The sequence below is a fragment of the Coturnix japonica genome, chromosome 24 (genome assembly GCF_054131305.1).
Source record: "Coturnix japonica strain WE chromosome 24, WE-NBRP24, whole genome shotgun sequence".
NCBI lineage: Eukaryota > Metazoa > Chordata > Aves > Galliformes > Phasianidae > Coturnix > Coturnix japonica.
Window position 1 is genome coordinate 2,392,501 of NC_140686.1, and position 120,000 is coordinate 2,512,500.

Sequence of the window (120,000 nt, forward strand, 5' to 3'; positions counted from 1 at the left end):
GGATAGCTCCACCAAACTTGCACATGGACTTGTAAAATCGTGACACAGATATAGGTACATCTCATACATAGTCAATGATTTCTCGGAATTCTGATACATATTCAATAGTTGTTTAGCATGCAGACCCCCTCTTGTTCTTATCAGGGGGATGCAACTCCTCTTCTGGTATTTACAACATCTATTCTCCTCCTTGCCTGATGACTTCCGTGAGGTCTCACTCCTTATCTGCATCCTTCCTGCTCTCCCAGGCCCCTTGTTTCCCTGTGCGGAAGGGAGAGAATAGTGTTGTGAAGGAATCCCTGGCTTTAATTGCATCCTGCGACCTTGTGGCTGAAGGGATGCTCAGTAGCAGTTGCTTTGTCCTGTGTTCATTTGCAGATTTGACTAGAGGAGTTGATCCAGCTTCCTCTCTGAGATCTGGAACTGAAACTCTGTCGGATCGCGCAGGTACGTCATAGCTTTGAAATTCTTTAGAGAGCTTTTGCTGCCCGTTTCAGTGCCATTTCATGGCACAGTCCCCTGTACGCTCTGCTACTCAGTTGATGCTGTAGTGTGTGACTGAAACTTTTCATGGGTCTTTGGTTGCAGAAGTGCCCCCAGTGTGGGCCCTGCCCGGTCATCGGTTTCCTCCTGTGCTGGAGCCCAGCTGGAATCCCAGCAGTGAGTACTCTGTCTTCACTGACTTGGCTGACTCGCCGCTGATCTTCAAAACTTCATGCACGTGATATTTAACTTCATACATTCTGTTAAGGTCCGGAAAGAGAAGAGGATGAATACAAACGAGGAAAATACTCTCAGGGCTCATCCCGTCTCCTGAAGCGACTGCTGAAGGAAATGGAGAAGGCAGAGCGTGGTGGGTATACTTCAGTCTGTTCACTGTGGGACCTGGGAAGCTGAGGTGTGATATGCAGGTGTGGGCAGGCTGTAGCCTGCACAGCAGGAAGGAATGGGTCAGAGCCGTGCTGCAGCCGTGTTCCATGTATCACCTTGCAGGTGCTGTCAAGCACCAGAGCTGGTCTGCTGCCAGATGGTCTGCATCCAGCCAAGACCCAGAGGCAGCTGCTCCCCCAGCACAACCATTACTTGTCAGAGCTGCTTTGTGCAGTCGTTGGCACCCAGATGGCAGCAAGTGGCAAGCGCTGTGCTTCTGTTCATCCAAAGCCCTCCGTGCAGCTGAGCAAGTTCAAGGCAGGAGGAGCATCCCGAGCAGGGTTGGCTGCCTTTGCTAATGCTGGAAATGAGGTGGAGATGCTAATTCTGAAGGCTTGGACTGTGTGTTAGAGCTTGGATTTCAGCCTGCAGCTACCTGGCTGTGATGGGCTGGTGACAGCACAGAATGTGAGGGCCTTGCACAGGAGCTGATTCCTCAAGAGGTGTGAGGGAGTCAGCATTGTCCAATAGCTGGGAGGGCCCAAATGCCTTTGGGTAACAGAGGGGCTCACAGTGTACTTGGGGGTGGGGGGCCTGGACTTTTCCTGAGCTCGGGATTGGAGAAGCTCAGTTTTTGATGAGGGCACGTGACATCCCACTCCTACTGCCCTGCTTTCTTTCTAAAGGAACGGACCAACAAAGTGAGCGGGATGCACTCCAGGAAGGTGGATATCCCACACTGCCGGTCCCGGATGCACTCCAGGAAGGTGGATATCCCACACTGCCCATCCCGGACAGAGGAATGCAGGCAGCACCAACCAGCATGCCAGGTAATTTCTGTCCCATGATCATACGGTGTCACAAACCAGAGTCACTGCGTGCCTGCAGGCTCTTGCTGCCAGCTCTTGCACACCAGGTCAGCAGCCAGACCTGAGCGTGTGAGCATAGAGCACATGTAAAAGAAGCAGGAGTGTTTCTCCCCTGGGCTGGCTCTGGCTGTGCCCTGTGCTGGCTGAAGCCTGACCTTCAGCCTGGGGGGCGTCCCACAGGAGAGCTCAGGACACGCATGCCGGGAAAAGCATGAGGGATTCTGCTCTGTAGCTCTCCCCACAGACCAAGCCCAGACCCCAGAGTACAGCCCCAGCTCTCGGCCCAGAGGAGGACACGGGTAGTGCCTGTGCAGCCTCTTCGTACCCAACAAGAGGTGGAAGCAATCCTTCTTGTCCTCCGGTGCTTCGGCACCAGAGACGGAGGCACCCACTGACAAAATGACCTCTTGGGTCCATGAAGCACACTGAGAGATTATCTGTAGCGCAGCTGAAGGTAACGTGGGACATTGTCTCATTTCTTCCAGGGATGAACATAGGCAAAAGCACAGAGGCTGCTGCTCACAGATCTGTGCGGAAGCGCCGCATTCCGGTGACGGTCTCAGCGATGCTGCTGCCTGCGCTGGTGCTGGCCATTGGTACTGTGATATGGGTGCTCAAAAACTACCTGTGAGTTGGCCTTTCCCCAGAACACCTTATTGCTGCATTTGGCAATGAAGCATTTGTGGTGCCAGGATCCTGGATGGCCAAATCAGCCGCTGGCAGTACACTGCCAGGACTCAGGTTGCAAAGTCTTTCAAGTTTCCCCTTATTTCCTGTCAGTGAGTAGTGCTTTCTGAAACTCATTCTCACAGAGCGCGCAAGAGGGAAAAGAGAGCAGCAGAAGCAGCAGATGGAGCTGGGGAAGGCAACGAGACAGACTCTGACCCAGTCAAACAAGAGTCTCCGTAATAGCTCCAGTCCGTTCCATTCTGCCATTGAAGAGGCCAGAAGTCTTCAAGGTCATCTGGAAGACCTGGAGCTTGAACTCAAAGCCATGAAAGAGATCCTTGGGAACAGTCCTGTGTGCTGCCTTCTGTCAGAGGACGGCCCTGAATGTGAGAGCAGAGCTTTTGTCCTTCATCCTGCATTCTCCAGGACAGGTATCACCAGCAGTTTGAAGATTCTTAGCTCGACACAGCTACATTCCTGTTGAGGGTCCTAATGAGGACCCAGAAAACGAGCTTCCTCTGACTGCCGGACAATGCGTAATGTCTTTGGAGATGTGGGTGAGAATGGCTGGTTTCAGGGAGAGCTGACAGATGGCACAAGAGGACTGGTCCCTTCCAATTTGGTTGCGGAGCTTTCAGATGATGAACTGGATACACCTGGAGATCCTGTCAGAATTCCTGCATTGCTCCATCTGCAAGACTACCATTGTTCCACTCAATGGAACAACTCGATGTTGAGCAGAATGTGGTTGAGCTCCTTCGGGAACTCTCTGAGGCGACTGACAGCGGAACTGCATAGCTTTATTGTATATGAAAAACAACCAAACAACTGTCCCCTCCCTCTCCCTTCCCCTCGCACCCCCCTACCCCCCCCCAAAAAAAAAGACAAAAAAACCCTAAAAAAACAACAAAAAACAACCCACCCTCAATAATACAAAAAACCAAAACCAATTAAAATCTCAGCGCTGTTCTTTTTCTGGGATACACTGAGGTGACGCTTCTTCTAGCTTAGACTTTGCAATGAGTTTGTGTCACGGAGTTCTCTCTAGAGCTCACTCGGTGACAGCGGGAACAAACCCAGGGAGAGAAGGAACAAAGAACCTCCCCTCTCTAACAGTGCGGTGCGGGGGCAATAATGAACTGGGGGGGGGGTTGGCACTCACCTCTCATCGGGGTACCATCCCGTTCTCTGCAAGCCACGATGTTGTGGGAAGCTGTGGAGGAACTGCTCAAATGTATTCTCTCTAAGAGAGGGGAGCAGGTATCTCCTAAATGCATATCCGAGCTGGTAAAATGGGCTCATATGAATGGACATCTTCAGGAGGTGGCACTGATTTTCACTGTAGCCGAATGTCGAGAAATAGTCGACCATATGTGGGACTTTGATATCTCCAAAAATAAGGAATACAAAATAAATACATTGAAGAATATGCAAGCCGAGTGGGAGATTGCTGCTGCTGTGGTACAAGCTCTATCCGGACCTAGTGCTCAGTCAAGGTCAGAGCTTGACTCCCTGTTACCAGGAGTTTCGTACTCCGTTTGCTCATCAGCCTCACAAGTCAGGGCTGCCGCAGAAGCCCCGAATAATCCCCCGTCCTCGACCTCTTCAACGTCTCTGGCAGATCCGGTTTTGGCTGGTGAGGAAGGTGCGGTGGGGGGGGGCTGAGGGGTGTGCAGAGCAGCAAGAAGCTCCTGAGAGTGAAAGCGACTCGGATAATGGTGGGAATGAGAAAGCGTTGGAGGAACATAATAAAACATTAACTGAGGAGCTGCAGGACTTAGAACTGCGTACGAAGGAGGCATCAGTCTCTTTGAGCGTTTCACCGATGTCTTTACAGCCCCTGTCTATGCGATTCCCCCCCACATGTAGCGATCCTCCACCTTTGCGTTGGTCTGGAGTCATTAGAGACATGATATTGGAGGGACCGTGTCAAGCTGTGTTTCAGCTCGCTTGCCCGCTGATAGACGATCAGCAGGGAGCTGCTCGGTGGGAAGTGCATCATTGGAAATTGTTACAGCAGGCTGGTAAGACTGTGACTGACTATGGGATACGATCTGAAGCTTCTAAGCAAATCATTCAATGGATTTTCACTGAGGATACTCATATGACACTAGACACTTCTAATCTTGTGCGGTTGTTACTAACACCACCAGAATACGTTGTTGGTCTCATCTCAAGGCAGAAAATAGCATCCAGCCTTTATAGTAACTGTGTTTGTGTGTTTCTTTCCTAGTGGAATTGCTTTGTAACTTGCGGTGTTATAAATAATATTAGTAATGGTTTGACATAGTGTGTGATTTTCTGTGTTACCAATGCAGTCTCAAGAATTAGAATTTTAGGCATTATCCATAGATCAAATGTGTGTTAAAGAAAGGATTTGATGTAATCAGTGCTGTAATCTATGGGAATAGCTCTTTTAGTATGTTAGTACTGCTCACTCATGATGTTATTAGCCTATTAATTAGCTTTTCTTAATTTGCAAAGACAAAACCTGGAAAGGAATCCCAGGCAAAGGGATGACCCTGTATCGTAGAATGGATACGTCTCTTACACCCAACTAATTGGGATTTTAAAAATATGACCATGCATCACTTGAGACAAAAGTGCATACTAATAGAACTAAATTTGATAGTTTATTCTGTTTTCCAGGCAGCTGTTCCACCCGGGCTCTGTATCACGCACTGGCCATGCGGATATGGTGTACAACTGGAAGAAATCCTTCACACCCTGAATGCAGGAGAGAATCTGTGATGGGTGAGAGAGGAAAGGTGCACTTTGAAGCAGGGAAGGCCCTGCTGGCACCGCCTGTCGCAGCCACCACCAACACGGTTTGCTGTTTCTCAAGGGTCAATAAGTAATAATGCCCCTAGTGATACTCCAGCACATTTGTCCTCTAAAACTGGTTCTATCTGACATGCAACTTCATAAAGTTCAATTATCAATTATTAGCTCAAAGGCATGGTTATGAGCATCCTAAAAGCATTTGTTGCACAATAGTTAGTGGCCATTAAAAATCAATATATCAGAGTATATGAAAGTTGAAGACTTTTCCTAACTAGTGACATGTGAACACAATGGGACCCTCATGGATTTATTTCCAGGTTGCAGAAACTTAGGTTGCAGAGCAAACGAGTTTGTTCTTTTTAGTAGGTTTAACAGTAATGTTGTTATGCTGTGTTTGACTTGTCTCTTTTTTCACTTCTAGAGGATTGTCAATCGAGGTCTTGATTGAGTTATAATGGTTATGTTATTAATATAAGTAGTGTTGTTATTCTATAGGCAGTAGCTTGCTAATTAATAAAAAAGGGGGGGTCGCCGCGCTCCGACCCCGCAGAGCTCCACTCCATGCGGTACTTTGAAATAGGGATGACGGAATCCGGCCCCGAGCAGCCCTGGTTCTTTGAAGTGGGGTACGTGGATGGCGAAATCTTCGTGCACTACAACAGCTCCGGTCGGAGGTACGTGCCCCGCACGGGGACAAGTACCAGTGCTGTGTGGAGCACGCCAGCCTGCCCCAGCCCAGCCTCTACTCATGAGGTGAGTGAGGGGATGTGGGGCTGGGGGACTCTGGGCTGCCCCTTCCCCTGCTGACAGCCCTGCCTTCCCCCAAAGCAGTCACAGTCCAGCCTGGTGCCCAACGTGGTGGGGGTGGTTGTCGCCGTTGTGGCCATTGCCATCATGGCTGGCGTTGGATTCATCATCTACAGACGCCATGCAGGTAAAAGTGGAGGGGTGTAGGAGGACAGTGGGGGCTGTGGGGGGATTTGAGGCTCCCTCAGGAGCCCTCAGCCTGGCTGTGATGTGAACCTGTGCTGATGCATCTCTCTGTCTGCAGGGAAGAAGGAGAAAGGCTACAACACGGCGCCCAGTGAGTGATGGGGGCAGCGCTGTCCCCCACCTCTGCCCAGTGCCAGGGCAGCATTGAGGTCCCCGATTTCTCCCAGGGTTCCCCTTCCTGGTGCTCAAAGCTGCTCCATGCCCCACAGCAAGAACAGGACTGGGGGTCATGGCTGTGAGAGTCCTTCCTTGTTTTCTGGCTCCAAGCTTGCTTCCTGAGGTGTTTCTTGTGAGAAGACTCTCAATGATTTATTGAAGTGGCAAGTAATGGGTGCTACCGTGTGACAATCAATATCACTTTTTGGGTATTTGAATATTTGAAAGCACCTTCCTTCAGAGCTGTTTGCCTCCAGAAGAGTGCTCAGGACTGTTTATGAGCGGAAGATCTGGCCCGGGACTAAATAGCTCCAGCTTGGTGTGGGAAATCTGGGTAATGAAGCCATCGTGCCCTGTGAAAAACAGGATGCGGATGGGTATCCCTGCTCCCTCTTATCTGCTGGCAAGGCTCAGAAGATGGGAACAAAGGAATTTCTGCTAAGATCCCAGAGCCAGAAGCTTCCATTCCAAGGAGTGCTGACTCAACTACTTTGGATTCGAGCTGTCACTCCAAAGAGAGCTGACTTGACCACTTTGGACATATAAATAAGTTGGTGCTACCATTGGAAATTGTCATCGTGGTCACCATTAACAGAACAACGCCTGACGACCCACCACGACTGAAGACCAATGACTGAACTACAAACCTCGATGGATCCATGGTGGTGAATATCTCCCTCTTGCTTCCTACAGAGACTCCTTGCTTCTATTTCATATTTTTACTGCATTCCCTTCCCCATCACCCTACACCATAATAGCGTCCATCCTCCCCTTCCCCATCTCCCTGATAAAGTCTTGTAATAAACTGGTCGGACCAATGTTTGAACCGTTGTTTCTTACTCCCGCACCAGGTATACGTATATCAAAGAACCTTGCCTCCCTCCTACAAACTGGGCTGAGACAATGGCTCTTCTTACCTTACAGGCCAGGAAGGTGGAACCAGCAACTCGAGCACAGCTGCGGTGTGGAGCTGGGGGTTGGAAGGGGTCCCTGTGCTCCTTGTGCTCCTTGTGGTGCTGCACCAGGGCTGGGCTGGGACTCTGCAGGGAGCTGAGGGTTGGGATGTGAACGTGGCCCTATGGGACACCATCTCTTCTTCTTCACACAGGAAGTAACCAAACCGTCTGAGTGCTGTGCTTCAGCCTGCAAGGGGCCAACTGGCCACACGAGCATTTGGGGTCGGTGATGAACACAGCCCCATCCCCTCTACCTCTCACATCTCCCTCTGCTTCCTATGCTGTTATGCTTTTCCTGTGCTGCTTCTTGTGAAATAAAGTGTTGGGCTGTTCTGTGCTCAGCCTGCCTGCATTCTGCTCTGTGCCGTGCTCAGGGTTGGGGTGGATGAGGGGACCTCTCCTCATCCCTCCTCCCCCCACCCCACACTCTTTGCCCATTGCTCCATTTCACACTGCTGCTCTCCTCCTCCCCTTTGCACTCCCTGTGCTATCTGCAACGCTTTGGCATGAAGACGTGACTGGAAAGTTCATCCAGTATTGGGCTGAGCTGTGCTTCCCCCCCATAACCCACAGTGCTGCCACAGCCACATTCTGAGGGCAGACACCCAGCTTCCATAACCAACCATGCACTGAGGCTGAGCTGCCCACACCCCACGTCCCAACCTGCTCCTCTACAAAACATCTCCGCTTTATTCCATACAAATCCCAGAGCATCCCACTCTTCCCATCCTGCAGCGGGGAGCGGAGACAGCCACAGCTCCCCATGTCCCATCGCATCCCACTCCAGCTGCACTGTGGTCCTCAGTGCTGCAGCAGCCGGCTGTAGGATCCACAGCGGGTCCTCAGTTCGGTGGGTGTCCCCATCTCAGCCATTGTGTAATGCTCTGGCACCACAACATGGTCTGCCTTCTCCAGCATCCGGGATTGATGGCTGATGAGCAGCATTGACTGGTCCCCCCTGTTGGGCATTGGGTAGGTTTGTGGCGTGGCATTAAGCTGGTACATTCGGTGTTACACACTGTGTGTGAGTCCCGTCTGTTCCCATGTGCGGAGGCACGGTACTTTCACACAGCAGCCTTGATTTGTCGCCGGATCGGGAGGCGACAGCCTTCATGTCAGAAATGTGGACAAATGCTTCTGTTGTCTGAACTGTCTCTTGGCCCTCAGCACAATGATGCGCTGCCTTTCCAACCCTTCACAGCACTGCTAGGTGCCAAGTGCTGTGCTTTAAGTCTGTTGTACGATGAGTGGCAGCAGAGACTTTCCAAGTGAAATGCTTCATGCTGTAGATAAACAACAACAACAAATACAGCTGGGTTAATGTGGTCGTCTTCCTCTGGCATATTAGTTGAAGCAAAAAAGAAAATCCCCATCCCTTCTTGCTGGTGCTCTTGGCCACCCCCAGGAAAGGCTGAGAACCACTTCCAGGTCCTTTCCTTAGAGCCTTTGATGCAGAGGGTCCCCACAGATTCCATTCCAAGATCTCCCTAAGCCTCCCTGTTTCCTACAGCTGTAGGCACTGATCCTAAAACAGCTGGGCTCTGTTTCCAGCCTGTGGGACCCCAGGAGTTCCTCACACCATCTTCTGCAAAGCCAGAGCTGCCCACATTCCCCCACAGCCACTCTTCCCACTACATACGTCAGGGTGCGGATGCAGTGCGCTGAGTCCCGGATGTCCCACACTTTGATGTACAACGTGGACACGGTGAACACCAACCCCGTGTGGCTGCAGTACTTGATGGAAACAACATTATTTGGGTGACCCTTGAGGGAAGCAATTTCCTGACCCGTCACCAAGTTCCACATTTTACAGCTCCGGTCTGTAGGAAGAAGAACGTGCCTGAGAGAGTTGGGCTGGGGAGTTCATCCGTGGCGTGGAGGCACCGACTCCTTCCCAAGTGCTGCCTCCCACCACCCACAGCTCCACTCCAGGGCAATGGAGCCAGCCTGCTCCAGCACCTGGACATCAAAACGCAGGGACAGGGGAGCAGCCCAGAAGGAGCCATCCCTGCCATGCACCCCAATTCCCCACGCCAGCCTGGGGAGATCTATGAGAATAGCACATAAAAAGCCAGCAGCCCCCACACCTGTTCTGTCCAACATATGCCTTTTTAGGCAGTGAAAAGCAGTTCATCAGTGGCATCCAGGCAGAGCACAGGCTTGGTGTGTCCTTCTGCCACAGAGACGCACTGCAGTGGGGCTGTCCTGGAATTCTGCTGCCACCCACTGGATTAATGATGCCCCCTGCATGGGAAAGAAAGAAGGTGGGGTAGGTATGTGGAAAGGCACAGCACTGTAAGGTCCTACAGGCATGGGAAAGCACGAGCTGCCTCACCCCCAAGCATCTTCCACTTCCTGGTAGGGCAATGGGCCCCTCCATCTGAACTCAGGCATATCTGAGCAATCATCTTCATGGAAAACCTTGGCATCTCCCCACTAGCAGCCCCTGCCTAATGGCTCTGCCCAGGTGACACAGACTGTGAGACGTGATGCTCACGGCCTCTGCTCTGAGCCAGGAAACTCAGCTCATTGGACCTCAGCTCAGTTGAGGACAAACTGCACTTTCTCCATCCTGAAGCTCTGCCAGGAACGCTTCATTAGACCAATTTCATGGCAGTTCCTTCAAGCTGCCAGCCAGCCCATGGTTGGCAAAGTTTGGAAACGGAGCTGTACTCCTTTTAAAACCAAAAGGATGACAGGGGGCAGCACTGGCATTTGCACCCAGCACCCTGTCCCTGATGCTGGCTCAGAGGATCCATCCTCACCAAACCTTCTTCCAAGGGACGCCCTGCAGGCACCTCATCCCTCCGGCCACAGCATCTGCCAATCACTTCCACATCAGAGTGTTCAGAACACTGAGGTCCAGCAGCCCCACTGCTGCAGTCCTGAGCTTTGTGGACACCAGCAGCTCTTTCCTGCTGGCATTCCAAGCGCCGCCTGGGGCTCTGAGCTATGCTAAATCTTTTCCTATGAGTAGGCAAAACAAGGCAGGAGGCTGGAGAAGGGCAGGCCCAGGGCTGCATGAGGTCTGCATTAGTCAGGAGGGTGAAGGTAAGCTCATTAATTCGGGTTTCGAAGTCACATGAGTGCGATCTCCTTCTCAATTAGCAGCTTTGCTCACACATTCAGCAGCCCTCCTCTGACCCCTAGTGTTGCTACTGGTCTCGAAGTGACACCGAGACCAAAGGGAAATCCCGGCTCCCCAGGGTGAGATGCGATCAGAACAAACAGCTCAAGGCGACAAAGCACACACGCGCCTGGAGCCGTGTATCCAGTGGTTGTTGAGAGCAGAGAACCCATCAGCACCAGAGGTGCTCCTAAAGGGCAATGAGAAGGTTGTCCTTGCACTGGGACAAACTCAGGAGCACATTCAGCCCGAGGCTGAGCTCTGCACAGCAGTGACTTGGCTTCTGGGGCAGAGAGCTCTGCTCACACAGGACCCAGCACTGCAGAGATACAGCCAAGAGTGGGGAACGCCTGCACGTGTTTCCCTGGAAGATGCTTGCAAGAAAAACACACTGACAGTGCACAGTGTTGCTCACCCCAGCATTACTGTCCTGCTGAAGAGCCAGGGATGGGACAGGACATGCTGACAAGAAATGACACAGAGTGTGTGATGAGGACCTCAATCTGCTTATTATGTGGATAATGCGGAGAGGTCTGGCTGACGGAGCTTCTCACTGTGTGAGTCGGTCAGCATTAGAGAAAGCCAGCATGGAGTTCTGTGAGCTTTTGCAGGGGACGAAGAGGCGCAGAAGCTGCTACCCACCTTTGCTGCTCTTAGAAAGTTAACTGAGAGAATTGGAAGGGAGACCATCAGCTGACCAAATGGACACCAATAGGTCAGGTCCTGATCAGACCCGACGGAGGGCCATGGCTCCCAGACCCTATGCCACTCCTTGTCAAGGGCAGGAAACACGTCTGTGTCGGGACCCCAAGTGGGCCCTGCTGGCTGCCGGCACGTTGGGTTAAGCCGGCACCAAATGACGAGCCATCCTGTGCACCGTGAGGATCCGAACATCTCAGCACCAGTTTTGGTCAACAACTCCTTGGTTAATGTCTCCAGTGCAGCCAGTGATTTGACGTCAGCACTGGGCAGCGGCTGCTGGTAACGGCACATGAGACAGCGTTGCTCCCAATGTGCCTGAAGGTCCGAACTGGGAATCCAGCCTTCATGCCGGACTGATAGTTCATGAGAGGGGGAGACCTTGTTCCTGGATAGTCCCCCAGTGGTGGACATTCAGAACGATTCTGCACAGCCAATATGTTTTTGTCTTCTTATTTGGTTATGGAGTGTGACATTATAATGCACACTGGACAGAACTGGATTGCCACGAAGATTCTGTACAATAGTGTTACATTGAACTTGGAGAAGTTGTAACTCCATTGTGTACTGTGCTGTTATCTTGAACTTGAATGCACCGTTCTCTACAAGTTGACTAAGTGTTGCCATACAGCATTTCACAATTTTTAGGCAGATTGCTGTTGTGTGCTTTCAGGTTTGTAGTCACTGCAGCTGCATCTCTTTGGTATGTTATTATGACAGTTTCATTGTTTTTCGCATATGTTTAATGATTGATTCATTTGCGGAATAGCCTTAAATGTGCAAATCACCTTTGGGGTAACAGGGAGTATGCAGGGGAACCTTTACAGGGGCTGCAGATAATAAAGAGGGGGGAGATGTTGGGTATTGGGCAGGTGGTGCCTGCATGCACCAGCAGTGGAGTCATGGAGGTCATGGGTATCTGATAGGGGTGGTCACCTGTACCACTATATAGGGTTTGTGGCGCGGCATTAAACTGGTACTTTCAGCGTTACACACTGTGTGTTCTGGTTAGCATTTGGGCTGCTGTGCTAACAGATGTGTCTGGGCTTATCTTGTTTTAAAATGGAAGGGCTCGTAAGGAGCAGAGGGATGTGAGGTATTTCTAGTCCGCTTCATGCTCCCGATTCCAGAACCCTTCCAATTGTGAGGAAACAGAAGTGCTGAGCTGTGTGCGTGTTCCAGGGTGCGGAGTCCAGTGACAGTTGGTGCCTGGCGTCTGTGCGGGGCAGCACCGAGGTTGTTAGAAGCATAGGAATCTGCCAGAGAGGAATCTGATGTGAAGGTACTAAAGGTAAAAGGCAGCATTTCTATCAGTATTGGAGGAGGGAAGGGAACTTTGTCCTTAAGTGCTGTTTTTGTTCCCTTTGTCATGCAGTCAATCCAGCAACTAACTTGAGAACCCGACTTCTCCTCTCTTTAGTTTAGATTTGGGGAAATTCCCTGGGAAAAAAAGAAAAAAAAAAAAAAAAAAATTCCTCGAAAATTCACTAGTGTCTGTGTGAGTAAAAGGTTCCAACTTTTATTGACTATCGGAAATTCTTAGCTCAGAAATGTGCAGCACATTAATGAAAGAGTTCTGAATCACTTGAATTTGATCTTCTGTCTGGCCTGGTTGCAGGTTTTACTGCATTTGGTACCTTAAAAAATACAACAACAAAACAAATCTAAAATATCAAAATATTTGATTTTTACATCAGAAGAGAAAAAAAAAAATGAACCAACCCAAACCCTTGTTGTGGCTGAGCAGATCGTGCTGCAGCTCCATGCAGTGCTGAGTTACAGTATACAGGCACATGTGTGTGGATTTGTGTATTGATACGCACTGGCATGCTTTTGCTGTACAGGTAATAAAGACGGAGGATGGTTTTTGTGGATTCTTCAAAGGTGAAGAATCCTTGAAGACCAGAAATTCCAACTTACAGAATTTGACATAGGCAAAGTGAGGAGGAAAATTCTTCCTAACCTGTTATAATTAATTAATTCACGGATTCAGTGTTGGTTCGGCCTACAGGAGAAGTGAACTGCAAAGCTTTGAAGATCACTGTATTTGCTGAGGTTGTCCAGGTGGTTGAGCTTGAAGACCTGCAGCGGTCAGACAAATGTGTTGGGGTTACTCACTGCTGTCACTCGTGGTGTTGAAGGAGGGGCTCCATTGGAGGGCTTGCAGCCGTGCAGCCCAGGGACTCCGTGCTGAGTCAGGGTGATGTTACTAGAGTTTGACCAGTGTTGAGGAGGGCAATGTTTTGAAACAACTGCTCCTGAGAGACTGATTGAATGAAGAGAACAAAGCTGGGAAGACGGGTGGGCATTCCTCATTCTTTTCTGCTTGTTGGTGTTTTGCTTAGGGTTCCTTTTCAAAAGAAGATTTCACTGATCAAGACTGTAGAAGACTTTCAGTCCAAGGAAGCACGAGCCAGCTCTTTGAGAAGCACAGGAAGAGCTGCACAGAGATCCCCGAGACCAGAACTGCTTCTGTGCACTCGTCGAGCATGTCGATTAAAGGAAATGATTGCTATTTCTACTTCTATTCCACTTGTAAAAAGGTCTGCTTGGGTTTTTTCCTTCATTTTTTCTTTCTTCCAGTTCTGAAGTTAAGAGGAATGGGTAGAATAAGTAGAAGTATTACTGGTCTTCAGCAAACTTCATAACTAATTGCATTGTACAATAGAGCAACTCGCTAAAAATGAGCTCAAAGCATGGCCAGTTCTCAGGCTGTACTATTTCATTTTCCTCTCTTGGTTTCCATTGGGTTACAGGGAGACAACTGTCCCTTCAGGCACTGTGAAGCCGCTTTGGGCAATGAAACCATCTGCACGCTGTGGAAGGAGGGCCGCTGCTTCAGGAATGTCTGCAGGTTCAGGCACATGGAGATCACTGTGAGTGTTGGCTCCTCAGAGTTTATCACCAAACCCACTTCTCATTTCTTTAGGTGGGCTGAATGTGCTTTTGCAGATTAGGTTCATTTGCTTTGAAATGATGATGGTTCCTACGGTTAAGAATAGGGGAGGAAGCAGAGGGAAGAGAGCTCAATGGCATTGGTATATCATAGCAGAATATTCTTGTAGTTGATACCAACAGTGTTCTATCAACAGATACTAAAGAACCACATCAATCAGACAAGCATTCTGCAAGGTGTGTTAGTTTAACCCCTTCTAAACTGGTGTCCTCACCCACAGAATGCTAGGAAAGCTCAGTGAGCCTGGTGCTCCCAGCCTGCGCACGCTTCAGAGTGGTGTTTGAGTGCTGCTTTGTGGCAGTCTGCTCACTGGCACCATCTGGAGCTCAGTCTCCCTTTGCAGATCTTAGGTCCACGTTACCATCAGCTCTTCTTCCTTTCTGTCTTCAGAAAAAACGCAGCATGATTTCCTGCTACTGGGAGAACCAGCCAGGAGGCTGCCAGAAATCCAACTGTGCCTTCCATCACACCAAGGGACGTTACCTCAATGGGGTTTTCTTTCCACCAAGCCAAAGTGAGTTTGTCTTTTTTAGGGACGAAAGATTAACTCTATTACTCACAGGTGGGTATAGTGTCATAAAGAACGCCAGGTAACGTTCACTTGTGAGCTGATAGATAGGTTCAGAGCTGAACTTTGTGTGCTTCTGATACCTCAGTTTTATCTTGCATGCTCAGCTTCTCTCTGCTCCTGTGGCCTTTGCCTTGCAGGTTGTTCTCCTGCATTTAAGCTTTTACTGGGTGTCAGGGAGATGAATGTTGTGTAGGGGGGGATTTCCTTGTTCACAGAGAAGCCATTTGGATGGGCAAGTGGAGACTCAGCATTTATCTGTGTGGGTTTTCAGCCTTGCCTGCCATCTTTGTGCAGTGGATAATCTGATTGAATTCCTACCGCATAACTGAAGAGACTGATTTTCTCTTTGCTTGTACAGACCAGCTTTCTAAGGAGGGAGAAGAAACAAAAACACCTGTCCAGCAACCAGCTGAAGAAAACCATCTTGGATTGCAGATAATTTCCACTACAAAATCTGATGCTGATAGAAAACAAGGTATTCCAGGATTAATCAGAAGCACTTGCCAATTAACTCCAAAGCAATTCATTGTACAAACACAACAGAACATAGGGTTGCTGAATGGAATCAGCTATTTCCATGATCTTGTTCCTACCTTGTAACTTCATGTGCCTTTCAGATTAGGAAGGTAAACTCCTTTGTTTACATCATTAGAGCAAGACGAGGCCACAGCATGGAGTTTAAGTGCCTGTATGTGCATCTTTTCAACCAGTGGTGAAAGCCACATTTGCTGATAGAGGAATCTAATGTCATATGGATGGGATAAAGTAAGGGATAAAGCCTACTTTTAATATCCAGAAGGATGAAAGGAGGGCAGCAGACAGACATCAGGTCCATGGTGCTCTTAGCTGTGGGGAGAGCTGACAGGGTTTGTTCTGCATGCTTCTGAGCAGGAGGCAGTTTGCAGAGCTGTGGTCCTCAGCGTGTGCCTCTGTCCCTCGGTCTCATTTACTGCTCTGTGTTCCCAGATGACAGTTTGAATGCTGGAATAAAAACACTTGGATCAGAAGGACCTTCAGGAGCTCCTGCTCATCGGCTCAAATCTCAGATTGTTCGTGTGCCTAAGAAGGAGAATGTGCGGACACTGGTCAGCACTGTGATGCTGCCTGCAAAGCAGGGTAATGATGAGTACCTTTGCTTCCATTTGGTGGCTCCTAAGTGGAATGGAGAAATTACAATTGGGACTTACCCTGAGTGCATTACAGTTGCAATATTATTTTGTGTCAGGGCTGTCAAAGTGGTGTCTTTTGGTTGTATTTGTTTTGGGTGGGAAATGGGCTCACAAGACAGTAATTCTGTTGGTTTCTGTCAAATAAGCACTTTGTTTTTCTTTGTTTTAGGGGAGGTGCCTGTGAGTCAACCGAATACTGCTGATAAACCTGGAAAACGGAAATCCTCTGTAGGTAAGGGCTGCTTGTGAGCTGCTGTTTGGCTGCCTCCACGTAAATGGGAGGGCACTGCTGAAGCAGGAGGGAGGAAAGTGTGTCGTGGGTCTGTGATGACTCCAAGTGGCACACAAGTGTAGCAGCTGAAAGGTGAATTTGAGAACATACACTTGGAGAAACCAAAGTTTGTGGTTGACTTGTAAAAATCTTTCTCCAAAGGAATTATCTTAGGAATGTTGTTGTTTTCTCTCTGTAGCTGATGTCAGTGGACTTCCATTGAAGCGCAGCCTCATAGAAAGGCTGGGGAAGAAGATCGAGGTTGACAGAGCACCAAGGAGAGGTAAATGGTCATCGGTGTTTGCTGCACAGATTCTCTAGGCTTTCTGCTTATTCTTTCTCAGGAGCGTTGTTGTTGGGAACACGTATATTCTGTAATATTATGACAAATCTGGAAACTTGAGCTCTCGTTGTAATTTCTTGTAATCCTTATGCTTCTCCTTTCTTGATGATGACAGAGAAGGGTGCCAAGCCAGCAAGGGAGATCTGGAAGAAGAGACGACTGGAAGAAGAAAAGCAAAAAGGAGAAGAGGTTCTTACTGAGAAGAGATCTAAGGATAAGCGCAAGAAGAAGAGAATTTTCCCTCCACCTGAGCCTGGTAACGTGAAACTGGAAGAGCCACCGCGTAAAATCAAGCGATTGGAAGAAATGCATATTAAAAGCTTGGAAGAAATCAAGCAGGAGAAAGCCCTGCGGATGCAGCAGATCGCAAAGCCAGAAGGTAATGAGGTGTTTCACTGTCTGCTCTGCTGAAGTGCTTCCCCTGTCAAGCAAATGGAGTTTGCTTAGAATTGCCTGGGCTGTTTCTTACCAAATGCAAAGGCAGGAAGTGCAGGGATGTCCATCCATGTGTTTTTCCATTGAATCCGTGGTGTCTGCCTGCTTCATTCTGGAGAATTCATTCGCTGTGAGGTTTTGTAATTCAGTTTCTCCTGTACTTTCTTTCTGCCATGTTTTTGGTGTGGCATGTTCTGTGTGTTGACACCAAGGTTATCTTCATCTTTGGCGTGTTGCTTGTTTTAATATGTAAATGTGTTTGTAAAGCATGGATTGAGTTTTTAACATGGGGGCCAACCTCTGTCAGAAAGGTCAGGGGGGTGAGTTATTCATTGGGCAGGTGAGAGAGGCTTTGTGAAGAGACAGCATGTGAAGGAGGGAAGAGCTTGGATACTGTATGGACTGCGACATGTCGCCTCTCTCGTGTTCTTTGTTATTGAATGTGAGGAAATAAGCACATGGAGGAAACGCTGGCACTCAGGTTTCTTTCTATGCTTGCTGTTGACCAAGTGATTTTCTTTTTCCTTGTTTTAAAGCACCTAGAAGAGAAGAGGAAAAGACTGTGGAATGGAGCAGGGCTGCTCCCAAAGCTGTCTCTGCACCCGCAGAGGTGAGTCCCTTCTGAAGATGGACACAGTGACACAATTTCTTCACATGTTCTCATGTCTCACTGCTCACCATGTGCCACCATCATGAGTGCATTCCTACCTTCCTGCCTTTGGTGAAGAGCTGCAGCCATGTTTCACAATCCTGATACTTTCAATGGCTTTCCCAGACAGCTTTGCACTCCTCAAACTCAGAATTGATCTGATTGTATCTGGCAGTGAGGCAGTAACCCTGCTGGCACCAGGTACAACTTGTGAGGTTAACGTGGGAGCACTGGATACAAAAAGGTCACGATGGCTTCGTGTTCAATGAAATCAGACTGTGGGTGGATGTTGTGTAGGGGAACAGGAATGACTTTCTGTTGCTCAAATAGAATGTGGTATGTAACATCTCTAGCACTGTGCTGATTTAAACGAGCACTGAAGAAGAGGAGCCTCCAGCCAAAAAAGCAGCTTTGGTAAGGAGGGGAAGAAGTGTCAGTGCTGTCCTCGTCAGGCTGATACTGAGATACAACTGCTGCAGAAAGTGTGGAGAACTGAAATGTTCTGCAGGTTTCCTTTCAAAGCAGTCGCTTTGTGCAGGATGCTGGATGAATGGCAGTGTGCGCACAATGCTCTGCAGCCCTGTGATTCCTTTGTGGTGTGAAGGAATTTGTCCATTAATGCTGCATTGTTAAAAAGACCTGAGGTGCTCTGCAGCCTTCACGTGGTTGTTAACATCCTTCAGGAGCCCCTTAGCCCCTGTGTTGGGTTCAGGATCAGCAGTGCTGAAGGAGAAGCACTGCAGAGGAAGGATCTCCTGAGCAATCTTTATCTTTCTTTGACTTTGTCTTCCTTTCTTTGACTTTGTCTTCCTTCTTCCCAGACTGCTGCTCCAGCCCTGCCGGAGGTCAGCCTGCTCACCAAGGCTGTAGAAGATGACACTGAAAAGTTCATCTCGGAAATCTCAGGAGGGGAAATGGAAGCAGAAATTGACTTGGACCTGGAGAAGGATGAGGATGATTTCCTTCGTGAACTTTCTGAGATGACTGACTGTTGAACTGCGTAGTAGTTATTATAGTATGTTAAAAAAAAAAAACAAAAAACACAAACAAACAAACAAAAACCCAAAAAAACAACAAAACAACAACAACAAAAAAAAAACCTTTAATTTAATAAAAACCTTTTCTTTTTGGTTGGATACCCCAGGGTGATACTTTACTAAAGGAGGCTTCACAATAATGAGTCTTAAAGCGCAGCTGAACTGGTATAAGATTGGCAGACTGCATTCCATTGTCCTGAGTTTTCCTGCTGGTCAGAGTTGAGGCCCTGTGCATCCATTCCCTGATCCTGGTTGGCTCCTTTCAGCAGCAAGAGGACAAAGCAGTTCTGTGACAGCCCAGAAGGACGTCCATCTGTGTGCTGCAGTGCCTGGCAATTGATCTCCTGATTCAGTGACGCTCTGAAGGCTTCAACCTCAAGCTCCTTCCTTCCTCCTCCCTTGGCCATGCTCAGCGTTGGGTGCAGCTGGAAGCTTCTTCGGTGCTCCCATTTCTCGGGCAGTCCCCATGTCTAGCCTGGAGTTCTGCCAGCTCTTGAGTATTTTTGGTGTATGCTTTTGTTTATGACTTGAATCCTTTAAGGCAACTTAATGACAATGTGGGGGTGGGAGGGAGCAGAATTATTCTTTTGTTTTGGACCAAATGTGCCACCAAGGCGGGGGGTGCTCCCTGCCTTCCAGTTATCAGCAGTGATGCAGCAGCAGTGTGAGAAGCGGGAGCTGGTAAAATGGGCTCATATGAATGGACACCTTCAGGAGGTGGCACTGATGTTCACTGTAGCCGAATGTCGAGAAATAGTCGACCATATGTAGGACTTTGTTATCTCCAAAAATAAGGAATACAAAATATATACACTGAAGAATATGCAAGCCGAGCGGCAGATTGCTGCTGCTGTGGTACAAGCTCTATCCGGACCTAGTGCTCAGTCAAGGTCAGAGCTTGACTCCCTGTTACCAGGAGGTTCGTACTCTGTTTGCTCATCAGCCTCACAAGTCAGGGCTGCCGCAGAAGCCCCGAATAATCCCCCGTCCTCGACCTCTTCAACGTCTCTGGCAGATCCGGTTTTGGCTGGTGAGGAAGGTGCGGTGGGGGGGGGCTGAGGGGTGTGCAGAGCAGCAAGAAGCTCCTGAGAGTGAAAGCGACTCGGATAATGGTGGGAATGAGAAAGCGTTGGAGGAACATAATAAAACATTAACTGAGGAGCTGCAGGACTTAGAACTGCGTACGAAGGAGGCATCAGTCTCTTCGAGCGTTTCACCGATGTCTTTACAGCCCCTGTCTATGCGATTCCCCCCCACACGTAGCGATCCTCCACCTTTGCGTTGGTCTGGAGTCATTAGAGACATGATATTGGAGGGACCGTGTCAAGCTGTGTTTCAGCTCGCTTGCCCGCTGATAGACGATCAGCAGGGAGCTGCTCGGTGGGAAGTGCATCATTGGAAATTGTTACAGCAGGCTGGTAAGACTGTGACTGACTATGGGATACGATCTGAAGCTTCTAAGCAAATCATTCAATGGATTTTCACTGAGGATACTCATATGACACTAGACACTTCTAATCTTGTGCGGTTGTTACTAACACCACCAGAATACGTTGTTGGTCTCATCTCAAGGCAGAAAATAGCATCCAGCCTTTATAGTAACTGTGTTGTGTGTTTCTTTCCTAGTGGAATTGCTTTGTAACTTGCGGTGTTATAAATAATATTAGTAATGGTTTGACATAGTGTGTGATTTTCAGTGTTACCAATGCAGTCTCAAGAATTAGAATTTTAGGCATTATCCATAGATCAAATGTGTGTTAAAGAAAGGATTTGATGTAATCAGTGCTGTAATCTATGGGAATAGCTCTTTTAGTATGTTAGTACTGCTCACTCATGATGTTATTAGCCTATTAATTAGCTTTTCTTAATTTGCAAAGACAAAACCTGGAAAGGAATCCCAGGCAAAGGGATGACCCTGTATCGTAGAATGGATACGTCTCTTACACCCAACTAATTGGGATTTTAAAAATATGACCATGCATCACTTGAGACAAAAGTGCATACTAATAGAACTAAATTTGATAGTTTATTCTGTTTTCCAGGCAGCTGTTCCACTTGGGCTCTGTATCACGCACTGGCCATGCGGATATGGTGTACAACTGGAAGAAATCCTTCAGACCCTGAATGCAGGAGAGAATCTGTGATGGGTGAGAGAGGAAAGGTGCACTTTGAAGCAGGGAAGGCCCTGCTGGCACCGCCTGTCGCAACCACCACCAACACGGTTTGCTGTTTCTCAAGGGTCAATAAGTAATAATGCCCCTAGTGATACTCCAGCACATTTGTCCTCTAAAACTGGTTCTATCTGACATGCAACTTCATAAAGTTCAATTATCAATTATTAGCTCAAAGGCATGGTTATGAGCATCCTAAAAGCATTTGTTGCACAATAGTTAGTGGCCATTAAAAATCAATATATCAGAGTATATGAAAGTTGAAGACTTTTCCTAACTAGTGACATGTGAACACAATGGGACCCTCATGGATTTATTTCCAGGTTGCAGAAACTTAGGTTGCAGAGCAAACGAGTTTGTTCTTTTTAGTAGGTTTAACAGTAATGTTGTTATGCTGTGTTTGACTTGTCTCTTTTTTCACTTCTAGAGGATTGTCAATCGAGGCCTTGATTGAGTTATAATGGTTATGTTATTAATATAAGTAGTGTTGTTATTCTATAGGCAGTAGCTTGCTAATTAATAAAAAAGGGGGGGTCGCCGCGCTCTGACCCCGCAGAGCTCCACTCCATGCGGTACTTGGAAATAGGGATGACGGATTCCGGCCCCGAGCAGCCCTGGTTCTTTGAAGTGGGGTACGTGGATGGCGAAATCTTCGTGCACTACAACAGCTCTGGTCGGAGCTACGTGCCCTGCACCGAGTGGATGAAGGCACCTGGAGCTGTGGATCCCGAGTACTGGGACAGGAACACCCAGAGAGCACTGAGCAATGAGCAGAATAGCCGCGTGAGCCTGGTCAATGCGGCACGGCGCCACAAGCAGAGCGGCGGTGAGCACAGCTGGCACCGCGGCTCCATGCTGTGGGATGGGGCTCCATGGTGCATTGCCGCCCGCACCCCCCAGGGCTGGTCCTGCCCGGCGGCACCGTCCCGGGGCTGCCTGTCACAGCCCCACCGAGCTCGACCCTGGGGGACCCCAACCCCATCCCCAGTACAGTGGGTCCCCTGGAGCTGGAGGGGCCCATCAACCCCTGCCTGGCTGTGTTTCAGGGTCTCACACATGGCAGCGGATGTTGGGCTGTGACATCCTCGAGGACGGCACCACCCGGGGCTATCATCAGTATGGCTATGATGGGAGAGACTTCATTGCCTTCGACAAAGACACGATGATGTTTACTGCAGCGGTTCCAGAGGCAGTTCCTACCAAGAGAGCGTGGGAGGAACCTGGTTATGCTGAGAGACGGAAACATTACCTGGAGCAAACCTGTGTGCAGTGGCTGCAGAGACATGTAGAGAACGGGAAGGCAGAGCTGGGGAGGACAGGTGAGGGGGGGCCTGCGGTGTGAGACTGCAGGTGGGGCGGGGGCTCAGCGTGGGGAGCTCAGCCCGGCCCTCACTGCCGCCCACCTTCAGAGCAACCCGAAGTGTGAGTGTGGGGGAAGAAGGCCGACGGGATCCTGACCTTGTCCTGCCACGCTCACGGCTTCTACCCACAGCCTATCGCCGTCAGTTGGATGAAGGACAGCATGGTGCTGGGCCAGGACACCCACTCGGGGGGCATCGTGCCCAACAGCTACAGCACCTACCACACCTTGGTCACCATCGACACGGTGCCTGGGGACGGGGACAAGTACCAGTGCTGCGTGGAGCACGCCAGCCTGCCCCAACCCAGCCTCTACTCATAGGGTGAGTGAGGGGATGTGGGGCTGGGGGGCTCTGGGCTGCCCCTTCCCCTGCTGACAGCTCTGCCTTCCCCCAGAGCGGTCACAGTCCAGCCTGGTGCCCAACGTGGTGGGGGTGGTTGTCGCCGTTGTGGCCATTGCCATCATGGCTGGCGTTGGATTCATCATCTACAGACGCCATGCAGGTAAAAGTGGAGGGGTAGGAGGACAGTGGGGGCTGTGGGGGGATTTGAGGCTCCCTCAGGAGCCCTCAGCCTGGCTGTGATGTGAACCTGTGCTGATGCATCTCTCTGTCTGCAGGGAAGAAGGAGAAAGGCTACAACACGGCGCCCAGTGAGTGATGAGGGCAGCGCTGTCCCCCACCTCTGCCCAGTGCCAGGGCAGCATTGAGGTCCCCGATTTCTCCCAGGGTTCCCCTTCCTGGTGCTCAAAGCTGCTCCATGCCCCACAGCATGAACAGGGCTGGGGCTCATGGCTGTGAGAGTCCTTCCTTGTTTTCTGGCTCCAAGCTTGCTTCCTGAGGTGTTTCTTGTGAGAAGACTCTCAATGATTTATTGAAGTGGCAAGTAATGGGTGCTACCGTGTGACAATCAATATCACTTTTTGGGTATTTGAATATTTGAAAGCACCTTCCTTCAGAGCTGTTTGCCTCCAGAAGAGTGCTCAGGACTGTTTATGAGTGGAAGATCTGGCCCGGGACTAAATAGCTCCAGCTTGGTGTGGGAAAACTGGGTAATGAAGCCATTGTGCCCTGTGAAAAACAGGATGCGGATGGGTATCCCTGCTCCCTCTTATCTGCTGGCAAGGCTCAGAAGATGGGAACAAAGGAATTTCTGCTAAGATCCCAGAGCCAGAAGCTTCCATTCCAAGGAGTGCTGACTCAACTACTTTGGATTCGAGCTGTCACTCCAAAGAGAGCTGACTTGCCCACTTTGGACATATAAATAAGTTGGTGCTACCATTGGAAATTGTCATCGTGGTCACCATTAACAGAACAACGCCTGACGACCCACCACGACTGAAGACCAATGACTGAACTACAAACCTCGATGGATCCATGGTGGTGAATATCTCCCTCTTGCTTCCTACAGAGACTCCTTGCTTCTATTTCATATTTTTACTGCATTCCCTTCCCCATCACCCTACACCATAATAGCGTCCGTCCTCCCCTTCCCCATCTCCCTGATAAAGTCTTGTAATAAACTGGTCGGACCAATGTTTGAACCGTTGTTTCTTAATCCCACACCAGGTATACGTATATCAAAGAACCTTGCCTCCCTCCTACAAACTGGGCTGAGACAATGGCTCTTCTTATCTTACAGGCCAGGAAGGTGGAACCAGCAACTCGAGCACAGCTGCGGTGTGGGGCTGGGGGTTGGAAGGGGTCCCTGTGCTCCTTGTGCTCCTTGTGGTGCTGCACCAGGGCTGGGCTGGGACTCTGCAGGGAGCTGAGGGTTGGGATGTGAATGTGGCCCTATGGGACACCATCTCTTCTTCTTCACACAGGAAGTAACCAAACCGTCTGAGTGCTGTGCTTCAGCCTGCAAGGGGCCAACTGGCCACACGAGCATTTGGGGTCGGTGATGAACACAGCCCCATCCCCTCTACCTCTCACATCTCCCTCTGCTTCCTATGCTGTTATGCTTTTCCTGTGCTGCTTCTTGTGAAATAAAGTGTTGGGCTGTTCTGTGCTCAGCCTGCCTGCATTCTGCTCTGTGCCGTGCTTGGTTTTGGGGTGGATGAGGGGACCTCCCCTCATCCCTCCTCCCCCCACCCCACACTCTTTGCCCATTGCTCCATTTCACACTGCTGCTCTCCTCCTCCCCTTTGCACTCCCTGTGCTGTCTGCAACGCTTTATTCCATACAAATCCCTGAGCATCCCACTCTTCCCATCCTGCAGCGGGGAGCGGAGACAGCCACAGCTCCCCATGTCCCATCGCATCCCACTCCAGCTGCACTGTGGTCCTCAGTGCTGCAGCAGCCGGCTGTAGGGCTGTAGGATCCACAGCGGGTCCTCAGTTCGGTGGGTGTCCCCATCTCAGCCATTGTGTAATGCTCTGGCACCAGAACATGGTCTGCCTTCTCCAGCATCCGGGGTTGATGGCTGATGAGCAGCATTGACTGGTCCCCCCTGTTGGGCATTGGGTAGGTTTGTGGCGTGGCATTAAGCTGGTACATTCGGTGTTACACACTGTGTGTGAGTCCCGTCCGTTCCCGTGTGCGGAGGCACGGTACTTTCACACAGCAGCCTTGATTTGTCGCCGGATTGGGAGGCGACAGCCTTCATGTCAGAAATGTGGACAAATGCTTCTGTTGTCTGAATTGTCTCTTGGCCCTCAGCACAATGATGCGCTGCCTTTCCAACCCTTCACAGCACTGCTAGGTGCCAAGTGCTGTGCTTTAAGTCTGTTGTACAATGAGTGGCAGCAGAGACTTTCCAAGGGAAATGCTTTACGCTGTAGATAAACAACAACAACAAATACAGCTGGGTTAATGTGGTCGTCTTCCTGTGGCATATTAGTTGAAGCAAAAAAGAAAATCCCCATCCCTTCTGGCTGGTGCTCTTGGCCACCCCCAGGATGTGCTGAAAAGCTCTTCCAGATCCTTTCCTTTGAGCCTTTGCTGCAGAGGGTCCCCACAGATTCCATTCCAAGATCTCCCTAAGCCTCCCTGTTTCCTACAGCTGTAGGAACTGATCCTAAAACAGCTGGGCTCTGTTTCCAGCCTGTGGGACCCCAGGAGTTCCTCACACCATCTTCTGCAAAGACAGAGCTGCCCACAGTCCCCCACAGCCACTCTTTCCACTACATACATCAGGGTGCGGATGCAGCGCGCTGAGTCCCGGATGTCCCAAACTTTGATGTACGACGTGGTGAACACCAACCCCGTGTGGCTGCAGTATTTGATGGAAACAACATTATTTGGGTGGTTGCTGAGAGCAGAGCACCCATCAGCACCAGAGGTGCTCCTAAAGGGCAAAGAGAAGGTTGTCCTTGCACTGGGACAAACTCAGGAGCACATTCACCCCGAGGCTGAGCTCTGCACAGCAGTGACTTGGCTTCTGGGGCAGAGAGCTCTGCTCACACAGGACCCAGCACTGCAGAGATACAGCCAAGAGTGGGGAACGCCTGCACATATTTCCCTGGAAGATGCTTGCAAGAAAAACACACTGACAGTGCCCAGTGTTGCTCACCCCAGCATTACAGTCCTGCTGGAGAGCCAGGGATGGGACAGGACATGCTGACAAGAAATGACACAGAGTGTGTGATGAGGACCTCAATCTGCTTATTATGTGGATAATGCAGAGAGGTCTGGCTGACGGAGCTTCTCACTGTGTGAGTTGGTCAGCATTAGAGAAAGCCAGCATGGAGTTCTGTGAGCTTTTGCAGGGGACGAAGAGGCACAGAAGCTGCTACCCACCCTTGGTGCTCTTAGAAAGTTAACTGAATCGGCCAAGGAGGAGCGGGAGTTACAGCTAACCTGTTTCCTGCAGGGGTGAACCCCAGAGGTTTGAGACCAAATGAGGTTTGGCAGATGAATGTCACAGACTTCCCAGAGTTTGGGTGTTTCCGTCACTTGCATGTCACAACTGACACATGCAGTGGTTTTCTCTGGGCTGTGGCACAATCTGGACAGACCGCCATGCATTACATAAAATGCCATCGCTGTCATGGGTGCACCTCATGAGTTAAAGACTGACAATGATCCAGCATATAGAAATGCATGTTTTGGACGCTGGTGCACAGCTTGGGGCATTAAGCATTCCCGGCAGCAGCACCTGCCAGGCTATTATGGAGTGTGCACATCAGACCTTGAAGGGGCGTCTTTGTGCGCTTAAAGAGGGGGGAGGGCTGGAGGGGCCTGAGCTGTGCCCACACGCTCTCCTCCTGCGTAAGAGAATCGGATGGGAGACCATCAGCTGACCGAATGGACACCAATAGGTCAGGTCCTGATCAGACCCGACGGAGGGCCATGGCTCCCAGACCCTATGCCACTCCTTGTCAAGGGCAGGAAACACGTCTGTGTCGGGACCCCAAGTGGGCCCTGCTGGCTGCCGGCACGTTGGGTTAAGCCGGCACCAAATGACGAGCCATCCTGTGCACCGTGAGGATCCGAACATCTCAGCACCAGTTTTGGTCAACAACTCCTTGGTTAATGTCTCCAGTGCAGCCAGTGATTTGACGTCAGCACTGGGCAGCGGCTGCTGGTAACGGCACATGAGACAGCGTTGCTCCCAATGTGCCTGAAGGTCCGAACTGGGAATCCAGCCTTCATGCCGGACTGATAGTTCGTGAGAGGGGGAGACCTTGTTCCTGGATAGTCCCCCAGTGGTGGACATTCAGAACGATTCTGCACAGCCAATATGTTTTTGTCTTCTTATTTGGTTATGGAGTGTGACATTATAATGCACACTGGACAGAACTGGATTGCCACGAAGATTCTGTACAATAGTGTTACATTGAACTTGGAGAAGTTGTAACTCCATTGTGTACTGTGCTGTTATCTTGAACTTGAATGCACTGTTCTCTACAAGTTGACAAAATGTTGCCATACAGCATTTCACAATTTTTAGGCAGATTGCTGTTGTGTGCTTTCAGGTTTGTAGTCACTGCAGCTGCATCTCTTTGGTATGTTATTATGACAGTTTCATTGTTTTTCGCATATGTTTAATGATTGATTCATTTGCGGAATAGCCTTAAATGTGCAAATCACCTTTGGGGTAACAGGGAGTATGCAGGGGAACCTTTACAGGGGCTGCAGATAATAAAGAGGGGGGAGATGTTGGGTATTGGGCAGGTGGTGCCTGCATGCACCAGCAGTGGAGTCATGGAGGTCATGGGTATCTGATAGGGGTGGTCACCTGTACCACTATATAGGGTTTGTGGCGCGGCATTAAACTGGTACTTTCAGCGTTACACACTGTGTGTTCTGGTTAGCATTTGGGCTGCTGTGCTAACAGATGTGTCTGGGCTTATCTTGTTTTAAAATGGAAGGGCTCGTAAGGAGCAGAGGGATGTGAGGTATTTCTAGTCCGCTTCATGCTCCCGATTCCAGAACCCTTCCAATTGTGAGGAAACAGAAGTGCTGAGCTGTGTGCGTGTTCCAGGGTGCGGAGTCCAGTGACAGTTGGTGCCCGGCGTCTGTGCGGGGCAGCACCGAGGTTGTTAGAAGCATAGGAATCTGCCAGAGAGGAATCTGATGTGAAGGTACTAAAGGTAAAAGGCAGCATTTCTATCAGTATTGGAGGAGGGAAGGGAACTTTGTCCTTAAGTGCTGTTTTTGTTCCCTTTGTCATGCAGTCAATCCAGCAACTAACTTGAGAACCCGACTTCTCCTCTCTTTAGTTTAGATTTGGGGAAATTCCCTGGGAAAAAAAGAAAAAAAAAAAAAAAAAAATTCCTCGAAAATTCACTAGTGTCTGTGTGAGTAAAAGGTTCCAACTTTTATTGACTATCGGAAATTCTTAGCTCAGAAATGTGCAGCACATTAATGAAAGAGTTCTGAATCACTTGAATTTGATCTTCTGTCTGGCCTGGTTGCAGGTTTTACTGCATTTGGTACCTTAAAAAATACAACAACAAAACAAATCTAAAATATCAAAATATTTGATTTTTACATCAGAAGAGAAAAAAAAAAATGAACCAACCCAAACCCTTGTTGTGGCTGAGCAGATCGTGCTGCAGCTCCATGCAGTGCTGAGTTACAGTATACAGGCACATGTGTGTGGATTTGTGTATTGATACGCACTGGCATGCTTTTGCTGTACAGGTAATAAAGACGGAGGATGGTTTTTGTGGATTCTTCAAAGGTGAAGAATCCTTGAAGACCAGAAATTCCAACTTACAGAATTTGACATAGGCAAAGTGAGGAGGAAAATTCTTCCTAACCTGTTATAATTAATTAATTCACGGATTCAGTGTTGGTTCGGCCTACAGGAGAAGTGAACTGCAAAGCTTTGAAGATCACTGTATTTGCTGAGGTTGTCCAGGTGGTTGAGCTTGAAGACCTGCAGCGGTCAGACAAATGTGTTGGGGTTACTCACTGCTGTCACTCGTGGTGTTGAAGGAGGGGCTCCATTGGAGGGCTTGCAGCCGTGCAGCCCAGGGACTCCGTGCTGAGTCAGGGTGATGTTACTAGAGTTTGACCAGTGTTGAGGAGGGCAATGTTTTGAAACAACTGCTCCTGAGAGACTGATTGAATGAAGAGAACAAAGCTGGGAAGACGGGTGGGCATTCCTCATTCTTTTCTGCTTTTTGGTGTTTTGCTTAGGGTTCCTTTTCAAAAGAAGATTTCACTGATCAAGACAGTAGAAGACTTTCAGTCCAAGGAAGCACGAGCCAGCTCTTTGAGCAGCACAGGAAGAGCTGCACAGAGATCCCCGAGACCAGAACTGCTTCTGTGCGCTCGTCCAGCATGTCGATTAAAGGAAATGATTGCTATTTCTACTTCTATTCCACTTGTAAAAAGGTCTGCTTGGGTTTTTTCCTTCATTTTTTCTTTCTTTCAGTTCTGAAGTTAAGAGGAATGGGTAGAATAAGTAGAAGTATTACTGGTCTTCAGCAAACTTCATAACTAATTGCATTGTACAATAGAGCAACTCGCTAAAAATGAGCTCAAAGCATGGCCAGTTCTCAGGCTGTACTATTTCATTTTCCTCTCTTGGTTTCCATTGGGTTACAGGGAGACAACTGTCCCTTCAGGCACTGTGAAGCCGCTTTGGGCAATGAAACCATCTGCACGCTGTGGAAGGAGGGCCGCTGCTTCAGGAATGTCTGCAGGTTCAGGCACATGGAGATCACTGTGAGTGTTGGCTCCTCAGAGTTTATCACCAAACCCACTTCTCATTTCTTTAGGTGGGCTGAATGTGCTTTTGCAGATTAGGTTCATTTGCTCTGAAATGATGATGGTTCCTACGGTTAAGAATAGGGGAGGAAGCAGAGGGAAGAGAGCTCAATGGCATTGGTATATCATAGCAGAATATTCTTGTAGTTGATACCAACAGTGTTCTATCAACAGATACTAAAGAACCACATCAATCAGACAAGCATTCTGCAAGGTGTGTTAGTTTAACCCCTTCTAAACTGGTGTCCTCACCCACAGAATGCTAGGAAAGCTCAGTGAGCCTGGTGCTCCCAGCCTGCGCACGCTTCAGAGTGGTGTTTGAGTGCTGCTTTGTGGCAGTCTGCTCACTGGCACCATCTGGAGCTCAGTCTCCCTTTGCAGATCTTAGGTCCACGTTACCATCAGCTCTTCTTCCTTTCTGTCTTCAGAAAAAACGCAGCATGATTTCCTGCTACTGGGAGAACCAGCCAGCAGGCTGCCAGAAATCCAACTGTGCCTTCCATCACACCAAGGGACGTTATCTCAATGGGGTTTTCTTTCCACCAAGCCAAAGTGAGTTTGTCTTTTTTAGGTACGAAAGATTAACTCTATTACTCACAGGTGGGTATAGTGTCATAAAGAACGCCAGGTAACGTTCACTTGTGAGCTGATAGATAGGTTCAGAGCTGAACTTTGTGTGCTTCTGATACCTCAGTTTTATCTTGCATGCTCAGCTTCTCTCTGCTCCTGTGGCCTTTGCCTTGCAGGTTGTTCTCCTGCATTTAAGCTTTTACTGGGTGTCAGGGAGATGAATGTTGTGTAGGGGGGGATTTCTTTGTTCACAGAGAAGCCATTTGGATGGGCAAGTGGAGACTCAGCATTTATCTGTGTGGGTTTTCAGCCTTGCCTGCCATCTTTGTGCAGTGGATAATCTGATTGAATTCCTACCGCATAACTGAAAAGACTGATTTTTTCTTTGCTTGTACAGACCAGCTTTCTAAGGAGGGAGAAGAAACAAAAACACCTGTCCAGCAACCAGCTGAAGAAAACCATCTTGGATTGCAGATAATTTCCACTACAAAATCTGATGCTGATAGAAAACAAGGTATTCCAGGATTAATCAGAAGCACTTGCCAATTAACTCCAAAGCAATTCATTGTACAAACACAACAGAACATAGGGTTGCTGAATGGAATCAGCTATTTCCATGATCTTGTTCCTACCTTGTAACTTCATGTGCCTTTCAGATTAGGAAGGTAAACTCCTTTGTTTACATCATTAGAGCAAGACGAGGCCACAGCATGGAGTTTAAGTGCCTGTATGTGCATCTTTTCAACCAGTGGTGAAAGCCACATTTGCTGATAGAGGAATCTAATGTCATATGGATGGGATAAAGTAAGGGATAAAGCCTACTTTTAATATCCAGAAGGATGAAAGGAGGGCAGCAGACAGACATCAGGTCCATGGTGCTCTTAGCTGTGGGGAGAGCTGACAGGGTTTGTTCTGCATGCTTCTGAGCAGGAGGCAGTTTGCAGAGCTGTGGTCCTCAGCGTGTGCCTCTGTCCCTCGGTCTCATTTACTGCTCTGTGTTCCCAGATGACAGTTTGAATGCTGGAATAAAAACACTTGGATCAGAAGGACCTTCAGGAGCTCCTGCTCATCGGCTCAAATCTCAGATTGTTCGTGTGCCTAAGAAGGAGAATGTGCGGACACTGGTCAGCACTGTGATGCTGCCTGCAAAGCAGGGTAATGATGAGTACCTTTGCTTCCATTTGGTGGCTCCTAAGTGGAATGGAGAAATTACAATTGGGACTTACCCTGAGTGCATTACAGTTGCAATATTATTTTGTGTCAGGGCTGTCAAAGTGGTGTCTTTTGGTTGTATTTGTTTTGGGTGGGAAATGGGCTCACAAGACAGTAATTCTGTTGGTTTCTGTCAAATAAGCACTTTGTTTTTCTTTGTTTTAGGGGAGGTGCCTGTGAGTCAACCGAATACTGCTGATAAACCTGGAAAACGGAAATCCTCTGTAGGTAAGGGCTGCTTGTGAGCTGCTGTTTGGCTGCCTCCACGTAAATGGGAGGGCACTGCTGAAGCAGGAGGGAGGAAAGTGTGTCGTGGGTCTGTGATGACTCCAAGTGGCACACAAGTGTAGCAGCTGAAAGGTGAATTTGAGAACATACACTTGGAGAAACCAAAGTTTGTGGTTGACTTGTAAAAATCTTTCTCCAAAGGAATTATCTTAGGAATGTTGTTGTTTTCTCTCTGTAGCTGATGTCAGTGGACTTCCATTGAAGCGCAGCCTCATAGAAAGGCTGGGGAAGAAGATCGAGGTTGACAGAGCACCAAGGAGAGGTAAATGGTCATCGGTGTTTGCTGCACAGATTCTCTAGGCTTTCTGCTTATTCTTTCTCAGGAGCGTTGTTGTTGGGAACACGTATATTCTGTAATATTATGACAAATCTGGAAACTTGAGCTCTCGTTGTAATTTCTTGTAATCCTTATGCTTCTCCTTTCTTGATGATGACAGAGAAGGGTGCCAAGCCAGCAGGGGAGATCTGGAAGAAGAGACGACTGGAAGAAGAGAAGCAAAAAGGAGAAGAGGTTCTTACTGAGAAGAGATCTAAGGATAAGCGCAAGAAGAAGAGAATTTTCCCTCCACCTGAGCCTGGTAACGTGAAACTGGAAGAGCCACCGCGTAAAATCAAGCGATTGGAAGAAATGCATATTAAAAGCTTAGAAGAAATCAAGCAGGAGAAAGCCCTGCGGATGCAGCAGATCGCAAAGCCAGCAGGTAACGAGGTGTTTCACTGTCTGCTCTGCTGAAGTGCTTCCCCTGTCAAGCAAATGGAGTTTGCTTAGAATTGCCTGGGCTGTTTCTTACCAAATGCAAAGGCAGGAAGTGCCAGGATGTCCATCCATGTGTTTTTCCATTGAATCCGTGGTGTCTGCCTGCTTCATTCTGGAGAATTCATTCGCTGTGAGGTTTTGTAATTCAGTTTCTCCTGTACTTTCTTTCTGCCATGTTTTTGGTGTGGCATGTTCTGTGTGTTGACACCAAGGTTATCTTCATCTTTGGCGTGTTGCTTGTTTTAATATGTAAATGTGTTTGTAAAGCATGGATTGAGTTTTTAACATGGGGGCCAACCTCTGTCAGAAAGGTCAGGGGGGTGAGTTATTCATTGGGCAGGTGAGAGAGGCTTTGTGAAGAGACAGCATGTGAAGGAGGGAAGAGCTTGGATACTGTATGGACTGCGAGATGTCGCCTCTCTCGTGTTCTTTGTTATTGAATGTGAGGAAATAAGCACATGGAGGAAACGCTGGCACTCAGGTTTCTTTCTATGCTTGCTGTTGACCAAGTGATTTTCTTTTTCCTTGTTTTAAAGCACCTAGAAGAGAAGAGGAAAAGACTGTGGAATGGAGCAGGGCTGCTCCCAAAGCTGTCTCTGCACCCGCAGAGGTGAGTCCCTTCTGAAGATGGACACAGTGACACAATTTCTTCACATGTTCTCATGTCTCACTGCTCACCATGTGCCACCATCATGAGTGCATTCCTACCTTCCTGCCTTTGGTGAAGAGCTGCAGCCATGTTTCACAATCCTGATACTTTCAATGGCTTTCCCAGACAGCTTTGCACTCCTCAAACTCAGAATTGATCTGATTGTATCTGGCAGTGAGGCAGTAACCCTGCTGGCACCAGGTACAACTTGTGAGGTTAACGTGGGAGCACTGGATACAAAAAGGTCACGATGGCTTCGTGTTCAATGAAATCAGACTGTGGGTGGATGTTGTGTAGGGGAACAGGAATGACTTTCTGTTGCTCAAATAGAATGTGGTATGTAACAGCTCTAGCACTGTGCTGATTTAAACGAGCACTGAAGAAGCCTCCAGCTAAAAAAGCAGCTTTGGTAAGGAGGGGAAGAAGTGTCAGTGCTGTCCTCGTCAGGCTGATACTGAAATACAACTGCTGCAGAAAGTGTGGAGAACTGAAATGTTCTGCAGGTTTCCTTTCAAAGTAGTCACTGTGTGCAGGATGCTGGATGAATGGCAGTGTGTGCACAATGCTCTGCAGCCCTGTGATTCCTCTGTAGTGTGAAGGAATTTGTCCATTACTGCTGCATTGTTAAAAAGACCTGAGGTGCTCTGCAGCCTTCACGTGGTTGTTAACATCCTTCAGGAGCCCCTTAGCCCCCGTGTTGGGTTCAGGATCAGCAGTGCTGAAGGAGAAGCGCTGCAGAGGAAGGATCTCCTGAGCAATCATTGACTTTGTCTTCCTTCTTCCCAGACTGCTGCTCCAGCCCTGCCGGAGGTCAGCCTGCTCACCAAGGCTGTAGAAGATGACACTGAAAAGTTCATCTCGGAAATCTCAGGAGGGGAAATGGAAGCAGAAATTGACTTGGACCTGGAGAAGGATGAGGATGATTTCCTTCGTGAACTTTCTGAGATGACTGACTGTTGAACTGCGTAGTAGTTATTATAGTATGTTAAAAAAAAAAACAAAAAACACAAACAAACAAAAAACCAAAAAAACAACAAAACAACAACAACAAAAAAAAATCCTTTAATTTAATAAAAACCTTTTCTTTTTGGTTGGATACCCCAGGGTGATACTTTACTAAAGGAGGCTTCACAATAATGAGTCTTAAAGCACAGCTTAACTGGTAAAAGATTGGCAGACTGCATTCCATTGTCCTGAGTTTTCCTGCTGGTCAGAGTTGAGGCCCTGTGCATCCATTCCCTGATCCTGGTTGGCTCCTTTCAGCAGCAAGAGGACAAAGCAGTTCTGTGACAGCCCAGAAGGACGTCCATCTGTGTGCTGCAGTGCCTGGCAATTGATCTCCTGATTCAGTGACGCTCTGAAGGCTTCAACCTCAAGCTCCTTCCTTCCTCCTCCCTTGGCCATGCTCAGCGTTGGGTGCAGCTGGAAGCTTCTTCGGTGCTCCCATTTCTCGGGCAGTCCCCATGTCTAGCCTGGAGTTCTGCCAGCTCTTGAGTATTTTTGGTGTATGCTTTTGTTTATGACTTGAATCCTTTAAGGCAACTTAATGACAATGTGGGGGTGGGAGGGAGCAGAATTATTCTTTTGTTTTGGACCAAATGTGCCACCAAGGCGGGGGGTGCTCCCTGCCTTCCAGTTATCAGCAGTGATGCAGCAGCAGTGTGAGAAGCGGGAGCTGCACGCCACTGCTGTGTTATTCCCTCCTTTCCCTTTTGCTGGATTTCCAGTGCTGTTTGCTGGCAGAGCTTGATGCTGTGCTGATGATTTCTGGAAGCCAACACGTGTGCGCTTCGCTTGTATCAGTTCAGAGTGCAGCCATCCCAGCCCTGCTGTGGGCACAGTGCAGCCCTGGCCCTGCTGGAGGACGCCGTGGTGACTCTGTGCTTCAGCAGGGTATTGAGTGGTTTTCTGCTGACTCTGGGTGGGACTGTGCCCATGTCGTGTCTGCCACTGTTACTGTAAATATTTTATCTTTTCCTTTTGTATTTGCCTTCTATTTAAGATATTGTATGAACGTAGTCAGGCTCCTCTGTTTGTGCCGGCGGCTCTCAGCTGTGTTTTTAAATAAACCTGGCACAGGACAGCAGTGCTGTACGTCTGCCTGCAGCTCTTGGAGGGAGCAGGAGGGGAGCCAGGAGTGCTGCTCCAACAACATCCTGGTGCTGCTGCCACCAGGGTTACTGCTGTGCTGCTGTTATGAGCTCCATGGAAGAGATGAGCTCCAGCACGGCCTCCTCACACTTATTTGGCTCTGAAGCCTTCAGTTGCTATTGGCCGTGGCACATTCCATGCAGTGTGAATCTCTCTAACAGACATAACTGTATCAGTGGAATTGTGGGGGCTGGGAGGGAGGACACAGTGCTGCTGAGAGCAGGGCCAGGCAGCCCAGCATGCTCAGCACCACAGCCAGGTGAAGCTGGCAGTTCAGTTACAGGTGTGTGTGCAGCTGGTCACCACTCAGCCTCCCCCATTGCAGCTCCCCGTGTCCCACAGTTCCCCCATCCCCGTTCTCCCGCTGTCCCATTGTCACCCTGCCACACCATTGCTGTGTGCACTAAACCTTTATTGCCCCCCGAAGAGGTCCTCATTGTACACCACCTGCGCCCGCTTGTCGCGGTGTGAGCCCTTGGCACTGTTCTTTACGGCTGTTGGGGCACAGGATGGGGGCAGGGACTCAGCACTGCTGGCACCCCCACACCGTCCCTGTGCCCCCCCAGTGCCCCCCAGCTCACCCAGGGATCCCCAGAGCCTGGTCATCTGATTCCATCTTCTTGTAGGTGACAAAGGCACAGCTGTGTGGGGGTGAGGTCAGCACAGCTTCCACCCCATTCAGCACCACCCCACAACAGATGCACCCATACATCACTGACTCACCCACAGCTTTGCCCACGCCCCCTGCCCCTCTGCCCATCCTGCTCTCGCCTCCCCCGCTCCTCAGGCTCCGGCTCCTGCTCCCAGTCCAAGCGGCTGTCGCGCTCTCCCCTCTCAGGGGGGGTCCCCACGTCCCCCACCAGCTTCAGGGTCCCGCAGGTGCTTGCTGGTGCAGACGAAGCTGGTTTGAAAAAATTGCGGGGGCGGAGGGGGGGTGAGCAAAATAAACACAGAGTGAGGGCACAAATATGGGGGAGAGAACAAAATAAAGGGATAGGAACCACAAATAATGAGGTGGGGGCAATAAAGAACTGGGGGGGGGGGGGGGGATGGCACTCACCTCTCATCGGGGTACCATCCCGTTCTCTGCCATCCACGATGTTGTGGGAAGCTGTGGAGGAACTGCTCGAATGTATTCTCTCTAAGACAGGGGAGCAGGTATCTCCTAAATGCATATCCGAGCTGGTAAAATGGGCTCATATGAATAGACACCTTCAGGAGGTGGCACTGATGTTCACTGTAGCCGAATGTCGAGAAATAGTCGACCATATGTAGGACTTTGTTATCTCCAAAAATAAGGAATACAAAATATATACACTGAAGAATATGCAAGCCGAGCGGCAGATTGCTGCTGCTGTGGTACAAGCTCTATCCGGACCTAGTGCTCAGTCAAGGTCAGAGCTTGACTCCCTGTTACCAGGAGGTTCGTACTCTGTTTGCTCATCAGCCTCACAAGTCAGGGCTGCCGCAGAAGCCCCGAATAATCCCCCGTCCTCGACCTCTTCAACGTCTCTGGCAGATCCGGTTTTGGCTGGTGAGGAAGGTGCGGTGGGGGGGGGCTGAGGGGTGTGCAGAGCAGCAAGAAGCTCCTGAGAGTGAAAGCGACTCGGATAATGGTGGGAATGAGAAAGCGTTGGAGGAACATAATAAAACATTAACTGAGGAGCTGCAGGACTTAGAACTGCGTACGAAGGAGGCATCAGTCTCTTCGAGCATTTCACCGATGTCTTTACAGCCCCTGTCTATGCGATTCCCCCCCACACGTAGCAATCCTCCACCTTTGCGTTGGTCTGGAGTCATTAGAGACATGATATTGGAGGGACCGTGTCAAGCTGTGTTTCAGCTCGCTTGCCCGCTGATAGACGATCAGCAGGGAGCTGCTCGGTGGGAAGTGCATCATTGGAAATTGTTACAGCAGGCTGGTAAGACTGTGACTGACTATGGGAAACGATCTGAAGCTTCTAAGCAAATCATTCAATGGATTTTCACTGAGGATACTCATATGACACTAGACACTTCTAATCTTGTGCGGTTGTTACTAACACCACCAGAATACGTTGTTGGTCTCATCTCAAGGCAGAAAATAGCATCCAGCCTTTATAGTAACTGTGTTTGTGTGTTTCTTTCCTAGTGGAATTGCTTTGTAACTTGCGGTGTTATAAATAATATTAGTAATGGTTTGACATAGTGTGTGATTTTCAGTGTTACCAATGCAGTCTCAAGAATTAGAATTTTAGGCATTATCCATAGATCAAATGTGTGTTAAAGAAAGGATTTGATGTAATCAGTGCTGTAATCTATGGGAATAGCTCTTTTAGTATGTTAGTACTGCTCACTCATGATGTTATTAGCCTATTAATTAGCTTTTCTTAATTTGCAAAGACAAAACCTGGAAAGGAATCCCAGGCAAAGGGATGACCCTGTATCGTAGAATGGATACGTCTCTTACACCCAACTAATTGGGATTTTAAAAATATGACCATGCATCACTTGAGACAAAAGTGCATACTAATAGAACTAAATTTGATAGTTTATTCTGTTTTCCAGGCAGCTGTTCCACTTGGGCTCTGTATCACGCACTGGCCATGCGGATATGGTGTACAACTGGAAGAAATCCTTCGGACCCTGAATGCAGGAGAGAATCTGTGATGGGTGAGAGAGGAAAGGTGCACTTTGAAGCAGGGAAGGCCCTGCTGGCACCGCCTGTCGCAACCACCACCAACACGGTTTGCTGTTTCTCAAGGGTCAATAAGTAATAATGCCCCTAGTGATACTCCAGCACATTTGTCCTCTAAAACTGGTTCTATCTGACATGCAACTTCATAAAGTTCAATTATCAATTATTAGCTCAAAGGCATGGTTATGAGCATCCTAAAAGCATTTGTTGCACAATAGTTAGTGGCCATTAAAAATCAATATATCAGAGTATATGAAAGTTGAAGACTTTTCCTAACTAGTTACATGTGAACACAATGGGACCCTCATGGATTTATTTCCAGGTTGCAGAAACTTAGGTTGCAGAGCAAACGCGTTTGTTCTTTTTAGTAGGTTTAACAGTAATGTTGTTATGCTGTGTTTGACTTGTCTCTTTTTTCACATCTAGAGTATTGTCAATCGAGGCCTTGATTGAGTTATAATGGTTATGTTATTAATATAAGTAGTGTTGTTATTCTATAGGCAGTAGCTTGCTAATTAATAAAAAAGGGGGGGTCGCCGCGCTCCGACCCCGCAGAGCTCCACTCCATGCGGTACTTGGAAATAGGGATGACGGATTCCGGCCCCGAGCAGCCCTGGTTCTTTGAAGTGGGGTACGTGGATGGCGAAATCTTCGTGCACTACAACAGCTCTGGTCAGAGCTACGTGCCCTGCACCGAGTGGATGAAGGCACCTGGAGCTGTGGATCCCGAGTACTGGGACAGGAACACCCAGAGAGCACTGAGCAATGAGCAGAATAGCCGCGTGAGCCTGGTCAATGCGGCACGGCGCCACAAGCAGAGCGGCGGTGAGCACAGCTGGCACCGCGGCTCCATGCTGTGGGATGGGGCTCCATGGTGCATTGCCGCCCGCACCCCCCAGGGCTGGTCCTGCCCGGCGGCACCGTCCCGGGGCTGCCCGTCACAGCCCCACCGAGCTCGACCCTGGGGGACCCCAACCCCATCCCCAGTACAGTGGGTCCCCTGGAGCTGGAGGGGCCCATCAACCCCTGCCTGGCTGTGTTTCAGGGTCTCACACATGGCAGCGGATGTTGGGCTGTGACATCCTCGAGGACGGCACCACCCGGGGCTATCATCAGTATGGCTATGATGGGAGAGACTTCATTGCCTTCGACAAAGACACGATGATGTTTACTGCAGCGGTTCCAGAGGCAGTTCCTACCAAGAGAGCGTGGGAGGAACCTGGTTATGCTGAGAGACGGAAACATTACCTGGAGCAAACCTGTGTGCAGTGGCTGCAAAGACATGTAGAGAACGGGAAGGCAGAGCTGGGGAGGACAGGTGAGGAGGGGCCTGCGGTGTGAGACTGCAGGTGGGGCGGGGGCTCAGCGTGGGGAGCTCAGCCCGGCCCTCACTGCCGCCCACCTTCAGAGCAACCCGAAGTGTGAGTGTGGGGGAAGAAGGCCGACGGGATCCTGACCTTGTCCTGCCACGCTCACGGCTTCTACCCACAGCCTATCGCCGTCAGTTGGATGAAGGACAGCATGGTGCTGGGCCAGGACACCCACTCGGGGGGCATCGTGCCCAACAGCTACAGCACCTACCACACCTTGGTCACCATCGACACGGTGCCTGGGGACGGGGACAAGTACCAGTGCTGCGTGGAGCACGCCAGCCTGCCCCAACCCAGCCTCTACTCATAGGGTGAGTGAGGGGATGTGGGGCTGGGGGGCTCTGGGCTGCCCCTTCCCCTGCTGACAGCTCTGCCTTCCCCCAGAGCGGTCACAGTCCAGCCTGGTGCCCAACGTGGTGGGGGTGGTTGTCGCCATTGTGGCCATTGCCATCATGGCTGGCCATGGATTCATCATCTACAGACGCCATGCAGGTAAAAGTGGAGGGGTGTAGGAGGACAGTGGGGGCTGTGGGGGGATTTGAGGCTCCCTCAGGAGCCCTCAGCCTGGCTGTGATGTGAACCTGTGCTGATGCATCTCTCTGTCTGCAGGGAAGAAGGAGAAAGGCTACAACACGGCACCCAGTGAGTGATGAGGGCAGCGCTGTCCCCCACCTCTGCCCAGTGCCAGGGCAGCATTGAGGTCCCCGATTTCTCCCAGGGTTCCCCTTCCTGGTGCTCAAAGCTGCTCCATGCCCCACAGCATGAACAGGGCTGGGGCTCATGGCTGTGAGAGTCCTTCCTTGTTTTCTGGCTCCAAGCTTGCTTCCTGAGGTGTTTCTTGTGAGAAGACTCTCAATGATTTATTGAAGTGGCAAGTAATGGGTGCTACCGTGTGACAATCAATATCACTTTTTGGGTATTTGAATATTTGAAAGCACCTTCCTTCAGAGCTGTTTGCCTCCAGAAGAGTGCTCAGGAATGTTTATGAGTGGAAGATCTGGCCCGGGACTAAATAGCTCCAGCTTGGTGTGGGAAAACTGGGTAATGAAGCCATCGTGCCCTGTGAAAAACAGGATGTGGATGGGTATCCCTGCTCCCTCTTATCTGCTGGCAAGGCTCAGAAGATGGGAACAAAGGAATTTCTGCTAAGATCCCAGAGCCAGAAGCTTCCATTCCAAGGAGTGCTGACTCAACTACTTTGGATTCGAGCTGTCACTCCAAAGAGAGCTGACTTGACCACTTTGGACATATAAATAAGTTGGTGCTACCATTGGAAATTGTCATCGTGGTCACCATTAACAGAACAACGCCTGACGACCCACCACGACTGAAGACCAATGACTGAACTACAAACCTCGATGGATCCATGGTGGTGAATATCTCCCTCTTGCTTCCTACAGAGACTCCTTGCTTCTATTTCATATTTTTACTGCATTCCCTTCCCCATCACCCTACACCATAATAGCGTCTGTCCTCCCCTTCCCCATCTCCCTGATAAAGTCTTGTAATAAACTGGTCGGACAAATGTTTGAACCGTTGTTTCTTAATCCCGCACCAGGTATACGTATATCAAAGAACCTTGCCTCCCTCCTACAAACTGGGCTGAGACAATGGCTCTTCTTACCTTACAGGCCAGGAAGGTGGAACCAGCAACTCGAGCACAGCTGCGGTGTGGGGCTGGGGGTTGGAAGGGTTCCCTGTGCTCCTTGTGCTCCTTGTGGTGCTGCACCAGGGCTGGGCTGGGACTCTGCAGGGAGCTGAGGGTTGGGATGTGAACGTGGCCCTATGGGACACCATCTCTTCTTCTTCACACAGGAAGTAACCAAACCGTCTGAGTGCTGTGCTTCAGCCTGCAAGGGGCCAACTGGCCACACAAGCATTTGGGGTCGGTGATGAACACAGCCCCATCCCCTCTACCTCTCACATCTCCCTCTGCTTCCTATGCTGTTATGCTTTTCCTGTGCTGCTTCTTGTGAAATAAAGTGTTGGGCTGTTCTGTGCTCAGCCTGCCTGCATTCTGCTCTGTGCCGTGCTCAGGGTTGGGGTGGATGAGGGGACCTCTCCTCATCCCTCCTCCCCCCACCCCACACTCTTTGCCCATTGCTCCATTTCACACTGCTGCTCTCCTCCTCCCCTTTGCACTCCCTGTGCTGTCTGCAACGCTTTGGCATGAAGACGTGACTGGAAAGTTCATCCAGTATTGGGCTGAGCTGTGCTTCCCCCCCATAACCCACAGTGCTGCCACAGCCACATTCTGAGGGCAGACACCCAGCTTCCATAACCAACCATGCACTGAGGCTGAGCTGCCCACACCCCACATCCCAACCTGCTCCTCTACAAAACATCTCCACTTTATTCCATACAAATCCCAGAGCATCCCACTCTTCCCATCCTGCAGCGGGGAGCGGAGACAGCCACAGCTCCCCATGTCCCATCGCATCCCACTCCAGCTGCCCTGTGGTCCTCAGTGCTGCAGCAGCCGGCTGTAGGGTCCACCGCGGGTCCTCAGTTCGGTGGGTGTCCCCATCTCAGCCATGGTGTCATGCTCCAGCACCACAACATGGTCTGCCTTCTCCAGCATCCGGGGTTGATGGCTGATGAGCAGCATTGACTGGTCCCCCCTGTTGGGCATTGGGTAGGTTTGTGGCGTGGCATTAAGCTGGTACATTCGGTGTTACACACTGTGTGTGAGTCCCGTCCGTTCCCGTGTGCGGAGGCACGGTACTTTCACACAGCAGCCTTGATTTGTCGCCAGATTGGGAGGCGACAGCCTTCATGTCAGAAATGTGGACAAATGCTTCTGTTGTCTGAACCGTCTCTTGGCCCTCAGCACAATGATGCGCTGCCTTTCCAACCCTTCACAGCACTGCTAGGTGCCAAGTGCTGTGCTTTAAGTCTGTTGTACGATGAGTGGCAGCAGAGACTTTCCAAGGGAAATGCTTTACGCTGTAGATAAACAACAACAACAAATACAGCTGGGTTAATGTGGTCGTCTTCCTGTGGCATATTAGTTGAAGCAAAAAAGAGAATCCCCATCCCTTCTGGCTGGTGCTCTTGGCCACCCCCAGGATGTGCTGAAAAGCTCTTCCAGATCCTTTCCTTTGAGCCTTTGCTGCAGAGGGTCCCCACAGATTCCATTCCAAGATCTCCCTAAGCCTCCCTGTTTCCTACAGCTGTAGGAACTGATCCTAAAACAGCTGGGCTCTGTTTCCAGCCTGTGGGACCCCAGGAGTTCCTCACACCATCTTCTGCAAAGACAGAGCTGCCCACAGTCCCCCACAGCCACTCTTTCCACTACATACATCAGGGTGCGGATGCAGCGCGCTGAGTCCCGGATGTCCCAAACTTTGCTGTACGACGTGGTGAACACCAACCCCGTGTGGCTGCAGTATTTGATGGAAACAACATTATTTGGGTGGTTGCTGAGAGCAGAGCACCCATCAGCACCAGAGGTGCTCCTAAAGGGCAAAGAGAAGGTTGTCCTTGCACTGGGACAAACTCAGGAGCACATTCACCCCGAGGCTGAGCTCTGCACAGCAGTGACTTGGCTTCTGGGGCAGAGAACTCTGCTCACACAGGACCCAGCACTGCAGAGATACAGCCAAGAGTGGGGAACGCCTGCACGTATTTCCCTGGAAGATGCTTGCAAGAAAAACACACTGACAGTGCCCAGTGTTGCTCACCCCAGCATTACAGTCCTGCTGGAGAGCCAGGGATGCGACAGGACATGCTGACAAGAAATGACACAGAGTGTGTGATGAGGACCTCAATCTGCTTATTATGTGGATAATGCGGAGAGGTCTGGCTGACGGAGCTTCTCACTGTGTGAGTTGGTCAGCATTAGAGAAAGCCAACATGGAGTTCTGTGAGCTTTTGCAGGGGACGAAGAGGCACAGAAGCTGCTACCCACCCTTGGCACCCTTGGTGCTCTTAGAAAGTTAACTGAATCGGCCAAGGAGGAGCGGGAGTTACGGCTACCCTGTTTCCTGCAGGGGTGAACCCCAGAGGTTTGAGACCAAATGAGGTTTGGCAGATGAATGTCACAGATTAGGCAGATTGCTGTTGTGTGCTTTCAGGTTTGTAGTCACTGCAGCTGCATCTCTTCGGTATGTTATTATGACAGTTTCATTGTTTTTCGCATATGTTTAATGATTGATTCATTTGCGGAATAGCCTTAAATGTGCAAATCACCTTTGGGGTAACAGGGAGTATGCAGGGGAACCTTTACAGGGGCTGCAGATAATAAAGAGGGGGGAGATGTTGGGTATTGGGCAGGTGGTGCCTGCATGCACCAGCAGTGGAGTCATGGAGGTCATGGGTATCTGATAGGGGTGGTCACCTGTACCACTATATAGGGTTTGTGGCGCGGCATTAAACTGGTACTTTCAGCGTTACACACTGTGTGTTCTGGTTAGCATTTGGGCTGCTGTGCTAACAGATGTGTCTGGGCTTATCTTGTTTTAAAATGGAAGGGCTTGTAAGGAGCAGAGGGATGTGAGGTATTTCTAGTCCGCTTCATGCTCCCAATTCCAGAACCCTTCCAATTGTGAGGAAACAGAAGTGCTGAGCTGTGTGCGTGTTCCACGGTGCAGAGTCCAGTGACAGTTGGTGCCCGGTGTCTGTGCTGAGCAGCATTGAGGTCTTTAGGAACGTAGGAGTCTGCCAATCCGTTGTGAAGGTACTAAAGGTAAAAAGGCAGCATTTCTATCAGTATTGGAGGAGGGAAGGGAACTTTGTCCTTAAGTGCTGTTTTTGTTCCCTTTGTCATGCAGTCAATCCAGCAACTAACTTGAGAACCCGAAAAAAAAAAATTTCCTCGAAAATTCACTAGTGTCTGTGTGAGTAAAAGGTTCCAACTTTTATTGACTATCGGAAATGCTTAGCTCAGAAATGTGCAGCACTTTAATGAAAGAGTTCTGAATCACTTGAATTTGATCTTCTGTCTGGCCTGGTTGCAGGTTTTACTGCATTTGGTACCTTAAAAAAAAAAAGCAACAAAACAAATCTAAAATATCAAAATATTTGATTTTTACATCAGAAAAGAAAAAAAAAAATGAACCAACCCAAACCCTTGTTGTGGCTGAGCAGATCGTGCTGCAGCTCCATGCAGTGCTGAGTTACAGTATACAGGCACATGTGTGTGGATTTGTGTATTGATACGCACTGGCATGCTTTTGCTGTACAGGTAATAAAGACGGAGGATGGTTTTTGTGGATTCTTCAAAGGTGAAGAATCCTTGAAGACCAGAAATTCCAACTTACAGAATTTGACATAGGCAAAGTGAGGAGGAAAATTCTTCCTAACCTGTTATAATTAATTAATTCACGGATTCAGTGTTGGTTCGGCCTACAGGAGAAGTGAACTGCAAAGCTTTGAAGATCACTGTATTTGCTGAGGTTGTCCAGGTGGTTGAGCTTGAAGACCTGCAGCGGTCAGACAAATGTGTTGGGGTTACTCACTGCTGTCACTCGTGATGTTGAAGGAGGGGCTCCATTGGAGGGCTTGCAGCCGTGCAGCCCAGGGACTCCGTGCTGAGTCAGGGTGATGTTACTAGAGTTTGACCAGTGTTGAGGAGGGCAATGTTTTGAAACAACTGCTCCTGAGAGACTGATTGAATGAAGAGAACAAAGCTGGGAAGACGGGTGGGCATTCCTCATCCTTTTCTGCTTTTTGGTGTTTTGCTTAGGGTTCCTTTTCAAAAGATTTCACTGATCAAGACTGTAGAAGACTTTCAGTCCAAGGAAGCACGAGCCAGCTCTTTGAGAAGCACAGGAAGAGCTGCACAGAGATCCCCGAGACCAGAACTGCTTCTGTGCGCTGGTCCAGCATGTCGATTAAAGGAAATGATTGCTATTTCTACTTCTATTCCACTTGTAAAAAGGTCTGCTTGGGTTTTTTCCTTCATTTTTTCTTTCTTTCAGTTCTGAAGTTAAGAGGAATGGGTAGAATAAGTAGAAGTATTACTGGTCTTCAGCAAACTTCATAACTAATTGCATTGTACAATAGAGCAACTCGCTAAAAATGAGCTCAAAGCATGGCCAGTTCTCAGGCTGTACTATTTCATTTTCCTCTCTTGGTTTCCATTGGGTTACAGGGAGACAACTGTCCCTTCAGGCACTGTGAAGCCGCTTTGGGCAATGAAACCATCTGCACGCTGTGGAAGGAGGGCCGCTGCTTCAGGAATGTCTGCAGGTTCAGGCACATGGAGATCAGTGTGAGTGTTGGCTCCTCAGAGTTTATCACCAAACCCACTTCTCATTTCTTTAGGTGGGCTGAATGTGCTTTTGCAGATTAGGTTCATTTGCTTTGAAATGATGATGGTTCCTACGGTTAAGAATAGGGGAGGAAGCAGAGGGAAGAGAGCTCAATGGCATTGGTATATCATAGCAGAATATTCTTGTAGTTGATACCAACAGTGGTCTATCAACAGATACTAAAGAACCACATCATTCAGACAAGCATTCTGCAAGGTGTGTTAGTTTAACCCCTTCTAAACTGGTGTCCTCACCCACAGAATGCTAGGAAAGCTCAGTGAGCCTGGTGCTCCCAGCCTGCGCACTCTTCAGAGTGGTGTTTGAGTGCTGCTTTGTGGCAGTCTGCTCACTGGCACCATCTGGAGCTCAGTCTCCCTTTGCAGATCTTAGGTCCACGTTACCATCAGCTCTTCTTCCTTTCTGTCTTCAGAAAAAACGCAGCATGATTTCCTGCTACTGGGAGAACCAGCCAGGAGGCTGCCAGAAATCCAACTGTGCCTTCCATCACACCAAGGGACGTTACCTCAATGGGGTTTTCTTTCCACCAAGCCAAAGTGAGTTTGTCTTTTTTAGGTACGAAAGATTAACTCTATTACTCACAGGTGGGTATAGTGTCATAAAGAACGCCAGGTAACGTTCACTTGTGAGCTGATAGATAGGTTCAGAGCTGAACTTTGTGCGCTTCTGATACCTCAGTTTTATCTTGCATGCTCAGCTTCTCTCTGCTCCTGTGGCCTTTGCCTTGCAGGTTGTTCTCCTGCATTTAAGCTTTTACTGGGTGTCAGGGAGATGAATGTTGTGTAGGGGGGGATTTCCTTGTTCACAGAGAAGCCATTTGGATGGGCAAGTGGAGACTCAGCATTTATCTGTGTGGGTTTTCAGCCTTGCCTGCCATCTTTGTGCAGTGGATAATCTGATTGAATTCCTACCGCATAACTGAAGAGACTGATTTTCTCTTTGCTTGTACAGACCAGCTTTCTAAGGAGGGAGAAGAAACAAAAACACCTGTCCAGCAACCAGCTGAAGAAAACCATCTTGGATTGCAGATAATTTCCACTACAAAATCTGATGCTGATACAAAACAAGGTATTCCAGGATTAATCAGAAGCACTTGCCAATTAACTCCAAAGCAATTCATTGTACAAACACAACAGAACATAGGGTTGCTGAATGGAATCAGCTATTTCCATGATCTTGTTCCTACCTTGTAACTTCATGTGCCTTTCAGATTAGGAAGGTAAACTCCTTTGTTTACATCATTAGAGCAAGACGAGGCCACAGCATGGAGTTTAAGTGCCTGTATGTGCATCTTTTCAACCAGTGGTGAAAGCCACATTTGCTGATAGAGGAATCTAATGTCATATGGATGGGATAAAGTAAGGGATAAAGCCTACTTTTAATATCCAGAAGGATGAAAGGAGGGCAGCAGACAGACATCAGGTCCATGGTGCTCTTAGCTGTGGGGAGAGCTGACAGGGTTTGTTCTGCATGCTTCTGAGCAGGAGGCAGTTTGCAGAGCTGTGGTCCTCAGCGTGTGCCTCTGTCCCTCAGTCTCATTTACTGCTCTGTGTTCCCAGATGACAGTTTGAATGCTGGAATAAAAACACTTGGATCAGAAGGACCTTCAGGAGCTCCTGCTCATCGGCTCAAATCTCAGATTGTTCGTGTGCCTAAGAAGGAGAATGTGCGGACACTGGTCAGCACTGTGATGCTGCCTGCAAAGCAGGGTAATGATGAGTACCTTTGCTTCCATTTGGTGGCTCCTAAGTGGAATGGAGAAATTACAATTGGGACTTACCCTGAGTGCATTACAGTTGCAATATTATTTTGTGTCAGGGCTGTCAAAGTGGTGTCTTTTGGTTGTATTTGTTTTGGGTGGGAAATGGGCTCACAAGACAGTAATTCTGTTGGTTTCTGTCAAATAAGCACTTTGTTTTTCTTTGTTTTAGGGGAGGTGCCTGTGAGTCAACCGAATACTGCTGATAAACCTGGAAAACGGAAATCCTCTGTAGGTAAGGGCTGCTTGTGAGCTGCTGTTTGGCTGCCTCCACGTAAATGGGAGGGCACTGCTGAAGCAGGAGGGAGGAAAGTGTGTCGTGGGTCTGTGATGACTCCAAGTGGCACACAAGTGTAGCAGCTGAAAGGTGAATTTGAGAACATACACTTGGAGAAACCAAAGTTTGTGGTTGACTTGTAAAAATCTTTCTCCAAAGGAATTATCTTAGGAATGTTGTTGTTTTCTCTCTGTAGCTGATGTCAGTGGCCTTCCGCTGAAGCGCAGCCTCGTAGAAAGGCTGGGGAAGAAGATCGAGGTTGACAGAGCACCAAGGAGAGGTAAATGGTCATCGGTGTTTGCTGCACAGATTCTCTAGGCTTTCTGCTTATTCTTTCTCAGGAGCGTTGTTGTTGGGAACACGTATATTCTGTAATATTATGACAAATCTGGAAACTTGAGCTCTCGTTGGAATTTCTTGTAATCCTTACGCTTCTCCTTTCTTGATGATGACAGAGAAGGGTGCCAAGCCAGCAGGGGAGATCTGGAAGAAGAGACGACTGGAAGAAGAGAAGCAAAAAGTAGAAGAGGTTCTTACTGAGAAGAGATCTAAGGATAAGCGCAAGAAGAAGAGAATTTTCCCTCCACCTGAGCCTGGTAACGAGAAACTGGAAGAGCCACCGCGTAAAATCAAGCGATTGGAAGAAATGCATATTAAAAGCTTGGAAGAAATCAAGCAGGAGAAAGCCCTGCGGATGCAGCAGATCGCAAAGCCAGCAGGTAACGAGGTGTTTCACTGTCTGCTCTGCTGAAGTGCTTCCCCTGTCAAGCAAATGGAGTTTGCTTAGAATTGCCTGGGCTATTTCTTACCAAATGCAAAGGCAGGTAGTGCCAGATGTCCATCCATGTGTTTTTCCATTGAATCCGTGGTGTCTGCCTGCTTCATTCTGGAGAATTCATTCGCTGTGAGGTTTTGTAATTCAGTTTCTCCTGTACTTTCTTTCTGCCATGTTTTTGGTGTGGCATGTTCTGTGTGTTGACGCCAAGGTTATCTTCATCTTTGGCGTGTTGCTTGTTTTAATATGTAAACGTGTTTGTAAAGCCTGGATTGAGTTTTTAACATGGGGGCCAACCTCTGTCAGAAAGGTCAGGGGGGTGAGTTATTCATTGGGCAGGTGAGAGAGGCTTTGTGAAGAGACAGCATGTGAAGGAGGGAAGAGCTTGGATACTGTATGGACTGCGAGATGTCGCCTCTCTCGTGTTCTTTGTTATTGAATGTGAGGAAATAAGCACATGGAGGAAACGCTGGCACTCAGGTTTCTTTCTATGCTTGCTGTTGACCAAGTGATTTTCTTTTTCCTTGTTTTAAAGCACCTGGAAGAGAAGAGGAAAAGACTGTGGGATGGAGCAGGGCTGCTCCCAAAGCTGTCTCTGCACCCGCAGAGGTGAGTCCCTTCTGTAGATGGACACAGTGACACAATTTCTTCACATGTTCTCATGTCTCACTGCTCACCATGTGCCACCATCATGAGTGCATTCCTACCTTCCTGCCTTTGGTGAAGAGCTGCAGCCATGTTTCACAATCCTGGTACTTTCAATGGCTTTCCCAGACAGCTTTGCACTCCTCAAACTCAGAATTGATCTGATTGTATCTGGCAGTGAGGCAGTAACCCTGCTGGCACCAGGTACAACTTGTGAGGTTAACGTGGGAGCACTGGATACAAAAAGGTCACGATGGCTTCGTGTTCAATGAAATCAGACTGTGGGTGGATGTTGTGTAGGGGAACAGGAATGACTTTCTGTTGCTCAAATAGAATGTGGTATGTAACAGCTCTAGCACTGTGCTGATTTAAACGAGCACTGAAGAAGCCTCCAGCTAAAAAAGCAGCTTTGGTAAGGAGGGGAAGAAGTGTCAGTGCTGTCCTCGTCAGGCTGATACTGAGATACAACTGCTGCAGAAAGTGTGGAGAACTGAAATGTTCTGCAGGTTTCCTTTCAAAGTAGTCACTGTGTGCAGGATGCTGGATGAATGACAGTGTGTACACAATGCTCTGCAGCCCTGTGATTCCTCTGTAGTGTGAAGGAATTTGTCCATTATTGCTGCATTGTTAAAAAGACCTGAGGTGCTCTGCAGACTTCCCGTGGTTGTTAACATCCTTCAGGAGCCCCTTGGCCCCCATGTTGGGTTCAGGATCAGCAGTGCTGAAGGAGAAGCACTGCAGAGGAAGGATCTCCTGAGCAATCATTGACTTTGTCTTCCTTCTTCCCAGACTGCTGCTCCAGCCCTGCCGGAGGTCAGCCTGCTCACCAAGGCTGTAGAAGATGACACTGAAAAGTTCATCTTGGAAATCTCAGGAGGGGAAATGGAAGCAGAAATTGACTTGGACCTGGAGAAGGATGAGGATGATCTCCTTCGTGAACTTTCTGGGATGATTGACAGTTGAACTTCATAGTAGTTATTATAGTATGTTTAAAAAAACAAACAAAAAAAAAAAACAAACAAAAAAAACCCTTTAATTTAATAAAAACCTTTTCTTTTTGGTTAGATACCCCAGGGTGGTACTTTACTAAAAGAGTCTTTGCAATAATGAGTCATAAAGCACAGCTGAACTGGTAAAAGATTGGCAGACTGCATTCCATTGTCCTGAGTTTTCCTGCTGGTCAGAGTTGAGGTCCTGTCCCTGATCCTGGTTGGCTCCTTTCAGCAGCAAGAGAAGAAAGCAGTGGGGATCTGTGCCCTGGGATGTGCCCAAGCCTCCAGCCTGGCACCCACCTGCCTGGTGCTGCCCCTGGCACGTGTGGTGCTGGGATGAGGGGGGAGCCCAGCGGGTTCTCCCTGCTGCTCCCTTCAAACCAGTGTGCGAGGTATGACCCACTGACGCCATCACCCCGGAGTGGGGCACAACGCGGTGCCAGCATCATCATCTCTGCGGGCACTGCAGCGCAGTCAGCGCGGCTCGGGGGCGGGGGGGGGCAGAAAGGAGTTGGGAGGGAGGGAGGAACCTCACAACATCCCGCAAACGGCCCCGGTGCCAACACCGCCCACCGCCCGCCGTCCCCGCACCGCAGCCCGCGCTGCCACCTGGCGGCTGTCCCCGCAGCGCTGCCGGGGGTTCCAGCAGCCGGGCCGCCCCCAGGATGGGACAAATGCGGGGGCAATTAAATTGGATGGAGGAGCCGGAAGGGACCGAGCGGGTCCTGAGCGCTTCAGGGCTGCCCTGAAGTTAAGCACCACATTCGGGGCATTGTCCAAACGCCACTCGGTCAGTGACGGGCTCGGGGCATCCACCACCCCCCAGAAGGGCCCGTGCCTGCGTTGGACCACCCCCACGGCAAAGACGCGTTTCTCAGCCCTCCCCCGCTTCCTTCATCAGTTACGGGCAGCTCTGTGCCATTCCCCTGCTTAGGAAGCCACAACGAGCAACGGGACGGATTCTCAGCCCCATCTCCTGCAGCTCGGACGAGCCGGGGGTCCTCAGCCTCTCCTACAGGATGAACCTCGTAGCCCTTACCAGCTTTGTCGCCTCCTTGCGATGCTTTCAAGGACCTTTTTGTAGGGTGGAGTGCCCCAAAATGCACTTTGCTCCCTGAGCTGGCTCACTGAGCCCAGGCAGCTGCTCAGGTACATCCCAGAGCCACGGGGACATCCCTGCAGTCCCTGAGGACCCTGTTCCCATGTGCTCACTTCCTCACAGCACCCACGGCACAGAAGGACAGGATGCACATCAGGACGGGCGGCTCCCAGCTCTGTTCTTCCCCATAACAGTCAGTTATGTCACTGCTTTGTCTCTTCCTTTCAGTAACGCTTTATTTGTGAAGACAAATTTACAGGAGAGATGAAATTAAACAGGATAATGCAAGATTAAGCTAAGACAACTAGTTTGTGTTCTGCATAATGATTTATGATTCACGTAGGGAAGAGTGAGTGACTGGAAAGCAAGGGAGATAAGAACCAAATATCAGCGGATGGTCAAATTACAGAGTGGAGCAGGTTTTAGCTGCTTTTGGTCTCTCCAAATTATACTCTGCAGCAGAACATCGTATTTCTAGCACAGAATGGTATGGTTAGGCAATGAGAAAGTATGGTTTATAAGTCTAAATGCATTCGTTTTCATGACTGGTGTATCTTCTTTGTTGCCACGGATGTTATTATTTGCTGTGGAAGTTTAAGAGTTTAATATTAAAACCAAGCGTACTGTGATTGTGGGTGCTTTGAAGTACAGTAGTATTTCAGTACAATAGTCTTGCTGTAGAAGCAAAGTAGTAGCTCGTAGTTTCCATGTTTATGAAATTTTTCTTCCCTAAAGGTGCTCCTGTGTGGAATTCAAGAAATTGATCTGAATGACTGGCAGAGGCAATACCATCTACCGGCATGATAGCAGAACCTGCAGACAGATATTGTGGTTCTGGCAGGTTTGTAGACTTCTTTTTTCCACACAAGAACACAGCAACAGCTTAGTGAGCAATAGTCAGAATTACTCAACAGATACATTGCATGTAAATGTACATGATAACTGCTAATCCAGCTGTCCCATGGGGGATGGGGAAGTGAACATTTCAATATTAAACTTGACATCAGTGTTAATTATTATTTTTCAGTTTGGGAAATAAATAGATAATGAGAAGAGAATGAGATTTCTACAGTTCGTTACTGGAACGTGCAGATTACCAGTGGGAGGATTTGCTGACCTCACGGGTAACGAGCCCTCTTTAATGCATTTTATGCTCAAGTTATTTCCTTTTTTCTTAATAAGGACCAAGCTGTGTGTTTAAGGGTATTTTTTAATGAATTTATATGGAATCTGAGTCTTGCATATTGGTAGAGCGGTGATAGAAAAAGGGATGGATGGAATGTGAACACGCCTTGCATCAGTGACTTGATCCATGGTTTGGACATGGCAGGACTAGGTAAACTCCAGAGATCCCTTCCAGTACCAAACCAACGATGTCATTCAGTGGTTGAGTTTCTTTGAAAACCGCTTCATATTTATGCATTTCACTACGTGGATTTCTTCAGAGGGATGTAGTGAGAGACAAATGTCTTTGTGCTCTGCAAGTAGTTATAGTCTTGTTTTCACGCGCTGTTGTCACGTATTACCTACTGGTATACACAGGCAGTTAGACCTAAGAATTAATTGTTTGATTTTTGTACAGGGAGCAACAGACCCCAAAAATTTTGCATTGAGAAAGTTGGAAAGGAAAACTGGTTACCTGGAAGTCACACCTGGTAAGTACGAAGGATCAAACTCTGCTGTGGTTCTGTTCTTATGGATGGAAATCTACTTTGAGATTTTAGGAAGTGGGTGTGTTATGGAAGTGCCTGAGACTGTGTGAAAGCAAAGCACTGGGCTATGGCAGTAAGCTCTGCTGAGTAATAGTTGAACTTCTGAAAAGCAGTTTTGTTGTGGAGCTGATTCCATTGTAAACGCCATGGATCTGCACATCACTAAAAACATAAAGCTACTTTTAGTACTTAAGGTTGTCCTTTTTTTAAAGAGTTTGGGATTGATCTTTCATTATCACCACGCTCGATCTTGGCAATGAAAATAAATAGCCATGCTCATGCTCCCTCTTGGCTGGAGAAAATGTAGCTTCTGCTCAGTTTCTGAGTTACACTGGTGCTTTGTGAAGATGCTCAGATTTTAAGTTTCCGATACAGAAGAGAGATTAGGTGAGACTTGTTACTAAATACATTGCCAGTTCTGGAAAGTTATCGCTGCTCAGGTGCTTGTTGTGCTTTAACTCTCACTTTCATAGACAAGTGCATGTCAAGATACAGGTGTTTTAGAGGGTACAAATGCAGTTTTCCTTCTGAACAGGACAGTTCATATGCCTGTGTTCCTAATGGATATTTGGTGGTTTAAACTGTTGTTCAATACTTAAGGTTTCTCTTTGTTTTCAGTTTCAATCGCTTGGACCTTCCAGCCTATAAGAATTATGAGCAGCTGAAGGAAAAGCTGTTATTTGCAACTGAAGAAACAGAAGGTTTTGGGCAGGAATAGCTGGGATTTGCACCTTGAAGAATGTGAACTCAGCGTGATGTTCTTCGCTTCTTCTGCTTGTTGCACACTTCATAGTAAAGTAGACTTGACTTGGATTATTTAACAATAGTTGCGTGTAAGTAAATGGATGTTATCCTGAGGTTTTATCCACGTAAACTCTGGATTTCTACCGAGCACTTTCAGAAACCTTCTCGCTGGCGGTGAAAGCTATCCTTGCTTCACAGTTTTACTAGGAGGAAGATCTGCCTATTCCAAAGCACTGGATGGGTATTTTACCGTATACAGCTCAGAAGGAGAAGAAAAAAGCCTTATAAATATTCTGTTTATGTTAATTCTGACAGTGAAATCTAGTTATCTAACATATTTACAGGAGAGATGAAATTAAACAGGATAATGCAAGATTAAGCTAAGACAACTAGTTTGTGTTCTGCATAATGATTTATGATTCACGTAGGGAACCTAGACATGCCGTGGATGTATAAGTATCACCCAAAAGGCTTTCAGCCCTATATTTTTAAAACACAAAGCAGTTCTAATTGAAATAGCCTTAGCCCTAGTTCTATAGGGTACAGCTGTTGAATATTTTTATGGCTGAAATGTTTAGTTCAGGAAAAAGATAAATGCTTGTATATATTTTTGCAGTCTCGGATTCCACTTACTCCATGTTTTCTTTCTTTAATTTAAGTGGCGTGTTTGTGTCTTTCCTGCTGTATTGGATGAGGAAAGTGGGCTGGATATCCCAAGCACCAGAACTTACTTTAATGTACCGCAAACAAAGAGTCAGCTGGGAAAAGCAGTCTGTGAAATGCTGCATTTGGCCAAAGAGGAAAGTAAAACTGCCAGTGTGTTCAATTGGCGACGTTCTTGAAGTCTGAAATAATGTTTACTTAAATGTTTTGCTTTGTAAGCCAACAAGTCTGTTGGTTTTTCTATAGCATGTTCTGTAGAAATAAAACGTTGTTCCTATGAACCATTGGTGCACTTTGCTGTTCCTTATGGGGATGCGGAGGAAACATCCCGTGGATGCTGTGGATAACCCCACAGCATCTGCTACCGCAGGTAATATTGGACTTCCAGCTGAGATGAATGACTTTACTGCTCCCAGCACTGCTTGAGCAACCTGGTCTGTGTGAATTCATACTGCATAACAAATACATACTCATATGTAGCTGCCAACTAATCCCAATTCTCAAACATGAAAGTAACTTCTGTTTCGTTGTTTGCCTTATGAAAATGACATGAAAAACTGAATGAGATGCTGAGCTGCTGATGGATGAATTAACAAAGCCTTATTGCTCCAGGTAGCTCAGGTGTTCCTATATGAAGCTGCACAGTAAATGCGTCATGTCTTCATCTGATCAAGCAGCGGGAGCTGATATTTTAATGTGTTTCTATTCCAGAAAAAGAAAAAAAACTTGAAAAAGAAAAGCCTGTTAAAGTTGTCTTGTTTGCATCATTCTGACATGCTGTGCTCTGTCTGTGAATTCAGCTCATGGTTCTGTTGGTATCTCCAGCCCCTGATTCTTGTGGTGTCTTCATTTTCTTCCAGCATCACTGTTTGTGTATTGCTCCATTGAACAAGGACATGAACAGGGATCAGCAGCACTGGATGGTAAAATACTGTATGAAGTTAATTGTGGAAATTTCCTTGTATTGTAATTTCCAGTACTCAGGAAACTGTAACAATATCTCTGTAAGTCAAATACTTTTATAAAATGACTCAAAGAGATGCTCATCCTGTCGTTATTGGTTTGGTGTTACGAAGCACAAGTGTAGAAATGAAGGATTGAACTGCTGCTGGGGGTTGCAGGTAGGCTGGGTTTCTGTCGTGTGCTATTTCTGCCTGCTGGGGATGTGAGCGGGCGTTGGGCCCGAGCCCCGCTCGTGTTAGTCACAGCACAGGGGCTGCGGGAAACACTGGGAGAGCAGAGCAGGGAGAGCCGGGCTGTGTGCAGGCCGGGGCATGACATGGAACCTCGGCAGCTGCGCAGCTGCTGAGCTTTTCCCCCAAGTCTGCAGACTCTCAGGTGATAAGGCTGTGCAGCAAAGCCAGCTGGGCACTGCTGATACTGCGGGCTTAGGGGATTGTCACGGGTTACTTAGATTTACCTATGCCCGTGACAGGGGAAGCCACCCCACGCCCCCCCCCCGGGGCCTGGAAAGGAGGGGGAAAAGGGGAGTGGGATAAAACAGCGACAATCTAAGGAGGAAAAACTTATTTTACTAAATATGATATCGAAATACAAGATAACACAATATAATATAATTAAGGCTAACAAAATCGAACGAAACAGAGAGAGAGAGAGTCTCCGAAAACCGAGAGGCCTACTGTGAACTCTAGGCGACACGGCTGGAACGCTTCCCACTCTCCGAGAAGTTCGAGAGAAGAAGGAGGGCACTCCAGCCTGGGAACGAGATTATATAGAGTCCTGGTCCCGTGACTTATTGTTACTCCTGTTGTTCTCTGGGATATGTAGTCTTCTTCTGTGGACTGCACATTCAACAGAAGTATCCATACTTGACATGATGTTATGATGTGGAATACTGATAGCAAAATTACAAAATTACAAAACCATGACAGGGATGAAGCCCCGCAGCACCTGCATGGCACTCCCTGTAGTCTGCCATCTTTATGTGCACAGCTGCTGTAGGTGTTGTTGGAGCAGTGGAGCGGCAGTGCGGTGCTGCAGGGCAGCTACACACCCCAGGGGCTCTCCATAGGCTGCAGTGATGTGACCCAAGTCCCACACTCACTTTCTTTCCCATTCCCAAGAATGACATACCAGTAGCAAAATGTTTTCCCCTTTTCCCAGTGTCCAAAGACAAAGATGAGGTGTCTTAGCAAGTGCACCAGCAATGTGTGGAGCAGAACCGCCTTGGGAGCCACTGTCACACCTGAGTTGATCCGTTTTAGGCTTCCCATGGAAATGTAGCATTTTGACTCTTCGTTAGTAAATCTTTGAGGTTGCATTTGACCTGCTGTTGCAATGTCTGCTGCTTGCTCTTCATGCAGCTAGTCCATGTATTTGTTTATGTAGTCAGTGCTAGGGTTTGATTTAGACAGCTCCGTCATCTTTTCAAGAGCTGCACCATGGTCGGCTGTGGAGAGAGGGTGAGTGGGAGGGGACACCTGTGTCCCACAGTGGCTCCTCCAGTCAGTGAAGGTCCTGAAATTGGTCTCTTCAGCTAATAGGGAGCTTTCCTCAGCTACCGTGTGTTTGGAGAGAAGAAGAGCAGTCCCAGGACCTTCAGCTGTGAGACTCTTCAGACGGACCTTGTGGAGACATCTGTAGGTGTAGTCTGGGATGGAACGGCTCCTGTTTGGCTCTTGTTACCCACATGCAGCATGTGGTTATTGAGCTTATAAGGGAGCAACATAGGAAAGAATCCTGTTCTCATCTACTACCTAATGCTAAGTCATTCCTCCTCACGGGGAAGTGACTAAGCATTGGTCCTGGGTGCTAGGAGAGGAATGTCAGATCTGAAACCAGTGTGAATGATGGACAGCCTTGTTAAACACAGGGCTACTCTGCAGTGCAGAGGTGCTTGTGAGTTCAGAAGATACCTGCTGAAGGAGAACTGCTTTGCTGTTGGATGTCATCAAGCTGCAATCTGCCCGGGAAACAGCAAAACAGGCAGAGGTGTGTGCTCCAGACTGTGCCAGCCTTTGATTCAGTTCCTGAGGTGAGCTGTGCTTTGCTCGCTTCAAATTCCAACTATATTTGTAGGAATTATTATTATGAATAACACAGTGGTGGTGTTTGAGTCGCAGACAGATGCAGCAGAGCCTTTGCTCTGATCTTTTCAGGAACTCAAGCAGCTTTTTGCCATCCCCACCTGGAGCCATTGAAGCGTGCAGCCAGGAGCTGGACTCAGTGGTCCTCGCAGGGACCCTCAAGCTCAGGAATTCTATCATTTTACAATCACTGAGCTTGGCAGACATGCAAAGAGTGTGGGTGTGACAGCAAGCAATTAGCATGGCCAGCATCAGGAACCCATGGTTATGAGCTTAGGGCTGGTTTAGGTTTGCCAAGCGGGGGGACTAATGCTGGGATCCTTCTCTCCGGCCTGGAGGCTCTCACACAGCAGCATGGTTCTGTGTTTGGCAGGTGGGTTGGACCCAGGCTGTGCAGGAATCAACTGGGCTCTGCTTCAGCTGCAGTCTGAGGGCCTTTGGCTGCAGCCAGCTGCTGTTCACACAGGGTACAGAAAGCTCCAGAGCCACACAAGGGCCTTCAGGCTCCGAGTGAAACCCCACAAGCTGAGGGGAAGGAAGTGAACATCACCAGAGGTGGGGACTGCACAGCACTGATGTGTGGTGACAGACCGGGGTGGGCGGTGAAGTTGGGAGACCAAGAATGAAAGATGAGAAAAGCAGCTGAATTTAAAGGAAGAGATGTGAAACCAACAGGATCATCACCCTGTAATTGCCAGCCCAAACAAGGGACGTTTTGACCAGCGACTGCTCTGATCCACTTAACAAAAGCCACAAAACCACTCCATAAACTTAGAAGAACTGCTCAAAGCCACAAGCTACAGGTACTGGAGGAGAGCAGGACCTTTGCCCTGCAGTCAGCAGCAGTTTCAGACACACCAAAGCCGACACTGGTTTGCTTCCGTATCTCTTGTGGGACGGCCCCAGCCAAATCATCCCTTCTGGTCTGAGGATGAGGAGGGTCAGATCCTTTCAGAGCACCAAACCTGGCAGCCAACCTCATCACCAAACAAGCAGCCAGGATCCAAACGCCAGCACTCTCCATTCATCATCCCACTTCCTTGCTGCAGTCAGTCCAATGCTTCATGAGATTCAGAAGCAAACAAAATCAATACAGTCATCTTGATCCCTGCAGGAACACGCTGTGAGCAACAGAACACCTTCCTGGAAGAACTACCTCCATGAACAGACGCAGCGACCACCTCCTCCCCTCCTACAGCCTCATTGCTTTCTCCTTAAGTATCACCACACGGAGCCTTGACACTCCCTGGCACCCAGACACCAAAGGGCTCTTTTCATGTTTTTTACACCAGGCTGGGAAAGAATCTTGGCTTCAAAACTTCCAGAGCAGCAAGAAGGAAGTATTGGTTCTCTTCACAGACAGCCTTGGCTCTTCCGCTGCTGCCAGTGGGGAACATCAGCAGAGAGCATCTCTAAAGCAGAGAGAAGCACATGTATGAGAATGAAAGTCAATTAGGTCTGAGCAGGATTAATAGGGATTTAATTGAACGATGTGAACTGGAACTCGGGTCACGAGCTGCTTATTAACCTGCCTCAAGGGATCATGCAGCTTGCACTGGAAGAGCACAAGGATGCACTGTGAGCGGGACAGCATGTGGTCAGAGAGGGAGACCTGCTTGAACAGTCAAAAATGGAAGAGAAAAACTGCTTGAGATAGATGCCTGGGAATTTGAGGACTTACCGCACAGTCTTTCCTTCCTTTCCTCTTCTGGGGAGGGAACCAAGTAACACCAGCCAGAGCTCACCCAGCTCACCGCTCCTCCTGCAGTCCAAGTGGCTGCCAGGCAGCTCCCTGCTACAGCTACACTTGCCATGGGGCCTACAGAAATCCCCATTATCAATTGACTGAATCCCCATCTAATCCCCCGATCCTATTAACAAACACTGCCTTTATTTTGCTACCTCCGTGGGGGCTCTTGGAGCCAACATCCCTCATGAGAGGCAAATTAATTAAGACATTGCACCGTTTCCTCTTTCCAGGAAGGTGGAGGTGTTCTGGCAGACATTTTGCTGCTTCCAAGTCAAGCACAGACTCACGCATGCCTGAAAGTTTGAGCCAACCACCCTCACACAGATCGAAGGAGCTGAAAGGCCTCCCCTAAACGCGTCACTCTCGTGAACAGGCCATGGATGTCCCTGTGTTTCTACAGAGCTCAAGAAGCTTTCATAGTAAACAGAAAGAGGCAGCATGACTTTTAAAAAGTTACTTTTGTTTTAATTTGAAACAAAGATTATATGTAATTGGTGTCAGATATTTTTGTCATGTTTCTTTGTCCTGAGATCTCCAAGCAACTTCGGAGTGCTTTTGTCTCGCATGCTTTGTTCTGTTCTCCTCATGCTGCCCACCTGACTCATCCACCAACAGCAAGGGAGAGAAGCAAACGCGGTCCTTCTCACACTGATGGTTCCAGCAAATGTGCTGCTAGTCTTCTGGTAGAGAACAGACACAGCACAGCGCTGCTGCTGGACCTGGGCTCACAATGCTTTTGTCAATTGAGGATGGCAGTCTGTGTATGCAAAAGGATGGCAGACTTGCAGCCCCACCACAGAACCCTTTTCTTCAAAGCCACTGTAAGCTCTGGGGCACCTAACACATCAGGTTCTCCTCCCGTTGACTCATTTGTGATCAAACAAACCAAGCAGTGAGCTGGCATCAGGAAGCTCCAGATGCCTTACAGAGACTCTGTGGCTACGACACCACCTCTCTCCAGACCCTTCTAGCCATATTTCAGGCTAACACTAGACCGTCCCTGGCCCTGAAGAGACAGACCCTAAAGGAATGCAGTGTCTTCAGCTCTTGCCATATATCAAGTCCCAAATAGGTGAAGTCCTCTTTGCTGCTAATTCATTGGAAGCCCTTCCCTTCCAGCTTCCTTAGTTCCAATCCGCAGTCCGCGAAAGGGAAATCACAGCCATGCCTGAAAAACAGACCACGCAGTCCGTTGCCTTTGGTGCACTTCTGAGGAAGCATTCCAGGCGATTCTGCTGTCCTTTGTGCCTTCCTGCTCAAGCCCTTATCGCTTCTTTTTGCTTTCCTTGGCTTTCTTGCTCAGCTGAGCAGCACTTGACTTGGGTTTCTTCACCATCTCCCAGGTCTTAGACTCAAAGCCCTCCAAGTCCTACAAGAATCAATTGGGAAACAGTCAGGGAGCTTTCTAACAACGTGCTGATGCCCAGCTCATTTCGGGCATTTATGTGAAAGCAAAAGTACGTAAGTGCTGGGTATCTCCGCTGGAATGCATCTACATCAGGCTGAGCCTACATTTAGTAAGACTTGAGCAGCACCATCCCTGCTTCCTCTGCATGTGTTTCTGGATGAGTGTGAATCCACACACAGCCTGTTACCACAGAGGTTGTTATAAGCTTAAGTGCCTAAATCAGGCTTTGTAGAGAAAAAACACCCCCATTTTAACAGCAGGACAAAAACCAACACTAAACAACAATTACTCACACCAGAAAAAGATATCACAGAATCACCAGCATGTATTGAACCACTGAAAAGGTATTTCTGCTAAATTTTCATCCTTATCACGTGCGAGACAAAAGGTAAGCCTCAAAACAGCAGTCAGAATGTCACAATCAGAGCCTTTACACCAAGACCAAAATCCAGGCAGGGCACCGAAGGCAAAGCTTTCTTCACCTGGACAGATGACAGATCATATTTCAGCCATGGGAAATAAAGTCTAGTTATCTGGTAAAGACACGAGGGAACAGTGCCAGTCTCATTGGAGAAAGCGCACACACACAGATTGCCTCCTTTCATTAAATGCATTTGAGTCTAAATATTGCTTTAGCATCTTGGGTTCTAGCAGTCAGAGCTTGCCAACTGGAAAAGGACACACAGAAAACAGCAGAGCAAGATGTGCTAGCTTCAAGCTTCCAACACAGAGCACCAGATAATAGAGGGGCAGACACGCATCTGACAGTATCCTTTAATCAAAGAGTCCTGTTCAATCATCTCTAAAGTCAATGGGCTATTACGGTTCACATCTGTGTGGCTTCCCAAGGAAAGTGAGTTGGCTGCCTTTCCAAAGGCTGTAATCAGTGCATGGGGAGCTGCGAGGCTCTGCAGAAACAGAGCAACAAGCAGCTATTACTCAGGTTTGTAGATTGGTGCTGCTGAGAAGTGAACACTGATGCCTTCTGCTGTTCAAACCAAGGTAGTCTCCAAAGCCTGAAGCCTCTAAAACTAAGAAGCTCATCTGTACGTGAACCTAAGCATCATTCCTAAGAAATGGAGAGTGTCTCTTCTGTTTATTGTCATGTGAATAAATCACATGCACAGGAAATCGTGGGGACAGTGCATATACGGAGAAAATAAGAAATAGAGCATACAAACAACCTAAACACAAACATGTTTGTCAGTTCTATCGCATTAATAGGACGAATGAGGGCCAGAAACTACACATCAAACAAAGCAGTCATCATTCTCAAAGAACAAGCTCTAGATATACAGTATCTACAGAAGTACAGAATAGAGACAAGCTCAAGGCGCAGGGACACCTTTCTTCCTCCCACGCTGCTTTTGTTTCTCTCAGCCCTCAGAGAACAAGGGATGCTCACAGTTCATCGCCAGCAGTTCCAGATGGGCTGAAAGGCCACCAGTTGGGAACACCAACACGGAAACGTGGGACAAGCAGCTCCATTTCCAGGAGGGACGTGAAGCCGACCACATCAGGACCCTGCGATTGCCAGCATGAGCCAGGCACATTTTGAGCAGCTAATGAAAGAGGCAGCACCACCATTCAAATGTTTGTTTCACTTTTATTTGCAATAGAGAGATGCAAAATGCATCAAAAATACATTTCAATATGAAATCAAATAGGCGGGATACTGGTAATGACTAAAGACAAAGCTTCCTTAGTTCCTCTCCGCAGTCCATGAAAGGGAAAGCACGACCAGGCCTGAAAACCAGACCATGCAGTGTGTGTCCTTTGGTGCACCTCTGAGGAAGCATTCCAGGTGATTCTGCTGTCCTTTGTGCCTTCCTGCTCAAGCCCTTATTGTTTCTTTTTGCTTTCCTTCTTGCTTCTCAGCTGAGCAGCACTTGCCTTGGGTTTCTTCACCATCTCCCACATCTTAGACTCAAAACCCTCTGAGTCCTGCAAGAAGCAATTGGGAAACAGTCAGGGAACTTTCTAACAACTGGCTGACAGCTGCTTTGGGAGCTCAAGTCACCTGACCGAGCAGCTTTGGGAGACCAGCACAGGAAATTGCCTTCCTGACCTCAGGGCACATTAGAAACTCCACCTCTGTCTAGTTCCCAAAAATCCCATGCAAACCAGAGCCTAAAGTCCTCTCTAGCAAGGCGGTCCGTGCTGGGAGGGTGGACCCTCTGCCTGGCAGCTCATAGGGCGCAGCAGCAGCTGCAGGATAGGATGAACTGGCAGCTCAAGGCTGCTGGCGTGCGGAAGGAAGGACAGAACCAAGTGCGGCACTCTCAGCAGTGCCGGGGCACACTGCCATAGGCAACAGCTACAGACAGTTCCCTCCCAGCCGACTGCCTGAGCATTCCTATCAGTCTCACACAGCGCTACTTACTGCCTTTGGGGACTTGAAAGCTGGCAGGATGATGGCCAGCACACACAGGAGCTGGAAAAGGGCTCCAAACAAGAGTCCGTAGCGCAGCATGTTCTCCAATATCGTGGGCTCAGGGATCTCAGGTGGTGAGAAATGCAGTTCAGCAGCCATAGCGCAGACAGCTGCTGCTCCACTGCTCTCACAGAGGCTGCGTGCTGTAAGGGGGGAAAAAGGCATCATTAGTCTCAGGCACTGCAATGGGGTTACTTCCTGCGAGCAAACACTTCCAGGCTGACTTAGAGAGGTGCTGGGAAGATATCCAGGGCCTACTGACCCGAGAACAAAGAGGGACAGCAAACTTGCATTTCAGTTGCCTTTGCCCGCCTGCCTAGGAAAAGAGCCCTCAGCTTTCAGTACTGCTGCACTTGCAGGTGGGGGGAAGAGAAGCAAGAGAGGACGGGTGGACGTCAAATAAGGGAAGAGCTTAACAAACAAGAATAAACCTATCCCTGAGCTCCATCACACATGCGTGACCACTGCCTTATTAATATTAATACCAGTATTATTCACAGAATTAAAGTTTCCCATGTTCACGTACCTGGTTGTGGACGTGTTTGCTGTCTTGCTGCTGCTGTGCTCTACAACGCCAGACACAGAAATAAAGTGCGCAGAAAGCTGATCTGTTGAAGACAGAGGAGTGAGCTGTGCTTAACCAACACTGCTTCAGCACACGCTTACAGTAAGGCACACCTACCTTACAATGGCCACGCAGGAAGCTCCAGACACAGCTCCGGACTGTTTCCATGAAGCCCAATTGCATTTCACAGCCACTCACGCTCTGCTCCTCGACAATCTGCAACAGAGAAGTCACAAGATGCAAATCCCATCCATCGGAGATGTCACAGACCTCTGCACTCATGAAGCAGCACTCATGTCATTGGGTGAGAAAGCAGACGAGTGCTTACCGAGTGAGCGCTGTTTGCTGCCATCTGCTGGTAGGACCCCACCTAACTCTAAGTACGAACAGTAACCTATGCCTAACTCTAAAACAGGAACAGAAACCTACACCTAACACTAAAACATGAACAGTAACCTACAACTAGCTCTTGTTGTCCCACAGCGGCTGCCCCAGCCCCACAGCCCCGCAGCCTCCTGCAGGCAGCACAGCCCCGGGCACCGGGCTCGGCCCCAGCCCCGAGGTGCTGCTGCACGGGCTGAGCCCAGACCCACAGCTGAGATGCAATGACCACTCATCAATCTTTGGTTTCCCTCCTTCACATCCAGGTCCTTTGCTGCACACAGCCCAACAATCCTCTCTTTCACCTCCGGCAGCGCAGGCAGCAGGAGGCAGTGCCTTGTAGCTCATTGTACCGAGTCCACTGTGCAGGCTGGTGGAAGAAGGAAGACGCCAAGGCGCCAATTGAAAATGGCCACCAGACACTCCTGGCATCCAGCCTCTCCTCTTTGGGCTCTGGCTCAGCAACGTGCCCTCGCAGCACCCTGGCACTAAACACGCAGCGCTGCCCATCGCGTGCTTGAAGCCATTGGAGCTGAAGCAGCGCCGCGCGGCTCAGGGCCCTCCCGGCTCCCGGCTCAGCTCTGTGCCCGAGGCGCGTTCACCTGCAGCCCTCCAGCTGCCCTGTCCTCCTCCACGCGTGCAGCTGGGCTTCCCGGGGCAAACAGCAACACACGGTGCATCAGAAGGCTGAAAGAGCCAGCCGGGAAGACAGACAAGCTCAAGAGGCTGAGTGCAGGGACACCCTTCTTCCTCCCGCCCTGCTTCCTCTCCCTTGCTTTCCTCTCAGCCCTCGCAGAGCAAGGGGATGCTCACAGTCTGTTGCTAGCAGTTCCAGTTGGGCTGAAAGGCCACAGGTGCAGAACACCAACAGGGAAACGGGGGAAAAGCAGCTGCATTTCCATGGAGGGACCTGAAGCCGACCGCTTCATCGCCCTACGATGGCCAGCCCAAGCCAGGCACATTTTGCGCAGCTACTGAAAGAGACAGCACCAGTTTTAAAAAGTTTGGTTGGCTTTTATTTGAAATGAAGAGATGCAAAATGCAACTAAAATACATTTCAACACAAAATTAAGTAGGTAAGATACTAACAATGACTAAAGACATGCTATAAGGTCAGCTAATAATCAATATGTTGAAACAGGGATCGAGCTGAAGCACCCTGAAGGAATGCAGCGTCTCCAGCTCTTGCCATACATCAAGTCCTGCACAGGTGAAGCCCTCTTCTAATGCAGCACAAGCCCTTCCCTTCCAGCTTCCTTCCTTCCTCTCCATTGTCCACAAAAGGGAAACACGGCCGTGCCTGCAATCCGGACCATACTGACCGTTGACTTTGGTGCCACCTCCGAGGAAGCGTTGCAGGTGGTTCTGCTGTCCTTTGTGGCTTCTTGCTCAAGCCCTCATCGTTGCTTTCTGCTTTCCATCTCGGCCTTCTTCCCCAGCTGAGCAGCGCTTCCCTTGCCTCAGGTTTCTTCACTCTCTCCTAAGTCTCAGTCCCCAAACTCTCCGAGTCCTGTGCCCTGTGCCCTTTCCTGTGCCCTGGCTTGTGTCTCTGAACATTGGGAGAGGGCTCCTAAGCTCTGTCCCTACGCTGGATCAACTCCAGCTCTTCCTCCAGCCAGCCCATAACCCTTCCATGCCTCATTTTTCTTTCACTTGCAGGGAGTCTGGATTCCCACCATGGGAATGAATGGAAGAAAGTACGCTTGAGGAGCAGAAGTTTGTGTTTGGCTGTGCTCAGATCTTCCTCCCAAGAGATGCTCTTCACGTCTTTCTTGTTTCCTTTCTGCTAGAAGCTGAAGCAAACAGGCTTGCAGTGAAGCATGGCCTTGCAGGAAGGCAGGACACTGGTGTGGAGTGTGGCCCAGCTGTGAAGAGAGCTACAGACACACAGCAGGCATCTGGGTTCTGGGTCCTGTCTTTCTAGTCAGGCTTGCTGTCTGTCCTTTCTTGCGACTGTTGTCATTGCATGTTGCTTGAGGTCTTGCAGTTGGAGGGGTTGACAGTGCCCTTTCCTGTCCAGGATTGGAAAATCAAGCCCACAGTTCACCCAAGAGCCTAAGATCCATTGCAGTCAACACTGGAGATGAGATTTCTCCGTATCGTGGCCCAGTTGGGCCTTTGGTCTTGATGAGGGGGGTTGGTCTCGATGATCTCTGGATGTCCCTTCCAACACCTCTAATTCTGTGATTCTGTGCCAGTTTGCAGACTGAAGGTAGTGCTGGACTCATTAAATCTTGCAGCTTCCCCTTTCTTGGTTCTAACAGGGAGAGGTGCTGAGCCAAATGGCAAGATCTATGTGAAAGCTGCTCTCCAGGCTGGAGGGCTTCCTGGAACAGCAGGTCCCAGGACAGGGGGACGACCTTCCCCTGCAGTTGACAACCACTCCTTCTGCAGGACGGTGGCTGCAAGAAAGCGCAAGGGAGTGGAGGAAGAGGAGCAAAAAGCAGAGCTGTGGCCTGCCAAAAAACACGCGAAGGTGGAGCGCAGTGTGGCAAAGGCCCAGAGCCCACATCAGAGCAGAGGCAGTGTGCCAGCTCCAGAAGCACATCCTGGGCTAGAAGTAAGAAGATGCTGTTGTAGCTGCCTTGGTGAAGCACTTCCCTTATCAAGTGCATGGAGTTTGCTTGGGGTTTGCTTTGCTTTTTCCTTCTCTGGACAGAGAAGGGAAAAGAGTTGAAGGCTACCCAGTCCATGTCCTTGACCATGACCATGCCACAGTGCGTGACCCCCTCTTTTCCCTTTAACTCCACGTCCCACTAGAAACCTCCTTCCCTGAGAGGCTTCCTGGCCTGTTTTCATGGTACCCATGTTTCCGCAGTTTTGCTGTTGACAAAATGAATTTCTCTTTTCTTGCACTACACCCAGGGTTCATTCCTTCTGATATCTTTTCCTATAGAGCCCGTTTCTCAAATAAAGGCTCTTTCATTTGCCCATCGGGGGGGAACAGACCCTTTTGTCTGAAGTGGAACTACTTAATCTATCCCATGCTCTCTGTTACTTTTGGTACTGCATGTGTTTCCCAGGCAGCATTTCACCACGTGCAGACTGGTGTACGTTTATGTGCCTGAGTGATTCATCCACAGCGTAACTGGGGAGGTGAAAGTCAGTGTGAGAAAGTGAATGTGATTCACACTCTCTCAAGTATTGCTTTAAGATGTTTTAAGATGATCTTTACTTGTGAGGTACAAAGTGCTCTCTGAGGCCTCTTCTAAAATGGTCCAGCTAGCAGTTACAGGTTATTGTCTTGTGTTTTTAATTCAGCGCTGCTTTTCTTAGATGCCTGTTTCTGCCCTGGTATCCTTTGCAGAAGCTCTGGAGGTTGGATACAGCAAATACAAGAGTCCTTATCACCAGCAAATGCGAGCAACAGGTGTGACACAGGCAGTCCGTTGCCTCCTTTTCAGTACAGGCGCAGTGGTAGGTCCAGGGGTTGGCATCCTTAATACACAGTGGGATTACAGCCATCTTTGTTCAGTAAGGAGGTTATCATTACCTACAATAGAGCCCATCTGTACTACAGGAATGTTTATGTGGAATGACTGTGCTGATGAAGGTAAGATTTTCGCTTTTGTATTCTCAGTCCAGCCCACAAAGCAAAATGAAATGGAGGAGGGAGAAAATGTGCTCATAATTCTTGCTTAGTTCTAATTGCAAAGCAAATGACTGCCTGCTGGTCAGAGCAGGATGGTGCCTGCTGTCTGGGAAACCTCCTGCAGAAGCACTGGAGCTTTTGCATCATGTGCAAAACCTGCCTGAGACGGGCCATAGGGCACCCACAGCCTCTGGGCAGCCTGGGCCAGGGCCTCACTGCCTCTGGGGGAGGAATTTCCTCCACCCATCTACCTCCATTTCCATTCTTGGAGTTTAAAGCCATTCCCACTCGTATGATCGCTTGTCACGGAGTTCTCTCTAGAGCTCACTCCGGGACAGTGGGCACAAACCCGGGGCAGCAGGAACAAAAGCTCCCCCCCCTTTTTCTCTCACGGCATGGTAGTGGCCCGGCCCGGCCACGTGCGTTTTGGAAGAGGGGAAGAGAGACTGCGATTAGGTCTAACAAAAAATGAGGGAGAAAAAAGGTGATCTGAGAACAAACGGCAGTTTAATAACCCAATAATGCTAAACAACAAGAGAGTTTCAACAAAGAGAATACCAAGTCCCCAATCTCACCGATGGAGCTGTGGAAGGCAGGAAGCTCTGACCACGTTGTCTCCTTGCAGTGAGCCAGGCCAGCAACCCCTTGTCCCCTTTACTCCCATTATGAGGCATGTTGTTCTGATGTGGAATACCAACACCAACCAAATTGCAAAACCATAACATTCCACCCCTTATTACACATCATCACATCATGCCTAACTTTTATCAACATATAAACAGAACAGTAGTTAACATGCTTTACATATGTACATACATATATATATATATATACACACACATGGAATCACTGGCTGCACTCCCCCAGCATCAAATTTCCCCATGGCACACACTGAACATCCCCATCCTTCTGCATCACCCACCAGGTGCACCCAGGTCCCTGTGCAAAGACAGTTCCACGGAGGGGCCTCCCCTTTCCAGAGGCTGGGAGGACCCAAACCGCTTTTCCCAGCATATTCTTTACATGCACCACAGGAACCTTGTCTCCCTCCACGGTTCGCAGGGAGTTGGACTGTGTAGCGCCGTCTCGGTTGGCTGATCCTCGGGTGTTTACCAGCCAGGTGGCTTCTGCTAGATGTTTCTCCCAGTTCTTAAATGTTCCACCACCCATCGCTTTCAGCGTGGTTTTCAGCAAACCATTGTGGCGCTCGATCTTACCAGCGGCTGGTGCGTGATAGGGGATGTGATAGATCCACTCGATGCCATGTTCTTTGGCCCAAGTGCTCACCAGTGAATTTTTCAAATGAGTCCCATTGTCTGATTCGATCCTCTCTGGGGTGCCATGTTGCCACAGGATTTGTGTCTCTAGGCCTAATATGGTGTTTCTGGCAGTGGCATGGGGTACCGCATATGTCTCCAGTGCTGGGTCCTGTGTGAGCAGAGCTCTCTGCCCCAGAAGCCAAGTCACTGCTGTGCAGAGCTCAGCCTCGGGCTGAATGTGCTCCTGAGTTTGTCCCAGTGCAAGGACAACCTTCTCATTGCCCTTTAGGAGCACCTCTGGTGCTGATGGGTGCTCTGCTCTCAGCAACCACTGGATACATGGCTCCAGGCGCGTGTGTGCTTTGTCACCTTGAGCTGTTTGCTCTGATCGCATCTCACCCTGGGGAGCCGGGATTTCCCTTTGGTCTCGGTGTCACTTCGAGACCAGTAGCAACACTAGGGGTCAGAGGAGAGCTGCTGAATGTGTGAGCACAGCTGCTAATTGAGAAGGAGGTCGCACTCATGTGACTTCGAAACCCGAATTAATGAGCTTACCTTCACCCTCCTGACTAATGCAGACCTCATGCAGCCCTGGGCCTGCCCTTCTCCAGCCTCCTGCCTTGTTTTGCCTACTCATAGGAAAAGATTTAGCACAGCTCAGAGCCCCAGGCGGCGCTTGGAATGCCAGCAGGAAAGAGCTGCTGGTGTCCACAAAGCTCAGGACTGCAGCAGTGGGGCTGCTGGACCTCAGTGTTCTGAACACTCTGATGTGGAAGTGATTGGCAGATGCTGTGGCCGGAGGGATGAGGTGCCTGCAGGGCGTCCTTTGGAAGAAGGTTTGGTGAGGATGGATCCTCTGAGCCAGCATCGGGCACAGGGTGCTGGGTGCAAATGCCAGTGCTGCCCTCTGTCATCCTGTTGGTTTTAAAAGGAGTACAGCTCCGTTTCCAAACATTGCCAACCACAGGCTGGCTGGCAGTTTGAAGGAACTGCCATGAAATAGGTCTAATGAAACGTTCCTGGCAGAGCTTCAGGATGGAGAAAGTGCAGTTTGTCCTCAACTGAGCTGGGGTCCAATGAGCTGAGTTTCCTGGCTCAGAGCAGAGGCCGTGAGCATCACGTCTCACAGTCTGTGTCACCTGGGCAGAGCCGTTAGGCAGGGGCTGCTAGTGGGGAGATGCCAAGGTTTTCCATGAAGATGATTGCTCAGATATGCCTAAGTTCAGATGGAGGGGCCCATTGCCCTAACAGGAAGTGGAAGATGCTTGGGGGTGAGGCAGCTCGTGCTTTCCCATGCCTGTAGGACCTTACAGTGCTGTGCCTTTCCACATACCTACCCCACCTTCTTTCTTTCCCATGCAAGGGGCATCATTAATCCAGTGGGTGGCACCAAGAATGCCCGGACAGCCCCACTGCAGTGCGTCTCTGTGGCAGAAGGACACACCAAGCCTGTGCTCTGCCTGGATGCCACCGATGAACTGCTTTTCACTGCCTAAAAAGGCATATGTTGGACAGAACAGGTGTGGGGGCTGCTGGCTTTTTATGCGCTATTCTCATAGATCTCCCCAGGCTGGCGTGGGGAATTGGGGTGCATGGCAGGGATGGCTCCTTCTGGGCTGCTCCCCTGTCCCTGCCTTCTGATGTCCAGGTGCTGGAGCAGGCTGGCTCCATTGCCCTGGAGAGGAGCTGTGGGTGGTGAAAGGCAGCGCTTGGGAAGGAGTCGGTGCCTCCACGCCACGGAGGAACTCCCCAGCCCAACTCTCTCAGTCACGTTCTTCTTCCTACAGACCGGAGCTGTAGGATGTGGAACTTGGTGACGGGTCAGGAAATTGCTTCCCTCAAGGGTCACCCAAATAATGTCGTTTCCATCAAGTACTGCGGCCACACGGGGTTGGTGTTCACCGTGTCCACGTCGTACATCAAAGTGTGGGACATCCGGGACTCAGCGCACTGCATCCGCACCCTGACGTATGTAGTGGGAAGAGTGGCTGTGGGGGACTGTGGGCAGCTCTGGCTTTGCAGAAGATGGTGTGAGGAACTCCTGGGGTCCCACAGGCTGGAAACAGAGCCCAGCTGTTTTAGGATCAGTGCCTACAGCTGTAGGAAACAGGGAGGCTTAGGGAGATCTTGGAATGGAATCTGTGGGGACCCTCTGCAGCAAAGGCTCAAAGGAAAGGACCTGGAAGAGCTTTTCAGCCCTTCCTGGGGGTGGCCAAGAGCACCAGCAAGAAGGGATGGGGATTTTCTTTTTTGCTTCAACTAATATGCCACAGGAAGACAACCACATTAACCCAGCTGTATTTGTTGTTGTTGTTTATCTACAGCATGAAGCATTTCGCTTGGAAAGTCTCTGCTGCCACTCATCGTACAACAGACTTAAAGCACAGCACTTGGCACCTAGCAGTGCTGTGAAGGGTTGGAAAGGCAGCGCACCATTGTGCTGAGGGCCAAGAGACGGTTCAGACAACAGAAGCATTTGTCCACATTTCTGACATGAAGGCTGTCGCCTCCCGATCCGGCGACAAATCAAGGCTGCTGTGTGAAAGTACCGTGCCTCCGCACACGGGAACAGACGGGACTCACACACAGCGTGTAACACCGAATGTACCAGCTTAATGCCACGCCACAAACCTACCCAATGCCCAACAGGGGGGACCAGTCAATGCTGCTCATCAGCCATCAACCCCGGATGCTGGAGAAGGCAGACCATGTTGTGGTGCTGGAGCATGACACCATGGCTGAGATGGGGACACCCACCGAACTGAGGACCCGCGGTGGACCCTACAGCCGGCTGCTGCAGCACTGAGGACCACAGGGCAGCTGGAGTGGGATGCGATGGGACATGGGGAGCTGTGGCTGTCTCCGCTCCCTGCTGCAGGATGGGAAGAGTGGGATGCTCTGGGATTTGTATGGAATAAAGTGGAGATGTTTTGTAGAGGAGCAGGTTGGGATGTGGGGTGTGGGCAGCTCAGCCTCAGTGCATGGTTGGTTATGGAAGCTGGGTGTCTGCCCTCAGAATGTGGCTGTGGCAGCACTGTGGGTTATGGGGGGGAAGCACAGCTCAGCCCAATACTGGATGAACTTTCCAGTCATGTCTTCATGCCAAAGCGGTGCAGATAGCACAGGGAGTGCAAAGACTGTAACTGAACTGCCAGCCTCACCTGGCTGTGGTGCTGAGAATGCTGGGCTGCCTGGCCCTGCTCTCAGCAGCACTGTGTCCTCCCTCCCAGCCCCCATAATTCCACCTATACAGTTATGTCTGTTAGAGAGATTCACACTGCGTGGAATGTGCCACGGCCAATAGCAACTGAAGGCTTCAGAGCCAAATAAGTGAGAGGAGGCCGTGCTGGAGCTCATCTCTTCCATGGAGCTCATAACAGCAGCACAGCAGTAACCCTGGTGGCAGCAGCACCAGGATGTTGTTGGAGCAGCACTCCTGGCTCCCCTCCTGCTCCCTCCAAGAGCTGCAGGCAGACGTACAGCACTGCTGTCCTGTGCCAGGTTTATTTCAAAACACAGCTGAGAGCCGCTGGCACAAACAGAGGAGCCTGACTACGTTCATACAATATCTTAAATAGAAGGCAAATACAAAAGGAAAGGATAAAATATTTACAGTAACAATGGCAGACACGACATGGGCACAGTCCCACCCAGAGGCAGCAGAAAACCACTCAATACCCTGCTGAAGCACAGAGTCACCACGGCGTCCTCCAGCAGGGCCAGGGCTGCACTGTGCCCACAGCAGGGCTGGGATGGCTGCACTCTGAACTGAGACAAGCGTAGCGCACACGTGTTGGCTTCCAGAAATCATCAGCACAGCATCGCGCTCTGCCAGCAAACAGCACTGGAAGTCCAGAAAAAGGGAAAGGGGGGAATAACGCAGCAGTGGCGTGCAGCTCCCGCTTCTCACACTGCTGCTGCATCACTGCTGATAACTGGAAGGCAGGGAGCACCCCCCGCCTTGGTGGCACATTTGGTCCAAAACACCAGAATAATTCTGCTCCCTCCCACCCCCACATCGTCATTAAGTTGCCTTAAAGGATTCAAGTCAAAAACAAAAGCATACACCAACAAAACTCAAGAGCTGGCAGAACTCCAAGCTAGACATAGGGACTACCCAAGAACTGGGAGCACTGAAGAAGCTTCCAGCTGCACCCAACGCTGAGCATGGCCAAGGGAGGAGGAAGGAAGGAGCTTGAGGTTGAAGCCTTCGGAGCGTCACTGAATCAGGAAATCAATTGCCAGGCACTGCCGCACACAGATGGACGTCCTTCTGGGCTGTCACAGAACTGCTTTGTCCTCTTGCTGCTGAAAGGAGCCAACCAGGAGCAGGGAATGGATGCACAGGACCTCAACTCTGACCAGCAGGAAAACTCAGGACAGTGGAATGCAGTCTGCCAATCTTTTACCAGTTCAGCTATGATATAAGACTCATTGTGAAGCCTTTTAAAATATTTATTTATATATATATATATGCTATAAGACTACTCAGATATACTGTCAATCATCTCAGAAAGTTCACGATGGAGTTCATCCACATCCTTCTCCAGCTCCAAGTCAATTTCTCCTTCCATTTCCTCTAAGAGTTCCGAGATGAACTTTTCAGTGTCATCTTCTACAGGCTCGGTGAGCAGGCTGACCTCCGGCAGTGCTGGAGCAGCAGTCTGGAAAGAAGGAAGACAAAGTCAATGATTGCTCAGGAGATCCATCCTCTGCAGCGCTTCTCCTTCAGCACTGCTGAGCCTTAACCCAACACGGGGGCTAAGGGGCTCCTGAAGGATGCTAACAACCACGTGAAGGCTGCAGAGCACCTCAGGTCTTTTTAACAATGCAGCAATAATGGACAAATTCCTTCACACCACAAAGGAATCACAGGGCTGTAGAGCATTGTGCGCACACTGCCATTCATCCAGCATCCAGCACACAGCGATTGCTTTGAAAGGAAACCTGCAGAACATTTCAGTTCTCCACACTTTCTGCAGCAGTTGTATCTCAGTATCAGCCTGACGAGGACAGCACTGACGCTTCCTCCCTTCCTTACCAAAGCTGCTATTTTAGCCTTTTTAGCTGGAGGCTCCTCTTCTTCAGTGCTTCTCCGAGGATTCACAGCTGCCACAGCAGAAGGAGAGATCTCAGCAGCCTTCCGCTTCCTTGCTCGCTTCGTGGGGGTGCTGGCTTTCCCATCCGAGGGCTTCACACACACCTTGCCCTTGGCTACAGGAAGAAGAGAGAGCTGGTACAATTGTGCCTTGAGAGGAGTCCTGGTTGTCCTGTCATTCCCACAGCTCTTCTTTACAGTTAAATACATCTGGCCAGCAAAATTACATTGCTCTTTCCACAAATCTCAGCAGTATCTTCCACAGTAAGTGCTGCATACCAACAGTCCCACCAAAGGAACAAAGAAACTGCACAGCTACACCATATTATAACCCAGACAAAGGAAACAGCCATACAGCAGGAGAAAGCAATACATGGTCCCTTTAGAGAAAGGAAAAAGCAGGAGCTACAGACAAGAGTGTGCAACCAGACGCTGTGCAAGCCACAACAGACCCACAAAATACATCCAGGGGTTTATCACACAGGTAAGTCTGCAGCTCAGTGCCACTGTCTGTCCCTCGTTCTCAAGCTGAAGTCTGGCTGGAAGGAACACAAGTGAACTAAGAAAATAAGCATTTCCCTTTCTAGCACTAAGCAAAGGCATGCACCCACCATGAGCACTCAGGTCCCTTTACTTCCGAGGACCACCTCACACTCAACACTCATTCATAGTTCTCTGCTCCTGAGGTTGGGCTGATGGTTTCCCTGGCAATGCTGTTGCCCACCGTGCTGAGATTTCACTTAGGCCTTTGCAAGCTGATAAGCTGAACATGAAGGGTGGATTCAGGACTGCTAAGCTCTGCTCTTTTACCTTTGACTGTTTCTTCAGCAGCAGCCACTTCCTTCTTCAGCTTCTCCGGTTGTCTCAGCTGTAGCTTCTCCTTTATTGTCCCCTCAAGGCTCTTTGCTTGAGCTCTAGAATTTGGTGTACTCTGATCCGAGGGCTAAAAAGAAATAAAGTAAGTGCAAAATAACAACAAACACCAGGGGGAGCATATGAAGGAAATCAGATTAGAGATGTTTCAAAAACGGGTTACTGCCTCTCTGCCAGATATAATCAGATCAATTGTGAGTTTGAGGAGTGCAAAGCTGTCTGGGAAAGCCATTGAAAGTATCAGGATTGTGAAACATGGCTGCAGCTCTTCACCAAAGGCAGGAAGGTAGGAATGCACTCATGATGGTGGCACATGGTGAGCAGTGAGACACAAGAACATGTGAAGAAATTGTGTCAATGTGTCCATCTTCAGAAGGGACTCACCTCTGCGGGTGCAGAGACAGCTTTGGGAGCAGCCCTGTTCCATTCCACAGTCTTTTCCTCTTCTCTTCCAGGTGCTTTGAAACAAAGAAAAAGAAAATCACTTGGTCAACAGCAAGCATAGAAAGAAACCTGAGTGCCAGTGTTTCCTCCATGTGCTTATTTCCTCACATTCAATAACAAATCACAGACAGAGGCGGCATCACCGCAGTCCATACAGTATCCAAGCTCTTCCCTCCTTCACATGCTGTCTCTTCACAAAGCCTCTCTCACCTCCCCAATGAATAACTCACCCCCCTGACCTTTCTGACAGAGCTTGGCCCCCATGCTGAGGAATCAATCCATGCTTTTCAAATACATTTACATATCAAACTAAGCAATACAAGCCAAAGATGAAGGCAACCTTGGCATCAACACACAGAACATGCCACACCAAAAACATGGCAGAAAGAAAGTACAGGAGAAACTGAACTACAAAACCTCACAGCAAATTAATTTTCCAGAATGAAGCAGGCAGACACCATGGATTCGATGGAAAAACACATGGATGGACATCCTGGCACTTCCTGCCTTTGCATGTTGTAAGAAACAGCCCAGGCAATTCTAAGCAAACTCCATTTGCTTGACAGGGGAAGCACTTCAGCAGAGCAGACAGTGAAACACCTCGTTACCTGCTAGCTTTGCGATCTGCTGCATCCGCAGGGCTTTCTCCTGCTTGATTTCTTCCAAGGTTTTAATATGCACTTCTTCCAATAGCTTGATTTTACGCGGTGGCTCTTCCAGTTTCACTTTATCAGGCTCAGGTGAAGGGAAAATTCTCTTCTTCTTGCATTTACCCTTAGCTCTCTTCTCAGTAAGAAGCTCTTCTACTTTTTGCTTCTCTTCCTCCAGGTGTTTGTGTTTCCTTTCAGCCAGGGATTCCAAGGTTTTGGTGCGAACTGCAGGAGAAGGCCTCACCCCGGAGCTGGGATCCTCCACCTTACAGCACCCTTCTGCCTGGGGGGCAGCTGGGGTTTCTCCTCGCTGATTCGCTCTCTGAAGACGGATCTCTTCCAGAGTTTTGACATGGATCTCCCCTGCTGGCTTGGCACCCTTCTCTGCCATCATCAAGAAAGGAGAAGCATAATGATTAAAAGAGAGTACAGAGAGAGCTTAGGTTTCCAGATTTGACATAATATTACAGAATATGCGTGTTCCCAACAACAACGCACCCAGGAAAGAATAAGCAGAAAGCCTAGAGAATCTGTGCAGCAAACACAGACAACCATTTACCTCTCCTTGGTGCTCTGTCAATCTTGATCTTCTTTTCCAGCCTTTCTGCGAGGCTGCGTTTCAGCGGAAGGCCACTGACAACAGCTACAGAGAGAAAACAACAACATTCCTAAGATAATTCCTTTGGAGAAAGATTTTAGAACAGTTAACCACAAAAAAGTCTATCTCTCATGGAGCACCCAGCCACCAGCAACTGCTACTCCAAAACCAGCAGTGCAAGATAAAGGTTCACTTCTGTGAACGGCTCTATTCCCCAACACAGTGCCAGCTATCTGAGTATTATCAGAAGGATAACAAAGTAGGGCATATGAACTCACCACTTTGTTGTTTGGTTTTATCCTTTTGTTTCTTCAGTTTGATCTCTTCAAGTGTTTTTATTCCAAAATTCAGACTGTCATCTGGGAACACAGAGCAGTGAATGAGACTGAAGGACAGAGGCACACGCTGAGGACCACAGCTCTGCAAACTGCCTCCTGCTCAGAAGCATGCAGAACAAACCCTGTCAGCTCTCCCCACAGCTAAGAGCACCATGGACCTGATGTCTGTCTGCTGCCCTCCTTTCATCCTTCTGGATATTAAAAGTAGGCTTTATCCCTTACTTTAACCCATCCACATGATTCCTCTATCAACAATGTGGCTTTAACCAGTGGTTGAAAAGATGCACATACAGGCACTTAAACTCCATGCTGTGGCCTCATCTTGCTCTAATGAAGTAAACAAAGGAGTTTACCTTCCTAATCTGAAAGGCACATGAAGATACGAGGTAGGAACAAGATCATGGAAATAGCTGAGTCTATTCAGCAACCCTATGTTCTGTTGTGTTTTTACAACAAATTGCTTTGGAGTTAATTGGCAGCCCACAGTTAATATTCTTAAGTACAAATGGAAGTGACTACAGACAGGTTCCTTATTTTAACAGCTATACTTACCTGGTAAACCCATAGAAGCAGCCTAAGTGAATAGAGTAACTAGTAAAGAACCGGGAAAAGCAACCACACTCACCATCATCACCTTTGTCATCATCTGCAGCTTTGATTAAAACGGGAGGATGTGTAGAGCTTGGGACACTCTCTTTGTTTTCCATTTGCATCACTTCCATCAACTGTGGAGAGGGATCGGACTGCACAGAAAGCTTGCTCTGCTGCACTGTTATCTGAGCTGCATTCGGATCGTCACCTGCAGACTCTGGTGGACTTGGCAGCGTAGCTACAGGAAGAAAAGGATCAATTTAAAACTTTGATCCTAACCTTACAACCACTGCACAAAGATGGCAGGCAAGGCTGAAAACCCACACAGATAAATGCTGAGTCTCCACTTGCCCATCCAAATGGCTTCTCTGTGAACAAAGAAATCCCCCCCTACACAACATTCATCTCCCTGACACCCAGAAAAAGCTTAATTGCAGGAACACAACCAGCAAGGCAAAGGCCACAGGAGCAGAGAGAAGCTGAGCATGCAAGAAAAAACTGAGTATCAGAAGCGCACAAAGTTCAGCTGTGCACCTATCTATCAGCTCACAAGTGAACGTTATCTGGCGTTCTTTATGACACTATACCCACCTGTGAGTAATAGAGTTAATCTTTCATTCCTAAAAAAGACAAACTCACTTTGGCTTGGTGGAAAGAAAACCCCATTGAGGTAACGTCCCTTGGTGTGATGGAAGGCACAGTTGGATTTCTGGCAGCCTCCTGGCTGGTTCTCCCAGTAGCAGGAAATCATGCTGCGAAATTTCTGCAGACGGAAAGGAAGAAAAGCTGATGGTAATGTGGACCTAAGATCTGCAAAGGGAGACTGAGCTCCAGATGGTGCCAGTGAGCAGACTGCCACAAAGCAGCACTCAAACACCACTCTGAAGAGTGCGTAGGCTGGGAGCACCAGGCTCACTGAGCTTTTCTAGCATTCTGTGGGTGAGGACACCAGTTTAGAAGGGGTTAAACTAACACACCTTGCAGAATGCTTGTCTGAATGATGTGGTTCTTTAGCAACTGTTGAGAGAACACTGTTGGTATCTACTAGAAGAATATTCTGCTATGATATACCATTGCCATTGAGCTCTCTTCCCTCTGCTTCCTCCCAGCCCCCTCTTAACAATAGGAACCATCATCATTTCAAAGCAAATGAACCTAATCTGCAAAAGCACATTCAGCCCACCTAAAGAAATGAGAAGTGGGTTTGGTGATAAACTCTGAGGAGCCAACACTCACAGTGATCTCCATGTGCCTGAACCTGCAGACATTCCTGAAGCAGCGGCCCTCCTTCCACAGCCTGCAGGTGGTTTCATTGCCCAAAGCAGCTTCACAGTGCCTGAAGGGACAGTTGTCTCCCTGTAACCCAATGGAAACCAAGAGAGGAAAATGAAATAGTACAGCCTGAGAACTGGCCATGCTTTCAGCTCATTTTTAGCGAGTTGCTCTATTGTACAATGCAATTAGTTATGAAGTTTGCTGAAGATCAGTAATACTTCTAAGTATTCCACCCCGTCCTCTTGACTTCAGAACTGAAAGAAGGAGAAATGAAGGAAAAAACCCAAGCAGACCTTTTTACAAGTGGAATAGAAGTAGAAATAGCAATCGTCTCCTTTCTTCGACATGCTCGACGAGTGCACAGAAGCAGTTCTGGTCTCGGGGATCTCTGTGCAGCTCTTCCTGTGCTCTCTCAAAGAGCTGGCTCGTGCTTCCTTGGACTGAAAGTCTTCTACTGTCTTGATCAGTGAAATCTTCTTTTGAAAAGGAACCCTAAGCAAAACACCAAAAAGCAGAAAAGAATGAGGAATGCCCACCCATCTTCCCAGCTTTCTTCTGTTCATTCAATCAGTCTCTCAGGAGCAGTTGTTTCAAAACATTGCCCTCCTCAACACTGGTCAAACTCTAGTAACATCACCCTGACTCAGCACAGAGCCCCTGGGCTGCACGGCTGCAAGCCCTCCAATGGAGCCCCTCCTTCAACACCACGAGTGACAGCAGTGAGTAACCCCAACACATTTGTCTGACCGCTGCAGGTCTTCAAGCTCACCCACCTGGACAACCTCAGCAAAGACAGCGATCTTCCAAGCCTTGCAGTTCACTTCTCCTGTAGGCCGAACCAACACTGAATCCGTCAATTAAGAATAACTGGGTAGGAAGAATTTTCCTCCTCACTTTGCCTATGTCAAATTCTGTAAGTTGGAATTTCTGGTCTTCAAGGTTTCTTCACCTATGAAGAAAACACTGAAACCTTCCCCTGTCTTTGTTACCTGTACAGCAAAAGCATGCCAGGGCGTATCAATACACAAATCCACACACATGTGCCTGAATACTGTAACTCAGCACTGCATGGAGCTGCAGCACGTTCTGCTCAGCCACAACAAGGGTTTGGGTTGGTTTTTTTTTTCTTTTCTGATGTAAAAATCAAATATTTTGGTATTTTAGGTTTGTTTTGTTGGTTTTTTTTTTTTAAGGTATCAAATGCAGTAAAACCTACAACCAGGACAGACAGAAGATCAAATTCAAGTGATTTGGAACTCTTTCGTTAAAGTGCTGCACATTTCTGTGCTAAGCATTTCTGACAGTCAATAAGGAAAGGTTGGAACCTTTTACTCATACAAACACTAGTGAATTTTCCAGGAAATATTTTTTGGGTGGCAGGGAATTTCCCCAAATCTAAACTAAAGAGAGGAGAAGTCGGGTTCTCAAGTTAGTTGCTGGATTGACTGCATGAAAATGGGAACAAAAACAGCAGTTAAGGACAAAGTTTCCTTCCCTCCTCCAATACTGATAGAAATGCTGCCTTTTTACCTTTATTACCTTCACAACAGATTGGCAGATTCCTACGTTCCTAAAGACCTCAATGCTGCTCAGCACAGACGCCGGGCACCAACTGTCACTGGACTCTGCACCGTGGAACACGCACACGGCTCAGCACTTCTGTTTCCTCACAATTGGAAGGGTTCTGGAATCGGGAGCATGAAGCGGACTAGAAATACCTCACATCCCTCTGCTCCTTACGAGCCCTTCCATTTTAAAACAAGATAACCCCAGACACATCTGTTAGCACAGCAGCCCAAATGCTAACCAGAACACACAGTGTGTAACGCTGAAAGTACCAGTTTAATGCCATGCCACAAACCCTATATAGTGGTACAGGTGACCGCCCCTATCAGATACCCGTGACCTCCCTTACTCCAGCCCTGGTGCAAGCAGGCACCACCTGCCCAATACCCAACATCTCCCCCCTCTTTATCATCTCCAGCCCCTGTAAAGGTTCTCCCAGGTACTCCCTGTTACCCCAAAGGTGATTTCGCTCATTAAAGGATATTCTGGAAACGAATCAAACATTAAACATATGCGGAAATCCATGAAGCTGTCATAATAACATACCAAAGAGATGCAGCTGTAGTGCCTACAAACCTGAAAAGACATAACAGCTATCTGCCTAAAAATTGTGAAATGCTGTATGGCAACACTTAGTCAACTTGTAGAGAACGGTGCATTCAAGTTCAAGATAACAGCACAGTACACAATGGAGTTACAACTTCTCCAAGTTCAATGTAACACTATTGTACAAAATCTTCATGGCATTCCAGTTCTGTCCAGTGTGCATTATAATGTCACACTCCATAACCAAATAAGAAGACAAAAACATATTGGCTGTGCAGAATCGTTCTGAATGTCCACCACTGGGGGACTATCCAGGAACAAGGTCTCCCCCGCTCACGAACTATCAGTCCGGCATGAAGGCTGGATTCCCAGTTCGGACCTTCAGGCACATTTGGATCAACGCAGTCTCATGTGCCGTTACCAGCAGCCGCTGCCCAGTGCTGACGTCAAATCACTGGCTGCACTGGAGACATTAACCAAGGAGACATTGACCAAAACCGGTGCTGAGATGTTCGGATCCTCAAGGTGCGCAGGATGGCTCGTCGTTTGGTGCCGGCTTAACCCAACGTGCCGGCAGCCAGCAGGGCCCACTTGGAGTCCCGACACAGACGTGTTTCCTGCCCTTGACGAGGAGTGGCATAGGGTCTGGGAGCCATGGCCCTCCATCAGGTCTGATCAGGACCTGACCTATTGGTGTCCATTCGGTCAGCTGATGGTCTCCCATCCGATTCTCTTACGCAGGAGGAGAGCATGTGGGCACAGCTCGGGCCCCTCCAGCCCTCCCCCCTTTTTAAGTGCACGAAGACGCCCCTTCAAGGTCTGATGTGCACACTCCATAATAGCCTGGCAGGTGCTGCTGCCAGGAATGCTGAAGATATGCTTAATGCCCCAAGCTGTGCACCAGCGTCCAAAACATGCATTTCTATATCCGGGGTCATTGTCAGTCTTTAGCTCATGAGGTGTACCCATGACAGCGATGGCCATGCACAACGCTTTTATGTAATGCATGGCGGTCTGTCCAGATTGTGCCACAGCCCAGAGAAAACCACTGCATGTGTCAGTTGTGACATGCAAGTGACGGAAACACCCAAACTCTGGGAAGTCTGTGACATCCATCTGCCAAACCTCATTTGGTCTCAAACCTCTGGGGTTCACCCCTGCAGGAAACAGGGTAGCCATAACTCCCGCTCCTCCTTGGCCGATTCAGTAAACTTTCTAAGAGCACCAAGGGTGGGTAGCAGCTTCTGTGCCTCTTCGTCCCCTGCAAAAGCTCACAGAACTCCATGCTGGCTTTCTCTAATGCTGACCAACTCACACAGTGAGAAGCTCCGTCAGCCAGACCTCTCCGCATCATCCACATAATAAGCAGATTGAGGTCCTCATCACACACTCTGTGTCATTTCTTGTCAGCATGTCCTGTCCCATCCCTGGCTCTCCAGCAGGACTGTAATGCTGGGGTGAGCAACACTGGGCACTGTCAGTGTGTTTTTCTTGCAAGCATCTTCCAGGGAAATACGTGCAGGCGTTCCTCACTCCTGGCCGTATCTCTGCAGTGCTGGGTCCTGTGTGAGCAGAGCTCTCTGCCCCAGAAGCCAAGTCACTGCTGTGCAGAGCTCAGCCTCGGGCTGAATGTGCTCCTGAGATTGTCCCAGTGCAAGGACAACCTTCTCATTGCCCTTTAGGAGCACCTCTGGTGCTGATGGGTGCTCTGCTCTCAGCAACCACTGGATACACGGCGCCAGACGCGTGTGTGCTTTGTCACCTTGAGCTGTTTGCTCTGATCGCATCTCACCCTGGGGAGCTGGGATTTCCCTTTGGTCTCGGTGTCACTTCGAGACCAGTAGCAACACTAGGGGTCAGAGGAGAGCTGCTGAATGTGTGAGCAAAGCTGCTAATTGAGAAGGAGGTCGCACTCGGGTGACTTCTAAACCCGAATTAATGAGCTTACCTTCACCCTCCTGACTAATGCAGACCTCATGCAGCCCTGGGCCTGCCCTTCTCCAGCCTCCTGCCTTGTTTTGCCTACTCATAGGAAAAGATTTAGCATAGCTCAGAGCCCCAGGCAGCGCTTGGAATGCCAGCAGGAAAGAGCTGCTGGTGTCCACATAGCTCAGGACTGCAGCAGTGGGGCTGCTGGACCTCAGTGTTCTGAACACTCTGATGTGGAAGTGATTGGCAGATGCTGTGGCCGGAGGGATGAGGTGCCTGCAGGGCGTCCCTTGGAAAAAGGTTTGGTGAGGATGGATCCTCTGAGCCAGCATCGGGGACAGGGTGCTGGGTGCAAATGCCAGTGCTGCCCCCTGTCATCCTTTTGGGTTTAAAAGGAGTACAGCTCCGTTTCCAAACTTTGCCAACCACAGGCTGGCTGGCAGCTTGAAGGAACTGCCATGAAATTGGTCTAGTGAAACGTTCCTGGCAGAGCTTCAGGATGGAGAAAGTGCAGTTTGTCCTCAACTGAGCTGAGGTCCAATGAGCTGAGTTTCCTGGCTCAGAGCAGAGGCCGTGAGCATCACGTCTCACAGTCTGTGTCACCTGGGCAGAGCCGTTAGGCAGGGGCTGCTAGTGGGGAGATGCCAAGGTTTTCCATGAAGATGATTGCTCAGATATGCCTGAGTTCAGATGGAGGGGCCCATTGCCCTACCAGGAAGTGGAAGATGCTTGGGGGTGAGGCAGCTCGTGCTTTCCCATGCCTGTAGGACCTTACAGTGCTGTGCCTTTCCCTCAAGGGTCACCCAAATAATGTCATTTCCATCAAGTACTGCAGCCACACGGGGTTGGTGTTCACCGTGTCCACATCGTACATCAAAGTGTGGGACATCCAGGACTAAGCGCGCTGCATCCGCACCCTGATGTATGTAGTGGGAAGAGTGGCTGTGGGGGACTGTGGGCAGCTCTGGCTTTGCAGAGGATGGTGTGCAAAACTTCTGGGGTCCCACAGGCTGGAAACAGAGCCCAGCTGTTTTAGGATCAGTGCCTACAGCTGTAGGAAGAAGGGAGGCTTAGGGAGATCTTGGAATGGAATCTGTGGGGACCCTCTGCAGCAAATGCTCAAAGGAAAGCACTGCTCTGGAAGGTGGAGGTTTTGCTGGTCCCATGGCGGCCAGACAGCTGCAGGACCATTCCCAGTGTGGGACCAGCTGAGAGCCAACAGCTTCTTTGGGTTCCTCGGTGGGGCCTCACATGCTCTGAGCTGGTCTCTGATCATCCTTTCTCCTCCCATCCTCCCTCCTCTAGGTCTTCTGGCCAGGTGATCTCTGGGGATGCATGTGCTGGGACAACCACCCGCCCTGTGACCAGTGTGCAGGGGGAGCACCAGATCAACCAGATTGCTCTCAACCCCACTGGCACCACCCTCTATGCTGCCACTGGGAACTCCGTCCGCATCTGGGAGCTGAGCAGGTGAGGGGCAGCACAGAGGCAGGCAGGACAACTGACTGATTCTGTGTGGACGGTGTCCATTTGAAAAGACTCCCCTTAGGAAAGGGAAAACCTTTGTAGCTGTGGAAGCTGCCTCAAATGAGGGCTTACAGAACCCTTTCATATGCCTTTTCAAGCCCCTGTTTTGGACCTGATGGGTGATGAGCAGCAATGGGACTACTTGAGGCGTGGCTTCCATCTGTGAGAAGAGGGAAGAAATGGGAGATGAGCAGCAGCTTCCCCAGGCTGTGCCACTGACCCTGAGCCCTCACTGCAGCCTGGGCTCTGCAGATGGCTGTCGGTGTGCCCCAGAGCTGCCTTCATCCCTCAGCATCACTGTGAAGCAGGGTACCCCTGGTGGCGATGCCCCTTTTTGGGGACCTTTCTATGTCAGGAGTGCTTGAGGGCAGTGGGCTTTGTGCTGGGGGAGGGCCCTGGAGGAGCTGTGCTGTTGGGAAGGGGCTGACTGACCCTTGTCACTGGTTGTAGGCTGCAGCCCGTTGGGAAGCTGAGTGGCCACACTGGGCCCGTGATGTGTCTCACAGTAAGCCAGACAGCAAGCAACCATGACCTGGTGGTGACGGGCTCCAAAGATCACTATGTCAAGGTACTCTCCTGTGGCTGCTGGGCAGAGCACCCCTCTGAGACCTCTTCTCTCCCCCTTGCTCACATTTCTGGTTTTCCCTGTTCTGCATGTGGCTTTTTCTGCATCTTCTCACCCCAAATCTTGCCCACATCTCTGACAGCTGTGTTCTGCCCTCACACTTGCACGGATGGTGGGGGGGGAGTCAGCAGCCCACCATGGGCTGGGGGTGGGCGCTGCTTTTGCTGGCGGTGCCATTCTGAGGCATGCAAAGCTCTTGGCTCATGCCATCACTCTCTTTTGTTTCTGCAGCAGCCAGAGCTGCACATCTGACCTGGCTCACCCTGAGCTTCCCTGCAGAGATCTCTGAATCCCAACTGCAAAGTCTGCTGACTCTCTGCTCTTCTCTGGGTACCCACTTTGCTCTGCAGTGGGGTGGGGAAGGGCTGCAGATGGGTGAGGATGGAGATGGTTGTGCCAGGAGCGGAGTGCGGACGGGTTGGACCATGATCCTGCACGACTCCCCCCACGGCTGCACGCCTGAAGGACAATCCTACAGAGAACGATGGTGCATGGCTGGAGCCCTTCAGAAGGCTGAAGGCTCAGCCCAGGAGTGTCAACGAGGACGCAGCCTCTCCAGCTGCCCTGCTCACGTTTCTCTGCTCAGGGGGCCGACGAGGCCCTGGTCTCACACTGGAGCTTTCTTCTACCTCTCCTGTGGTCCCTTGGAGCATCCCCTGCTCCATCTTGCCCTGCCCCCCTCTGGGCTCGTAGGGGAACGTGGGAATACAAGAAAAGCTGTTCAGAGCAGCAGCTGTGGAGCCAGATCAACAGCATGAGAACCAAGGACACCTCTGGAAGGAGAAGAAGGGACTCACAGCTCTGTTTGGATATGTGCCTGCATGGACAGTTGAAGATTGTTTGTAGAGTGCTCTGTTGACATGTAAAGGTGGTTGGGAAAGTTGTAAGGGCGGATGGGAAAGCACAGACCAATTTCCTTCTGCTTTCTGCAACCTCGTTTGTTTTGTGTCACCAGCCCTCGTTCAAACCACTGCAGGGTGGGAATTTCTGCACACCTTGAAACAGGAGCATCTCTATTTACTTGATGGAGTCTGTCTTTTATCATTCTGGGAATGGGGGGGAGGGGAAGAAGAAAATGCAGTTTCCATGGCCTGGTGGAGGGCACGATGGCATGCGCAGGGTCACCCTGCCATGGACAGGATGGTGGCTGCTCCTGGGTCACAGCTGAGCCCTGTGCTGTGGGGCTGGGCAGGATGGATCACAGGCCCCATGGTTGCCCTGTGACGCACAGCACTGGGAGGTGGAGGCAGCGCTGCCCTCTCAGCCTGTTCTTTTCCATTGGGATGTGTATGTCTGCGTTCGTGTGGCTGTAGCTGGGTGTACCATAGGTACTGGTGTCTCAGTACCTGTGTGGGTCGGTATCTCCCATGTGGAAGAGTGGGGGGGTGTTGATCTGGGGAGATGGAGGGTGTGTGTTGATTTGGTGTAGCTACCTCACGGTTCAAGCTGGTTGCTGTTGTCATTGATTTCATTTTGGGGGTGGGCTGGGGAGCTCAAGGGTTTCTGGTGCTGTAACCGCCTCTACCTGAGGTTGAGGCAATCTGAGATAAACTGAATCTCTTAATGCTGTTAAGAGTTGTTGTCCCCAAAATGCAGTTCAATCTAGATCCTGTCCCAGGCACTGAACATGACGAGGACAGCCCCAGGAAGCTGGCACAGAGCTCTGCCCTGCTCCCCATCACAGGGGGCTGTGGGGGGGCAGCTCTGAGCCATGCTGTCAGGTTGGGGGGGCAGGTCCCCCGAAAGCTAAAGCACAAAGTCCCAACTCAGCTGCAGTCCAGTGAGCGTGGCTTCTTGGCCTCTGCTTCTTCAGATCCTTCCCTTGCTGCCCTGCCTCTGCCGGTGGGCAGGCAGCAGGAGGCCCTGGGGCTGCACTTGCCTGCTTTGCCATCGGTACCATGCCCCAGAGCACGGGGCCTGCAGGCCCCGTGTTGGGGCTGAGAGCTTTGGCCACAGAGGGTGAAGGTTCAGGGCTGGGCTGCAGATGGGCTCCGTCCTTTCGCACTGTGCTGGGTGCTCCTTTAGGGCTCAGGACTTGCACTGCTTTCTTGTGGTCTCTGAGCCTCTGTGCACCTAATTTTGCTTCTCCCTCGGTGCCTTTGGTGGTGTCAAGCATGGAGATAATAACTGCTGTCCAGGGAGGGAGCTCCTTTTTTTGCTGAGAGCTGGTGGACTTCTTCCTGGCTTCTGCCTCTTGCTCCTGGATCTCCTCCTCCCAGCACACAGGAGCCAGCTTCATGCTCTGCTAAGGGCACTGCACTGCCTGGAGCTGAGCTTTGCACACAAGGGCTGGAGTTGACCCAGAAGTCCAAATGTTTGGGCCCCCAAACCAACCACTGTGAGCCCCTCCAGGGAGCTGCAGCTCTCCCGGCACAAAAGACAAGGCTGTAGGGCTGTCCCCAGCCTGGCCAGCTGCGAGAAGCACAAGGATGCGTTGTTCCTCCCCAGCGCCTCCAAAAGCACAGCTGCTTTGGGCTCCCTGCCTGGGCAGTCTGCTCCCAGGGGTGCCCTCCCATCCCACACTGGATGGGCTCCAGGTACGATCCCACAGAGCACCTGTCACTTGTCCCCTTGCCTTGCAGCGTGCTCACCCCTGCTTTGCTCCATCCTGCAGGCAGCATCACCCTCCCCAGGGCTCCCACCAGCTGCCCCTCTCTCCCCGTGCTGCTCCCACCCCAACTGTGAGGGATCCCAGCACAGTCCCACTCCCCCCCCAGGCCTTTCCAGCAAAGCGTTGCCCTTCACCTTCCTGCCACCCCGGGCCTTTGTCCCCATTCCCAGTGGAGCAGCTCTGCCCCTTTAGCTGCTCACTGCTCCGCATCCCACCACCACCCTGCACTCTGCTTCCTGCTCTGCAGTGCTGCACTGCCTGCTCCATCAGCCCATCCCACACAGCAGCAGGTGCCTTTTCTTGCTCAGAGCTGTTGTACAGAGCCCAACTCCTGTTGGTGAAGGCTTTTTTTCTCTGCTGGGTGGTGCAGCCCAGCACTGCGCTCTGGGTTTGTCAAGGTGTGTACAAATATTTGATCCCTCGATGTGTTCCTGTAAATAGTGTAACTTATTTTGCTCCCATGATGTACGTTGGTTTGGATTGTTTCCCGATGGATGTGTTTGTTCCTCGCCTCTTTGTCTTCACAAATAAAGCGTTACTGAAAGGAAGAGACAAAGCAGTGCTGACTGTTATGGGGAAGAACAGAGCTGGGAGCCGCCCGTCCTGATGTGCATCCTATCCTTCTGTGCCGTGGGTGCTGTGAGGAAGTGAGCACATGGGAACAGGGTCCTCAGGGACGGCAGGCATGTCCCCGTGGCTCTGGGATGTACCTGAGCAGCTGCCTGGGCTCAGTGAGCCAGCTCAGGGAGCAAAGTGCATTTTGGGGCACTCCACCCTACAAAAAGGTCCTTGAAAGCATCGCAAGGAGGCGACAAAGCTGGTAAGGGCTACGAGGTTCATCCTGTAGGAGAGGCTGAGGACCCCCGGCTCGTCCGAGCTGCAGGAGATGGGGCTGAGAATCCGTCCCGTTGCTCGTTGTGGCTTCCTAAGCAGGGGAATGGCACAGAGATGCCCGTAACTGATGAAGGAAGCGGGGTAGGGCCGGGAAACGCGTCTTTGCCGTGGGGGTGGTCCAACGCAGGCACGGGCCCTTCTGGGGGGTGGTGGATGCCCCGAGCCCGTCACTGACCGAGTGGCGTTTGGACAATGCCCCGAATGTGGTGCTTAACTTCAGGGCAGCCCTGAAGCGCTCAGGACCCGCTCGGTCCCTTCCGGCTCCTCCATCCAATTTAATTGCCCCCGCATTTGTCCCATCCTGGGGGCGGCCCGGCTGCTGGAACCCCCGGCAGCGCTGCGGGGACAGCCGCCAGGTGGCAGCGCGGGCTGCGGTGCGGGGACGGCGGGCGGTGGGCGGTGTTGGCACCGGGGCCGTTTGCGGGATGTTGTGAGGTTCCTCCCTCCCTCCCAATTCCTTTCTGCCCCCCCCGAGCCGTGACCGCGCTGCAGTGCCCGCAGTGATGATGATGCTGGCACCGCGTTGTGCCCCACTCCGGGGTGATGGCGTCAGTGGGTCATACCTCGCACACTGGTTTGAAGGGAGCAGCAGGGAGAACCCGCTGGGGTCCCCCCTCATCCCAGCACCACACGTGCCAGGGGCAGCACCAGGCAGGTGGGTGCCAGGCTGGAGGCTTGGGCACATCCCAGGGCACAGATCCCCACTGCTTTCTTCTCTTGCTGCTGAAAGGAGCCAACCAGGATCAGGGAATGGATGCACAGGACCTCAACTCTGACCAGCAGGAAAACTCAGGACAATGGAATGCAGTCTGCCAATCTTTTACCAGTTCAGCTGTGCTTTATGACTAATTATTGCAAAGACTCTTTTAGTAAAGTACCACCCTGGGGTATCCAACCAAAAAGAAAAGGTTTTTATTAAATTAAAGGGTTTTTTTTTGTTTTTTTTTTGTTTGTTTTTTTAAACATACTATAATAACTACTATGCAGTTCAACTGTCAATCATCTCAGAAAGTTCACGAAGGAGATCATCCTCATCCTTCTCCAGGTCCAAGTCAATTTCTGCTACCATTTCCCCTCCTGAGATTTTCGAGATGAACTTTTCAGTGTCACCTTCTACAGCCTTGGTGAGCAGGCTGACCTCCGGCAGGGCTGGAGCAGCAGTCTGGGAAGAAGGAAGACAAAGTCAATGATTGCTCAGGAGATCCTTCCTCTGCAGTGCTTCTCCTTCAGCACTGCTGATCCTGAACCCAACACGGGGGCTAAGGGGCTCCTGAAGGATGTTAACAACCACGTGAAGGCTGCAGAGCACCTCAGGTCTTTTTAACAATGCAGCAATAATGGACAAATTCCTTCACACTACAGAGGAATCACAGGGCTGCAGAGCATTGTGCGCACACTGCCATTCATCCAGCATCCTGCACACAGTGACTACTTTGAAAGGAAACCTGCAGAACATTTCAGTTCTCCACACTTTCTGCAGCAGTTGTATCTCAGTATCAGCCTGACGAGGACAGCACTGACAATTCTTCCCCTCCTTACCAAAGCTGCTTTTTTAGCTGGAGGCTCCTCTTCTTCAGTGCTCGTTTAAATCAGCACAGTGCTAGAGCTGTTACACACCACATTCTATTTGAGCAACAGAAAGTCATTCCTGTTCCCCTACACAACATCCACCCACAGTCTGATTTCATTGAACACGAGGCCATCGTGACCTTTTTGTATCCAGTGCTCCCACGTTAACCTCACAAGTTGTACCTGGTGCCAGCAGGGTTACTGCCTCACTGCCAGATACAATCAGATCAATTCTGAGTTTGAGGAGTGCAAAGCTGTCTGGGAAAGCCATTGAAAGTATCAGGATTGTGAAACATGGCTGCAGCTCTTCACCAAAGGCAGGAAGGTAGGAATGCACTCATGATGGTGGCACATGGTGAGCAGTGAGACATGAGAACATGTGAAGAAATTGTGTCACTGTGTCCATCTACAGAAGGGACTCACCTCTGCGGGTGCAGAGACAGCTTTGGGAGCAGCCCTGCTCCATTCCACAGTCTTTTCCTCTTCTCTTCCAGGTGCTTTAAAACAAGGAAAAAGAAAATCACTTGGTCAACAGCAAGCATAGAAAGAAACCTGAGTGCCAGTGTTTCCTCCATGTGCTTATTTCCTCACATTCAATAACAAAGAACACGAGAGAGGCGACATCTCGCAGTCCATACAGTATCCAAGCTCTTCCCTCCTTCACATGCTGTCTCTTCACGAAGCCTCTCTCACCTCCCCAATGAATAACTCACCCCCCTGACCTTTCTGACAGAGGTTGGCCCCCATGTTATAAACTCAATCCATGCTTTACAAACACATTTACATATTAAAACAAGCAACACGCCAAAGATGAAGATAACCTTGGCGTCAACACACAGAACATGCCACACCAAAAACATGGCAGAAAGAAAGTACAGGAGAAACTGAATTACAAAACCTCACAGCGAATGAATTTTCCAGAATGAAGCAGGCAGACACCACGGATTCAATGGAAAAACACATGGATGGACATCCTGGCACTTGTTGCCTTTGCATTTGGTAAGAAACAGCCCAGGCAATTCTAAGCAAACTCCATTTGCTTGACAGGGGAAGCACTTCAGCAGAGCAGACAGTGAAACACCTCGTTACCTGCTGGCTTTGCGATCTGCTGCATCCGCAGGGCTTTCTCCTGCTTGATTTCTTCCAAGCTTTTAATATGCATTTCTTCCAATCGCTTGATTTTACGCGGTGGCTCTTCCAGTTTCACGTTACCAGGCTCAGGTGGAGGGAAAATTCTCTTCTTCTTGCGCTTATCCTTAGATCTCTTCTCAGTAAGAACCTCTTCTACTTTTTGCTTCTCTTCTTCCAGTCGTCTCTTCTTCCAGATCTCCCCTGCTGGCTTGGCACCCTTCTCTGTCATCATCAAGAAAGGAGAAGCATAAGGATTACAAGAAATTCCAACGAGAGCTCAAGTTTCCAGATTTGTCATAATATTACAGAATATACATGTTCCCAACAACAACGCTCCTGAGAAAGAATAAGCAGAAAGCCTAGAGAATCTGTGCAGCAAACACCGATGACCATTTACCTCTCCTTGGTGCTCTGTCAACCTCGATCTTCTTCCCCAGCCTTTCTACGAGGCTGCGCTTCAGCGGAAGGCCACTGACATCAGCTACAGAGAGAAAACAACAACATTCCTAAGATAATTCCTTTGGAGAAAGATTTTTACAAGTCAACCACAAACTTTGGTTTCTCCAAGTGTATGTTCTCAAATTCACCTTTCAGCTGCTACACTTGTGTGCCACTTGGAGTCATCACAGACCCACGACACACTTTCCTCCCTCCTGCTTCAGCAGTGCCCTCCCATTTACGTGGAGGCAGCCAAACAGCAGCTCACAAGCAGCCCTTACCTACAGAGGATTTCCGTTTTCCAGGTTTATCAGCAGTATTCAGTTGACTGACAGGCACCTCCCCTAAAACAAAGAAAAACAAAGTGCTTATTTGACAGAAACCAACAGAATTACTGACCTGTGAGCTCATTTCCCACCCAAAACAAAGACACCACTTTGACAGCCCTGACACAAAATAATATTGCAACTGTAATGCACTCAGGGTAAGTCCCAATTGTAATTTCTCCATTCCACTTAGGAGCCACCAAATGGAAGCAAAGGTACTCATCATTACCCTGCTTTGCAGGCAGCATCACAGTGCTGACCAGTGTCCGCACATTCTCCTTCTTAGGCACACGAACAATCTGAGATTTGAGCCGATGAGCAGGAGCTCCTGAAGGTCCTTCTGATCCAAGTGTTTTTATTCCAGCATTCAAACTGTCATCTGGGAACACAGAGCAGTAAATGAGACTGAGGGACAGAGGCACACGCTGAGGACCACAGCTCTGCAAACTGCCTCCTGCTCAGAAGCATGCAGAACAAACCCTGTCAGCTCTCCCCACAGCTAAGAGCACCATGGACCTGATGTCTGTCTGCTGCCCTCCTTTCATCCTTCTGGATATTAAAAGTAGGCTTTATCCCTTACTTTATCCCATCCATATGACATTAGATTCCTCTATCAGCAAATGTGGCTTTCACCACTGGTTGAAAAGATGCACATACAGGCACTTAAACTCCATGCTGTGGCCTCGTCTTGCTCTAATGATGTAAACAAAGGAGTTTACCTTCCTAATCTGAAAGGCACATGAAGTTACAAGGTAGGAACAAGATCATGGAAATAGCTGATTCCATTCAGCAACCCTATGTTCTGTTGTGTTTGTACAATAAATTGCTTTGGAGTTAATTGGCAAGTGCTTCTGATTAATCCTGGAATACCTTGTTTTCTATCAGCATCAGATTTTGTAGTGGAAATTATCTGCAATCCAAGATGGTTTTCTTCAGCTGGTTGCTGGACAGGTGTTTTTGTTTCTTCTCCCTCCTTAGAAAGCTGGTCTGTACAAGCAAAGAAAAAATCAGTCTTTTCAGTTATGCGGTAGGAATTCAATCAGATTATCCACTGCACAAAGATGGCAGGCAAGGCTGAAAACCCACACAGATAAATGCTGAGTCTCCACTTGCCCATCCAAATGGCTTCTCTGTGAACAAAGAAATCCCCCCCTACACAACATTCATCTCCCTGACACCCAGTAAAAGCTTAAATGCAGGAGAACAACCTGCAAGGCAAAGGCCACAGGAGCAGAGAGAAGCTGAGCATGCAAGATAAAACTGAGGTATCAGAAGCACACAAAGTTCAGCTCTGAACCTATCTATCAGCTCACAAGTGAACGTTACCTGGCGTTCTTTATGACACTATACCCACCTGTGAGTAATAGAGTTAATCTTTCGTACCTAAAAAAGACAAACTCACTTTGGCTTGGTGGAAAGAAAACCCCATTGAGATAACGTCCCTTGGTGTGATGGAAGGCACAGTTGGATTTCTGGCAGCCTGCTGGCTGGTTCTCCCAGTAGCAGGAAATCATGCTGCGTTTTTTCTGAAGACAGAAAGGAAGAAGAGCTGATGGTAACGTGGACCTAAGATCTGCAAAGGGAGACTGAGCTCCAGATGGTGCCAGTGAGCAGACTGCCACAAAGCAGCACTCAAACACCACTCTGAAGAGTGCGCAGGCTGGGAGCACCAGGCTCACTGAGCTTTCCTAGCATTCTGTGGGTGAGTACACCAGTTTAGAAGGGGTTAAACTAACACACCTTGCAGAATGCTTGTCTGATTGATGTGGTTCTTTAGTATCTGTTGATAGAACACTGTTGGTATCAACTACAAGAATATTCTGCTATGATATACCAATGCCATTGAGCTCTCTTCCCTCTGCTTCCTCCCCTATTCTTAACCGTAGGAACCATCATCATTTCAAAGCAAATGAACCTAATCTGCAAAAGCACATTCAGCCCACCTAAAGAAATGAGAAGTGGGTTTGGTGATAAACTCTGAGGAGCCAACACTCACACTGATCTCCATGTGCCTGAACCTGCAGACATTCCTGAAGCAGCGGCCCTCCTTCCACAGCGTGCAGATGGTTTCATTGCCCAAAGCGGCTTCACAGTGCCTGAAGGGACAGTTGTCTCCCTGTAACCCAATGGAAACCAAGAGAGGAAAATGAAATAGTACAGCCTGAGAACTGGCCATGCTTTGAGCTCATTTTTAGCGAGTTGCTCTATTGTACAATGCAATTAGTTATGAAGTTTGCTGAAGACCAGTAATACTTCTACTTATTCTACCCATTCCTCTTAACTTCAGAACTGAAAGAAAGAAAAAATGAAGGAAAAAACCCAAGCAGACCTTTTTACAAGTGGAATAGAAGTAGAAATAGCAATCATTTCCTTTAATCGACATGCTGGACGAGCGCACAGAAGCAGTTCTGGTCTCGGGGATCTCTGTGCAGCTCTTCCTGTGCTGCTCAAAGAGCTGGCTCGTGCTTCCTTGGACTGAAAGTCTTCTACTGTCTTGATCAGTGAAATCTTCTTTTGAAAAGGAACCCTAAGCAAAACACCGACAAGCAGAAAAGAATGAGGAATGCCCACCCGTCTTCCCAGCTTTGTTCTGTTCATTCAATCAGTCTCTCAGGAGCAGTTGTTTCAAAACATTGCCCTCCTCAACACTGGTCAAACTCTAGTAACATCACCCTGACTCAGCACGGAGTCCCTGGGCTGCACGGCTGCAAGCCCTCCAATGGAGCCCCTCCTTCAACACCACGAGTGACAGCAGTGAGTAACCCCAACACATTTGTCTGACCGCTGCAGGTCTTCAAGCTCAACCACCTGGACAACCTCAGCAAATACAGTGATCTTCAAAGCTTTGCAGTTCACTTCTCCTGTAGGCCGAACCAACACTGAATCCGTGAATTAATTAATTATAACAGGTTAGGAAGAATTTTCCTCCTCACTTTGCCTATGTCAAATTCTGTAAGTTGGAATTTCTGGTCTTCAAGGATTCTTCACCTTTGAAGAATCCACAAAAACCATCCTCCGTCTTTATTACCTGTACAGCAAAAGCATGACAGTGCGTATCAATACACAAATCCACACACATGTGCCTGTATACTGTAACTCAGCACTGCATGGAGCTGCAGCACGATCTGCTCAGCCACAACAAGGGTTTGGGTTGGTTCATTTTTTTTTTTCTCTTCTGATGTAAAAATCAAATATTTTGATATTTTAGATTTGTTTTGTTGTTGTATTTTTTAAGGTACCAAATGCAGTAAAACCTGCAACCAGGCCAGACAGAAGATCAAATTCAAGTGATTCAGAACTCTTTCATTAAAGTGCTGCACATTTCTGAGCTAAGCATTTCCGATAGTCAATAAAGGTTGGAACCTTTTACTCACACAGACACTAGTGAATTTTCGAGGAATTTTTTTTTTTTTTTTTTTTTTCAGGGAATTTCCCCAAATCTAAACTAAAGAGAGGAGAAGTCGGGTTCTCAAGTTAGTTGCTGGATTGACTGCATGACAAAGGGAACAAAAACAGCACTTAAGGACAAAGTTCCCTTCCCTCCTCCAATACTGATAGAAATGCTGCCTTTTTACCTTTAGTACCTTCACAAGGGATTGGCAGATTCCTACGTTCCTAAAGACCTCAATGCTGCTCAGCACAGACACCGGGCACCAACTGTCACTGGACTCTGCACCGTGGAACACGCACACAGCTCAGCACTTCTGTTTCCTCACAATTGGAAGGGTTCTAGAATCGGGAGCATGAAGCGGACTAGAAATACCTCACATCCCTCTGCTCCTTACGAGCCCTTCCATTTTAAAACAAGATAACCCCAGACACATCTGTTAGCACAGCAGCCCAAATGCTAACCAGAACACACAGTGTGTAACGCTGAAAGTACCAGTTTAATGCCGCACCACAAACCCTATATAGTGGTACAGGTGACCACCCCTATCAGATACCCATGACCTCCATGACTCCAGCCCTGGTGCACGCAGGCACCACCTGCCCAATACCCAACATCTCCCCCCTCTTTATCATCTCCAGCCCCTGTAAAGGTTCCCCCACGTACTCCCTGTTACCCCAAATGTGATTTGCACATTTAAGGCTATTCCGCAAATGAATCAATCATTAAACATATGCGAAAAACAATGAAACTGTCATAATAACATACCAAAGAGATGCAGCTGCAGTGACTACAAACCTGAAAGCACACAACAGCAATCTGCCTAAAAATTGTGAAATGCTGTATGGCAACACTTAGTCAACTTGTAGAGAACAGTGCATTCAAGTTCAAGATAACAGCACAGTACACAATGGAGTTACAACTTCTCCAAGTTCAATGTAACACTATTGTACAGAATCTTTGTGGCAGTCCAGTTCTGTCCAGTGTGCATTATAATGTCACACTCCATAACCAAATAAGAAGACAAAAACATATTGGCTGTGCAGAATCGTTCTGAATGTCCACCACTGGGGGATTATCCAGGAACAAGGTCTCCCCCGCTCACGAACTATCAGTCCGGCATGAAGGCTGGATTCCCAGTTCGGACCTTCAGGCACATTGGGAGCAACGCAGTCTCATGTGCCGTTACCAGCAGCCACTGCCCAGTGCTGACGTCAAATCACTGGCTGCACTGGAGACATTAACCAAGGAGTTGTTGACCAAAACCGGTGCTGAGATGTTCGGATCCTCACGGTGCACAGGATGGCTCGTCATTTGGTGCCGGCTTAACCCAACGTGCCGGCAGCCAGCAGGGCCCACTTGGGGTCCCGACACAGGCGTATCCCCTGCCCATGACGAGGAGTAGATTCTGGGAGCCATGGCCCTCCGTCGGGTCTGATCAGGACCTGACCTATTGGTGTCCATTCGGTCAGCTGATGGTCTCCCATCCGATTCTCTCACGCAGGAGGAGAGCGTGTGGGCACAGCTCAGGCCCCTCCAGCCCTCCCCCCTCTTTAAGTGCACAAAGACGCCCCTTCAAGGTCTGATGTGCACACTCCACAATAACCTGGCCGGTGCTGCTGCCAGGAATGCTGAAGATATGCTTAATGCCCCAAACTGTGCACTAGTGTCCAAAACATGCACTTCTATATCCTGGGTCATTGTCAGTCTTTAACTCATGAGGTGCACCCATGACAGCGATGGCCATGCACAACGCTTTCATGTAATGCATGGCGGTCTGTCCAGATTGTGCCACAGCCCAGAGAAAACCACTGCATGTGTCAGTTGTGACATGCAAGTGACGGAAACACCCAAACTCTGGGAAGTCTGTGACATCCATCTGCCAAACCTCATTTGGTCTCAAACCTCTGGGGTTCACCCCTGCAGGAAACAGGTTAGCCATAACTCCCGCTCCTCCTTGGCCGATTCAGTTAACTTTCTAAGAGCACCAAGGGCGGGTAGCAGCTTCTGCGCCTCTTCATCCCCTGCACAAGCTCACAGAGCTCCATGCTGGCTTTCTCTAATGCTGACCGACTGACACAGTGAGAAGCTTCATCAGCCAGACCTCTCTGCATTATCCACTTAATAAGCAGGGAGGCTTATTAAGTCCAGAAAAAGGGAAAGGGGGGAATAACGCAGCTGTGGCGTGCAGCTCCCGCTTCTCACACTGCTGCTGCATCACTGCTGATAACTGGAAGGCAGGGAGCACCCCCCATTCTTGGAGGCACATTTGGTCCAAAACAAAAGAATAATTCTGCTCCCTCCCACCCCCACATTGTCATTAAGTTGCCTTAAAGGATTCAAGTCAAAAACAAAAGCATACCCCAACAAAACTCAAGAGCTGGCAGAACTCCAAGCTAGACATAGGGACTACCCAAGAAATGGGAGCCCCAAAGAAGCTTCCAGCTGCACCCAATGCTGAGCATGGCCAAGGGAGGAGGAAGGAAGGAGCTTGAGGTTGAAGCCTTCAGAGCATCACTGGATCAGGAGATCAATTGCCAGGCACTGCAGCACACAGATGGACGTCCTTCTGGGCTGTCACAGAACTGCTTTGTCCTCTTGCTGCTGAAAGGAGCCAACCAGGAGCAGGGAATGGATGCACAGGGCCTCAACTCTGACCAGCAGGAAAACTCTGGACAATGGAATGCAGTCTGCCAATCTTTTACCAGTTCAGCTGTGCTTTAAGACTCATTGTGAAGCCTTTTAAAATATTTATTTTTATATATATATACCACAAGACTACTCAGATATACTATCAATCATCTTAGAAAGTTCAAGATGGAGTTCATCCACGTCCTTCTCCAGCTCCAAGTCATATTGTCCTTCCATTTCCTCTAAGAATTCCGAGATGAACTTTTCGAGGTCATCTTCTTCTACAGCCTTGGTGAGCAGGCTGACCTCCGGCAGGGCTGGAGCAGCAGTCTGGGAAGAAGGAAGACAAAGTCAATGATTGCTCAGGAGATCCTTCCTCTGCAGCACTTCTCCTTCAGCACTGCTGAGCCTTAACCCAACATGGGGCCAAGGGGCTCCTGAAGGACGTTAACAGTAAGCCTGACCAGGACAGCACTGACACTTCCTCCCCTCCTTACCAAAGCTGCTATTTTAGCTTTTTTAGCTGGAGGCTCCTCTTCTTCAGTGCTTCTCTGAGGATTCACAGCTGCCACAGCAGAAGGAGAGATCTCAGCAGCCTTCCGCTTCCTTGCTCTCTTTATGGGGCTGCTGGCTTTGCCATCCCAAGGCTTCTCACACACGTTGCACTTGGCTTCCAGTTCCCCTGCTAAGATTTCTGAGATGAACTTTTCAAAGTCATTTTCTTCTACAGCCTTGGTGAGCAGGCTGACCTCTGGCAGGGCTGGAGCAGCAGTCTGGAAAGAAGGAAGACAAAGTCAATGATTGCTCAGGAGATCCTTCCTCTGCAGCACTTCTCCTTCAGCACTGCTGAGCCTTAACCCAACACGGGGGCCAAGGGGCTCCTGAAGGACCTTATCTGTAAGCCTGACCAGGGCAGCACTCATGCTTCCTCCTCTCCTTACCAAAGCTGCTATTTTAGCTTTTTTAGCTGGAGGCTCCTCTTCTTCAGTGCTTCTCTGACGATTCACAGCTGCCACAGCAGAGGGAGAGATCTCAGCAGCCTTCCTCTTCCTTGCTCGCTTCGTGGGGCTGCTGGCTTTGCCATCCCAAGGCTTCTCACACACGTTGCCCTTGGCTACAGGAAGAAGAGAGAGCTGGTACAATTGTTCCTTGAGAGGAGTCCAGGTTGTCCTGTCATTCCCACAGCTCTTCTCCACAGTTAAATACATCTGGCCAGCAAAATTACATTGCTCTTTCCACAAATCTCAGCAATATCTTCCACAGTAAGTGCTGCATACCAACAGTCCCACCAAAGGAACAAAGAAACTGCACAGCTACACCATATTATAACCCAGACAAGGGAAACAGCCATACAGCAGGAGAAAGCAATACATGGTCCCTCTAGAGAAAGGAAAAAGCAGGAGCTACAGACAAGAGTGTGCAACCAGACGCTGTGCAAGCCACAACAGACCCACAAAATACATCCAGGGGTTTATCACACAGGTAAGTCTGCAGCTCAGTGCCACTGTCTGTCCCTCGTTCTCAAGCTGAAGTCTGGCTGGAAGGAACACAAGTGAACTAAGAAAATAAGCATTTCCCTTTCTAGCACTAAGCAAAGGCATGCACCCACCATGAGCACTCAGGTCCCTTTACTTCCGAGGACCACCTCACACTCAACACTCATTCATAGTTCTCTGCTCCTGAGGTTGGGCTGATGGTTTCCCTGGCAATGCTGTTGCCCACCGTGCTGAGATTTCACTTAGGCCTTTGCAAGCTGATAAGCTGAACATGAAGGGTGGATTCAGGACTGCTAAGCTCTGCACTTTTACCTTTGACTGTTTCTTCAGCAGCAGCCGGCACAGCAGCCACTTCCTTCCTCAGCTTCTCCGGTTGTCTCAGCTGCAGCTTCTCCTTTATTGCCCCCTCAAGGCTCTTTGCTTGAGCTCTAGAATTTGGTGTACTCTGATCCCAGGGCTAAAAAGAAATAAAGTAAGTGCAAAATAAGAACAAACACCAGGGGAAGTGTATGAAGGAAATCAGATTGGAGATATTGCAAAAACGGCTGCACCTGGAACAGTACATTCCTGTCACTTGGGTCACTGACCCTTTCATAAATGCCTGCATATAACAAGATCCATGCTTTGCTGTGAAAACACTGTTTCAAACGTGTGCAATTAACAAAGCAAGCTCATTTAAATCAGCGCAGTACTGGAGTTGTTACCTACCACATTCTATCTGAGCAACAGAAAGTCATTCCTGTTCCCCTACACAACATCCACCCACAGTCTGATTTCATTGAACACGAAGCCATCGTGGCCTTTTTGTATCCAGTGCCCCCCACGTTAACCTCACATGTTGTACCTGGTGCCAGCAGGGTTACTGCCTCACTGCCAGATACAATCAGATCAATTCTGAGTTTGAGGAGTGCAAAGCTGTCTGGGAAAGCCATTGAAAGTATCAGGATTGTGAAACATGGCTGCAGCTCTTCACCAAAGGCAGGAAGGTAGGAATGCACTCATGATGGTGGCACATGGTGAGCAGTGAGACATGAGAACATGTGAAGAAATTGTGTCACTGTGTCCATCTTCAGAAGGGACTCACCTCTGCGGGTGAAGAGACAGCTTTGGGAGCAGCCCTGCTCCATTCCACAGTCTTTTTCTCTTCTCTTCCAGGTGCTTTAAAACAAGGAAAAAGAAAATCACTTGGTCAACAGCAAGCATAGAAAGAAACCTGAGTGCCAGTGTTTCCTCCATGTGCTTATTTCCTCACATTCAATAACAAAGCACAGAGGCGACATCTCGCAGTCCATACAGTATCCAAGCTCTTCCCTCCTTCACATGCTGTCTCATCACAAAGCCTCTCTCACCTCCCCAATGAATAATTCACCCCCCTGACCTTTCTGACATAGGTTGGCCCCCATGTTGAGGAGTCAATCCCTGCTTTTCAAATACATTTACATATCAAACTAAGCAACACACGCCAAAGATGAAGGCAACCTTGGCATCAACACACAGGACATGCTACACCAAAAACATGGCAGAAAAAAAAATGTACAAGAGAAACTGAATTACAAAACCTCACAGCGAATGAATTTTCCAGAATAAAGCAGACAGACACCACGGATTCAATGGAAAAACACATGGATGGACATCCTGGCACTTCCTGCCTTTGCATGTTGTAAGAAACAGCCCAGGCAATTCTAAGCAAACTCCATTTGCTTGACAGGGGAAGCACTTTGGCAGAGCAGACAGTGAAGCACCTCCTTACCTGCTGGCTTTGCGACCTGCTGCATCCGCAGGGCTTTCTCCTGCTTGATTTCTTCCAAAGTTTTAATATGAATTTCTTCCAATCTCTTGATTTTACGCCGTGGCTCTTCCAGTTTCACGTTACCCGGCCCAGGTGGAGGGATAATTCTCTCGTTCTTGCATTTACCCTCAATTCTCTTCTCAGTAAGAAGCTCTTCTACATTTTGCTTCTCATCCTCCAGTCCTTTGTGTTTCCTTTCAGCCAGGGCTTCCGAGTAGGTTTTAATGTGAACTGCAGGGGAAGGCCTCACCCCGGAGCTGGGATCCTCCACCTTACAGCACCCTTCTGCCTGGGGGGCAGCTGGGGTTTCTCCTCGCTGATTCGCTCTTTCAAGACGGATCTCTTCCAGAGTCTTGACATGGATCTCCCCTGCTGGCTTGGCACCCTTCTCTGTCATCATCAAGAAAGGAGAAGCATAATGATTAAATGAGAGTCCAACGAGAGCTTAAGTTTCCAGATTTGTCATAATATTACAGAATATACGTGTTCCCAACAACAACACTCCTGAGAAAGAATAAGCAGAAAGCCTAGAGAATCTGTGCAGCAAACACCAATGACCATTTACCTCTCCTTGGTGCTCTGTCAATCTTGATCTTCTTCCCCAGCCTTTCTGCGAGGCTGCGCTTCAGCGGAAGGCCACTGACATCAGCTACAGAGAGAAAACAACAACATTCCTAAGATAATTCCTTTGGAGAAAGATTTTTACAAGTCAACCACAAACTTTGGTTTCTCCAAGTGTATGTTCTCAAATTCACCTTTCAGCTGCTACACTTGTGTGCCACTTGGAGTCATCACAGACCCACGACACACTTTCCTCCCTCCTGCTTCAGCAGTGCCCTCCCATTTACGTGGAGGCAGCCAAACAGCAGCTCACAAGCAGCCCTTACCTACAGAGGATTCCTGTTTTCCAGGTTTATCAGCAATATTCAGTTGAATCACAGGCACCTCCCCTAAAACAAAGAAAAACAAAGTGCTTATTTGACAGAAACCAACAGAATTACTGACCTGTGAGCTCATTTCCCACCCAAAATAAAGACACCACTTTGACAGCCCTGACACAAAATAATATTGCAACTGTAATGCACTCAGGGTAAGTCCCAATTGTAATTTATCCATTCCACTTAGGAGCCACCAAATGGAAGCAAAGGTACTCATCATTACCCTGCTTTGCAGACAGCGTCACAGTTCTGACCAGTGTCCGCACATTCTCCTTCTTCGGCACAGGAACAGTTTGAGATTGGAGCTGATGAGCAGGAGCTCCTGAAGGCCCTTCTGATCCAAGTGAACAGACAGTGTTTACAACAGGAAAAAGAAAAGCCACTGCCAACAACAAAAACAAACCTGACAGAACCGTCACAAAGACCAAAGCGCATTTGTTACTCACTACTGTCCAATGTGCAACAACCACTGCACGGCTCTATTCCCCAACACAGTGCCAGCTATCTGAGTATTATCAGAAGGATAACAAAGTAGGGCATATGAACTCACCACTTTGTTGTTTGGTTTTATCCTTTTGTTTCTTCAGTCTGATTTCTTCAAGTGTTTTTATTCCAAAATTCAGACTGTCATCTGGGAACACAGAGCAGTGAATGAGACTAAACGACAGAGGCACACGCTGAGGACCACAGCTCTGCAAACTGCCTCCTGCTCAGAAGCATGCAGAACAAACCCTGTCGGCTCTCCCCATAGCTAAGAGCACCATGGACCTGATGTCTGTCTGCTGCCCTCCTTTCATCCTTCTGGATATTAAAAGTAGGCTTTATCCCTTACTTTATCCCATCCACACGACATTAGATTCCTCTATCAGCAAATGTGGCTTTCACCACTGGTTGGAAAGATGCACATACAGGCACTTAAACTCCATGCTGTGGCCTCGTCGTGCTCTAATGCTGTAAACAAAGGAGTTTACCTTCCTAATCTGAAAGGCACATGAAGATACGAGGTAGGAACAAGATCATGGAAATAGCTGATTCCATTCAGCAACCCTATGTTCTGTTGTGTTTGTACAATAAATTGCTTTGGAGTTAATTGGCAAGTGCTTCTGATTAATCCTGGAATACCTTGTTTGGTATCAGCATTAGATTTCCTGATGGAAATGATCCGCGATCCATGATGGTTTTCTTTAGCTGGTTTCTGGACAGGTGTTTTTATTCCTTCTCCCTCCTTAGAAAGCTGGTCTGTACAAGGAAAGAAAAAATCAGTCTCTTCAGTTACGCGGTAGGAATTCAATCAGATTTCCCATATTTATGTAGCTCATACAATGACACTTCAGCCCACAGTTAATATTCTTAAGTACAAATGTAAGTGACTACAGATGGGTTCTTTATTTAAACAGCTACACTTACCTGGTAAACCCATAGAAGCAGCCTATGTGAATAGATTAACTACTAGAGAACCAGGAAATCAACCACACTCACCATCACATTTGTCACCATGTGCAGAATTGATGACAACGGGAGGATGTGTCGGGCTTGGGACAGTCTCTGACTTTTCCACTTCCATCACTTCCAATGAATGTGGAAAGGGATCGGAGTGCACAGAAAGCTTGCTCTGCTGCACTGTTATCTGAGCTGCCCTCGGATCGTCACCTGCAGACTCTGGTGGACTCAGCAGAGTAGCTACAGGAAGAAAAGGATCAATTTAAAACTTTGATCCTAACCTTACAACCACTGCACAAAGATGGCAAACAAGGCTGAAAACCCACACAGATAAATGCTGAGTCTCCAGTTGCCCATCCAACTGGCTACTGGGCGAACAAAGAAATTCCCCCCTACACAACATTCACCCAGTAAAAGCTTAAATTCAGGAAAACAACCTACAAGGCAAAGGCCACAGGAGCAGAAAGAAGCTGAGCATGCAAGAAAAAACTGAAATATCAGAAGCACATAAAGTTGAGCTGTGCTCCTATCTATCATCTTCCCAGCTTTCTTCTGTTCATTCAATCAGTCTCTCAGGAGCAGTTGTTTCAAAACATTGCCCTCCTCAACACTGGTCAAACTCTAGTAACATCACCCTGACTCAGCACAGAGCCCCTGGGCTGCACGGCTGCAAGCCCTCCAATGGAGCCCCTCCTTCAACACCACGAGTGACAGCAGTGAGTAACCCCAACACATTTGTCTGACCGCTGCAGGTCTTCAAGCTCACCCACCTGGACAACCTCAGCAAAGACAGCGATCTTCAAAGCCTTGCAGTTCACTTCTCCTGTAGGCTGAACCAACACTGAATCCGTCAATTAAGAATAATGGGGTAGGAAGAATTTTCCTCCTCACTTTGCCAATGTCAAATTCTGTAAGTTGGAATTTCTGGTCTTCAAGGTTTCTTCACCTACGAAGAAAACACTAAAACCTTTCCCTGTCTTTGTTACTTGTACAGCAAAAGCATGCCAGTGCGTATCGATACACAAATCCACACACATGTGCCTGAATACTGTAACTCAGCACTGCATGGAGCTGCAGCACGTTCTGCTCAGCCACAACAAGGGTTTGGGTCGGTTTTTTTTCTTTTCTGATGTAAAAATCAAATATTTTGATATTTTAGGTTTGTTTTGTTGGTTGCTTTTTTTTTTTAAGGTATCAAATGCAGTAAAACCTACAACCAGGACAGACAGAAGATCAAATTCAAGTGATTTGGAACTCTATCATTAAAGTGCTGCACTTTTCTGTGCTAAGCATTTCCTACAGTCAGTAAGGAAAGGCTGGAACCTTTTACTCACACAGACACTAGTGAATTTTCCAAAAAATAATTTTTTTTTTCAGGGAATTTCCCAAATCTAAACTAAAGAGAGGAGAAGTCGGGTTCTCAAGTTAGTTGCTGGACTGACTGCATGACAAAGGGAACAAAAACAGCAGTTAAGGATAAAGTTTCCTTCCCTCCTACAATACTGATAGAAATGCTGCCTTTTTACCTTTAGTACCTTCACAACAGATTCCTCTCTGGCAGATTCCTACGATCCTAAAGACCTCAATGCTGCTCAGCACAGACACCGGGCACCAAATGACTCTGGACTCTGCACCGTGGAACACGCACACAGCTCAGCACTTCTGTTCTCACAATTGGAAGGGTTCTAGAATCTAGAACCGCCTCATCAGATACTTGTGACCTCCCTGACTCCAGCCCTGGTGCATGCAGGCACCACCTGCCCAATACCCAACATCTCCCCCCTCTTTATCATCTCCAGCCCCTGTAAAGGTTCCCCCGCGTACTCCCTGTTACTCCAAAGGTGATTCGCACATTTAAGGCTATTCCGCAAATGATTCAAACATTAAACATATGCGAAAAACAATTAAGCTGTCATAATAACATACCAAAGTGATGCAGCTATAGTGCCTACAATCCTGAAAGCACACAACAGCAATCTGACTAACAATTGTGAAATGCTGTATGGCAACACTTAGTCAACTTGTAGAGAACAGTGCATTCAAGTTCAAGATAACAGCACAGTACACAATGGAGTTACAACTTTTCCAAGTTCAATGTAACACTATTGTACAGAATCTTTGTGGCAGTCCAGTTCTGTCCAGTGTGCATTATAATGTCACACTCCATAACCAAATAAGAAGACAAAAACATATTGGCTGTGCAGAATCCTTCTGAATGTCCTCCACTGGGGGATTATCCAGGAACAAGGTCTCCCCCGCTCACGAACTATCAGTCCGGCATGAAGGCTGGATTCCCAGTTCGGACCTTCAGGCACATTGGGAGCAACGCAGTCTCATGTGCCGTTACCAGCAGCCGCTGCCCAGTGCTGACGTCAAATCACTGGCTGCACTGGAGACATTAACCAAGGAGACATTGACCAAAACCGGTGCTGAGATGTTCGGATCCTCACGGTGCGCAGGATGGCTCGTCATTTGGTGCCGGCTTAACCCAACGTGCCGGCAGCCAGCAGGGCCCACTTGGGGTCCCGACACAGACGTGTTTCCTGCCCATGACGAGGAGTGGCATAGGGTCTGGGAGCCATGGCCCTCCGTCGGGTCTGATCAGGACCTGACCTATTGGTGTCCATTCGGTCAGCTGATGGTCTCCCATCCGATTCTCTCACGCAGGAGGAGAGCGTGTGGGCACAGCTCAGGCCCCTCCAGCCCTCCCCCCTCTTTAAGTGCACAAAGACGCCCCTTCAAGGTCTGATGTGCACACTCCACAATAACCTGGCCGGTGCTGCTGCCAGGAATGCTGAAGATATGCTTAATGCCCCAAACTGTGCACTAGTGTCCAAAACATGCACTTCTATATCCTGGGTCATTGTCAGTCTTTAACTCATGAGGTGCACCCATGACAGCGATGGCCATGCACAACGCTTTCATGTAATGCATGGCGGTCTGTCCAGATTGTGCCACAGCCCAGAGAAAACCACTGCATGTGTCAGTTGTGACATGCAAGTGACGGAAACACCCAAACTCTGGGAAGTCTGTGACATCCATCTGCCAAACCTCATTTGGTCTCAAACCTCTGGGGTTCACCCCTGCAGGAAACAGGTTAGCCATAACTCCCGCTCCTCCTTGGCCGATTCAGTTAACTTTCTAAGAGCACCAAGGGTGGGTAGCAGCTTCTGCGCCTCTTCGTCCCCTGCAAAAGCTCACAGAACTCCATGCTGGCTTTCTCTAATGCTGACCAACTCACACAGTGAGAAGCTCCGTCAGCCAGACCTCTCCGCATTATCCACATAATAAGCAATTGAGGTCCTCATCACACACTCTGTGTCATTTCTTGTCAGCATGTCCTGTCGCATCCCTGGCTCTCCAGCAGGACTGTAATGCTGGGGTGAGCAACACTGGGCACTGTCAGTGTGTTTTTCTTGCAAGCATCTTCCAGGGCAACACGTGCAGGCGTTCCCCACTCCTGGCCGTATCTCTGCAGTGCTGGGTCCTGTGTGAGCAGAGCTCTCTGCCCCAGAAGCCAAGTCACTGCTGTGCAGAGCTCAGCCTCGGGCTGAATGTGCTCCTGAGTTTGTCCCAGTGCAAGGACAGCCTTCTCATTGCCCTTTAGGAGCACCTCTGGTGCTGATGGGTTCTCTGCTCTCAGCAACCACTGGATACACGGCTCCAGGCGCGTGTGTGCTTTGTCACCTTGAGCTGTTTGCTCTGATCGCATCTCACCCTGGGGAGCCGGGATTTCCCTTTGGTCTCGGTGTCACTTCGAGACCAGTAGCAACACTAGGGGTCAGAGGAGAGCTGCTGAATGTGTGAGCAAAGCTGCTAATTGAGAAGGAGATCGCACGCGTGTGACTTCGAAACCCGAATTAATGAGCTTACCTTCACCCTCCTGACTAATGCAGACCTCATGCAGCCCTGGGCCTGCCCTTCTCCAGCCTCCTGCCTTGTTTTGCCTACTCATAGGAAAAGATTTAGCATAGCTCAGAGCCCCAGGCAGCGCTTGGAATGCCAGCAGGAAAGAACTGCTGGTGTCCACATAGCTCAGGACTGCAGCAGTGGGGCTGCTGGACCTCAGTGTTCTGAACACTCTGATGTGGAAGTGATTGGCAGATGCTGTGGCCGGACGGATGAGGTGCCTGCAGGGCGTCCCTTGGAAGAAGGTTTGGTGAGGATGGATCCTCTGAGCCAGCATCGGGCACAGGGTGCTGGGTGCAAATGCCAGTGCTGCCCCCTGTCATCCTTTTGGTTTTAAAAGGAGCACAGCTCCGTTTCCAAACTTTGCCAACCACGGGCTGGCTGGCAGCTTGAAGGAACTGCCATGAAATTGGTCTAATGAAGCGTTCCTGGCAGAGCTTCAGGATGGAGAAAGTGCAGTTTGTCCTCAACTGAGCTGGGGTCCAATGAGCTGAGTTTCCTGGCTCAGAGCAGAGGCCGTGAGCATCACGTCTCACAGTCTGTGTCACCTGGGCAGAGCCGTTAGGCAGGGGCTGCTAGTGGGGAGATGCCAAGGTTTTCCATGAAGATGATTGCTCAGATATGCCTGAGTTCAGATGGAGGGGCCCATTGCCCTACCAGGAAGTGGAAGATGCTTGGGGGTGAGGCAGCTCGTGCTTTCCCATGCCTGTAGGACCTTACAGTGCTGTGCCTTTCCACATACCTACCCCACCTTCTTTCTTTCGCATGCAGGGGTCATCATTAATCCAGTGGGTGGCACCAAGAATGCCCGGACAGCCCCACTGCAGTGCGTCTCTGTGGCAGAAGGACACACCAAGCCTGTGCTCTGCCTGGATGCCACCGATGAACTGCTTTTCACTGCCTAAAAAGGTATATGTTGGACAGAACAGGTGTGGGGGCTGCTGGCTTTTTATGCGCTAGTCTCATAGATCTCCCCAGGCTGGCGTGGGGAATTGGGGTGCATGGCAGGGATGGCTCCTTCTGGGCTGCTCCCCTGTCCCTGCCTTCTGATGTCCAGGTGCTGGAGCAGGCTGGCTCCATTGCCCTGGAGTGGAGCTGTGGGTGGTGGGAGGCAGTGCTTGGGAAGGAGTCGGTGCCTCCACGCCACGGAGGAACTCCCCAGCCCAACTCTCTCAGGCACGTTCTTCTTCCTACAGACCGGAGCTGTAAGATGTGGAACTTGGTGACGGGTCAGGAAATTGCTTCCCTCAAGGGTCACCCAAATAATGTTGTTTCCATCAAGTACTGCAGCCACACGGGGTTGGTGTTCACCGTGTCAACGTCGTACATCAAAGTACGGGGACATCTGGGACTCAGCGCACTGCATCCGCACCCTGACGTATGTAGTGGGAAGAGTGGCTGTGGGGGACTGTGGGCAGCTCTGGCTTTGCAGAAGATGGTGTGAGGAACTCCTGTGGTCCCACAGGCTGGAAACAGAGCCCAGCTGTTTTAGGATCAGTGCCTACAGCTGTAGAAAACAGGGAGGCTTAGGGAGATCTTGGAATGGAATCTGTGGGGACCCTCTGCAGCAAAGGCTCAAAGGAAAGGACCTGGAAGAGCTTTTCAGCCCTTCCTGGGGGTGGCCAAGAGCACCAGCAAGAAGGGATGGGGATTTTCTTTTTTGCTTCAACTAATATGCCACAGGAAGACGACCACATTAACCCAGCTGTATTTGTTGTTGTTGTTTATCTACAGCTTGAAGCATTTCACTTGGAAAGTCTCTGCTGCCACTCATCGTACAACAGACTTAAAGCACAGCACTTGGCACCTAGCAGTGCTGTGAAGGGTTGGAAAGGCAGCGCATCATTGTGCTGAGGGCCAAGAGACGGTTCAGACAACAGAAGCATTTGTCCACATTTCTGACATGAAGGCTGTCGCCTCCCGATCCGGCGACAAATCAAGGCTGCTGTGTGAAAGTACCGTGCCTCCGCACACGGGAACGGATGGGACTCACACACAGTGTGTAACACCGAATGTACCAGCTTAATGCCACGCCACAAACCCACCCAATACCCAACAGGGGGGACCAGTCAATGCTGCTCATCAGCCATCAACCCCAGATGCTGGAGAAGGCAGACCATGTTGTAGTGCTGGAGCATGACACGATGGCTGAGATGGGGACACCCACCGAACTGAGGACCCGCAATGGACCCTTGTAAGAAGCCATGCTTTTTACATTACTGTCTCAAAGTTTGCTGAAATGGACAAGTTCAGGCAAGTCCTGACCAAGGTTCCAGGACTGAGACACACAGGAACCAAGGTTCGAGAAATCCCTTTGTTTAGGAGATGGACAAGTCGGGGAGCTACCAAAGGGAGATAAGATACTGATTAATGGCCCTTAAGTGGTCTTTTGTGTTGGCCTATCTCAAGGAAGATGGCCATCTCTGAGGACTAATGTCCCTCAAGTGGTCTTCCATGTTGGCCCATCTCAAGGAAGATTGACAACTCTGAGGAAATCACAGGACTCTGACCTGAGCGGTCCCGAAATGTCTCGAAGGCTGGAAAGAAGGATAAAAAGGGCACGGACAAACCCCAAATTTGAGGTTTTTTGACACCAGATGCCTCACTATGGAAACAAGGATGTTTTCTGTCATCAGATGCCTCTCTACGCGAGCGCCTGCATGCTGAAGAAGATGCCTGCATGCTGAAGAACCTTTGTGGGCATCTAGGTATCTGACCTCAGATTCCTCCACCGTTGTCCTACTGCTGCCTATTATCTCTTCTGGGATTGCTGCTCGAGACTCTGCTCTGAGGGACCTCGCTGCCCAAGACTCCACTTCCTGAGACCTCGCTATTCTGACCATCTTCTCTGCGTTTCATCGATCTGTGGCCTGCTACTTCGCTGCTGCTCTCCCCTACGCTTATTTTGCCCCGGACCAACGTTAACAACGTGCTATGGGACGCTGCTGCATTCAGGAGGTGACTATTCCCCGCTTTAACGTAATTCTTGCTCTTTTCTACCTTTTTCTATCGCCTACTTTCCCTTCCCCATCACCCTAATTTTGGCATTTGTCCCTCTCCCTTCCCCATCTCCTCAACTGTCTATTATTTCCAATAAACTGGAATGTATTTCCAATAAACGGATCAACATTTGAATGTTCTTCTTCTTAATCTCACCCGGGCATAACATATCAAAAGAACCTTTGCCTCACTCCTAAATTGAAGCGAGACAACCCTACAGCCGGCTGCTGCAGCACTGAGGACCACAGGGCAGCTGGAGTGGGATGCGATGGGACATGGGGAGCTGTGGCTGTCTCCGCTCCCCGCTGCAGGATGGGAAGAGTGGGATGCTCTGGGATTTGTATGGAATAAAGTGGAGATGTTTTGTAGAGGAGCAGGTTGGGATGTGGGGTGTGGGCAGCTCAGCCTCAGTGCATGGTTGGTTATGGAAGCTGGGTGTCTGCCCTCAGAATGTGGTTGTGGCAGCACTGTGGGTTATGGGGGGGAAGCACAGCTCAGCCCAATACTAGATGAACTTTCCAGTCATGTCTTCATGCCAAAGCGGTGCAGATAGCACAGGGAGTGCAAAGGGGAGGAGGAGAGCAGCAGTGTGAAATGGAGCAATGGGCAAAGAGTGTGGGGTGGGGGGAGGAGGGATGAGGGGAGGTCCCCTCATCCACCCCAACCCTGAGCACGGCACAGAGCAGAATGCAGGCAAGCTGAGCACAGAACAGCCCAACACTTTATTTCACAAGAAGCAGCACAGGAAAAGCATAACAGCATAGGAAGCAGAGGGAGATGTGAGAGGTAGAGGGGATGGGGCTGTGTTCATCACCGACCCCAAATGCTTGTGTGGCCAGTTGGCCCCTTGCAGGCTGAAGCACAGCACTCAGACGGTTTGGTTACTTCCTGTGTGAAGAAGAAGAGATGGTGTCCCATAGGGCCACGTTCACATCCCAGCCCTCAGCTCCCTGCAGAGTCCCAGCCCTGCCCTGGTGCAGCACCACAAGGAGCACAAGGAGCACAGGGACCCCTTCCAACCCCCAGCCCCACACCGCAGCTGTGCTCGAGTTGCTGGTTCCACCTTCCTGGCCTGTAAGGTAAGAAGAGCCATTGTCTCAGCCCAGTTTGTAGGAGGGAGGCAAGGTTCTTTGATATGCATATACCTGGTGCGGGATTAAGAAACAACGGTTCAAACATTGGTCCGACCAGTTTATTACAAGACTTTATCAGGGAGATGGGGAAGGGGAGGACGGACGCTATTATGGTGTAGGGTGATGGGGAAGGGAATGCAGTAAAAATATGAAATAGAAGCAAGGAGTCTCTGTAGGAAGCAAGAGGGAGATATTCACCACCATGGATCCATCGAGGTTTGTAGTTCAGTCATTGGTCTTCAGTCGTGGTGGGTCGTCAGGCGCTGTTCTGTTAATGGTGACCACGATGACAATTTCCAATGGTAGCACCAACTTATTTATATGTCCAAAGTGGTCAAGTCAGCTCTCTTTGGAGTGACAGCTCGAATCCAAAGTAGTTGAGTCAGCACTCCTTGGAATGGAAGCTTCTGGCTCTGGGATCTTAGCAGAAATTCCTTTGTTCCCATCTTCTGAGCCTTGCCAGCAGATAAGAGGGAGCAGGGATACCCATCCGCATCCTGTTTTTCACAGGGCACGATGGCTTCATTACCCAGATTTCCCACACCAAGCTGGAGCTATTTAGTCCCGGGCCAGATCTTCCGCTCATAAACAGTCCTGAGCACTCTTCTGGAGGCAAACAGCTCTGAAGGAAGGTGCTTTCAAATATTCAGATACCCAAAAAGTGATATTGATTGTCACACGGTAGCACCCATTACTTGCCACTTCAATAAATCATTGAGAGTCTTCTCACAAGAAACACCGCAGGAAGCAAGCTTGGAGCCAGAAAACAAGGAAGGACTCTCACAGCCATGAGCCCCAGCCCTGTTCATGCTGTGGGGCATGGAGCAGCTTTGAGCACCAGCAAGGGGAACCCTGGGAGAAAGCGGGGACCCCAATGCTGCCCTGGCACTGGGCAGAGGTGGGGGACAGCGCTGCCCTCATCACTCACTGGGCACCGTGTTGTAGCCTTTCTCCTTCTTCCCTGCAGACAGAGAGATGCATCAGCACAGGTTCACATCACAGCCAGGCTGAGGGCTCCTGAGGGAGCCTCAAATCCCCCCACAGCCCCCACTGTCCTCCTACACCCCTCCACTTTTACCTGCATGGCGTCTGTAGATGATGAATCCAACGCCAGCCATGATGGCAATGGCCACAATGGCGACAACCACCCCCACCACGTTGGGCACCAGGCTGGACTGTGACTGCTTTGGGGGAAGGCAGGGCTGTCAGCAGGGGAAGGGGCAGCCCAGAGCCCCCCAGCCCCACATCCCCTCACTCACCTCATGAGTAGAGGCTGGGCTGGGGCAGGCTGGCGTGCTCCACGCAGCACTGGTACTTGTCCCCGTGCGGGGCACGTACCTCCGACCGGAGCTGTTGTAGTGCACGAAGATTTCGCCATCCACGTACCCCACTTCAAAGAACCAGGGCTGCTCGGGGCCGGATTCCGTCATCCCTATTTCAAAGTACCGCATGGAGTGGAGCTCTGCGGGGTCGGAGCGCGGCGACCCCCCCTTTTTTATTAATTAGCAAGCTACTGCCTATAGAATAACAACACTACTTATATTAATAACATAACCATTATAACTCAATCAAGACCTCGATTGACAATCCTCTAGAAGTGAAAAAAGAGACAAGTCAAACACAGATAACAACATTACTGTTAAACCTACTAAAAAGAACAAACTCGTTTGCTCTGCAACCTAAGTTTCTGCAACCTGGAAATAAATCCATGAGGGTCCCATTGTGTTCACATGTCACTAGTTAGGAAAAGTCTTCAACTTTCATATACTCTGATATATTGATTTTTAATGGCCACTAACTATTGTGCAACAAATGCTTTTAGGATGCTCATAACCATGCCTTTGAGCTAATAATTGATAATTGAACTTTATGAAGTTGCATGTCAGATAGAACCAGTTTTAGAGGACAAATGTGCTGGAGTATCACTAGGGGCATTATTACTTATTGACCCTTGAGAAACAGCAAACCGTGTTGGTGGTGGCTGCGACAGGCGGTGCCAGCAGGGCCTTCCCTGCTTCAAAGTGCACCTTTCCTCTCTCACCCATCACAGATTCTCTCCTGCATTCAGGGTCTGAAGGATTTCTTCCAGTTGTACACCATATCCGCATGGCCAGTGCGTGATACAGAGCCCAAGTGGAACAGCTGCCGGGAAAACAGAATAAACTATCAAATTTAGTTCTATTAGTATGCACTTTTGTCTCAAGTGATGCATGGTCATATTTTTAAAATCCCAATTAGTTGGGTGTAAGAGACGTATCCATTCTACAATACAGGGTCATCCCTTTGCCTGGGATTCCTTTCCAGGTTTTGTCTTTGCAAATTAAGAAAAGCTAATTAATAGGCTAATAACATCATGAGTGAGCAGTACTAACATACTAAAAGAGCTATTCCCATAGATTACAGCACTGATTACATCAAATCCTTTCTTTAACACACATTTGATCTATGGATAATGCCTAAAATTCTAATTCTTGAGACTGCATTGGTAACACAGAAAATCACACACTATGTCAAACCATTACTAATATTATTTATAACACCGCAAGTTACAAAGCAATTCCACTAGGAAAGAAACACACAAACACAGTTACTATAAAGGCTGGATGCTATTTTCTGCCTTGAGATGAGACCAACAACGTATTCTGGTGGTGTTAGTAACAACCGCACAAGATTAGAAGTGTCTAGTGTCATATGAGTATCCTCAGTGAAAATCCATTGAATGATTTGCTTAGAAGCTTCAGATCGTATCCCATAGTCAGTCACAGTCTTACCAGCCTGCTGTAACAATTTCCAATGATGCACTTCCCACCGAGCAGCTCCCTGCTGATCGTCTATCAGCGGGCAAGCGAGCTGAAACACAGCTTGACACGGTCCCTCCAATATCATGTCTCTAATGACTCCAGACCAACGCAAAGGTGGAGGATCGCTACATGTGGGGGGGAATCGCATAGACAGGGGCTGTAAAGACATCGGTGAAACGCTCGAAGAGACTGATGCCTCCTTCGTACGCAGTTCTAAGTCCTGCAGCTCCTCAGTTAATGTTTTATTATGTTCCTCCAACGCTTTCTCATTCCCACCATTATCCGAGTCGCTTTCACTCTCAGGAGCTTCTTGCTGCTCTGCACACCCCTCAGCCCCCCCCCACCGCACCTTCCTCACCAGCCAAAACCGGATCTGCCAGAGACGTTGAAGAGGTCGAGGACGGGGGATTATTCGGGGCTTCTGCGGCAGCCCTGACTTGTGAGGCTGTTGAGCAAACGGAGTACGAAACTCCTGGTAACAGGGAGTCAAGCTCTGACCTTGACTGAGCACTAGGTCCGGATAGAGCTTGTACCACAGCAGCAGCAATCTGCCGCTCGGCTTGCATATTCTTCAGTGTATTTATTTTGTATTCCTTATTTTTGGAGATAACAAAGTCCCACATATGGTCGACTATTTCTCGACATTTGGCTACAGTGAACATCAGTGCCACCTCCTGAAGGTGTCCATTCATATGAGCCCATTTTACCAGCTCGGATATGCATTTAGGAGATACCTGCTCCCCTCTCTTAGAGAGAATACATTTGAGCAGTTCCTCCACAGCTTCCCACAACATCGTGGCTTGCAGAGAACGGGATGCGACCCCGATGAGAGGTGAGTGCCAACCCCCCCCCCCCATTTCTTTATTGCCCCCGCACCGCGCTGTTAGAGAGGGGAGGTTCTTTGTTCCTTCTCTCCCTGGGTTTGTTCCCGCTGTCACCGAGTGAGCTCTAGAGAGAACTCCGTGACACAAACTCATTGCAAAGTCTAAGCTAGAAGAAGCGTCACCTCAGTGTATCCCAGAAAAAGAACAGCGTTGAGATTTTAATTGGTTTTGGTTCTTTGTTTTATTGAGGGTGGGTTGTTTTTTGTTGTTTTTTTAGGGTTTTTTTGGGGTTTTTTTGTCTTTTTTTTGGGGGGGGGGTTAGGGGGGTGCGAGGGGAAGGGAGAGGGAGGGGACAGTTGTTTGGTTGTTTTTCATATACAATAAAGCTATGCAGTTCCGCTGTCAGTCGCCTCAGAGAGTTCCCGAAGGAGCTCAACCACATTCTGCTCAACATCGAGTTGTTCCATTGAGTGGAACAATGGTAGTCTTGCAGATGGAGCAATGCAGGAATTCTGACAGGATCTCCAGGTGTATCCAGTTCATCATCTGAAAGCTCCGCAACCAAATTGGAAGGGACCAGTCCTCTTGTGCCATCTGTTAGCTCTCCCTGAAACCAGCCATTCTCACCCACATCTCCAAAGACATTACGCATTGTCCGGCAGTCAGAGGAAGCTCGTTTTCTGGGTCCTCATTAGGACCCTCAACAGGAATGTAGCTGTGTCGAGCTAAGAATCTTCAAACTGCTGGTGATACCTGTCCTGGAGAATGCAGGATGAAGGACAAAAGCTCTGCTCTCACATTCAGGGCCATCCTCTGACAGAAGGCAGCACTCAGGACTGTTCCCAAGGATCTCTTTCATGGCTTTGAGTTCAAGCTCCAGGTCTTCCAGATGACCTTGAAGACTTCTGGCCTCTTCAATGGCAGAATGGAACGGACTGGAGCTATTACGGAGACTCTTGTTTGACTGGGTCAGAGTCTGTCTCGTTGCCTTCCCCAGCTCCATCTGCTGCTTCTGCTGCTCTCTTTTCCCTCTTGCGCGCTCTGTGAGAATGAGTTTCAGAAAGCACTACTCACTGACAGGAAATAAGGGGAAACTTGAAAGACTTTGCAACCTGAGTCCTGGCAGTGTACTGCCAGCGGCTGATTTGGCCGTCCAGGATCCTGGCACCACAAATGCTTCATTGCCAAATGCAGCAATAAGGTGTTCTGGGGAAAGGCCAACTCACAGGTAGTTTTTGAGCACCCATATCACAGTACCAACGGCCAGCACCAGCGCAGGCAGCAGCATCGCTGAGACCGTCACCGGAATGCGGCGCTTCCGCACAGATCTGTGAGCAGCAGCCTCTGTGCTTTTGCCTATGTTCATCCCTGGAAGAAATGAGACAATGTCCCACGTTACCTTCAGCTGCGCGACAGATAATCTCTCAGTGTGCTTCATGGACCCAAGAGGTCATTTTGTCAGTGGGTGCCTCCGTCTCTGGTGCCGAAGCACCGGAGGACAAGAAGGATTGCTTCCACCTCTTGTTGGGTACGAAGAGGCTGCACAGGCACTACCCGTGTCCTCCTCTGGGCCGAGAGCTGGGGCTGTACTCTGGGGTCTGGGCTTGGTCTGTGGGGAGAGCTACAGAGCAGAATCCCTCATGCTTTTCCCGGCATGCGTGTCCTGAGCTCTCCTGTGGGACGCCCCCCAGGCTGAAGGTCAGGCTTCAGCCAGCACAGGGCACAGCCAGAGCCAGCCCAGGGGAGAAACACTCCTGCTTCTTTTACATGTGCTCTATGCTCACACACTCAGGTCTGGCTGCTGACCTGGTGTGCAAGAGCTGGCAGCAAGAGCCTGCAGGCACGCAGTGACTCTGGTTTGTGACACCGTATGATCATGGGACAGAAATTACCTGGCATGCTGGTTGGTGCTGCCTGCATTCCTCTGTCCGGGATGGGCAGTGTGGGATATCCACCTTCCTGGAGTGCATCCCGCTCACTTTGTTGGTCCGTTCCTTTAGAAAGAAAGCAGGGCAGTAGGAGTGGGATGTCACGTGCCCTCATCAAAAACTGAGCTTCTCCAATCCCGAGCTCAGGAAAAGTCCAGGCCCCCCACCCCCAAGTACACTGTGAGCCCCTCTGTTACCCAAAGGCATTTGGGCCCTCCCAGCTATTGGACAATGCTGACTCCCTCACACCTCTTGAGGAATCAGCTCCTGTGCAAGGCCCTCACATTCTGTGCTGTCACCAGCCCATCACAGCCAGGTAGCTGCAGGCTGAAATCCAAGCTCTAACACACAGTCCAAGCCTTCAGAATTAGCATCTCCACCTCATTTCCAGCATTAGCAAAGGCAGCCAACCCTGCTCGGGATGCTCCTCCTGCCTTGAACTTGCTCAGCTGCACGGAGGGCTTTGGATGAACAGAAGCACAGCGCTTGCCACTTGCTGCCATCTGGGTGCCAACGACTGCACAAAGCAGCTCTGACAAGTAATGGTTGTGCTGGGGGAGCAGCTGCCTCTGGGTCTTGGCTGGATGCAGACCATCTGGCAGCAGACCAGCTCTGGTGCTTGACAGCACCTGCAAGGTGATACATGGAATACGGCTGCAGCACGGCTCTGACCCATTCCTTCCTGCTGTGCAGGCTACAGCCTGCCCACACCTGCATATCACACCTCAGCTTCCCAGGTCCCACAGTGAACAGACTGAAGTATACCCACCACGCTCTGCCTTCTCCATTTCCTTCAGCAGTCGCTTCAGGAGACGGGATGAGCCCTGAGAGTATTTTCCTCGTTTGTATTCATCCTCTTCTCTTTCCGGACCTTAACAGAATGTATGAAGTTAAATATCATGTGCATGAAGTTTTGAAGATCAGCGGCGAGTCAGACAAGTCAGTGAAGACAGAGTACTCACTGCTGGGATTCCAGCTGGGCTCCAGCACAGGAGGAAACCGATGACCGGGCAGGGCCCACACTGGGGGCACTTCTGCAACCAAAGACCCATGAAAAGTTTCAGTCACACACTACAACATCAACTGAGTAGCAGAGCGTACAGGGGACTGTGCCATGAAATGGCACTGAAACGGGCAGCAAAAGCTCTCTAAAGAATTTCAAAGCTATGACGTACCTGCGCGATCCGACAGAGTTTCAGTTCCAGATCTCAGAGAGGAAGCTGGATCAACTCCTCTAGTCAAATCTGCAAATGAACACAGGACAAAGCAACTGCTACTGAGCATCCCTTCAGCCACAAGGTCGCAGGATGCAATTAAAGCCAGGGATTCCTTCACAACACTATTCTCTCCCTTCCGCACAGGGAAACAAGGGGCCTGGGAGAGCAGGAAGGATGCAGATAAGGAGTGAGACCTCACGGAAGTCATCAGGCAAGGAGGAGAATAGATGTTGTAAATACCAGAAGAGGAGTTGCATCCCCCTGATAAGAACAAGAGGGGTCTGCATGCTAAACAACTATTGAATATGTATCAGAATTCCGAGAAATCATTGACTATGTATGAGATGTACCTATATCTGTGTCACGATTTTACAAGTCCATGTGCAAGTTTGGTGGAGCTATCCCCCTTGCACCCAGCACTGGAATAAACATACCTGCTTTATAACCCATCTATGTGTTATAGAGTTTGATTCCGCAAGTCACTTACACCCCATATTTTCCCTAACAGCCACACTGGGTTATCTGGATTCGTTACATTTATCCATTGTTGCTGGCAGATGTTTCTCTCTCTCTCTGTCTTTAATCCCCACACAGCCCATCTTCCCAACTGTGGGTTTTGGTTAGGAGGTATGCACCCATAGGGTCCATGCCCTACTTGTAGATATTTATCCTGCCCAGCCCCAGGTGCCCAATTTGAGGCAATAGTTGCACATCCCTAATAGGCACAGTAATATGAGCCTGGGTGGTTACAGTATCCCCTCCCTAGGTTTGAGCTTAGGCAAAAATAGTAACCCTTTTGGTTTAGACTGGGCTGTATAGGTACCAGGTCACACAGAGATGTAAGGAAGCTTGGTGTGGGTGGCGTTGTGCTGCTATACAAAATGTGATCACTGTGAGAATCCCCAAGTACCAATGGATACCCCTAAGGCCCATCTTTCCCCACAATTCACTCCTCTGCCTCACTCGTCAACTGGGTTGCAACCAGCTACGAGGGGTTTTTTTAGTTCTTCTCAGCAGCAGTAGTGTTCTTCAGGGGAAGCCTTTACCTGGAATACCCATTGGGCTTGTCGCATTGTGAGTTTCAGGTCGTCACTCCCGGGAACTACCTCCCACTTCTCGTCACCGATGGGTCCTTTAACACGGCTGGCATGAGTCCATCCTCTCTCTGCGGTTCGAATAGCTGTTTCTGCAGTAAATAAAACAACATAGGGACCTTCCCCTTGTGGTGTTAGTGTAGCTTCTTTCCAAGTTTTTATTAGGACCCCATCCCCCGGCTGTATCCTATGGATTGCTATCTCCAATGGGGACTGCTGTGCAATCAGATCCTTCTTGTAGTTCCTTGCACCCACTCATTAATTGTATAAGATTTTAATTGATCATCTTGTAAATGGGGGTGACCAAGAGGTATTTCAAGATTATAGGGCATACCATACAGCATTTCAAAAGGTGAAATTCCCAGATCAGTTCTGGGCTTCACACATATATTTAACAGAGCTAACAGCAAGCATTTTATCCAAGATGTCTTAGTTCCTATCATTAATTTTCTAAGTTGTTTTTTAATTTCCCCATTCATTCGTTCTACTTTACCAGAGCTCTGAGGGTGCCAAGGAGTATGATATTCCCATTTAATCCTTAGAATTTTCATTGTGTCACGTGTAACCTTTGACACAAAATGAGCTCCCCTGTCAGAATCTATTGCTTCTCTAATTCCATATCGAGGAATTATATTTTCTAATAGTACCTTCACTACTGTTTGTGCTGTAGCCCTTGCCATAGGGAATGCCTCAACATAGTTTGTAAGATGGTCTACAATCACTAATAAATATTTATATCTCCCAGTTTTAGGGAGTTCAGTAAAGTCCAACTGGATCCTTGCGAAGGGTCGATAAGCCAATTCTCGCCCTCCTGGGATTCTTTTTCTCATATTCTTTGCATTCACCCTCCAGCAAGTCATATGTCCATTAACAATCTCCTTTGCTATGTTATATACCCCTGTACACATAGAATTATTGGCAAACTGATCCACTAAGGCCTGAGTACCCCAATGTAACGTGGAACCTCCGTAACACCCTCATAGCTACTGATTTTGGGGTTTCCCTTCGTAACACGGCGCCTGGTGGCCGCTGTGCTCGGGAGAATAAAAGCAGCTCAGACCGCCACGCCCGCACGGGACCCAAGCCGC

The 120,000-nt window shown here is 49.2% G+C and overlaps 6 protein-coding genes, 1 long non-coding RNA gene and 2 pseudogenes across 13 annotated transcripts in view; 5 read left to right on the top strand and 4 right to left on the bottom strand.

The window, feature by feature from the left end:
- LOC146756986 (uncharacterized) overlaps nucleotides 1-4,035 on the top strand; it is an 8,069-nt gene extending 4,034 nt beyond the window's left edge. Inside the window, exons 3-8 of one of the 2 annotated variants that reach the window (XM_085523363.1) lie at nucleotides 379-447; nucleotides 589-660; nucleotides 752-853; nucleotides 1,557-1,700; nucleotides 2,225-2,366; nucleotides 2,552-4,035. In XM_085523363.1, coding sequence (XP_085379489.1) covers nucleotides 379-447; nucleotides 589-660; nucleotides 752-853; nucleotides 1,557-1,700; nucleotides 2,225-2,366; nucleotides 2,552-2,648 — 626 coding nt within the window. In that variant the 3' untranslated portion in view covers nucleotides 2,649-4,035. The remainder of the gene's footprint in view (nucleotides 1-378; nucleotides 448-588; nucleotides 661-751; nucleotides 854-1,556; nucleotides 1,701-2,224; nucleotides 2,367-2,551) is intronic. The other variant, XM_085523362.1, reaches the window with a different exon arrangement.
- Nucleotides 4,036-16,787: 12,752 nt separating this feature from the next.
- On the top strand, nucleotides 16,788-22,977 carry LOC107321563 (class I histocompatibility antigen, F10 alpha chain-like; annotated as a pseudogene).
- A 641-nt stretch (nucleotides 22,978-23,618) lies between these two features.
- Nucleotides 23,619-36,641, top strand: LOC146756987 (zinc finger CCCH domain-containing protein 11A-like). The gene is made up of 5 exons (XM_085523291.1): nucleotides 23,619-23,652; nucleotides 31,496-31,579; nucleotides 31,755-32,018; nucleotides 35,662-35,808; nucleotides 36,610-36,641. The coding sequence occupies exons 1-5, from the start codon at nucleotides 23,619-23,621 to the stop codon at nucleotides 36,639-36,641; spliced, it is 561 nt and encodes a 186-aa protein (XP_085379417.1).
- A 1,114-nt stretch (nucleotides 36,642-37,755) lies between these two features.
- On the top strand, nucleotides 37,756-42,972 carry LOC146756988 (class I histocompatibility antigen, F10 alpha chain-like; annotated as a pseudogene).
- Nucleotides 42,973-51,183: 8,211 nt separating this feature from the next.
- On the top strand, nucleotides 51,184-54,905 carry LOC146756989 (uncharacterized). Of its 3 annotated transcripts, XR_014936973.1 has the most exons (5): nucleotides 51,193-51,581; nucleotides 51,768-51,864; nucleotides 52,323-52,395; nucleotides 53,071-53,285; nucleotides 53,856-54,905. It is a non-coding gene; the product is annotated as an uncharacterized LOC146756989 (long non-coding RNA). The 3 variants fall into 3 exon arrangements; XR_014936972.1 differs by having other exon boundaries at nucleotides 51,187-51,581; nucleotides 53,071-54,905; XR_014936974.1 differs by lacking the exon at nucleotides 51,768-51,864 and having other exon boundaries at nucleotides 51,184-51,581; nucleotides 53,071-54,905.
- A 6,745-nt stretch (nucleotides 54,906-61,650) lies between these two features.
- LOC146756990 (protein MANBAL-like) lies at nucleotides 61,651-63,576 on the bottom strand. 4 transcript variants are annotated; one of them, XM_085523380.1, is made up of 5 exons: nucleotides 63,392-63,576; nucleotides 63,181-63,279; nucleotides 63,025-63,064; nucleotides 62,448-62,641; nucleotides 61,651-62,008 (listed from the first exon to the last, which is right to left on the bottom strand). In XM_085523380.1, the coding sequence occupies exons 1-5, from the start codon at nucleotides 63,413-63,415 to the stop codon at nucleotides 61,907-61,909; spliced, it is 459 nt and encodes a 152-aa protein (XP_085379506.1). In that variant the 5' UTR covers nucleotides 63,416-63,576; the 3' UTR covers nucleotides 61,651-61,906. The 4 variants fall into 4 exon arrangements, 3 of the variants coding, with proteins under 3 accessions (XP_085379506.1, XP_085379507.1, XP_085379505.1); XM_085523381.1 differs by lacking the exon at nucleotides 63,392-63,576 and having other exon boundaries at nucleotides 63,025-63,106; nucleotides 63,181-63,389; XM_085523379.1 differs by lacking the exon at nucleotides 63,392-63,576 and having other exon boundaries at nucleotides 63,181-63,383.
- A 9,173-nt stretch (nucleotides 63,577-72,749) lies between these two features.
- On the bottom strand, nucleotides 72,750-73,603 carry LOC146756991 (zinc finger CCCH domain-containing protein 11A-like). Its single transcript, XM_085523292.1, has 2 exons — nucleotides 73,337-73,603; nucleotides 72,750-72,959 (listed from the first exon to the last, which is right to left on the bottom strand). Exons 1-2 carry the CDS (start codon nucleotides 73,601-73,603, stop codon nucleotides 72,780-72,782), a joined length of 447 nt encoding a protein of 148 aa, XP_085379418.1. The 3' UTR covers nucleotides 72,750-72,779.
- Nucleotides 73,604-88,828: 15,225 nt separating this feature from the next.
- LOC146756992 (zinc finger CCCH domain-containing protein 11A-like) lies at nucleotides 88,829-96,105 on the bottom strand. Its single transcript, XM_085523294.1, has 3 exons — nucleotides 96,068-96,105; nucleotides 89,853-89,952; nucleotides 88,829-89,022 (listed from the first exon to the last, which is right to left on the bottom strand). The coding sequence occupies exons 1-3, from the start codon at nucleotides 96,103-96,105 to the stop codon at nucleotides 88,849-88,851; spliced, it is 312 nt and encodes a 103-aa protein (XP_085379420.1). The 3' UTR covers nucleotides 88,829-88,848.
- An 18,784-nt stretch (nucleotides 96,106-114,889) lies between these two features.
- LOC146756993 (uncharacterized) overlaps nucleotides 114,890-120,000 on the bottom strand; it is a 7,524-nt gene continuing 2,413 nt past the window's right edge. The window contains exons 2-8 of the mRNA XM_085523375.1: nucleotides 118,865-119,004; nucleotides 117,777-117,845; nucleotides 117,564-117,635; nucleotides 117,371-117,472; nucleotides 116,566-116,667; nucleotides 115,900-116,041; nucleotides 114,890-115,714 (exon numbers count right to left, since the gene is read on the bottom strand). Coding sequence (XP_085379501.1) covers nucleotides 115,618-115,714; nucleotides 115,900-116,041; nucleotides 116,566-116,667; nucleotides 117,371-117,472; nucleotides 117,564-117,635; nucleotides 117,777-117,845; nucleotides 118,865-118,877 — 597 coding nt within the window. The 5' untranslated portion in view covers nucleotides 118,878-119,004 and the 3' untranslated portion in view covers nucleotides 114,890-115,617. The remainder of the gene's footprint in view (nucleotides 115,715-115,899; nucleotides 116,042-116,565; nucleotides 116,668-117,370; nucleotides 117,473-117,563; nucleotides 117,636-117,776; nucleotides 117,846-118,864; nucleotides 119,005-120,000) is intronic.

What these genes read in the sequence shown, in the direction of transcription:
- LOC146756990 (XM_085523379.1), bottom strand. Translation starts at nt 63,345, where the DNA reads ATGAGTGCAGAGGTCTGTGACATCTCCGATGGATGGGATTTGCATCTT. An exon ending in GCAAACACGTCCACAACCAG is followed by an intron (nt 62,642 to 63,024) that starts GTACGTGAACAT and finishes CCCCCCTTACAG; the next exon opens with CACGCAGCCTCTGTGAGAGC. An exon ending in CTTTCAAGTCCCCAAAGGCA is followed by an intron (nt 62,009 to 62,447) that starts GTAAGTAGCGCT and finishes TGCTTCTTGCAG; the next exon opens with GACTCAGAGGGTTTTGAGTC.
- LOC146756991 (XM_085523292.1), bottom strand. Translation starts at nt 73,603, where the DNA reads ATGTATTTAACTGTAAAGAAGAGCTGTGGGAATGACAGGACAACCAGG. An exon ending in AGGCTAAAATAGCAGCTTTG is followed by an intron (nt 72,960 to 73,336) that starts GTAAGGAAGGGA and finishes CCTTCTTTCCAG; the next exon opens with ACTGCTGCTCCAGCACTGCC.
- LOC146756992 (XM_085523294.1), bottom strand. Translation starts at nt 96,105, where the DNA reads ATGGGCAGGGGATACGCCTGTGTCGGGACCCCAAGTGG. An exon ending in TGTGTCGGGACCCCAAGTGG is followed by an intron (nt 89,953 to 96,067) that starts GCCCTGCTGGCT and finishes CTGTTGACCAAG; the next exon opens with TGATTTTCTTTTTCCTTGTT. An exon ending in CTGTCTCTGCACCCGCAGAG is followed by an intron (nt 89,023 to 89,852) that starts GTGAGTCCCTTC and finishes CCTTCTTCCCAG; the next exon opens with ACTGCTGCTCCAGCCCTGCC.
- LOC146756987 (XM_085523291.1), top strand. Translation starts at nt 23,619, where the DNA reads ATGTTTGAACCGTTGTTTCTTAATCCCACACCAG. An exon ending in GTTTCTTAATCCCACACCAG is followed by an intron (nt 23,653 to 31,495) that starts GTATACGTATAT and finishes TTCTCTCTGTAG; the next exon opens with CTGATGTCAGTGGACTTCCA. An exon ending in ATTGCGGGGGCGGAGGGGGG is followed by an intron (nt 35,809 to 36,609) that starts GTGAGCAAAATA and finishes ATGTCTTTACAG; the next exon opens with CCCCTGTCTATGCGATTCCC.